At 45.2% G+C, this 121,114-nt stretch overlaps 7 protein-coding genes and 2 pseudogenes across 14 annotated transcripts in view; 5 read left to right on the forward strand and 4 right to left on the reverse strand.

The window, feature by feature from the left end:
- The window catches only part of PPM1G (protein phosphatase, Mg2+/Mn2+ dependent 1G), a 19,764-nt gene extending 12,024 nt beyond the window's left edge, over nt 1-7,740 (reverse strand). Inside the window, exons 1-2 of one of the 2 annotated variants that reach the window (XM_073897163.1) lie at nt 7,442-7,569; nt 4,912-5,026 (exon numbers count right to left, since the gene is read on the reverse strand). In XM_073897163.1, the coding sequence (XP_073753264.1) occupies nt 4,912-4,968 (57 nt within the window). In that variant the 5' untranslated portion in view covers nt 4,969-5,026; nt 7,442-7,569. Of the gene's footprint in view, nt 1-4,911; nt 5,027-7,441 lie in introns of both variants that reach the window. The other variant, XM_025867941.2, reaches the window with a different exon arrangement.
- A 17,481-nt stretch (nt 7,741-25,221) lies between these two features.
- NRBP1 (nuclear receptor binding protein 1) lies at nt 25,222-36,580 on the forward strand. The gene is made up of 18 exons (XM_025867943.2): nt 25,222-25,370; nt 28,307-28,536; nt 28,724-28,846; nt 29,296-29,397; nt 30,219-30,308; nt 30,463-30,503; nt 30,843-30,937; nt 32,417-32,500; nt 32,686-32,744; nt 32,899-32,997; nt 34,391-34,523; nt 34,699-34,804; nt 34,948-34,998; nt 35,096-35,231; nt 35,439-35,492; nt 35,579-35,642; nt 35,895-35,950; nt 36,027-36,580. Exons 2-18 carry the CDS (start codon nt 28,327-28,329, stop codon nt 36,129-36,131), a joined length of 1,608 nt encoding a protein of 535 aa, XP_025723728.1. The 5' UTR covers nt 25,222-25,370; nt 28,307-28,326; the 3' UTR covers nt 36,132-36,580.
- Nucleotides 36,581-36,667: 87 nt separating this feature from the next.
- On the forward strand, nt 36,668-38,363 carry KRTCAP3 (keratinocyte associated protein 3). Of its 2 annotated transcripts, none has more exons than XM_025867946.2 (7): nt 36,668-36,824; nt 36,969-37,153; nt 37,242-37,301; nt 37,471-37,677; nt 37,809-37,943; nt 38,045-38,157; nt 38,257-38,363. In XM_025867946.2, exons 1-6 carry the CDS (start codon nt 36,797-36,799, stop codon nt 38,150-38,152), a joined length of 723 nt encoding a protein of 240 aa, XP_025723731.1. In that variant the 5' UTR covers nt 36,668-36,796; the 3' UTR covers nt 38,153-38,157; nt 38,257-38,363. The 2 variants fall into 2 exon arrangements, with proteins under 2 accessions (XP_025723731.1, XP_025723732.1); XM_025867947.2 differs by having other exon boundaries at nt 38,278-38,363.
- Nucleotides 38,364-38,439: 76 nt separating this feature from the next.
- Nucleotides 38,440-70,837, reverse strand: IFT172 (intraflagellar transport 172). 5 transcript variants are annotated; one of them, XM_025867945.2, is made up of 48 exons: nt 70,668-70,837; nt 68,003-68,146; nt 67,666-67,778; nt 67,184-67,223; nt 66,825-66,890; nt 66,539-66,618; nt 66,250-66,337; nt 65,146-65,360; nt 64,128-64,251; nt 63,637-63,732; nt 62,038-62,199; nt 61,614-61,667; nt 61,264-61,367; nt 61,002-61,087; nt 58,001-58,113; nt 57,036-57,203; nt 53,967-54,103; nt 53,692-53,799; nt 52,256-52,340; nt 51,861-51,953; nt 51,282-51,359; nt 50,807-51,055; nt 50,478-50,556; nt 50,178-50,298; nt 49,858-50,002; nt 49,371-49,460; nt 48,694-48,791; nt 48,415-48,550; nt 48,213-48,329; nt 47,752-47,894; nt 46,566-46,659; nt 46,390-46,454; nt 46,020-46,200; nt 45,662-45,771; nt 45,415-45,544; nt 42,660-42,758; nt 42,379-42,488; nt 42,187-42,250; nt 41,979-42,065; nt 41,568-41,684; nt 40,893-41,003; nt 40,594-40,713; nt 39,980-40,075; nt 39,704-39,763; nt 39,520-39,618; nt 39,032-39,185; nt 38,799-38,890; nt 38,440-38,592 (listed from the first exon to the last, which is right to left on the reverse strand). In XM_025867945.2, the coding sequence occupies exons 1-48, from the start codon at nt 70,704-70,706 to the stop codon at nt 38,503-38,505; spliced, it is 5,250 nt and encodes a 1,749-aa protein (XP_025723730.2). In that variant the 5' UTR covers nt 70,707-70,837; the 3' UTR covers nt 38,440-38,502. The 5 variants fall into 5 exon arrangements, with proteins under 5 accessions (XP_025723730.2, XP_073753268.1, XP_073753267.1 ...); XM_073897167.1 differs by having other exon boundaries at nt 50,855-51,055; nt 70,668-70,834; XM_073897166.1 differs by lacking the exon at nt 70,668-70,837 and adding an exon at nt 69,689-69,756.
- A 1,844-nt stretch (nt 70,838-72,681) lies between these two features.
- On the reverse strand, nt 72,682-75,786 carry FNDC4 (fibronectin type III domain containing 4). 2 transcript variants are annotated; one of them, XM_025867598.2, is made up of 7 exons: nt 75,391-75,785; nt 75,050-75,194; nt 74,855-74,970; nt 74,422-74,626; nt 73,889-73,978; nt 73,463-73,587; nt 73,121-73,297 (listed from the first exon to the last, which is right to left on the reverse strand). In XM_025867598.2, exons 2-7 carry the CDS (start codon nt 75,132-75,134, stop codon nt 73,262-73,264), a joined length of 657 nt encoding a protein of 218 aa, XP_025723383.1. In that variant the 5' UTR covers nt 75,135-75,194; nt 75,391-75,785; the 3' UTR covers nt 73,121-73,261. The 2 variants fall into 2 exon arrangements, with proteins under 2 accessions (XP_073753271.1, XP_025723383.1); XM_073897170.1 differs by lacking the exon at nt 73,463-73,587 and having other exon boundaries at nt 72,682-73,297; nt 75,391-75,786.
- Nucleotides 75,787-77,302: 1,516 nt separating this feature from the next.
- GCKR (glucokinase regulator) lies at nt 77,303-96,770 on the forward strand. The gene is made up of 9 exons (XM_073897171.1): nt 77,303-77,484; nt 77,773-77,928; nt 78,124-78,192; nt 78,796-78,864; nt 79,238-79,311; nt 79,664-79,730; nt 82,060-82,154; nt 92,564-92,656; nt 96,526-96,770. Exons 1-9 carry the CDS (start codon nt 77,425-77,427, stop codon nt 96,635-96,637), a joined length of 795 nt encoding a protein of 264 aa, XP_073753272.1. The 5' UTR covers nt 77,303-77,424; the 3' UTR covers nt 96,638-96,770.
- LOC112820611 (proteasome subunit alpha type-1 pseudogene) lies at nt 79,755-81,094 on the reverse strand (annotated as a pseudogene).
- A 787-nt stretch (nt 96,771-97,557) lies between the features above and the next one.
- Nucleotides 97,558-101,669, forward strand: LOC141373635 (glucokinase regulatory protein-like; annotated as a pseudogene).
- A 10,344-nt stretch (nt 101,670-112,013) lies between these two features.
- Nucleotides 112,014-121,114, forward strand: part of SPATA31H1 (SPATA31 subfamily H member 1) — a 32,908-nt gene continuing 23,807 nt past the window's right edge. Inside the window, exon 1 of the mRNA XM_073897172.1 lies at nt 112,014-112,159. Within this exon, the coding sequence (XP_073753273.1) occupies nt 112,016-112,159 (144 nt within the window). The 5' untranslated portion in view covers nt 112,014-112,015. The remainder of the gene's footprint in view (nt 112,160-121,114) is intronic.

The following is a 121,114-nucleotide window of genomic DNA, read 5'->3' on the forward strand; positions in this document are numbered from 1 at the left end:
CCGATCTCCTTCTCCTTCCTCCATCCCTCCCTCCGATCTCCTTCTCCACTTTCCTCTTCTCGTTTTGTCCCCATTTATACTCTCTCCTTAAGGTCCAGTTAGTCTCACCACCTCCAAGGGATCTTTCTCAATCACACCAATACTCTATGATCATTCCTCTCTCTAAACTCTTAATATTTACTGTCTTTACCAATAACATGGTTACTCAGTATATACTCTCTTGTATTGTCATCCAGCATTCTGTGGGGGAAAAGAGAGTCTTAGTCTTAGGTCCAAAACCATATTGTAAACCAGCTCAAAAGCAAAGACTGTCTTAAATTTCTTTACAGCTCTGAGGCCTAAAACTATGTTCTGCAACATAGTAGGACTTCCATGTTTGTTTATGATGGTGAGTTCCCAGCTGCCTCAGGACAAATACCTCATGGATGCTTCCTCCTTCACTTCCTACCCTAATTCTAAAGATGTATCCGAACACAATAACAGCTGACAGTCTAAAGGAGATGACTCAGAATACACAGGTCACCTGAGTCAGGGCCCTTAGGCCTTGCCTTACTTAAAATCACATACCACACAGAACCTTCTGATCTTCTAGGCAACCAACGGATCTGTATTAATAAAATCCTCGTTATCCTGCCTGAGGTCAATCTCCTAAGGTTATAAATACAACCACAAATGTTCCTGTGTAACTGGATGATCAACCATTTACATTTATATACATAAATTTATCTAAATCTTTACAAACCAGACAAAAAGTTTGAAGGTAGTTGGGAACGAAACTACATTTTTGGTTTTAAAAAGTCATGTATTACTATCTTTTAAAATTACATACATATATTACTTCAATGCTATAGAATATTCTGTGTTTCCCAAAACTCATATGTTGAAATATAATCCCCAAATAGATTAATGAAACCTTGGCCATGAGGTTTGTATCACTGAGGTTTTTAGACTGAGTTGTGCAGATAAGTGCACTTTTATTAGGTAATCTACACTGTTTGGTGGATAAATTCCATCTCCGGGAATTGTGTGGGTACTAACATTTCCATGTTCCCAACTATGTTGAGAACTGGAAAAAACCCAGGTTCTAGCTTGGTGAATCAGTTGGGTTTTGTAAATACTTGTATGTGGGAAGGCATTGTTGTCTCTTTGTGAAAATAAAAATCCACGCCTGGAAGTGTAAAAAAAAATGTAGTCCCCAACATGATACTATTTGGAGGTGGGTGTTTGGGCGGTAATTAGGTCATGAATGAGATTATGCCCTTACAAAAGAGACTCCAAAGAGCGCCCTTGCCTTGAAGATACAGCTAGAAGGCAGACACCTATGAACCAGAAAGTGGGCCCTCAGCAGACACCTTAGTCTCGGACTTAGCAGCAGGGTCTTGAAGATATATTTTTATACCCATGTTCACAGCAACTTTATCCATAATACACAAAAGGAAGAAACAACCTAAGTGTTCATCAACAGATGAATGGGTAAACAAAATGTGGTATATTAATACAATGGATACTATTCAGCCTTAAAAAGGAAGGAAATTCTGATACATGCTATAACAGGGATGAACCTTGAGGATATTATGCTAAGTGAAAGAAGTCAGTCACAAAATGACAAATGTGTCTTTCTATGAAGTACCTAGGGTAGTCAAATTCATAGAAACAGGAAGTAGAATGGTTTCCAGGGGCCGGGGGCAGAGGGCAGGCAGAATGGGGAGCTGTTTAACTGGAATAGAGTTTCAATTTTGCAAGATGAAAATAGTTCTGGCAATTGGTCGCCCAACAGTGTGAATGTACTTAACAGTATTGAACTGTACATTTTAAAATGGTGAAGATGGTAGATTTTATGTTATATATATTTTAGCACAACTTAACATAAAATAATTAACACACACACACACACACACACACACACACACACACACACACACACACAAAACCTCCCACAAAGAAAAGCCCAGTCTGATGGCTTCACTGGTAAATTTTACCAAACATTTTTAAAAGAATAACACCAATTCTTCACAAACTCTTCCAATGTATAGAAGAGGAAGCAACATTCCCCAACTGATTCTGAGACCAATGTAATCCTGATACCAAAACTACAGACTTAATGTTGTTAAAGATAGCAACACTCAACTGGATCTACAGATTCAGCACAATCCCTATCAAAATTCCAAGTGTCTTTTGCACAGAAATTGACAAGTTGATCCCAAATTCATATGGAAATGCAAGGGACCCAGAAAAGAAAAAAAGAAAAAGAACAAAGTTGGAAAACTCACACTTCCTAACTTCCAAAACTTACCACAAAGCTAACGGTAATCAAGACAATTGGTACTGGCATGGCCATGGTATATAGATCAATGGAATGGAATGAGTCCAGAAATAAACCCTCATTATTTATAGTCAAATGATCTTAACAATGATACCAAGATAATTCAGTGAGGGAAAAGAATAGGCTTAACAAATGGTGCTGGGACAAGTAGATATCCACATGCAAAACTGAGAAACTGGATCTCTTCCTTACACCATTCACAAAAATTAACCCACAATGGACATAAGAGCTAAAACTATAAAACTCTTAATAGAGAAACTGGACTTCATCAAAATTAAAAATGTTTGTGCTTCAAAGGACACTAACAAGAAAGCAAAAAGGCACCCCAAAGAATAGGGGAAAATATTTGCAAATCCTATCTGATAAAGGACTTGTATCCAAAATATATAAAGAACTCTTACATCTCAATAAAAAGACAAAAAAAAAAAAAAAAGACAACCCAACACAAACAGACAAAAGATCTAAACAGACATTTCTCCAAAGATCTATAAGTGGCAATTAACACAAGAAAAGATGCTCAAACATCATAAGCTACCAGGGAAATACAATCAAAATCACAATGAGATACCATTTCACACCCACTAAAAGGGCTATAATAAAAAGATAACAAGTGTAGGGAGGCTTAGAGAAACTGACACCCTCACATATTGCTGGTAAGAATGCAAAATGGTGTGACCACTTTGGAAAACAGTTAGACAGCTCCTCAAAATGTTAAACATGGAGTTACTATATGACCCAGCAATTCCACTCCTACAATATAGTCAAGAGAAATAAAAGCTTATTTCCACATAAAAATTTATAAATGTATGTTCTTAGCATCATTATTCATCTTGGCCAAAACGTGGAAATCTAAATATCTGTTAACTGATGAATGAATAAACAAAATATCCATAAAATGGAATATTATTCAGCCATCAAAAAGAATTCATGCTACAACATGAATGACTCTTAGAAATATTGTTTAGAGGGGCGCCTGGGTAGCTCAGTCAGTTAAGCCTCTGCCTTCCATATAGGTCATGATCTTGGGGTCCTGGGATTGAACCCCATGTCAGGCTCCCTGCTCAGCAGGAAATCTGCTTCTCCTTCTCCCTCTACCCTCCTCCCCTGTCGTGCTCGCTCTTTCTCTCTCTCTCAAATAAAATCTTTAAAAAAAAGGGAAATATTGTTTAGTAAAAGGCAGACATAAAAGATGACATTTTTATAATTCCATTTTTATGAAATCCATAGAGATAAAATATAAATTGGTGGTTGCAAGGTGTTAGAGGAGGGGAGATAGGGAGTGACTGGTAATGGTTACAAGTTTTCCTCTTGAGTGATAAAGCTGTTCTAAAATCAAGAGTGGTGATGGTTGTACAACTCTGTGACTATATTAACCACTGAAATGTATGCTTTAAATCGATACAGTATATGAACTATATCTCAATAAAATTGTTTAGTAAGAAATCTGTATATACATTTTTAGATACTACATATGATTAAAAGTTGACAGACTCCATCTTTGAACAGGATCTAAAGGGAAACAGAAAACAACTCCACTGAAATCAGTACTCAGTTTAAAGCATGTCATTATATATCAGCGACGCTTTAAGATCAGTTCTAAAGATTTATGCTTTCATACAGCATCATTTTAAAAACGGCTTACAATGGCAAGAACTACTGATCAGATCTGTTAAACTTCTATACTCAAATTCAAAGTACAGTTCCTTACCTTACCTCTCAAAGTACAATTCCAAGATGATAACCCAATAGAGGGTCGGGGAGGAGTAGTAGTAGTAACATCTGCTATAGGATTGGGCAATAGAAATAATTTATGTAAAATATTCTTGAAATCTTAAGGAATAAATTTTTTAACTTCCAGTTGCTTACGAACTTATAAAGGAATAGTATAATAGAAAACAATTTCTCCATATTCATGGATATACATTTGGTATCATTTCATACTATCTCTGAATTGTGACTAGGTACTGCATGCTTATCAAACGAAAAGAATGCCCTTTTATAGAAGTTGCTTAACTGCATCCTAGACAAAGGAATTCTGATCTGGTACAGTAAGTAAAAAGTGCTTTAAGATATAGAGATGAGGCATTAATCTGAGGATCGGACAATAAATGTTCTTCAGCCTTCAGACACCCTCTCTTAAGTGGAACCCCATACAATCCTTGTAGTATCCCATTTTATATTTTGCTCCATTAACATAATGATTGAAATTGTCACGTAGGTATCTTAAGAATTTTCTGCTTAACATTATCTACATTCAATTCTAGATGACCCTCCATGACCACTAATAAGCCAGCCTCTATACGGCAGTAAACAGCTAGCCTACTCAAAAGTATACTCTTGGTATTGATACTGCCTTTTAAAGAAGGCAAATATAATTCACAGAATTAAAAAAAAAAATCCTAACTTCCCAAAGAAAGCAGTTTTGTCACTTCCAGAGAATCTCATAACCCAAAACTAAAAGTACCCGTGTCCCTTTAAGACATCAACTAAAACCATTTTCAGATTGGACTTCTCTTTAGCCACCAAAAACTCAGAGCCTTTCCATATTACCCTTCCACAACCTACCTGTTAACCCACAAAATACATACCTCAACCAGCTTGAGGGTCCCTCCAAACCATGGAGAAGGAAGAAGGGAAGGGAACATCAACTGTGGTATTTTGTTTACCCCTCCTCAAAACACCCTGGTTCCACAGCAAGAGGGGCTGGAGAGAGGCAGAAAGTATAAAATGCCAGCTATTGATAGTTGCCATCCTTGCCTCAAGAGAAGGGGTAAAATAGTACTCTCTAAGGCTGAATCTATGCATCAATTAGGATTTTAGCAACTTCTGTAATGTGTATTGGCATAAACTTACCTCAAAGGAATCATTAGGACCAAGCAAATAAGGTCAACAGACTTGATAAATAGGTGGGATTGAGCCCTAAAGGTTAAGAGGAACAGGCGTGTACACTTTCTGAAAAGATAAGATTCACTCAAGAGCCTACAAGTCATAGTTATTTTCTTGCCATAGCAAAGAAACTAAGTTATACTTCGGAGAGAAAGGAAACAAAGCCAGGAGGAAAAGTACTGATGCAGCAGAAAAGGATCCCAAGTAGGACTTCAAGAGGATTTGATTAAAGATAACCATTCAGACAAAGGTAAACTGAGAAACAGCATAATAGGAAGATTTTAAAACCCAAACTGGCTACCTCTCAGAAGGAAGATTAGGATCTAAGGAATAGTCTAACAAGATCTCTACAAACCAAACAGCTGCTGATGAAAAAAAGTCATTTTCTAATTACCAAAGGAGAAACCAAAAATAAAGGGAAATACCCTGCAGAGAAGCAAACAGAACAGACTCACTGGGCAAACAACTTGGAAAACTAAATATCCAAGCAACTCAAGTTAGTAAAGAAAACTAGAAAGAAGAGTACCCAAAACAAAACAAAACAAAACAAAACCCCTAGAATAACCATAGCAGAGAAGAAAGCAGAAAATAAGGAATGAGAAACCTGAAGGAAAAGCCTTACTGTGAGATGAGTCACCTCAAATCTTACAATATTAACAGAAAATGCCATAGAAATGGACTCTCCAAACTAGCAACTAACCCAAACCCCAGCCTTACATTAAGGTTTTTCTTTTGAAGTTAAATCCAGATATTTCTAACACTCAATTATATTTACCAAGCACCCAATAAGTTCAATACTGAGCACCCCACTGAAATATGAATGCTATACTTCAGATTGACACACTATGATAAGTGTCCAGTAAGTGTCTCGAACAACTTCATCCCACAGATTCTTTCCACCAAGGCACAAGTGTCCTAACCTTTCTGGGCCTCAATTTCCCAGCTATAAAATGCGGGAGCCAAACTAGATGAGATGAACTATAGGATTCCCCTCATTCTTCAAATGTTATACCTAATGACAGAACTGTTTAAAGTCAGCTGTGGGTATAAAATTTGAGTCTGAGAACAAACCATTTAAGTTTATACTGTCATTCCAGAGCTAACCACAGGGAGGAGCGAGGGATTTGAAGAAATTCCCAAGGGAGACAGTAGTATTAGGCTGTTACCTGAAGCCCACCGAGTAAGTAGATAAACCCTTAATCCCAGAAATAATTACAGCATTTCCCTGGCCCTTCTGCCTAGATCTCACAATACTCTTCACAAAGACATGTCTTACACACGTCTTTCTCCCTTTCCTTCCTGCACGGTTTTCCCTGTTCTCCCTTGTAGTTTCACATCCATTTTGCCCAATTCTACTTCTTTTTATCCAGAAATTTTCCACCTTTCCCTTTTATCCAGAAAAAAATTTTCTAGAAAAGAAAAATCAATTCTTTATAGGTTAAGTTCTTTATAGGTTACGATAAAATGATTACAAATCAAGGAAACTATAAACCACAACAAGCACAGGCAAATGACAATTGCGGATTAAGTTTTAGAAAAATCCCGAGGGAAAAATATCAAGCATAATAAAAAAGGAATGATACCGATCGACACAACTGAAGTTTTCCAAAGGTCGTAAAAGGCCATGAAGAGAATAAAACGACTGACAATTCCTGGAGGTCAGGTCGAGCCTCTTAAATTAACATTCGGTGCCCAGAGCCAAGCAACTAGGTGTTTAAGAATTTGAAACAGACTGCTTGCCCAGGCTTCCTTTCACTGTCAAACTCCTCGTCCAAAGAGGCCTCACACAGCACATATTTAAGAGGGAAAAAAAAAAGTAGTCATGCCCATCTATTCTCCTCGTCCTCGCAAAAGTAAAGGAACAAACAGTCCCTCTTTTCATCCTCACTCCCACACTACACCTCACACCGTTTATGAGCCTGGAGGGCTGGGCTGGCAGGAGAGGATGGCGCGAAGGCACGGGGAGAGGGCGGTCAGTGGGCGGAAGGTGCCTCTCCCCACATGGCCGAGATCTCACCACCAAACTGGCCACCGGCACACGATCCCCAGGCACCGGCAGTTCCCTCTCGGCCCCGGGCCCACTCTCGCTGCCGCCCGTCAAACTGCCGCCGCAGCTGCAGCTGCAGGCTCCCGATACGGACCCTTCCCCGGGGATGACCCCATCCCCCCGCTCCCTTTCTCCGTCGGGTTCCCGCCCTGCAGCGGCCCGCCTCTGGGCCTCTCCCGCCTCACCTCCATGGAGACGCGCCAGCCTTGCATGGCGGAGAAGCCGTAGGGCAGCGGCAGGCGCGAGGCGCCGACCCCGTCCCCGGAGCACTTCACCGTGTTGGGCTGGGAGAGGTAGGCACCCATGGCGGCGGCTGGCCGGCGGCCTCAGGGGCAGGCGAGCGGGGCGCGACCCGTGCCGGAGCCGGAGCCCCGGGGGCGCGCGCGTGGCAGGAGCGGGCCCGGCTGCACCACCGACACAAGGTGCCGGTGAAAGGCGCGAGGCCGGCCAGGAGGCGGTAACGGGACGGGAGCAGAGAGGGAGCGGAAGCGGAAACGGCGCCGCTCCAGACCCCGCCCGGCCGGCGCGGCGCGGCGCGGTGCGGCGCTGCGGGCAGTCATTTCCTTAGCAACTCGCCCCGCCCGCGGGGACAACGGCCCGCCCAACCGCCGCTCCCGCGAGACTGGCGCGGTCACGCCTACCAACGGCCGCAGCTTTCCTCCCGCGGCCCCGCAAGCGGCTCGCCACCCGTAGCTGTCCCCCGGCGGTGCCTCGCCACCCTGCCCTGCCTTCGCTTCCCTACCCCGGCCTCTCGCGTGTTTGTCGAAGCTCTTTTGTGTGGGACCCGGCGCTCCCGATCCATCCTCCAGTGTATCAGTCCCCTCTCCCCACCGCGCGCTCAGGCTCCGCAAACCCGCCGGATTCGGCTCTATTAAAGTTAACTAATATTTGTTCTGAGCGCACGAAGTACCTGGCCCTGCCTTACGAGAGAGTCTTTTCTGACAAAAGAAAATGAAAACCTCAATCTGTAACATCATTCGAGTTAATACAATGCAGAAATGTTTGGCACGGTTTCTGCTGGGTGAGAAGAAATCAAAGGAGAGGAGGACGAGCTGTTGCTGGACGTCAGGATGCCCCCCAGAAGTGCCTTATGCCTGGGAGAAGAGAATAATGTTACAAGATTGCAGGGGTGAGAAAAGAATGTAAACTGCATTTGGGAGGATTTTTGAAGAAGCTGGCTGGCCTCGTTGGAAAGCGATTTTAAGTAGTATTAGATAGGGTAGAGATGGTCATAAGCGCCAAGATGGGTGACTTGGACTTCACTGTTATCCTGGCGTAGCATTTTAGGACTGTTGGTCTAGTCTTTGTGTGCAGAACAGATTGGAGGAAGAAAGTGGAGACTAACTGGTTAAAGGGCTCTTAATCTAACCCTGAGATGAGAAGGGCTGGAACTAAGGTGGTAGCAGTGGGAATAGAGATGAAAAATGAGACAATAAGAAATCAACAGGATATAGTAAGATTGGATTCAGGGAATGGAAGAGAAAGGAGAAATCCTCCAAACTATGAGCAGATTGATTCTTTTAAAATTTAAAGCTAGGGGCGCCTGGGTGGCTCAGTTGGTTAAGCAACTCTCTTCAACTCAGGTCATGATCCCAGGGTCCTGGAATAGAGCCCCATGTCCGGCTTCTTGCTCAGCAGGGTGCCTGCTTCTCCCTCTCCCTCTACTTGCTACTCCGCCCGCTTGTGCTCTCTCTCTATCAAATAAATAAAAAAAATTTAAAAATAAAATAAAATTCAAAACTAATTATACTTCCTCCTGCTATTCAGGTAGTCCAAATTCCTTAACACAGTTTACCACACCCTTCATGCTTGAATTCTCACATATCTCTCCCACTTTCCATTTCCACTACAACTCAGTGCTTCCGCAGTACATCTTTGGATTCCTCCAAAGCCATGCTTTCTCCTCCTGTGCCTTTACCTATGAAACACGTCTCCATACCACCCACCTCCATTATCCTCCAAGTCTTCTCTAATATCCATATACTAGTTTGGGTTCCCCATTTGTTTGTCTTTTCTAAAGCCTTTATGAAGGAAAAAACTATCAAACTTAATGATCGTGTACCCCAACATCCCTAGCACAATCGTTGTATGTGCTCAGTATCTTCATTGAATGAATAAATAACACCAAGGTTTTTGACCCTGAATGACAAAAATTGGTAGAGCCATTAGAAAATGGTGTGGCATGGGTGGGTGTATATTTGCTAGTTTGGGGAGAAAATGGTGGATTCCATTTAAGGTGACAACTAGATATCTAAGCATTGAAAACACTGGATTGAAGTTAGGTTAGGAAGGTAGAAGATGTTAGTTAGGCCCGTAAGTCATAGTGAACCTAGATGAGATCTCTGTACAGGGCAGTGTAACAGGAACATGAAATTACTCAGCCTCTTCCCCCCCACCCAACAATGGAATGTGACATTGTGAAAAAAACATGAATTTTGGCATATATTAACCTATGTGGTCTTTCACAAATTCTTATTCTCTCTCAGGTTTAGTTCCTCGTGGAAAATAGACATACAATATCTACTTTTTCCAATTGCTTTAAGGATAAGAGGAGCTGAATGTAAAGTGCTGAGTTTGCATAAATGCTGTATTATTCAACAACATAACTACCATTTATTAAGAATCCATGTACACGGGGGGCGCCTGGGTGGCTCAGTTGGTTAAGCAACTGCCTTCGGCTCAGGTCATGATCCTGGAGTCCCGGGATCGAGTCCCACATCGGACTCCCTGCTCGGCGGGGAGTCTGCTTCTCCCTCTGACCCTCTTCCCTCTCATGCTCTCTATCTCTCATTCTCTCTCTCTCTCAAATAAATAAATAAAATCTTTAAAAAAAAAAAAAAGAAGAATCCATGTACACGGGCTAAATATGGGATGCAAATGACATTAAATTATCTGAAATTATTTTTACAAAAAAATAGATGATCTGAAACAAAATGAAAATAGACAAGGAAAAAAGTAGAAAAAATATGACTCAAGAAAAAGCAAGGTTGGGGCGCCTGGGTAGCTCAGTCAGTTAAGCATCTGCCTTCAGCTCAGGTCATGAGGTCTTGAGCTGGAGCCCCACCACTCCCTGCTCACGGGGGGGGGGGGCGGGGGGCTTGCTTCTCGCTCTGCCGCTCCCCCTGCGTGTGCTCTCTCAAGGCGCGCTCTCTCTCTGTTAAATTAATAAATAAAATCTTTAAAAAAAGCAAGGTACTGGGAAGGTGGCGGTGTCTCAGAGAGGGGAAATGGAGATTGTAAGGGGGCTCAGGGAAAGACATGGGAAAAGAGACAATATTAAGATTATCCTCTCCCTATCCATCCCCATTTCCCCCCAAACCAGTAAAATATGCTTCCAAGGACACAAAGATTTCATGCTTTGATAGAAAGCAAAAAAAAATTTTAACTAAAAAAGAACCAAAAATATTATATTAGTAGATTGATTTTCAAGCTATGAGCTTCAAAAATGTGACTATGAGCTATGAGCTTCAAAAATGTGACTAATCAAACATAGTCACAGAAGAATCTCCTGAACATGTACTTTAGGGGCTGGCCCGATGATAAAATGGTTTCTAAAATATATAGCAAGCTGGGGTGCCTGGGTGGCTCAGTCGGTTAAGCATCTGACATTTTTTTTTTAAGATTTTATTTATTTGACAGACAGCGAGAGAGGGAACACAAGCAGCGGGAGTGGGAGAGGGAGAAGCAGGCTTCCCACAGACAGGGAGCCCGATGCGGGGCTCCATGCGGGGCTCCATGCGGGGCTCCATGCGGGGCTCCACGCGGGGCTCCACGCGGGGCTCGATCCCAGGACTCTGGGATCATGCCCTGAGCCGAAGGCAGATGCTTAACCGACTGAGCCACCTAGGCGCCCCCAAATACTCGTCAACAGTTTTGTGTCTTTTAGCCTCTCATGAGCCTCTGTCGAGTTACCTCTCATGAGAGAAAGGAGAAAATGGGAGAAGGTAGTTCAAGCCAGTGTTTTCCAAACATGAGAAATTATGAACCACTGAGACATATTCTGCAGGTCCCAAGAGATTCAAGGAACACCCCTCCCCACCCTGCACCCCACCCCCAAGGTCAGGCAACATTGCCTTGAAATTAAAAGGTTAACTTCAGCGTATAATGTGACACCAGTTCAATTCAAGATCACTCAAAATATAGTGTTAATCCAGATGATCCCAAATCAGCTAACACACTTATATTATAAAACCTAAAGCACAAAGTTTTAAGATGCTCATAGAAAATTCATGGTGCCTTGAAAATACAAGACCCCCAGAGGATAGCCGACCACAGATTGAGAAACTCAACCTGCGGGCACCTGGTGGCTCCGTCGTTAAGTGTCTGCCTTCGGCTCAGGTCATGATCCCAGGGTCCTGGGATCTGACTCCTGCATCGGGCTCCCGCCTGCTTCTCCCTCTCCCACTCCCCCTGCTTGTGTTCCTGCTCTCGCTATCTCTCTCTCTGTCAAATAAATAAATAAATTTTTTTAAAGATTTATTTATTTATTTTGAGAGAGTGAGAATGAGAGAGAGAGAGCACATGAGAGGGGGGAGGGTCAGAGGGAGAAGCAGACTCCCCGCTGAGCAGGAAGCCCGATGCGGGACTCGATCCCAGGACTCCAGGATCATGACCTGAGCCGAAGGCAGTTGTTTAACCAACTGAGCCACCCAGGTGCCCTAAATAAATAAAATCTTTAAAAAAAAAAAAAATAAGAGAGAGAAACTCAACCTGCATATGGAAGATGTTAAGTGAGGAGAGAATGAGAAGAGGGTGAGAAGTTGGGAAGTCAGTCCTTCCGGGCTTCCCTGCCCTCCCCAGGCTTTTCCTAGAGCTCCTAACTCTGTTTTTGACTCTTTATGTACTTCCTTCACATCCTGTTTCTGATGATATTATACTATTCATAAGATACTGTCTTTGGAAGCTCAGCAGTTGTGTGTGTGTGTTTTTAAGATTTTATTTTTAAGCAATCTCTACACCCAACATGAGACTCGCAACCCCAAGATCAGGAGTTGCACAATGTATGGCTGAGCCAGCCAGGTACCCCAGAAGCTCAGTAGTTTTGATACTATATTCTTTCCTGTGTGTGATTAAAGGTGAAAGATTGATCCAGAGAAGGGAAAAAAAGTGTGGGGCAAGATTTAGAGCTAGGAAAGAAGGAATGCAATATTTTAACGTTATTAGGAAAAAGAGGGGAAAGAGTCCATTTCTGAGGTTCTGGGCCAACCCATACTCCTCTTTGTACTCCTAAGTTTTAAAAGGTGCCCAATAAATGCAACTTTTTTTTTTTTTAATGTCAAAGAAGTGTTATATTTTAAAGTTGCTGTCTTCCTGGGGCACCTGGGTGTCTCAGTTTGTTGAGTGTCCGACCCTTGGTTTCAGCTCAGGTGCTGATCTCAGGGGTGTGGGACCTAGCCCCTGGTTGGCTCCGTGCTCAGCAAGGAGTTGGCTTGAGAATTCTTTCCCTCTGCCCCTCCCCCTGCTCTCTCTCTCTCAAATCAATAAATCTTTGAAAAAAAATTAAAGTTGCAGTCTTTCTAGAAGGCCAGATATAAATCCATCTTGCAGCCATCCACCTTTACTCCTGGAAATCACCACAGTGAGCCCTCTACACACACATAAAGGAAATATTCCACCTTTATCCTAAAGAAACTCTTGAAATGACATAACCAAAATTCAGATGTTTCAAACTGAGATGCTGGAGTTTTGTTTTTTGTTGTTGTTGTTGTTTTTTGTTTTTAAGATTTTATGTATTTTGGGCGCCTGGGTGGCTCAGTTGGTTAGGCGACTGCCTTCAGCTCAGGTCATGATCCCGGAGTTCCGGGATCGAGTCCCACATCGCTTCTCCCTCTGACCCAACCCCCTCTCATGTACTCTCTCTCATTCTCGCTCTCTCAAATAAATAAATAAATCTTTAAAAAAAAAGATTTAATGTATTTTTTTGAAAGAGAGAGGGAGAGAGAGAGAGCAAGCAGTAATGAGCAGGAGAGCCAAAGGAGAAGCAGACTGCTCAGCAGGGAGCCCGATGTGGGGCTCGATCCAGTTGGGATCCTGACTTGAGCCGAAGGCAGCCACTTGACCGACTGAGCCACCCAGGTGCCCCTGGAGTTAATTTAGTTATTAGTAACATAAAACTTTTTGCAGGACTGTGTGTTTGCAGAGAAAAAGAGATTTTTTTCTCTCCTAAATAAGAATATAGACTGGAGGGGCGCCTGGGTGACTCAGATGGTTAGGCGTCTGCCTTTGGCTTGGGTCATGGTCCCAGGGTCCTGGGATCGAGCCCCTGCATCGGGCTCCCTGCTCGGCGGGAGGCCTGCTGCTCCCTCTCCCTCTACTGTTCCCCGTGCTTGTGCTCTCTCACTCTCTCTGTCAAATAAGTAAATAAAATCTTTAAAAAATAAAAATCAAAAAAATTAAAAAAAAGAATATATACTGGAATGTCTCTTAAAAAAAATCCTTGCTTGTTCTTAGGAGACCTATGTATGTTTTTATTTAAGTGTTTGCTCACAGGTGATCACAAAACTGGAGCCCCCCCTGAGGAGTGTGTGAATCTTACCTCTGCTCCTCTTATAAGAGAATAGACTGGCCTGAACAACCTGCCTATCACAAAATGGTGTTATGTACAGCCAAACTATCCAATGTCTGGAAAGTGTCCATGACTCCTGGGATTGTGTTAATAAGCAGGCCAGCGTGGAGGTGAGTTTTTCCCCCCTAAGGAAAAGGCCAGTTCCTCAGTCAAATATTCTAGAGTGGGAATCAGCAGGCTTTGAACTGGAAAAGATTGTCTCTGGCCCCATGCCTAATGCTGGCATCAGGATTCCAAGAAGTGGCTGAGCCTGGAGCTTCTGCAGGGACAAGTGGGCCCGCTGAGCCGACTCGGCCTTATCAGGAATCTGAAGAATAGCCACGTCTAGTGGCAGCTGTGGGCTCCTCTTTGTTTTTAATGTCTGTGCCTCTGCGTCTTGTTAAATAGTTAAAGCTTTGGGGAATAAAGTAAAGAGATCTAGGTCCAGTGGGTGGGACCATGTGGAGAGCCTGAAGGAGCTGATGGCAAAGTTCAAGAGCAGCAGTGTTTGGGAGCAGGGACAGTGGGTAAAAGCAACAGTAGTTTCCAGGGAGAATCTGTGGCATACTTACCCATTCCTTAGGGATTCCTCGAAATCCTTTAGTAAGAGAACTCTTGCTATATTGGCTGTTGAGGATTGAGGACACACAAGTTGAGTCTGACAGACTGGCCCATGAAAACCACAGTGTTACTTAGAAAAACCCTGCAGCTTTTTGTAGTCATATTTGTAATCCCTTGGCTCTACAGTTTGCTAGGGACAAACAGCAGTAATAGGAAACCTGCCCGCTGGAATCCTGCCGTCCACCAAAATGGCTATCTTTCCACTGTTCTGTCTACTCCTCTCAAATGGTTCTTTCCTCAACCTTGATATTTCCCTCATGTGTATGTTCAGCTCAGTTCACAAAAGAAATCTTGAGAGGATCCTTCTACAAAGCTCCATAGTTATTTCTCTGTGTAACTCCATCCTTTCTGGTTCTCTGCCCTGGAAATATTAGCCATTTTGGTCTCCCTGAACTCTCAACTCTGTCTTCTCAGTGCAATGATATTGTCAGGCTCTGTTTGGGTTTCCTCTCTCCACAAAGTGGCCTGAAAACTCTAGGCAGTAAGCTGGGGTGCTCACAGGATTTACTTTGTTTGTTTCCCTTTCCCTTCTCTCAGGGGCCACTATCCTGTGTGTGCTGCCTGCTATCCGATATCTGAAAACTGTTGCTTTATGTATTCTAACCAGTGTTCTGGGTAAATTTGGTCCTGTTATAACATCATGGCCAGAAGTGGAAGTTTTTCCCAAGCAGTTTTATCAATTCTTGTTTATAAATAGGTCTTTCAGTGAGATTGGGTAGGTATTTTTTTTAAAATCCCTTCATTGTTTCTGGCGTCTCAAAATGTATTTTGCCTTCACTCTTTAATGACAATTTGGCTGGAAATAAAATTCTAAGTTTACACAGAAGTGTTTTATCAATCTTACCGTCATTCCATAGGTAATCCGTTTCTTTCTCACATCTCTGATAGCTTTTACAATTTTCTCTTTATCCTTGATATTTTGTAAATATCCATATGATATGCTTCAGCATGTGTTTATTAGTACTAAGAGCTTGTTTTTAAAATTTGAGGCCTAATGTCTTTTATCAACACTTTAAAATTCTTTTTATTTTATTTTATTTATTTTTGAGAGAGAGAATGACAGAGAGAGAGCATGAGAGGGGTGAGGGTCAGAGGGAGAAGCAGACTCCCCGCTGAGCAGGTAGCCCGATGTGGAACTCGATCCCGGGACTCCAGGATCATGACCTGAGCCAAAGGCAGTCGCTCAACCAACCGAGCCATCCAGGCGCCCCGACACTTTCAAATTCTTAATGTTTTCAGACACTGTTTCACCATCATTGTCTTTATATTTTTCTAGAATTCTCATTATATGTGTTAACGGCTTTCAATACAGCCTCCCTCTCTCAACTATATGTGTGTGTGTGTCTGCATGGTGTTCTGAGTCAATTAACTTATTCTCTCTTCAATTACACCTGGTTTAGAGCTCTTACTTTTTATTTTTACTATTTTATTTCTCTTAGTCCCAAAAAACAAGGAGTTCCTTTACTTGCTTTTGGAGAGGGCTTTGTCACCCTCTGTTCCAAGCTTGATCCAATAATAAACAAGTGTCCTTATCAGATTCTCTCTCTAGTTTTCTCATTTACTTTCTTTTTTTTTTTTTAATTTAATTTTATTTTTTTTAAGATTTTATTTATTCATTTGAGACACGGAGATTCAGAGAGAGAGAGAGAGAGCATGAGCAGTGGGAGAGGCAGAGGGAGAGGGAGACGCAGACTCCCCGCGGAGCCGGGAGCCCGACGTGGGGCTCGATTCCAGGACCCTGGGATCATGACCTGAGCTGAAGGCAGACGCTTAACCATCTGAGCCACCCAGGCGCCCCTCTCATTTACTTTCTTAAGAATCTTCTGCCTGGAGAGTTTTTTCTTCTTTCCCAGATATAAGACTTTGTAACAACAAAGATTAAATTTCAATGTGAAAAGCCAGAGGTGAGGGAAAAGGGTAAAAAAATAACACCTACTTTGGAAATCTTCAACTCTTACTGCTAAAAAGTGAGGCATATGTCTCAAAAGTTGGAGTGGACAATCATAGGTTTTATGGTCTAATTCCTATCTTCTGAGTCTGGAGAGTCAGAGAAAAGGAGAGTTCAGTCTTTTCTGGACTGTTCTTCCCTCCTTTAACTGCCAGTTGAACTCCTATTCATTCTTTAAAACCCAGGCCAGACAGGTCTCAGTCTTGTTCTCTGGGAAACGTTATGTATTAGTTTCCTTTGTCTGCTGCAACAAATTACCACAAACTTGGCGACTTAAAACACCACAAATTAATTTACTTACAGTTTTGGAGACCAGATGTCTGAAATCAATTTCACTGAGTTAAAGTTAAGGTATCAGCAATCCTGGTTCCTTCTGAGGACTCTAGGGAAGAATCCATCTTCTTGCCTTTTCTAGCTTCAGGAGGCTGCCTGCGTTCCTTGGTATCACTCCAACCTCTTGCTTCCGTGGTTACATTTCTTTCAGTTCTGTAGTCAAATCTCCCTCTGCCTCCCTCTTTTATGAGCACTTGTGATAGTGCCTATCCTGATAATCCAGGATAATCTCCCCAACTCAAAATCCATAATCATATCTGCAAAGTTCCTTTTGCTCTATGAGGTAACATTTGCATATTCCAAGGATTAGAATCTGGATACCTTTGGGGGCCATTATTCAACCTGCCACATCTTCCAGGTATCTTTTTTCCATGAAGTCAGTCATGGCCTTCTCTATTCAGCCTATGGAATTATATACATACTTCTGTTGTTGCTCTTGTTAAGTGTTGTAACTTTTTTTTTTTTAAGATTTATTTATCTATGGGGTGCCTGGGTGGCTTTGTTGTTTAAGCGTCTGCTTTCAGCTCAGGTCATGATCCCAGGGTCCTGGGATAGAGCCCCGCATTGGGCTCCCTGCTCAGCAGGAAGCCTGCTTCTCCTTCTCCCCCTGCTTGTGTGCTCTCTCTCTCTCTCAAATAAATAAAATTAAAAAAAATATCTATTAGAAAGAGTGCACAAGCAGGGAGAGGGGCAGAGGGAGAGTCCTCAAGCAGACTCCCCTCCAAGTGTTGATCCCAGGACCCCAAGATCATGACCCGAACTGAAATAGAGTCAGAGGCTTAACCAGCTGAGTCACCCAGGCACCCCAAGTGTTGTAACATTTTTGTTTACACAGCTATCTTCTCAAATAAATAGGAGCTCTTTGAAGACAGGAACTTTGTCTTATTCATTTGTTATCCCACTACCTAGTGTGGTGCCTGGCACATAGTCACCACTAAATAAATATTTGTTTAATTCAATTGAATTTTGCTCTCTTGATTCAAGCTTGGAAGTACAGCTGTAAGCTGTAAAATAATGGAGTCTTAGACTACCCATGCTAAAAAGGGATCTCCAAAGGCCTTTCCTTATAGTCTGAATCTATGTTTTATCAGGACATAATTTTAGATTTAAGAAAGTTGTCTTTTTTTTTAAGATTTTATTTATTTATTTGACAGAGAGAGACACAGCGAGAGAGGGAACACAGAGGGAGTGGGAAAGGGAAGCAGGCTCCCTGCGATGCAGGACTTGATTCCAGGACCCTGGGACCACAACCTGAGCCGAAGGCAGACGCCCAACGACAGAGCCACCCAGGCGCCCCAAGAAAATTGTCTTTATTACTACAACAAAGGTAAAAACAAACAGAAAAGTTTTCCATTAGGGTTTTGGCCCAGAAGAAGCTGTGGAATGACCTGATAATTACTTCAAACTCACAACATTCCTGGGAGATAAGACAGATATTACCTTTATGCCGGTAAAACATAGAGCAAAATAAATTATAGATGAATTTGACTTAAGCATAATTGAATACAATTGTGGAAATCAAATAATCTCAGGTGAATTATTAATTTACATGGGGCGTCTGGTTTTTTATTCCCCAGTGCCCCTATTTATCCATTATGTTTATCTTAGAAGTTGATTCAATTTTTTATGACATGATATAGAGGTATAGAGTTAAATGTTCCTATTTAATTAAACAGTGAAGCTCAGAGGCCTAAGTTATGAGGCGATGACCCAAGGAATCATTCCTAGACAGGGATAAGGTGTGTGCTAGGGTGATAGTTTTTACCCTTCAACAGATACCCAAGTCCTCCCCCTCCCCCCAGATTTGGATCCAGTTGATCACGGGAAGGTCCTGGAAATGTCTATGTTTTAAAGTGCCTCAGGTAGTTCATAATTATCAAGAAGTCTAGACTCCTCTTAATTTAAGGTCCTAAGGAAATGTAAATGCCAAGCTTGAGGCAAAGGAGCATTTTTGTTCTTTTGACTGTCTTCAGTGTGAAAGAGGCTCTTTTGGAAAAAAGGATCCACATCATGTGCCTAGAGGAATGATCTGATTGCAGGCATGACTAGTTAGTCTCACACTGAAGAAGAAAAGCTTGGAGCAGAAATCCAATCGATTTTCCAATTGCCCTGATCTATGGAAACCGAAATCTTGAGTCTGGACAGTTTTATTGAGGTATGATTTTCATACCATAAAGTATGGTTTGAAAATAAGATTCACTCGCTGTGAATTCTACAATTTTTAGGAAATTTATAGAGTTGTGCAACCAGCATGTCAAAATGCAAGGTGTAGCCCACCTGGAAGATGAGGTCGGCAAGTCACTTGGCAAGTTTAGAATTAGACAAATAGATGTGGGTAGCTCAAAGCATTACCCTTCTTTATTCTTTTTTTAGAATTTAATTTAATTTTAATTTTTATTTTTAGATAGAGAGCCCACATGAGAGGTGGGGAAAGGCAGAGGGAAAGAAGAGAGAGAATCCCAAGCAGGCTCCACGCCCAGTGCGGAGCCCAATGCAGGACTAGATCCCACAACCCTGAGATGGTGACCTGAGTCAAAATCAAGAGTCAGACGCTCAACCAACTGAGCCACCCAGGAGCCCCTGCCTTTCTTTATTCTATGATTATTTAATAAATCATTTCTTTGTTAAATATTGTTTCTTTTTTGAAGAAAAAGTATGTGCTACCTTTGTAAAGCACAAAGTTCAAAAGGCATAAATGGGTCTTTAAGAAGTTTCCCTCCTACCCTATCACCCTGTCATCTGGTTTCTATTCCCAGTGATTCTTGAGGTGGATTACTGACCTTCAGTGGGAATACTTAGATAAATTAGTTTCGAAGTGACAGTGGAGTACCCAATACTGTCTTGGAGTTTGGGAAGAAAGAGAGTGCTAGAGATAAATATAAATATTATTCAGGTGATATACTCAATGGATATATTTTCTAAAGCATGGTATAGAGAGAACAAAGACTATAACTTTGGGCACATTAACAAGCAGCTTAATAGTTAGGAAGGAAGGATAGAAAAAGATAAGAGAAAAATTAGGATAAGAAGTTGAAAAAGAAATGAAATAAATCACTGTTAGGAAAAGTAAGAGAGCTGTTCAGCGATCCCAAATGCCAAAGAGGTTGTGCAGAATGAAGAATAAGAAAGGGCTTTGGGAGTGGAAGTTTATAATAAGCCGAGAGAAAAGCTTCAGCAGAGAAAGAGATAGGATGGGATTCACATTGTAAGAGATTAGGAAGACAATGGGATTTTTCTAATATACAAAGAGCTCTTACAAGCCAATAAGAAAAAGATGACCAACCCAGTAAAAAAATTCACAAAGAACATGAGCAGGCAAAAAACTGAGGAGGAAATGCAATTGGACAATAAACATATGAAAACAATGGCGCTGGGCGCCTGGGTGGCTCAGCTGGTTGGGCGACTGCCTTTGGCTCAGGTCATGATCCTGGTGTCCTGGGATCAAGTCCCACATCCGGCTCCCTGCTCAGCAGGGAGTCTGCTTCTCCCTCTGACCCTCCCCCCTCTCGTGTACTCTCTCTCTCTCTCATTCTCACTCTCTCAAAATAAATAAATAAATCTTAAAAAAAAAAAGAAAACAATGGTGCTGGAACAACTGGACATCTACATAAAAAAAATGAATCTAGACACAGACCTTACATGCCTCACAAAAATTAACCTAATATGGATCATAGACCTAAATATGAAACGCAAACCTCTACTACTCCTAGAAGAGAATATAGGAGAAAACCTAGATGACCTTGAGTATGCTGGTGCCTTTTTAGATAAAACACCAAAGACACGATCCATGAAGGAAATAATTGATAAGCTAGACTTCAATAAAATTAAAAACTTTTGCTGTAAAGACAATGTCAAGAGAATTAGAAGAGAAGCCACAAACTGGGAGAAAATGTTTGCAAAAGACACATGATAAAAGACTGTTATCCAAAATATACAAAGAACACTTAAAACTCAGAAAGAAGAAAACCACTCTATTAAAAAATGGGCCAAAGACCCTAACAGACACCTCACCAAAGAACATATACAGGTGGTAATAAGCATATGAAAAGGTGTGCCATATAATTTATCATCATGGAAATGAAAACTTAAAAAAAATGAGATACCAGGGCAGCTGGGTGGTTCAGTCAGTTAAGTGTCTGCCTTCAGCTCAAGTCATGATCCCAAGGTCCTGGAATCAAGTCCCACATCGGGTTCTCTGCTTGGCAGAGAACCTGCTTCTCCCTTTGCCCCCTCCTTGCTTGTGTGCTCTCTCAATCTCTCTCTCTCAAATAAATAAATAAATAAATAAAATCTTTTTAAAAAATGAGATACCATAACACATCTATGAGAATGGCCAAAATCCAGAACACCAACACAAAATACTGGTAAGGATGTGGAACAACACAAACTCTTGTACATTGCTGGTAGGAATGCAAAATGGCTCAACCAATTTCGAAGAAGGCTGGGTAGTTTATTTTTAAGATTTTATAATATATATTTAAGATTATAAGAATTATAAGAATATAAATGTTATATATTTAATATATATTTAAGATTTTATTATAGATATAAGATGTGGTATATATATAAAATGGAATATTACTCAGCAATCAAAAAATGAAATCTTGCCATTTACAACAACGTGGATGGAACTAGAGGGTATTATGCTAAGCGAAATAACTCAGAGAAAGACAATTATCATATGATTTCACTCATATGTGGGATTTAAGAAACAAAACAGAGGAGCATAAGGGAAGGGAGGGAAAAATAAGATGAAATCAGAGAGGGAGACTAACCAGAGACTCTTAATCATAGGAAACAAATTGAGGGTTGCTGGAGGGGAAGGAGGAGATGGGTTAACTGGGTGATGAGCACTAAGGAGTGCACCTGATGTAATGAACACTGGGTGTTATAAAAAACTGATGAATTGCTGAATTCTACCTCTGAAACTAATACACTGTTAATTAATTGAATTTAAATAAAAATAAACTTCATAAATTACCTATTTAAAAAAAAAGAAATCTCACTCCTTGGTATTTACCCAAAGGAGCTGAAAACTTATGTTCACACAAAAACCTGCACTCAGATATTTATGGGAGCTTTATTCATAATTGCTAAAAGTTAGAAGCAACCAAGATGTCCTTTAGCAGGTGAATGGATAAAATAAACTGTGGTACATCTAGAGCATTGCATATTATTCAGTGCTAAAAAGAAATGAGCTATCAAGCCATGAAAATACATGAAGGATCCTTAAATGCATATCATTAAATGAAAGAAGCCAATCTGAAAAGGCTGCATACTATAGGATTCCAACTACATGATGTTCTGGAAAAGGCAAAACTACGGAGATTTTAGTATTAGTGGTTGCTGGGGATGGGAAGGCAGGGCACAGAGGATTTTTAGGGCAGTAACAGTGCTCTGTATAATGATGGATATATGCCATTATATGTTTGTCCAAACCTCTAGAATGTACAATACCGAAAGTGAACCTTAAGGTAAACTATGGATTTTGGGTGATTATGATAGGTAAATGTAGGTTCATTCTCAGTAAAATGGAATATGATAAATATTCCAAAATATATAAATAAATCTTAAAAAAATATTCAATGTATACCATTCTGGTGAGTGATGTTGATAATGGGGGAGGCTATGCATATGGGGTACAGTAATATATGGGAAATCTCTGAATCTTATCAATTTTGATGTAAACCTAATAACTCTTTTTTTATTTTTTATTTTTATTTTTATTTATTTTTTTTAAAGATTTTATTTATTTATTTGAGAGAGCAAGAATGAGAGAGAGAGAGCACATGAGAGGAGGGAGGGTCAGAGGGAGAAGCACACTCCCTGCTGAGCAGGGAGCCCGATGTGGGACTCGATCCCGGGACTCCAGGATCATGACCTGAGCCGAAGGCAGTCGCTTAACCAACTGAGCCACCCAGGCGCCCCTAACTCTTTTTTTTAAATGATTTTATTTTTTTGAGAGAAAGAGAGCCGATGCACAGGCAGCGGTGGGGACAGAGGTAGAGAGAGAGAGAAAGAGACTCTCAAGCACGTACTATCCTCAGCAAGGAGCCTGATGCGGGGCTCAATCCCACGACCCTGAAGTCATGACCTGAGCCAAAACCAAGAGTTGGATGCTTAACCGACTGAGCCACCCCAGCGTCCCTAAACCCTAGCATACTCTTGATATTATTTGATATCTTTTTGAAGAGTAACTTGGCAATAACTATTCAAATTAAAATGTTCTTAGCTCTTGACTTAGCAATTCCATTTTTGAGGATGTATAAAAATAATTTTCACAAACAGGCAAAGATGTGTGCAGCAGGATTTTATTACAGCTTTACTTATAATAATAAATGTTGGAAATAACCCTGATGCCCCCTGGTAGTTACTAACTGTTGGACAATGGAATAGTCTACAGTGGTTAAAAATGAAAGTAATGCTATATGAGCTGCCATGGAAAAAGTAACAGTAAATTGCAAAAGATTATGTAGTATTAGCTTGCTTTCATTTTATTTTATTTTTATTTAAAGATTTTATTTATTTTTTGACAGAGTGAGGGACAGCGAGAGAGGGAACACAAGCAGGGGGAGTGGGAGAGGGAAAAGCAGGCTTCCTGCCAAGCAGGGAGCCCAATACGGACAGAAAAAAAATGGAGATACATACATCAAAGTCTTAATTATTTTGAAGTAGGATTACAAGAGATTTTCACATTCTATAGCAATTGTTAATTCACAATATTCCATAGGATTCTTGTATTAAATGAGTTAGTATAAGGCAATTAAAACGGTGGAACATAGCACACAGAAGCTATTACATAAATATTGTTACACTATGTTAAATATTTTTGAAATACTTTGATTTTTTTTACAACAGATATGTATTATTTTTTTAAGGCAGAAAAAAATGAGGTGGCGAAAATGCCTTGAGATTTTTAAACATGAAAAGTTAAAAATGAGAGCTGGAGGAGGCTAATGGGTCCTCTATGCATATTTGAAAGAAGTAGCTAGTTGAAAAGGAAAGGCTGATAATGATAAGGACCAGACAGAAGAGAATGAGAAACTATAATGATAAAATCAACTCATATTTAATGAATGTTTATAGTGGACCAGAAGCTCCAATTGCTTTGGAGCCCACAAGGAAAAAAAGTTAATCTGGAGAGGAGGAGGAACAATCTTCCTTCGAAGATTAGAACAAAGATTTTTAACCTTACCTTTTCTAAAATTATATGCTAAATTTGGTGGACAAATGCATTTTTTAAATATCCAAGACAAGATCCATAACTTCCAGCAGATTTCTAAGAGTGTGTGAGCCCTCTCTTTCAAAGAATCAAAGGATGAAAGATTGGTTGCAAAAAGAACTATTTTGAGGGCACCTGGGTGGCTCAGTTGGTTAAGCGACCGCCTTCGGCTCAGGTCATGATCCTGGAGTCCCTGGATCGAGTCCCTGGATCGAGTCCCTGGATCGAGTCCCTGGATCGAGTCCTTGGATCGAGTCCTTGGATCGAGTCCCGCATCGGGCTCCCTGCTTGGCAGGGAGTCTGCTTTTCCCTCTGACCCTCCCCCCATCTCATGTGCTTTCTCTCAAATAAATAAATAAAAATCTTTAAAATAAATAAAAATCTTTAAAAAAAAGCTTTACTAAAAAAAAAAGGACTATTTTGAGAAAATGAGAGGGCTTTTGCCAGATACAGGATCCTTCTTTATATTAGTTAAGAAGGATTAGAGATTCCCTTTAAGGACAGTGAAATTTAGTGATTATGACATTCCCAAGTTGTGATAGTTGATTCATCTTCCTCCCTCCGTAATAGACGTCTAATGGCAGAGCGAATTTATACAGCTCAGACTCAGCGTTTAGTTTTCGCAGATCAATGGGCTCACCCAGAATCTTTTCTTTCCACTTCCTCGAAGTCAATCCAAAATTTTCCCAAACATCTTTTCAAGGAAGCCTTTGATAAATCTGTTTGGATGCTAGATCTGGCTTCTATCAACTTTTGGAGAAGTTTAATGCCTCTGATTCAGTTTTCTTGCATTTGTCAATTAGCATTGAATGATAATTTCAATTTTTTGTGAGGATCAAACGAGTTATCTGTGAAAACCTCTTGCAAAGTTTTGGTAAATATCAGTGCTATGCAATTTTCAGAATATATTCAGGAAAATTTTTAAGTTTTCTGAAGAATGGGTGTCCTGCGCAGTCTCGCCCCCCCAAATAAAGTGGATGGGCGCTCCTCCCGGATTGAGGCTACGTCTTTCGCTCCTTTTGTCTTTCAGTCGGACCAGAACTGTCATGGCGCCTTCAAGAAGAGAGGGAAGGCCTTTCGCCCAGCAGAATCATCGGGGGCACCTGGACTGGACGAAGGGATGGACAGAGAGACTAGCCCCAGTTGAGACCGAACACACCGAAGCCTCCGAGATGTCTCCGCCGGACAGGCTCAAGGGGAGGAGACGGGATTGAAGACTAGGCCAGCGAGCGATCGTCTTCCCGGGGCACCGCCCACCTTGACCGCCTTATCCAATGGAAACCCAACGGCAGTGCGGCACCGCCCATCTGTTGGTCGGGACGCCGCGAGGGCGGGGCCCGCAGTTCGGTTGCGCTGCGGAGCGCAGCTGTGAGGGAGTCTCTCTGGTCCACGACCCCGAACCCGAGCTGGAGCTGAAGCGCAGGCTGCGGGGAGCGGAGTCAGGAGGTAAGCGCCGAGGGGAATGAGCGGGAGGAAGGGGTTCGGCGAGAAGATGGAAGGTCGGCCTCCGCGGCCCGGGGTGCTGGGACCCCGGCAGGCGGGTGTCTGGTGGCGGCTCTGCTCGCTCGGCGGCCCAGGCCCGGCCCGCCGGAACCGAGGGGCCGCCCGGGCCCCACAGTCTCTGCCGGGCCTGCCCGGAGTTGCGGCGACCCAGAATTCTGCCGGCGCGGGGCGCGAGGCCGGGGCGTTCGCGTCGAACTGGGGCTGACGAGAGGCGGGGCCGGCGGCGGGGGCGGTGGTGGCGGGCCCCGCGGCCTGCGGAAGCGCAGCGTCGGGGCCGCGCCTGCTGGCGGAGGCCGGCGCGCCGACTGCGCGGGGGCGTGGCCTGCGCCCTGACGGCGCCGCGGGGCCGGCCTTTGATGAGGTGGCGGCCGCTGGCTCCCGGGCCTGCGGGACTGCAGGCGCTCCCTTGCAGACCGTGGGCAGGGCGACCTGTTGGAGCGTGAAGCCGTACCCTGCTCTTGCTTGACGTCAGACCGGACAGTCCTGTGGGTCCCGGAGGCCCTTTGGTCTGCTCGGGGTGAGGGTAGCTCAGAGGCCTGTGGCCTGTGAGCTGTCGCCGAGGAGTTGAAATGCAGAGGGGCTGCAGTCCAATAAATAAAAGTCTCCGAGAAAAACTTTGCGCGACGATCTACCTACACTGCTCAGAAGTGAACACACTATTCTCGGGGTTGCTGGAGGCGGCGAGGAGATTCCCTTGTAGGGGCGTAAATGACCTTTTCCGTATGTGATCTCTTACATCTCTGAATGACCCTGAGATGAAAATCCCAGCGTTACAATGGTTTCTTCATCAGGAGGGGAAGTGCTGGGGGATCTTGGGCAGTGCCTTCCTTTTGCCTGCTGGGGAAAGCTTGGGGAGGGAGAAGACAAGCACATTCCAAGGACATGTCTGTGACCGGTAAAGGATTGGCTTCTTTTGTGGTGTTCTGTGGATTGTCTGTGCCGAGTCCAGAGGTTTCCTTAGAGCCCATTGGTTACAGGCTTCCTGTATTAGAACTCCACTGGTATTTCCTATTATAATCTAGCTGGAAATTTTACTTAGCTGTTCAGATTCAAGATGCATTCTATAAATATAGGTGCTCTAGGAAGTAATCCATAAGAACTTTCTTATTACTTTCTTACTTTTCAGGGGAAGAAAAAGGAAAATGATCTCTAACTCATTTTCTGGTAGATTACTTAGATATACAGATAGTAGCTTTCTTGGCTGGTTGAATAAACTCTATGATAGTCAGGACCTAGAAAATAACAGGGAAAGAATATCTTGCCAGATTTTCTCTGTAGTGTGTTGTGGTTCTCTGGTATTTACTAGAATGTCATCAAATAAGAATCTCCTGATTTGGGTTGAACATAGTGTAGGCTGGGGGTGGAGATTGGCAGAAGCGGGTATCCAAGAGTTCTAAAATGAGGGCTTTTCAAAAGATTGGTGTTAGTCAGAGGCTTCTATATTCTGAACTGACTTAGAGGAGGAAATCTGCTTTCCAGAATGTCACTTTCATACTGGAGCCCTCCTTTGAGCCCAGCACACGCAGGTTTCAACTCCTTCACAGCCATTGTTCTTAGAGATTTGGAATAACATTCAGCGGTTGTCCTGTGACTGGACAAGTTAATGACATTTAGCTTTTGAGAATTCTTTTTCTTCCAAGTAGCCATGTATCTTGAAAAAAATATTATACTATATAGTACTTTTTCCTGTAACTGCCATATCTTGAGTTATTTGTTCTTTTTTTTAAAAATATTTTCTTTTTAAGATTTTATTCATTTGAGAGCAGGAGAGCCCATGCGCATGGGGGGTGGCAGAGGGGGAAGCAGACTCCCCGGCTGAGCCGGGAGCCAGATTCTGGGTTTGATCCCAGGACCCAGGACCTGAGCCAAGACAGATGCTTAACGGACTGATCTACCCTGGTGCCCCTTGAGTTATTTGTTCTTGAGGGAATATCTCTGTCAGGTCTAGTATCCCAGAGGGTGGAGCTTTGAGCCATGTGAATGAAATGAAAGCTGGAATCTGCAAGTTCTAGATCAGTTTAAATTTGTGGCTCCATGAATGTGGGCATCTCATTTATTTTATTCACTAGTGTATCTCAAGTACCTAGCCCAGTGCTTGGCCTACAGTAAGTGCTTAATAAACATTTGTTGAATGAGTGAATGAAAAAAAATGTTGCTAACCAATACCCATTTGCACACTCACATCACAGGGAAGGTGAGATCATCAGGGATGAAGTCACTAACCACTGCCAGTCACCTGGGCCAAGATAGCCTCATCATGGACTGGCAGACTTGATCTGTGTATAGGAGGGACAGATAGCAAATACCAGAATTCTAATGGAATAAATTAGCTGAGGGTTTCAGCTGGATAAATTCTCAGAGTGCTACAAGTCCAGCTTTAGGGCTGAATCAGTGGAACATTTTGGGGTCTGGAGTCATCTGTTCTGAACAGGGCCCATGTAGCTTAGTTCTTGAGCACAGTGCAAATAGAGGCAGGCGAGGATTCAAAGGGAAGGTTTTGGGTGAGTATTGCTGAGAAGGAGTGGTGTCTGTCCCTGATTTGGCCGTTCATTTGGACCTTACTAATGGGGGTTGTATTGTCATAAATCTTAGGTTTGCCACTCCTGGTGGGTCATCTTCAACCAACATAAGTTCCCTTCTCTAGATAAGAGAGTAGTTAATGTTTCAGTGTTCAGACAGGATTAATTTGATTTTGGATTTAGAGGAAATAAGGGAGGTATATGGTTTGTTTCCTTTTTAACCCCAGATGAGGTTATTAGGATTAAGCATGAAGCCCAACGTGGGGCTTGAACTCACCCAGGTGCCCCAGAATTAAATCTTTATGGATCTATCCTGACCCTTTCTGCCTTCTCCCTCCATCCTTGCCCCAACCAATGCAGGCTTGAGTGTTTGTTCCAGCATGTCGGAGGGGGAGTCCCAGACAGTAGTCAGCAGTGGCTCAGACCCAAAGGTAGAATCCTCATCCTCAGCTCCTGGCCTGACGTCAGTGTCACCTCCTGTGACCTCCACGACCTCAGCTGCTTCCCCAGAGGAAGAAGAAGAAAGTGAAGATGAGTCTGAGATCTTGGAAGAGTCACCATGTGGGCGGTGGCAGAAGAGGCGAGAAGAGGTAAGGTGGTTGTAGTGTCATTCTTGCGGGAGTGAATTCTAAATGCAAAGTGGAAAGGGAAAGTCTCAAAGGGGCAGACCAAACTTTAACAGATCAGAGCCTAGGAGAGGATGATCATGTAGAGTATTAAAATGGAGGGTTTATAAGGCAACTTTGATAATTCCTTTCCATTTGAATTTCTTCTCAGGTGAATCAACGGAATGTACCAGGTATTGACAGTGCATACCTGGCCATGGATACAGAGGAGGGTGTAGAAGTTGTGTGGAATGAGGTCCAGTTCTCTGAACGCAAGAACTACAAGCTGCAGGAGGTAGGTAATGGTGAAAGGATGTAGCCTGTGGGGTGTTAGAATGCAGGTGTTATGAAACAAGACAAAACCAGAGAGGGAGACAAACCATAAGAGACTCTTAATCTTAGGAAACAAACAGGGTTGCTGGAGGGGAGGGGTGAAAGGATGAGGTGGCTAGATGATGGACATTGGGGAGGGTATGTGTTGTGGTGAGTGCTAGATAAGACTGATTGTTATATAAGACTGATGCATCACAGACCTGTACGCCTTAAATAATACATTTTATGTTAATTAATTGAATTTAAGTAAAAAATAAAGAATGCAGGTGTTAAAGAGGAATTGGTGTTGAGAAGCTGAGTAGGAGGAGAGTATGTCGGGATTAGATCATTTCTGGGGAGGGATAAGGAATGGCTTTTCAGGATTATAGTGATTTCTGAACCCTGTTATCCCACACTCTCCCCTGCTTTCAGGAAAAGGTCCGTGCTGTGTTTGATAATCTGATTCAGTTGGAACATCTCAACATTGTTAAGTTTCACAAGTATTGGGCTGACATTAAAGAGAACAAGGCCAGGGTAAGAACTTTTTCTTGAGTTTACCGCAAAGAGACTAGCTACATTTATTGTTCTTTTTACATTCAGAGATAAAAATAAGGTAGTTTTGAAACAAAACTGGAATCGGCTGTTGTGGAGATGAAAGTAGGGCTTTGTCTATGTCCTATGCCTTTTGTCTGGTGATGGGGCAGAAATGAGCAAACTTTTGTTTCTTTCCCATAGCTCTTTTCTTTTTTCTTTCTTTTTCTTTTTTTTTTTTTAATTTTTTCTTTTTTAAAGATTTTATTTATTCATTTGGGACAGAGAGATAAAGAGAGAGAAAGCATGAGGAGGGAGAGAGGCAGGGGGAGAAGCAGGCTCCTCACTGAGCCAGGAGCCCAATGTGGGGCTTGATCCCATGACCCTGGGATCATGACCCGAGCCAAAGGCAGACGCCCAACCATCTGAGCCACCCAGGCGCCCCTTTCTTTTTCTTTTTTTTAAAGATTTTATTTATTTGTCAGCACACAAGCGGGGGAGCGGCAGGCAGAAGGAAAAGCAGGCTCCCCACTGAGCAAGGAGCCCGATGCAGGACTCGATCACAGGACCCTGGGATCATGACCTGAGCCAAAGGCAGACGCTTAACAGACTGAATCACCCAGGCATCCCTACTTCCCATAGCTCTTGTTCAGTAGTTTTTTTTCGTCCTGTTAAATCTAAGGAAGTGGTGCCAACAACAAAAGGGAAACTTAAAACAACCGCCACCACCAGACTTCTAAATCTAATACATATCTGGTATACATGTCATCAGGTAGGGGATCATTTCTACTCTAAGGCCTTATTTGAGTGCTTTGCCTCTCCAGGTCATTTTTATCACAGAATACATGTCATCTGGGAGTCTTAAGCAGTTTCTGAAGAAGACCAAAAAGAACCACAAGACTATGAATGAAAAGGTATGGAGGCAGAGCAGACAAAGCTTTAGGCTGGTTTAGGGGTTTTAAAAAGATTATATTAATCATGAAGCTCTAATCGGGAAGGGATGGAGGGGAACTAGTTGGAGGGTTAAGAGAGGGGATTACTGCTGACCCTTTGGTCAAACTGTTCCAGGCTTGGAAGCGCTGGTGCACGCAAATCCTCTCTGCCCTTAGGTAAGTAGGATCTGGTTAGTGTTTTTCCCCTATTTCCTGGTTTAGTTCCTCCAAACAGATTTTAGGGCACTACTCCATACTGTCCCATACTGTCAAGATTAGGCCCCTATTGTCTTTTAAAGGGTCCATCCTAATGCCCTGACCACGATGCTATCTCCCACCTCTTTCTCCTAGTGCTTATCCAGCTATTTTAACTCATCAGGCGTAACGGAGATTCAGAGTGTGGGGATTATCTCTGTGGTGACCAGCAGGAGACCAGGCCCTTGCTCCTCTTAACCCTTGGGTTCCCCCTGCCCTTAATTTCCCAGTGGCCCCTCTAACAGCCCAGTGCCCCCACAGCTACCTGCACTCCTGTGACCCCCCCATCATCCATGGGAACCTGACCTGTGACACCATCTTCATCCAGCACAACGGACTCATCAAGATTGGCTCTGGTGAGGGGAGGGAGAGGTTCTGGGCAGGGGAGCCTCGGGAATTTGGGAACCATGGGGGTAAGGTGAAAGGAGTGGGGAGAGTAGAGCCAAATTCTGAGGTGTGGGCTGGTGGTAAGAGATAGGACTTTGCTAGGGGTAATTAGGGGGTAGGGTCAATCTTACACCTTTTTTGGAGGGAAGTGGATTAATCCAGAGATCTTGATAGGAGGTTGGAAAAGGGCAAGAGTTGGGTCTAAGGTCTGACTTGAGCCCCTGGGGCCAGACCCTACCAAAGGAGGTTCCAGGCTGTGCCTGCTGTGAGTGCTTTCATTTGCCGTGTATCTGTGTGCTGTGTATAACATTTCTGTGTGCTGTGTCTTTGTGTGGTTTGTGTGTCCATTTGTCTGGGGCTTGGCTGCTCCATTGCTCACAACTTTTCTCTGTTTTCCTCCCTCCCGCTTACGGGCTGCTCTGTTCCCAACAGTCTTTCATAGGATTTTTGCTAATGGTGAGAGCTCCCTGTTGCCCCATGTGGGGCTCTGTTTGTGCTCCGTCTGCTCCCCTTTGCGGCTGCCCAGTGCATGCAGTCGTGGGAGCAAGCCCTATTCCCCTACTTCCCCTGCCTAATTATGCCTGCTTGGCTTCTCCCTACCAGCTCTCCACGTGCTTGCCCTTCCATAACTTGCTTGTTTCCTGTGGATTCTGCCTGGCTGGCCATTTTTGTCCTGGATTCTTATTTCCCTTCATCATCAGGCTGGTTCCCTAAATCATACTGTGCTCCCAGACTCTCTGTGATCTGTTGTCATTGTTGACGATCTGAGTGAGTCCAAATTGGGCCCGGCCCTGGTTCCTCGTTAAGGCCTGTGGCAGCAATGTTGAGGAATAAGGGAGTAGAGCAGGAGACTGAAATTTTGGTGGATTAAACGAGACTGATTCAAGGGTATTGGTTCAACTTTGAGCTGTTTTTGAGTTTTAGGCAGCAAAGGTGGGTGAGAAGGAGGCTATCTAGTTGGTTGTACTGTTAATCCTTCTTACCTTTTTTCTCCAGGTTTCTGAGATCTTTAATTGTCCCAGATTAGAAAGGGCTGCCTATGTTTTTATGCTATTTGCAGGGTAGCTGAAAGAACTAGACCACACGTTTTCATGTGACAGGGATTAGATATTCCTGAGCTTTGGGGAAGGTGAGCAGATCACAAGCAAAAGTTTTTCCTTAGCCTCCATTGCTTCTTGGCCAGCTCAAGGCCCCTGTATACGTATTAGTTTAGTGTGGAGTGTTTGTTGCTGCTGAATTAGGGACCTTAAATGAGAAGCAGTTGACCCAAGAAAGGGGAGGTAGGTGGTGTTCATGTTTAGTCTGTGGTTCAAGATGGGAAAAGGACAGGTTTGCGCCTTGAGGGTTAGAGTCATCAGGAGAGAATTTGGCTTTTGGGGACCTCTCTCTGGAGTGAGACTATGCTTTGTTGATGGTGGTCAGATTGTGGGTATCTCCCCTACTCCCAGTGGCTCCTGACACTATCAACAATCATGTGAAGACTTGTCGGGAAGAGCAGAAGAATCTACACTTCTTTGCACCAGAGTATGGAGGTGAGGCACCAGTTTCTCTGCCCTCTCCCTGTTCTCCAGGTTTCCACCTTATAACCTGAGGCCCAGAGGTAATAGAACTGAAACTTCTAGTTCTCTGCTGGCTTAACAAAAAGTTTTTAAAAGGCATTTCTGCAACCCCTTGCCCCCATCCTCTGATTCACCAAAGGCTTCTCTCTTTTCCCTAGAAGTCACTAATGTGACAACAGCAGTGGACATCTACTCCTTTGGCATGTGTGCACTGGAGGTGAGGAAACCACAAACAGTGGTGTTGGAAAGGGGTCAAGTTAGAAGATGGAAGGGGGAAATGGAGGGAGGACAAGTAAGGTCTTGAGGGGGTGATTTTGGAGCACTGAAGTTCTGAAGTTTCTGCTGGTCTTTTCTGTTCCCTCTCACTGCAGATGGCAGTGCTGGAGATTCAGGGCAATGGAGAGTCCTCATATGTGCCACAGGAAGCTATCAGCAGTGCCATCCAGCTTCTAGAAGACCCATTACAGAGGGTAAGAATCTTCTGGATCACTCCCTGAACAGACTTTGAAATGTTCTTTAGGTTTTTCTTCCTTTTTACTTACTTGGAATATACTGTCTTCTAAGAGCAAGAAAACAGAAAGCAGAAAGGACAGGCAGAAGCAGTGAATATTTGAATATTTCCCTAGGCGGTACCTATGTTGTTCTTTGTATATACACACACACAGGTTAAGGGTTTAAGATGGGTAGTACTGGGTGTAAAGGTAGTGTGTTAATTTAGGTGTGTTTACCTGGAGGTAAACTAATGTAATGATTACCTCAGGTAATTGGTATATGCTCTCAGACAACCATCTTGATATTTTTAAACAAATTGACCAGTTCGAATTAAATCTGTCATTTGGGGTTTTATATTTCTAGAGTTTTATGTAGGGAAAGTGCCCTGAAATAACAAGCTGAGATTTAAAGGGTGTAAGGTTCTGAATCAGTAGACGACAGTAAGTAGAGGCTAGATGGGAAGGTCCAAACAAGGATCGTTGGTAACATTAGATAGTGTGGCAGGGGGGCCAGTGGGAGGTCCCAAGGCTAGTGTGGGCTACGTCTCTAGTTCAGCATTAGGTTGGGGCATTCAAGTGACAGATTAGGGGGCGCCTGGGTGGCTCAGTTGGTTGGGCGGCTGCCTTCGGCTCAGGTCATGATCCTGGAGTCACAGGATCGAGTCCCACATCGGGCTCCCTGCTCAGCAGGGAGTCTGCTTCTCCCTCTGACCCTCTTCCCTCTCGTGCGCTCTCTCATTCTCTCTCTCTCAGATAAATAAATAAAATCTTAAAAAAAAAAGTGACAGATTAGGTATATGACCTTCTTGGCCTTCAAGTTTGTAAGGAGGAAAAGAAAAGCAGGTTAATCGTCATGGGACCTACGGGAGGTGGGAAAGGGGTGTGTGTGCGTGCAGAGGAAGCTTGGGGAAAGCCAGTGAACTCAATCAATGATTGTAGGAGACAAAGGAAATTGTGGTAGTTGGCTTGGAAAATAAAAAGGTGGTGAATACTGTTGACCACAGCAGATAGGTTTGGGAACAGAGAGGTAACTTCGGTGAGAATCGGAGAGGAAGGCAGGCAGTGAGTGGGCCGTTAAAGCGTGGAAGTAGAAAATCAGGAAAAAGAATTGGGAAGTTTGAATAGTAAAAAAAAAGAGAAAGCTTGTGGTTGGAGAGTAGAAAAACAATTAAAACCAGAAAAACCATGAACGGTACCTTTCATGTTAATACCTTAAAGCCCTTTCAGATACATGTAACAGTTTACTCCCTCAACCAGTGCTGACCACCTAGTATGTACAAAGCCTGGGCTAAGTATGAGTGATGAAGTGTCATGACGAACGCAGTGGTCTGGTTGCCAGATTCCCACTCTATTTCCTCATTCCCTTTTCTAGGAGTTCATTCAAAAGTGCCTGCATTCTGAGCCTGCTCGCAGACCAACAGCCAGAGAACTTCTGTTCCACCCAGCACTGTTTGAAGTGCCCTCGCTCAAACTCCTTGCTGCCCACTGCATTGTGGGACACCAACGTGAGTCCCCTTGGCCCTGCCAAGAATTTTCTACCCATCCGGAGCGTTAATAACTATCACTAGCAATGCTCTCCTTCCTTTTCCACTTCCAAAGGAATTCTTTACAGCCCAGGACCCCTGGGCCTTCCAGGACATTAATCTGACTAATAACTTTCCATTTCATCATGCCCTCCAGACATGATCCCAGAGAATGCTCTGGAGGAGATCACCAAAAACATGGATACCAGTGCTGTACTGGCTGAAATTCCTGCAGGACCAGGAAGAGAACCAGTACAGACTTTGTGAGTAATGAACTGAGAGGGTCTGAAAGGGACAGATTTGTCACTGCCACTGAGGGTTCTGTCAGCTGTCCATTCTTTGGGAGTTGGTGAATCTGCTGTTTTGCTTATTTCCTTCCTTTCACGTGCTTTCTCTTCTCCTGCAGGTACTCTCAGTCACCGGCTCTGGAATTGGATAAATTCCTTGAAGATGTCAGGTGAGAGAAGGGTGAGAGGAAAGGCTTGCTTGAAGAAGCAGGGTGGGTGTCCTGAGGCATTCACAGAGCCTGTGTGGCCTGTTTGATCTTGCTCTAGGAATGGGATCTACCCCTTGACAGCCTTTGGGCTACCTCGGCCCCAGCAGCCACAGCAGGAGGAGGTGACGTCACCTGTTGTGCCCCCCTCTGTCAAGACTCCAACACCTGAACCCGCTGAGGTGGAGACCCGCAAGGTGGGGCTAAGTGGGTGTGGAGGTCTCTGTGGTCATGGTGGAAGGGAGAAGAGCACACATCAAATAAGGCTTTGTCCTTTAGAGAAAAGAAGGTGTTTCTGCTTTCTAGCAAGCTTGTCCTGTAGGCTGCAAAGTCTTCTAGCTGTTGGGGGCTTTTTATTTCTTGGTAATACTACCGTGGTGACCCTCTGCGTCCCCTCTCCCTAGGTGGTGCTGATGCAGTGCAACATCGAGTCAGTGGAGGAGGGAGTCAAACACCACGTAAGGCTCAGGGCCAGGGCTGCAAAGGGCTGGGTGGCCGTGGGTGGAGAAGGGGAGCCTCATTTTCTGGCTGTCCTCTTCTCCAGCTGACGCTTCTTCTGAAGCTGGAGGACAAACTCAACCGGCACCTGAGCTGTGACCTGATGCCAAGTGAGTCTCTCCTTTCCCTCCGAGGATGAGAGTCTCTGTGTCTTATCTGTGAGGGACATTCTTAGGGGTGGGGAAGAAGGTTACAGGGCAGCAACACATTGATGCACATAGAACGAATATCTTAGCTCCTAAGACTGGAGGGTAGACGTGGCAGTTTCCGCTTGTTATCGTTCCTTCCCAGCTGGGCTGCCCCGACGGGCTGTGGGCCCCTTACTCGCACACCGTGCTCACCGTCTCCCTTCTCTCTGTCAGATGAGAACATCCCGGAGTTGGCAGCTGAGCTGGTGCAGCTGGGCTTCATTAGCGAGGTGAGCTTTCTGCCTGCAGCTGCCCTGGCCGCTCCATTCTCCTCTGGTCCCGTCTCACCCAGCTCTTCTCCCCCAGGCTGACCAGAGCCGACTGACTTCTCTGCTAGAGGAGACCCTGAACAAGTTCAATTTTGCCAGGAACAGCACCCTCAACTCAGCCGCTGTCACCGTCTCCTCTTAGAGCTCATTCGGGCCAGGCCCCTAATCAGAGCTGTGGCCGTCATTAGACGCGCGACAGCCTTCCTGCCCCCTCCCCCCCAGTCAGTATTACCCTGTGAAGCCCCTTCTCTCCTTTCTTATTCAGGAGGGCTTTGGGGCTCCCTGGTTCTGAGCATCACCCTCCCCCTTTCCCTTCTCTTCCTCCCCTCTGCACTTTGTTTACTTGTTTTGCACAGACGTGGGCCTGGGCCTTCTCAGCAGCCGCCTTCTAGTTGGGGGCTAGTAGCTGATCTGCCGGCTCCCGCCCAGCCTGTGTGGAAAGGAGGCCCACGGGCACTGGGGGAGCTGAAGTCTACAATCCCGCTGGGGCCGACGGGGCGGGAGAGAAGGGTGGTGCTGCAGTGGTGGCCCTGGGGGGCCATTCGATTCGCCTCAGTTGCTGCTGTAATAAAAGTCTACTTTTTGCTARAAGCGTCGTGTGTGTGTGTGTGTGTGTGTGTGTGTGTGTGTGTGTGTGTGCGCGCGCGCGCGCCTTCGCCGCTAGGGGGCGCGGGCTCGGAGCCYCGCCTGGGGCGCGCGCGGGGCTGCGCCTTCAGGTGGCGAGCGGGCGGGGCTGGCGGGGAGAGCGAGGGCGGGGCCGGGGCCAGGTAGAGAGAGCTGCCCGGCGGCGGCGCGCGGAGGGCCGCGATGAGGTGCTGCCGCCTCTACAGATTCGGTAATTTCCGGCCCCGGGCTCGGTCCCCTGCGTCCGCCGGCCACCCGCCCCACAGCCCCTGGTTCACCGGCGAGGGCGGCGGCCACGAGGGGCCGTCCGGTTCCTTTCCCGGCTCACGCCTGCCCCTCCCCCCGTGCTTTGCAGACGCGGCCCGCGGCCCCCGGCGGCTTATGCGCGTGGGCCTCGCGCTGATCCTGGTGGGCCACATGAACCTGCTTCTGGGGGCCGTGCTGCACGGCACAGTCCTGCGACACGTGGCCAATCCCCGCGGCGCCGTCACCCCGGAGTACACCACGGCCAATGTCATCTCCGTGGGCTCGGGGCTGCTGGTGAGGGCGGCGGGGGGCGGGACCGCGGGCGTGGGGGAGGGGAGGCGGGGCGTAGAGCGGCGCGGCCTTCAGGCTTTGTGTCTTCCAGAGTGTTTCCGTGGGACTTGTGGCCCTCTTGGCATCCAGGAACCTTCTGCGCCCACGACTGGTGAGAGGGGATTTCTGGAGCTTTAATGAGGCTTGGGGTCAGGGAAATGAAGACCCGACTCAGTTTCATCTTTAAGTGGGAGGAACCTCAAACAGAAACCAAGGTGCCTTATAGTGAGAGAGGCAGCCGGCGCGCCCAGCTGCTCACCCTGATCTTCTGCCCCTGCCAGCACTGGGCCCTGCTGGTGGTAGCTCTGGTGAACCTGCTCTTGTCCGCCGCCTGCTCCCTGGGCCTCCTCCTTGCTGTGTCACTCACTGTGGCCAACGGTGGCCGCCGTCTGATTGCTGACTGCCATCCAGGACTGCTGAATCCTTTGCTACCGCTGGACCAGGGGCCTGGACGGGCTGACTGCCCATTTGACCCCACAAGAATCTATGTGAGTGCATGCTCTTCTCAGCCTTTTTGCAGTCTCCAGGGCCTTGGCCCTGGCCCTTTCAACCACCCCTACTTGCCTACTTCCTGTCCTGCTCCCTCTCAGTGGCCCCCCCTTTCCTCTTCGCCTTGTAGGATACAGCCTTGGCTCTCTGGATCCCTTCTTTGCTCATGTCTGCAGCGGAGGCTGCCCTGTCTGGTTACTGCTGTGTGGCCGCACTCACCCTGCGTGGGGCTGGGCCCTGCAGGAAGGAAGGGCTTCAGGAGCAGGTAAGCGAGAGGAACAGGAAGGGCTCATTCAACACGGACTGGCTGTGTTGAAAAAGTGCTGCTCCTCGGGGCAGGAGTACTAACTCCATCCTCCCCTACAGCTAGAGGAACTGACAGAGCTTGAACTTCCTAAGTGTAAAAGACAGGAAAATGAGCAGCTACTGGATCAAAATCAAGAAATGCAGGCATCCCAGAAAAGCTGGGCTTAGGACAGGTAATCCGTGAGAATTGGGGCCAGGGAAAGGGTGGAGGCAGGGAACCACTCTTAGAACTGGGTCAAGTCCTTTGCTGTGCTGCTTGCCCTCTGACCCAGGTTGTCCGTTCTGTGGAGCAGGTGCTGATCCAGAGGCTCAGTTCACAACGGTGACATAAACCCCAAGATGATGTAAACAGTTGTAATAAAAGAACTGTTTTCTTCTACTTGATGATTCCTTTTCCGGGGAAAAGGGCACTAGGCTGATGTTGGGGATGACTTTATTCAAAGAACACAGCGGTCTCCACTACCTACAAGACTTTAATGAGGGAGAAAATCCAAGAGTTCTTCCCTGAGCCCTGCCAGTTATTGAAAGGAAAAGCTGGTGCTGGGTAGCCCTCCACACCACTGACTAATGAATTTCAGCACATCCTGGCACACTGGACTGTGGGAAGTCTATGGACAAACAGAAGAACAAGAAAGGAACGCATTAGTGCTAAGGAAAAGCATTCCTTCTTAAAATCAACCCCATCTTGGTAGGGAGAGCAGAGTTCAGGGCCGGCACCTGCCTTCTTGACATTTCCACCCACCCTTCTAGTAGTTTCTTATTTTCCTTCAGTGCTGCTCTCCCTGCCCCCACCCTCCAAGTCTCCCTCTCTAACCTTGATAGCCATGAGGAACTTATTCCAGTTGTCCTTGTTAGCTGCCTTCCCTGGCCGCTTAAATTCAATTTTGTTCCTCAGAATGGGGTATCCTGTGGGGGAAGAAAAAAAGATGAACGGGCATTTTAGGGGGAAAACCAAGAGCAATTTCGGAGTAAAATACTCTCTTCATCCTGCGGTTTTCCCTTCCTTTCCACCCACCACAGAACGTGGGTTGCTGTAGAGTTCTGTACCTGTAATGAGGCAGGGTAGTGCCCGAACTCCAGTGCTCGCTGCCACCAGGGAAGCTTCGTAGGCACCACGCTCATCCCGAGGCAAAACCTGCTCCAGCCGCTGGTCCATTGAGACTGTGAGTACCCAGTCTCGAACCTCTTCCCTCTGAGCCTCCTGGGAAGGACAGAAGGAGCAGCAGCTTCACGCAGGGCAGGGCAAGTGGAAGGTGGGGAGTTTGAAGTCTTACTTAACTGTTGTCCTGTGCATCATCTTTTACCCATACATGATCCTCCTTGGATGGGGTTCATGGTCACCACCTTAGTTTTCTTTTTTCTCTGCTTCTACTTTCACTGAAGGAATAGTGAGGGCTGAGGCCCTTCCAAAGATGTTGCCAGCTGATGCCCGTTACAAAGGTCAGGAGGACCAACGTAAAGTGATAGAGTGTCCTCCCTTCACAATGCCTTCACACCGGTGAGGCCTTCCCTGTTCTCCAATCTCCTACTCTTACCGGTATGTGCTGCTTGGCTGGGAGTGGCACCTCAAAGGGAATGTCTGTATCCTGAAAGTCAGAGTGGTCAAGGGCATCCAGAGTCCCTTCTTCGATTGCCTGTGGCAGAGTGGGCAGCCATGAGATAGACACAGCTTGTGATAGGCAAAACCTCCCACCCTCAGGGCACAACTTCTCTACTCACATCAGTCAGATCCAAAAAGCGGTTGAGGAAGATGAATGCCATGTTCTCCCAGCCAACTGCCTGCAACAGAGAAAAATTGCAGGTGGGAGTGAGCAGCTGGGTTTGGATGCTGCTTCTCCAGGATGCAGGGGAAAGAATCCAGGAAGACGCAAGAAAGCAATGTCCTCCGTATCATCAGCCCCACATTCTGCTTTGCTCTGAGTAGACAGAATAGTCTACCTCCCAACTTTTGATTTCCCTATGTCCTCGGCCACACTCTTCCTTGTCCCAGCTCACCTTGGCAGCAATGCCTGCTTCATAGAAGGCCTTGTCTGCAGGTAGGAGTTGGGTATGGCGTAAGAGCGAAACAGAAAGCCTGGCAGCCACAGTTTCCTACAGATTAAAGTCAAAGCATTATGATCCTGGCACTGTAGCGACTAAGCTACCAGACGAGTGATCTTATAACTAAAGCAGCCAGAGAACCAAAAAACCAGTAATACATATGAAATTGCTCTGGATCTCAAGCGCTTCTGGTTTTTTTTCATCTGCACGAGAGAACTAGGCCTAGATTATTTTTATCATTTAAGTATACACAATAAATTTACATTATGCTCTCCCGAATCGGCCAAAGAAGTGGGTATGTTGTAAGAGATCAGCACAGAACTTGTGGGATTTGAATGTTTAAGTATAATGAGGCTGGAGCTATGTGGGCAGAGTCCTAAGAAGGTCAGTGGAGGGGTCCGGAAAGGAAAACACCTCAGTGAGGGTTGAAGATTTGTCTAAATAGAAGAGAAGCTAGGAAAGAAGTGGACCAAGTTTGAGAATCCAGAACTTGTATTCATTCATTTTCATACATTGGAAGATGTGTCTGTAAGACTGAGTGCTCTCCCCCACCCAGCCCCCAATCTCACCAGCTGTTTGACACTCTGGGCAGCTGAGCGAGTGGCATAGTAATGAGCAATCAGCAGCATCGTCTCAAACTCCTCATGGGCTGGAGAGTTTGCCTCACTAGACTTCACCAGGTTTTCACACTAGAGCAGGAAGAGAGCACAACCTGGATCAGGGGTCGGAGGAGTGCCGGAGAGCTCATGGCCACCTGGACAAAGGTGCAGCCCATTTGAAAGTAAATGTTTATGTGCCTGAAAGAAGAGAGGGGGACAGGGACAGGTGGGGTAGCCTTGTCACTCTGTCATGGACCTGACTTCCTCACCAAGTTAAAGAGCACGTCACGAAGATCAGCCCAGTTGTGATAGGCCTCAGCACTGTTGGTCTCAGGTGAGCTCACCATGTCCGTGAAGATCCTTTTGTAGATGTTGAAGTTCTAGGGGTAGTGGGGAAAGGAGAGCTGAGTGAGAAGGGGTAACTAGAAGAGAAAGTGCATGTGGGGCCGAAGAGGATACAGGCTGTAAGTGTGTGTGTGGAAGAGCTAGGGAACAATGATGGAGAAAGTGTTGATCATTTTCAGGAAGAGAAAGAAGAGTAAGAAAATAACTTTCTTACAGCTGGTAGTCTGTGTGTAGACAGATGTGTGCACGCGAATGCAGTCACATGTTAATGGGCTGATATCCCATTGAGCTGTGGTGCTCAGGTAGGAGAGCAGTGTTTAGTCTCTGAAGGAAGTTAGTAAGGCCCTAGAGGTGTGTGCAGAATTCATCTCTGAAAGACTTCCCTGTGTTAGCTAAGAGCACGGGGAGGTTGCTGAATGTATCCTCAAATGATAAATCTTGAGTGGCTGTACATTCCAGAAGACGCTGGTGGGGGTCTCTGGGCATGACGCTGTCTAAAAGAATCCTTTGAGAAGACAGTTGCCAAGGGCATGGGTGGTTCTTGAGGAGAAGGTAAGGATTTCCCTGGGGAACATTCACCCCGAGGAGCAGGCTGGTACCTGTGGGTTAGCAGGAGCTCCATGCTGCACATACAGGGCTAGTGCCTGCCTGTAGCCGCCCTCTCGGATCAGGTGAGTCGCATACAAAGCCACGTACTTGTGCAGAATCTTGTAGTTCTGTCCCAGAGATGGAGGAAAAGCATGAGGAGGTTGGGATCAGTAAGACCAGGCAGAGAGGGTGGGGTGGTAACTTGAGGCCATGGATTTATTTAGGAGGCAAAGGCCTATGTAAGTCAAGCCCAGCTAGGCCTCTGACTCCAGTTTCAAAAGGGTGGAAGACTGACTCTCTGATGCTGGTTAGGGATCTTTGGGGTTGGGCTTTGGAGGAAGTAAGAGAGAGACAGCTCTGGGGCAAGGGGAGCCAAGGGAAAATGTCCAGGAGAGCTGTGGATGGGAGGAAGAGAGCAGTACCTGCTTGGTAGCCGTTTCAATGCACTTATCCCACTGGCCCTGCTCCACGTACAGGTCCAAAGCAGCCACCACATCCACACCCACCAGCTATGGATCAGTGGAAAAGACAGAGTTAAGAGGACAGAGATGACATGAGCAGGGAGAGGAGGGAGAAAATCCCTTGAGCCTCCATGCGTCTGGCCTCTTGCTAACACTCTGCGAGTCTCACCGAGTCCACTTTGCCCTGGTTCTTGAGGAACTCTTTATAATGCTGGTCCACGTAGTCTTCATACCTGTGAAGATGTGCAGAGATCTAACACTACACAGTCCCGGGATGCACACCCTTCCCATGAGAACTTCTTCCTCCTCTTTACAAAAGCAAGTGAGAGAACTTCCCGGAGAGAAGGGGTCAGGAGCTTACCGGGGATCTAACTCCTTGGCCACGCGCTTAGCCTTGTTCCACTCCTCACCCTCGATGAAAGCGTCGATCGCTTCCTTGACTAGGTCCAGGTTCAGGTAGAGCTCTGCAGCCTGCACAGTGGGGGAATCAGAGCGTGGAGACGATCTCTCCTCCATTTCCACAGAACGAACTGCAGGTCACGCCTGCCAAGAGGCCCACCCCACATGCCCTCCTGGGTGTAGATGGCACCATTCCACCCTCTCCGTGAATCTATTTCTTTTCTGTCCCAGCACCCTACTTACTGCACTGTGCTTTCCAATTCCAATCAGCTGGGGTCCCACAGCCCGAACTACTTCCAGACTGCGTTGGGGAGGCAAAAATTTGATGGCGAGTTCAGCTGCCTGAGGGGTGGAACAAGACATGACAACGGGTAGGAGAGACAAATACCACTGTGTGTCCTCAGCCTGGTCTGTTTTTTTCCCTTCAGTTGCCAACTTTCTCTCTTGCACTCTCCTTCACCTTCTACCCTCCTGGGCAAGGCCTGCCTCACGGTCCCTCAGAGCCTTGAAATGACCATTGGTAGACCCATTTGTTCCTCTCAGCTCCTCTGTCAGACACTCTCTATGCTGTCTGAGGTCACTGCGTTTGGTCCTGCCTGCCCTGGGACAAACTGGTTTCTCAAGTTCTTTGTCACAAACAGAATCTTGGTAATGTGGTGTAGAGAAAGAAGGCATTCTGCAGCTATTTGTGCTGGGCTTTTCTGTGCCTCAGTTTCCTCACCTGTAAGAGTGACGGTCTAGATTTGTACCATCAGAATAGAAGCCACTAGTCACATGCGGCTAGTCCCAACTGAGATGTGCTATCAGTTTATTTATTTTTAAAGATTTTATTTATTAGAGAGAGAGAGCGAGAGAGGGAACGCAAACAGGGGGATTGGGAGAGGGAGAAGCAGGCTTCCCGCCGAGCAGGGAGCCCGATGCGGGGCTGAATCCTAGGACCCTGGGATCATGACCCAAGCAGACACCCAATGACTGAGCTACTTAGGCGCCCCAATGTGCTATCAGTTTAAATACACACTGGATTTTACAGATTTAGTACGAAAGAAGGAATGTAAAATATCTCAATAAATTGAAAAATAAGTAGTATCAATAATCTCATCAATCAATAAGGGGCGCCTGGGTGGCTCAGTCAGTTAAGCGTCTGCCTTCTGCTCAGGTCATGATCCCAGGGGCCTGGGATCTAGCCTGGAGTCAGTGCTCAGAGGGGAATCTACTTCTCCCACTCCCTCCGTGCTTCCCCTCCCCTCTGCTTGTGAGTGCATGCGCACATGCTCTCTTACTCTCACTCAAATAAATAAAATCTTAAAAAAAAAATCAACCAGGGCCGCCTGGGTGGCTCAGTCGTTGGGCGTCTGCCTTCAGCTCAGGTCATGATCCCGGGGTCCTGGGATCGAGCCCCACATCGGGCTCCTTGCTCCACAGGAGGCCTGCTTCTCCCTCTCCCACTCCCCCTGCTTGTGTTCCCTCTCTTGCTATGTCTCTGTCAAAAAAAAAAAAAAAAATCAACCAATAAAATATTGATTATATGTTGAAATGAGTTTAGATATATTTGATTAGGTAAAATATAATTATTTTCTTGTATCTCTTTTTACTTATTTGAATGCAGCTACTAGGAAATTTTAAACTTTCACGTATGACTTACCTTTGTGACTTGCATTGTATTTCTATAGGACAGTGCTGGTCTAGATGACCTTGGAGATAGATACCTTCCAACCCTAAAACTCAGTAATTCTACAAACCTGAGCATTCTGTAAGTTTACTCTTTCCACTGTGATGTTGACATCCTCATCAAATTTTAATTTCCACATACATGGTCTGTTTTAGCTACAGTCTATGTGCTAAATCCTCCTGGTTTCTTCCCCACCTATTCTTGCCTCACTTTCTTTACCTGCCAAACCCTTCAAAGTTTTGTCTCCCATCCGGGAAGTTGACTCATCTCAAGAAGGTATAGTCATGTACAGATGCCAATAGACAATGCTCCAGAGTAAAACATAGCAGATGCTTCATAAACACTTGCTGATTAAATTTGCTAAATTTGCATAACCATCAGTCCTTCTATCTACTTCCTCCCCCACCCCTGCCGCCCCAACTATTAGGGGCTATTCAATTACAAGGCCTCTGAAACCCAAGGGGAATTCTGCAGGGGCATCACTGCACCAACATTTTATTTAGGTAGCTGATCAATCTCACCCCCTTGACAAATCCTAATACCATATTTCTCTGAATCAAAGATGACTCATTTATTTTTTGTTTTAGAGAGAGCACGAGTGGGGAGGGGCAGAGGGAGAAGGAGAGAGAATCTCAAGTGGATTCCACGCCCAGCGCAGAGCCCAGTGCAGAACTAGATTTCACAACCCTGAGATCATGACCTGAGCCGAAATCAAGAGTCAGCGGCTTAACCGACTGAGCCACCCAGGTGCTGCAGATACATCATTTAAAACTTCACATGCAACCCAATTTCTAAGATAGTAAAATGTGATTATATATTTGCTTAGGGATTGATGAAACATACTGACTTAGCTTAATCTGCTAGATGCTTCTTTTCAGGAGCTTTTGTATAGAGGAGGAGCCTCTGCTTTCTTCATGGCCTCCATCTGGCCCCAGCTCTGGGCTCTGGATTTGCCCTTCCAGCTCTGGTTGTAGGCTGATCTTCTCCTTCAAGCCTCCCTGACCCCTCCAGCCCATAGAGGGCTTCTCTGAACTCCACCTTCTCTGAACTCCACCTCAAATCACATCCTTTAGTTTTCACTGAGATACACAATTAGTTCAGCCACGTTGGTCTAACTTCCCCTAATTTCTGGCTGTTAGGATTCTGCCTTAGAGCCCCTCTTACAGCCTTCAGAGGTTCTGGCTCTCGCATCTAGCAAGCACTCAGCAGATACCTGCTGCCTGAGTGAAAATGAGAGGCAGAGGAGGAAAGAGGAATGTCTGAAGAGGAATGCTGGGTGTGAGTGTGGTCCGGGAAGCGGAGGGCCAGGAAGGGTGTAGCAGGCCTCACCTTCATCCAGCACTTTTCCACTAGGCTGCTGCTGCCTGAGTCCCGCACCTTGAGGTAGCAGTCGACTGCACGGCTATACTCTCCAGCCTGCTCCCACTGTCGAGCTTGGTCCACTAGGCCCTCCACGCCCCTGAGGAGATGAGAGTACACGTGACCGGGAACAGGATGGGCAGCGTGGCCTACCCTGTGTATACCTTGTGAGCCACCCTCCAGCCCTGCCGACACTTGCTGCTTCCTGGCTTCATACCTGGCCCCCTTCTTGGTGGCTTCCCGCTCATACTCTTCCTGCAGAGCCTCCAGCTGGCCCGGCACGTAGTCCTTGCAGATCCGCAGGGCATCACTCCATAGTCCAGCCTCCTGCTCAGATTTCCAGGGATCAGGAAGGCAGAGGCAGGCATGACAGCTTCTCACTGCTACACAGGTGCTATGTACTATGGGCCACTGATCCCTAGGTCCTTGGACCTCTCTTCTTCTTGTCTCCTCCCCGCCCCCAACACAATGCCCACTCCCTGGATCTTTCCTAGTAGCTGGGGGGTTAGTGTAGTGCTCTGTGGGTTCTCATACCCTCTCACCCTCCCCTCATGGCCCTGAATCCGGTGCCCTACCTTATAATAATTGAGGGCTAGGCCCGGTCTCTGGGCCCGAAGCAGCAGTCCTTCTGCTTTCTGAAAGTCCTTCTCCTCCAAGGCCCCCCGGGCCTGCCCCACAAGCACCTCGGCGACACTGTCAGGATCGTGGGCCTCGGCCACACGCTGAGCTGCCTCCCAATCCTGGTTATGGACAAACCTGCTCCCAGATGAGGACACAGGACAGGCTAAGTACAGGACTGAGGCCTCAACAGTGGGAGGCAAACAGCCGTCACTGAGGGGGTAGGGAATTTATTGGGACTAGGTTCAAGTGAAGGTGAAGGTGACAATGCCAGGTCCTGGGGCTGCACTTGGGAGGACAGGAGTAAGGAATTTATGGGTAACTCACATGAGGACTGCTTCCTTGGGTTTACCAGCCCTGATGAATTCAGCTTCAGCCTCTTCAAATTTACCCTATAGGGACAGAAGGGCAGCCGCACGCAGTAAGAAGCAGATTGCCATCTGGCAGCCATGAGACAGGAGGAGGTCAAGGTCAAAAGCAATGGAGAAGGATCACATCCATACCTCATCCTCCAGGTACATAGCGTATCGGAGATGTATCTCAGGGGTTTTGTGCTTGAGGGCCAGCCGGGAGAGTTCAAAAGCAAATTCAAATGAGCTGAAATGGAAAGCGTGGGTAAGGTTTGTCTACTCAACACTTTCATTTTATAAGACAAGAGAAGAAACAGGGCAAGAGAAAACAGAAAGGGCAATGACTGGGGTAGGAAAAAGGACAGATTAAGAAAACAATCCATGGGGCGCCTGGGTGGCTCAGTCGTTAAGTGTCTGCCTTCGGCTCAGGTCATGGTCCCAGGGTCCTGGGATCGAGCCCCGCATCGGGCTCCCTGCTCAGTGGGAAGCCTGCTTCTCCCTCTCCCACTCCCCCTGCTTGTGTTCCCTCTCTCGCTGTGTCTCTCTCTGTCAAATAAATAAATAAAATCTAAAAAAAAAAAAAGACAATCCATATGAAGTGACACAAGCACACAGACACATAAAGGAAGACGTGGATCAGGGGACACTTGGAAAAGCCTGTGCTTCCTGTGACCAGTGGACATGAAGGAAGGGGATGGGCACGAGGCAGGGGACCATGGTGAGCCTCACAGCACTACTCTGCCTGGGGAGCAAGGCTGCCTGGTTCTCCACCACCTGAGCCACATCTACACTAGCAGAAAAAAGGGTCTCTCAAAAACAGTAAGATTACGCTCAGCAATCTGACTTGATGGAGGATTATTCCTGGTCTTTGTAACATTCGCTTAAGAAAAGCTCTTTTTGCATTTAACGGAATCACACTTCCATTACTCAGAAGTAAGCTACTGGCTTAGTGTACTTTAGCTTTAAAAGCTGTTCTCTCTGGGGCACCTGGCCGGCTCACTCGGGACAATGAGTGACTCTTGATCTTGGGGTTGTGAGTTCAAGCCCCACAGTGGGTGTAGTGATTACTTAAAAAGAAGGTCTCTTTAAAAAAGAAGAAGAAGAAAAAAAAAGCTGCTGTCTTTCCATCATCTCCTTAGAACAGCTAAACGTTAAACACGTTCAGAGCCCCCGGGAGCAGAGCTACTGATTCATTCTTGCTTCTCCATCAAGTTCTTCCAAGGATTTCTTCACTCTTGCCTCAGTTTTTAGAAACGCTTCTTAGCTACAGCAATTTTCCTTGTCTATACAGAGGCTCTGTCTGGAACGGGGCCAGTGGAGAGAAGCCTCAGGGCCTCACCAGTTGTCAGCGGCGTGGTCAATGGCAGCTTCCAGGAGTCCCAGCTTATTAAGCAGTCTAACTGCAGACTCTCCTCCCAGACTCTTTGCCCACAGATAGGCCACGTGTTTGTGGGCATTAGCTCCTCCGTGAGCCTTGGCCACCTGTGAAGCAAAGCCATTTGGCAATCCTTCCATGCAGGGCCACATGGCTGCTCCCTTCTCTCCTCTGACCTGACTTCAGCTTTGACAAGGGTCAGGTCCTTCTACTAGAACAGGGAGAGGGCTAAGTTTCGGGGTCTGCTAACCAGCTGAGGGTCCAAGGATGGACTTCAGGTAGTCCACAGACCCTTCATACCGTACATGAAGTTTTGCCTATCGGTGTGGACATTTTTCAAAGATAGCCGCAACCAGTTCAGAATGAGTCACTTGGGAGTGGGAAAGAGGGACGGCCGTATCCCCAGCGTGACCTGGGCTCCTTACCCGGTAGGCCTCCTCCCAAAGCCCATTGGACCGGTACATGTTCACTGTTGCCTTCCACTCCTGAGCCTCGAGGTAGTGATACTCAGCCTCCTGCAGTCGGCCTTCAGCCTCCAGCTCCTGGGGAAGGGAGAGTCAGGATGGAGCACGGGGGACGCAGAGCCTGTTTGCAGAAGAGACGGCCGAGGACAAAAGAAGGGCTCACCTTGCCCAGGTGTAGGTGTGTGTCACCGAGGAGATCTGGGTGGTGCTTCCCTACCAGGCGGATCATATCATCATACAACTTGTGCTTTTTGAACATGGTGATGGCAAGATCAGGCTCTTCCACTGTCACGTAGAGCCTGGGGAGGGGAGATACACCCGGGGCCTCCTAGGCCCAGATTCCTGCCACTAGAGTCATTCCTAAGAGATCTCTCAGCCCCATCCCTGCCTGCAGCCCTGACGCCCCATCCCCCTCCACACCTCCTCTGGAGCCGCGGCTCACCTTTCTGCCTCACGGTACTTGCTCTGCTTCTCCATCTCCTGAGCCTGGGTGATGTACAGCACCGACACATCTTCTGGTCTCATGCACTTCATTGCCAGCTGTGCAGACACACAGAGCCAGAGTGCCTCTGGCACCGGTTTCCAAGGGAAGCAGAGGGATATGTGGAGCGGCCAGGGAAGCGGGGCTTGGGGGGCCGCCTGTTTTCTCAGCAACTCTGAACTCTCCCAACAACCATAGGAGTTTGCATACTGCTGCTTTCCTGGTCAGTCCAGGGAATTCCAAGTCCATAAGGAGCAAAGTCAGGACTATATTCTGCTCAGGCAGAAAGGCCAGAGGTGCCCTGTGCTGGGGCACCTGTTCCTGCTCCCACGGTACCCACCGGGTTCTGGGTGCAGGCGTGGAACAAAGTTGCCACTGTGACTAGAGCTTGGGGAGGGGTATTTGGGACTCCCCAGCTCCCAAACCCTTCTGCTTGCTTCAGGATTACAGGTTTGGGAACAAGGGCCTCTTCATCCTTGCCTCTCCCTATGGCTAGGGATCAAAGTTCTCCAGACTTTTTTATCTTGGTCCTCCTCGGCTTTCACGGAACCGGTGAAGGGGGGAGATAAGAGCCCAGGGAAAGTGGCAACACCCCCAGAGAGGTGGAATTTTCTGAGGAATTCCACCCCGCTCTCTACCTTGTGGGCTTGCTCCCAGCGGCCAGCCTGAGTGTACATGTCTATTGCATCTTTTGTCCGGTCTCCCTTAATGTAGAGCTCCTCAGCAATCTGTGGTTGAGAGAGGTGGATACAGAAGGCCAAGAGCAAGAGAGTTAAAGCGGCCTGCAGGGGGAAGAGCAAACCTCAGCCAGGATGGAAGAGAGCCAGGGAGACTGTTAGTCTACAACAGAGAAGAAAAGAGGGCTATGGTGTCTCACACCTTCCACTGTTTTGGAAAAAAACAAAACACCAGAATGGGGACAATACAATAGCAGTTTAAAAGGACCTTGCATTTCTGCAACACAAGGCAATTCTCTATTGGAACTCTGATGGAGCTCAGGATGGCTGGTGCTACTGGGCCCCAGAAGGAAGGATTTGGTGAGGGGCCCCCCACTCCCTGCTCTAGGTTCTCCTCTTGTTAGCTTGTACTGCGTTGCTTCCGGCTCCAGGAAGGGACTTTCCTCACCTCATACTCCTGCAGAGCTGCATAGTGTTGGGCCACGCGGGGGTAGTATTTGGATGCAATGCTCTGGTCCTGGAGATCTAATATATAAACGGCTTTCTTCCACTGACGGGCGCCCAGGGCAGCGTCAACCGCCTTAATAGAGCACCTGGCACAGTTGGAAAAGGCATCCGTGTGTGTGCGCAAGAGGGAGACAGACAGAGGCAGGGACACACCTCACGTCTATTCCACCCTGCATTTTGCCACCTCTCTTGTAGGCCTTGGTGCCCTTACTTGCCCCATTACCTTGGACCTCATGCCCAATCTCCTTTGCACCCCTCTACCTGGCTTCAATGTAGTGATTAATGGCTGCATCGAGCTGCTTCTGCTGCACCAGATGATCCCCCCACGCCTCTTCCAGTCTCACCACTTCCACTGGGAATGCCAGTCGAGCCAGCTCCACCGCTGCCAGGGACAGAGAAGGCACTCAGCTAAGACTTCCAGGGATGGGACTCAGGAAAAGTAAGACAGGGAAATGGGGTGTGGAAAACAGGTGAGAAGTGGAGGAATGGAGAACTGAGCTGGTCAACCCGAACAGATGCACAAAATAGGTGCAGGGAAGGCTGGGTTGTCGGTGGTGGTACCTTTCATGAATGCACTGCCTTTACAGTAGCACTCCAGGGCCCGCTGTGGGTTTCGAATCTTCTCAAAGAGATCACCTGCCTGTTGACACATACCACATGACTACAACGATAGCCCTACTGCACGAAGAATCAAGGATCAGCCCCCAAAGGAGGAGACTCAGCCACCAGTCCTTGGCGGCGGGGCGGGGGGGGGGGGGGGGGCCCCCCCGCCCCCCCCGGGGGGGGGGGGGGGGGGGGGGGGGGGGGGGGGATGCACTCCAGGCCTCCTCTGGGTAGGAGGGGGCACTGAGTCCTGGAGATGAGGGACAGGAGTGAGAAGCCAGCCCTACCCTTTCGTACAGCTCCCCCTTGATAAGGGCTGCAGTGATGTGTTCTACCAGCTCGGTGTTGGCCAGCAGTTCCTCCTGGGCCAGCACCAGTCGAGCAGCTTTGGCAGGGAGCCCAGCTTTGAGGTAGAGGCTGATGGCTGCTAGGCCATCCCCCTGGCTCTCCTGTAGTTCACCGGCTCGCTCCTCTTGCTGTGTGTCCATCAGCCACTGGTAGTAACCCCGGCGCAGCTTCTCCAGGGCCGGGTGCCCCTGGACACGCAATAGACGCAAGAGAAGTCACATCCCTCCTTCCTGCCCTGCTGCTTCCCAAGCTTCTCCAATCCCACTGTAACAATGAAAAGCCTCCCAGTCACCAACGTCCTAACTCCCAGCCCCAACCCTGTTCCAGTTCCTATAGCCTCCTTGGTAAGAGGCGGCTTCTGATATTGGTGGAACTGAGCTGTGAGCACCGTGGAGAAGACAGAACTGGTAGTACCTTGGCCTGAGCCACTGCGATACACTCATCCCAACGGTGCAGCTCCTGGTACATGTCCATGGCCTCCTCAACGGCATTCTAGGGGAACCCGGGCAGGGGAAAGAGGGACACCGAGAAGATACAGGAGGATCAGGAATCAGCAGGCTGCCCTCAGCCTCGCTACAACGCCAGCCCATGTGGCCTGAAAGCCTCACCCTTTATTTATACACAAGCAGTGGTGGATTTATTATGAAAGTAGAAGCAGTTTAAGCCTCAGGGCACCTTATCTGCAGAGGCCCCTTCCAAGGCATTTTTTCTTAAAGAGGGCTCCTCAAATTGAATAAGCTTCAGGCCCCACAAACCTGGATCTGCCTGTGTGCGCAAGAAGTGCCAGGACAGGCGGGAGTACAGGGGGAGGCAGCAGATAATTATGAAAGGACATAACCGTAAGGACTAATGCAGAAGGGGAAGTAAGGAGTGCTGTTAACTGCATAAACCTTTCCAAAAGCTCTCTCCCAGTGCTCTTTCCTCCCCTCAGTTTGCCTCACTGCCCCTCCCACCCTGCTCCCCTCTTCAGTCTGGTCCCTCTGCTCCCATCACCTGTTCCAAGAAGATCATTTCAGCCAGCTTGTAGTTCTTCTCCAGCATGGCTAGGCGTGCTCGGACCTGGTAAAAGTCTGTTCCTTCTCCACCCTGTGGGGAAGAAGAAGGTTCTCGTTATTCTGTCGGTGCTGCAGGAGCCATTCTGTCTGTGTGAGCTTAGACAGGAAGGCCACAGAGATGAGGAAGCTAAAAGATTGGAAAGCTGAAAACCTCCATGGGGCTTAGAGGATGAGGTCTGGCAAGCAATTCCAGAGTGGTCTGACTTGAGGATGGAGGTGGGGTGGGCAGAACAGAGCACAGGAGCCATGGCTGGAGAGCCAGGGATCATGGGACGGAGCATGAAGAGAAATCTCCGCTTGAGAGACTGAATAATTCAGGAGGATAATACTTGCATATTCCCGAGACACTTGATCTGCAATCTCATTGGTTTCATGCAGGAATCGAGCTTTTGCTACATGGCCCAAAGCAGAAAAGCACCTGCAGTATGGAAGCAATCATAGTAACAGCAGTATTACTATAGGATCATCATGAATTCATTGGCTCGGCAGATATATACTGAGCATCGGTTACGTGCCACGCGTTGTTTTTGCCACTAGAGACACAAGGGGATAAGACAGATGACGGCCTTGCTCTCAGGGAACTTACTTTCTAGTGGAAACAAATAATGAGTAAGCAAACAAAGATATTTCAGAGAATGAAAAGTAAAATAAAATAGTGTGATAGTACATACAGACAGTAATGGAGGGGATTAGTTAAGTTGGTAGTCAGAGAAGGCCTATCTGAGGAACTGACATTTGAGCCAAGACCTAAATACAAGAAAAAGTCAGTCCCACAAGATGGGAAAAAATTATTCCAGGCAGAGGGAATAGTGCGTGTAAGGTGCCATGGCAGGAGTGAGTTTGAGATGCTCAAAGGGCCCAAAGGATGCCAGTGTGGCTGGAGACTAACAGGCAAGTAGGTACCTGGTATATGAAGGAAGCAGAGGCCAAATATTGTAGGGCCTTAGGACACGGCAAGGACTATGGATCTTATACGAAGTAGAAGAGTAAGCTACTGGAAGGTTCTGAGCAAAAAAGTGACATAATCTAATTTATGGTTTAAAAAATGATCTCAGCCATTATGGGATGAATGGATGGTAGGTGTGTAAGAACAGTATGAGTGAGACTAAGAGGCTTCTGGGACACTGCAGGTAGAGGTGTGGTCTGTTCTAGGGTGGAGACAGTAGAGCTGGACAGTAAGAGCTTCAGGACATGTGCTGAAGACGCTGGGTCAGGGCCCTAGGACGAGCGGGTCATCTAGCTCTGGGGGCATGGGAAAGGAGGGAGCCAAGAGGACTCCTGGCAAAACAGCAGCGGTTGACGTTTACTGAGCACTTAGAATCTCCCACTTTCTTCACTGCTCCCATGGTTCCTCTTGACCGCCCTAGGAGGTAAATTCTATTATTACTCCCACTTTACAGAAAGGAAATTGAGAAACCCCAAGGCTTGGAAAGGTTCACTTAACCTGCGGTTATACAAGCTGGTAAATGGAGCCAAGATAACTCAGAGAGTCTGGAGTCCCAAGTTTGTCCTACTAACTACACTCCTTTACCACATTCGGAAATACGCATCAACACACGACTTGGAGGGTATGGGTGTTAAAACTCTGAAGGGGCACCTACCTACAAGAAGGGGAAGCAAAAACAAGAGAACTCTTATAACCTGGGATGGAAGAATGTTTGGAAGGGTTCAGAGACATTTGTTGGCACGGGAGGGGAGCAGTGCCTTAGCACTGGGAGGAGTGGCTGTCCTTCCTAGCTGCCCGGCACCTCAGTTCTGGTCTGCCTCACCTCTCGGCGATGTGGAGCTGCCGTGCCTCGAGCGCCAGTTTGCTCAAGGTTTTCCACATTGCCTCTGTTTCTGGGGTCATTTCCAGAGTCTCCAAGAAGGCTGTGGCCCTGAAGAGAGAAGGAAGGAAAGCAGGAGTCTAGGGTCAGCAGGACACGGAAGAATACTGGTGATGCAGCCGGGGATGACGTGGCCAGTTGTCCGGCCCATCCCAGGTCCTCCCGCCTCAGAACCGGACTCTCCCACCACCTCACGGAGTATCAGCCCAGCCCCTCACCGGCTGTAGTTGCCGTCATCAATGGCTGTTCCAAACTCGATCAGGCCCTCGTCCAGCGTGTAGGCAACCGTAGTCACACCTTCGGTCACCATCACCTCGGTCTTCCCCCCGCCCCGCTCCAGACCTACCACATCGCCCTGTAAAATTTCAATCCCCACCCCCCGAAATCCAGGTTAGTGTTTCCATTGACTCCATCGCAGAACGGACCCACCCTTACCCAACCCTAGCGCTCACACACGGGGGAATTACAGTGGCCCTTGGTTGTCTAATATTTAGTTTCTTTCAAGCAGGTATGAATTCCTTAGCTATGCTAATGCCCTCGGGTTAAAGTACACTCAGAGCTGGGCCCACACTGATGCCTGGAGGTAAAGTGACAACGTGTGCATCCACTTCTGCTTCCTGCTTGAGTCCTCCTGTTACAGTACAACTTCAACCTGGGACGTACTTTTTAATGCATTCGTTGCTGAGTTCACCTGAAGAAATCACTAGGCATACTTCCTAGTCTCCCACTGGAAGGAAGGAAGGAAGGAAGCTAAAACCTGAGCAGGAAAAAAACAGGAGAGCAAGTGGAAAGGGTACAGTTGCCCTGATGGCAAACACAGTAGTGGGCGAACAAACCAGGGATCCTCCAGCAGGATGAGGGGGCGAATCTGAGAATCCGTCAGTCATGAAATCTGGGATCCTCTCTTTAGGAAAGGGAACAAAAGTCATTAATATGCTTGATTCCTGCAGAAGCAAACACTAATCATCTCTGGAGGAAAACATGCCCATGTTAGGCCCTTGAGATTCTAAAAGATTGTATTCAATGTAACATGAGCCCCAATTAAAAAAAGTACCAAAATATAAGTTAACCACCATAAAGGAGTAAATAATAACTACAGCACTTTTGGACCTCCAAGAATTTCCAATATTAAAAATAACCGTTATGAAAGTTATGGAATATAAAATAAGTGTAAAATGTTTAAAGACCTAAAAGATGGAGTGAAAAATTAAGCAAGGGACAAGAGACTATCAAAGATAGCCAGGTTGTACTCACTTCAGCAGCACATTTACTAGCAAAAATGACCAGGCAGACTGGAGAAAGAACCAAATAAAATTATATGAAAAATTCAATATCTGAAGTAAAAAAACCTCAGTGGGTGGTTTCAATAGCAGATGAGACAATGGTGAAAGTGAACCCCTGACTTGCAAGATGTTTCTTAAGGAATTACCCTGAATGGAGCATGGAGCAAGGAGAAAGGAAGAATAAGAGGCTACAGAGGCACAGAGGACAAGAAATAGAACACATGCCTAATTAGAATTCTGAGGGTGAGACTAGAGTGTTCCAGAGAAGCAGCAAGATTTGAAGAGCTCATGGCTGAGGAATGACATGTCCTGGCAGATGTGCAACACACACACACACACACAGGCATACGCATATACACCAAGCACGGTAAGTAAAAGGACATTTATATGCAGACATATTGTAGTGAAGCTTCAGAACGCCGAAGAAAAAGACTTTTTTTTTTTTTAAAGATTTTATTTATTTGAGAGAGAGAGAATGAGAGAGAGCACGAGAGGGAAGAGGGTCGGAGGGAGAAGCAGACTCCCCGCTGAGGAGGGAGCCGGATGCGGGACTCGATCCTGGGACTCCAGGATCATGACCTGAGCCGAAGGCAGTCGCTTAACCAACTGAGCCACCCAGGCGCCCGAAAAAGAAGACTTTAAAAGCAACAAGACAAAAAAATAAAAGAAAAGAAAAGCAACAAGACAGGGGCACCTGGGTGGCTCAGTTGGGTAAGTGTCTGCCTTAGGCTCTGGTCATGATCCTGGAGTTATGGGATTGAGCCCCATATCCCCTCCCTGCTCAGTGGGGAGTCTGCTTCTCCCTCTGCCCCTCCCCCTGCTCCTGCGCTCTCTCTCAAATAAATAAAATCTTAAAAAAAAAAAGCAACAAGACAACAGAAGGGGCTGTTAATAAACTCAGAACTAAAGAAGTCAGTCAATGGGACAGTATTTGCGAAAGGCTAAGAAAAACCGTCAATCTAGAATTGGGAATGGAGTCCAAGTATCTTTCAAGAACAGGCCAAATAAAAACATTTTCAGATAATTCCATTTCAGTAATTTTCAGAAACTGAGCATTTATCTTCAAAACACTTTCTCTCAAGGAGAAGAAAAATAACTCCAGAGGGAAGATCAACAATGCAAAAAGAAAAAGTGAACAGAGAAAATGGCACCATGATGGGAAATGTAAACAAGTTCTGGCTGTGTATAAGACTAATGTCTTACTTTGGGGATAACAAAACACTGGACAATAATGGCAGAGGGGAGGTAATCAGAGTTAAGGTCCTTGTATCATTTGCCAGGGGGTCTGATGCTAAATAACTTGAGACTATTAATTTAAGGAAATGGTAAACTTCTGAGGGTAATCACTATAGGAATCAAATGTATAACCTCCAAAGCAAAAAAGTGAAAAATGGTGTTTTAAAAAAAGGACAAAACAACCCCCAAACCCAAACTTAATTAGTCTAAAATGAGGTAAGAGAGGAGGAAAAAGAAGAGACATAGAAAAAGGACAAAAAGAAACTACCATGTGCTCTCCCTATACCCACACCAGTCATCCTACCCTAGCACAGGGGCCTCTCGTTTGGACGGGTTCCTCCCAGAGTCTGGAAGATCACTGGAATGTACGTGATGCTGGCAGGATAGGAGAGTGGCTGATTTTCAGTCTGATAAAAAAGGAGCTCTGAATGGCTGACAACAGAGAATCCGCACACAGGAACTGACACAGAACTGCCCCTCCTAGGGGTGCTCTTCCAGCTTAAGAGAACTCACTATGACCTGGTGAATTCCCAGGGCCACTGTAACAGAGAGGCACGTTCCAAGGACCTAATGTAGTGTCAGGAATCTGAACAAGGATGGTTCTGGGACCTAGCCGACTGTGGGGAAGGATCGAAGCTTTATTTTGCCGACTCTATCACAGACATGATAGGTGGTGGGCCAGAGAAAACCAAATAACCTTTGGAGCTTCCTCAGGGCCCTGACTGATCAGTTTGCCACTATGGCTGAGGCACACTGGTGTCGACGTACCCTAATAGAGGACGTGGTGACCCTCTCAGGTGCCTCAATGTTGTACCACACACACAAGCTGTTTCGGTTCTGAGCTACGAGCACATCACTTCCTGGGACCCACTGCACGTAGGAGCAGAAGTTGAGGATCATTGTCTTAGTGCAGCTTTCAATATCGTACAGATGTAACTGAAGTAAGAAGAGGAAGACAGCACAATTAGAAGGGGCTATGGGGTGTCCTCCGATCTTGACCATTTCTTTAATGGTGAAATGGGGCCAACTGACCCACCAGTCAGGCAGATGCTGAATTTCAAAGCTTACTAACCATCAACACTTGAAGTTTATGTTGACTTGGTATATCCTGACTCTGGCCAGTAAGAGATGACCAAGTGAGCAAAGAGCTACACCCAGAAATTTAAGTTAGGTGAAGGTCAGACTTTCATCCTTAGAGTAACTCTGGGCCAGAGCTACCAGACTGGATTACAAAAGTAAGGCCACCAGGCACATTAAATGGTCTGGAAATTCGCGCAGTGAAAATGAAATAAAAATCACCAGATAGTCTCTTTGCCCTTGAGGCTGAGCTCTTTGGTGATACCATATTAAGGTCAGAGTCAGTAAGGGGCTTGGGGGAGACTGTCCTTAAGCCAGCTTTAGTGCTGTCAGGTAAGTGTAGCTGAGAAACACTGGAACAGGTGTGGGTCAAGGCCAGCTAGGCATGTGGGGGGTGAGGCAGTTTCACGAGGGAAGAGACTTGTGAATAGTAAAATTCCCCTCTTGACTTTGGTGCCATCATGATACCATCTCCTTAGAAGTAATATAGGATGGGCTATGACAGCAGACACAATGTTGATTCTTCTGTGCCTTTTGCTGTGTTAATGGTATAGCGCACCAAGCAATTATGTCCCATCCTGCCCTCCCCCGCCATCTCTGGTAGCAGGTACTAAGTACCACATCCTCTATGGACTACTCAATGGCTAAGGCCTTACACGAAGTTTCCGGTCCCTGAATAGAAGCTTGTGCCCAGTTTCATTAAGTTCCAGCCAATCCACACGGCTCTCGTGGCTGATGGTGCCAATGTTGTAGCCACCAATCAGATCCACTACAAAGTAAAAGAGACAGGGTTAAGGCGACAGATTCCACATAATCATATATAGGGCACGAGGCTGGCTGCCCAAGTCTTGCCTTCAATCATATGTTGAGCTTTAAGAATGTTGCCATCAGTCTAGAGTATGAGGAATACGACATAATTTTTCTAAGATGCTTACAATACTAGATTTGTACTAGAACTGTAGAGGTTTTGTTTAACTCTCTAGTTAACTCAAAAGGTCTAGGTCCATCAGGAAATGTGATTCCTCTCTGGGACTCTTGGGGTTGTCTCATAGCAGGTCAGAACAGATCAGAGCAACTGGCTTCCGTTACTCACGAAATCCTCTGGAAGGCAGCACTGAGCACTTTAAGGAAGAGCCCCAATTCCAGCACACCCCTGAGAGAAAGCTGATGGATGAAATGACCTTGATGAACATATCTGCTCCAAGGAGTACCTGCACTTTGAGTGCCTATGACGTCAGAGCACCAAGGGGCAAACAGTGGAGAAAGCACACAGACCAAAGAGGAGGAACCTCTGACTAGAGTTAGACTGAGTGTGCTAAGGATATTTCAGGTTGGTGTGAATTTTGTTGACAATGTAAGATATGCTCACACTTAGACCACTTAGGATTGGCTAGGGATGCTTTCAGGGAGTCTCTTGAACACAGCCCCTTCACAACTCTCATTTGTATACGTTACCAATGCGCAATGTCCTACCTTTGTCATACATGCTGAAGCTAAAGACCAAACACCAGCTAATGTCTACAACTGGGAAGACCAACTTAAAAATGAAATTTCCTTTAATTAAAAAGCAAAATGATAAAGCCATGTTTTAATGTCCCAATTTATAAGTAGAATCATAGAATACTAGAACTGTGGGGACCCTATTTCTGTGAACACCCTGAAATTATATACAAAATTATATGTTTATGTATTTTCTTCTGGGATATGATCTATGATTTTAATTAGATACTCAAAGGGGCCAGTAATCAAAAAAGGTTAAGAGAAGAACTCTGTCATTTTATATACTATTGAAGATGAGCCCTATGGAGTGTGGTGACTTGTCCAAAGTCTCACAGCTCATTATTGTCACTGGAACACGGGCCACCAGACTATATTATTTCCATTACAAACACTTACATTTCTGAGCTCAACAATCTGATATGAAATATAAAATTCATGAAATATAAAAGTATCCTAAGAATAGACCCATATGTATTTGGAAACTTGATTTATAAGAGGTGACATTACAAATTAGTGAGCACAGAATGGATTTCCAAAAAATTGTTAAATATGGAAAAAATTAAATATGATCCATACCCACATTATGCACAAAAATTCCAGATAAAAAGCAAACTTTAAAAATATTAAGATATAGGAGGGAGTAGGAAACTTTTTCTTTTTTTAAAGTTTTATTTATTTAAGTAATCTCTGCACCCAACTTGGGGCTCAAACTCACGACCCTGAGATCAAGAGTCGCATGCTCCTCTGACTGAGCCAGCCAGGTGCCCCAGGGAAACTTTTTAAATGAGACCTCAAAAATCACAAACTGTGATTAAATGAACTACATTAAAATTAAAATTAAAAATGTCTGAACACTAAAAGAGGCTGACAAAACATCCTCAGTACAAATGACCATCAAAGGCTAGAAACACACATACATAGAACTCCTTCAAGTCAATAAGGAAAAGACAGCCTGGTTTTAAAAACAGGCAAGGGATAAGAACTGGCAATAAGCAGCAGAAGAAATCCAAGCGGCCAATAAACAAATGAGCAAACAAAAACTAATATGATGAGATATTATTTCCCATACGTCAGAGTGAGCCAAATTATGAAGTCAAGCAATTTCAAGTATTGGAGAGGATGCAGAACACTGGGCCCTCCAACTGCTGGTGGGAATGTAAATTGGTACAATCTCTTTGGAGAGCAATTTGGAAATATTTAGTGAAATTGCAGATTTACCTCTTCTATGATTCAGCAGTTCCACTCTAGGTGTAAAACTTAGAGAACCGAAACACTGGAAACTGAAAAACCAACAACTTAAATGTCCCTCAGTAAGAGGAGAGATAAAAGATCCAAAGTAAATATAATGAAAGGTCAGGACATGATAGAACTAGGTATGAATATACAACTAATAATAGTATTAATAGCTAACGTTTATTAAGTGCTTATTATGTGCCAGACATTAGTCTAAGTGCTTTCCATATAAGGTAGGTGCTATTTTTATCCCCATTTTGTGGATGAGGAAATTGAGATACAGAAAAGTTAAGAAACTTACCTAAGATCACACGGGTATAATTACAGAAGTCAGGAGGCTTGACTCCAGATCCCTGCTCTTAACAAGTACACTATACAAATACACTATTCTCTATACTTTGTAGGGAATACTATGCTATTCTACATACATTTTTCTCTGCTTGAAACATTTCATGATACAGAGTTAACTATTAATATATAAAATAAGATTTATTTATGTGAACACTTGTGAAATTCAAATAAAGTTTGTCATCAGTGGCTACTAATGACAAACTCTACAGAAAATAAGTCCCCTTTCGGTTCAAACAGTCCATTATCCTATTAAGTCTAAACAGGAAAATTCATAACTTTACTAATGGTTCCTCTCTACAATTCACAATTTCCAGCCCTAAGATACATGCCCAGAGAACACAGATAATTATATGGACAGGCCGATATATGTAACAGTGTATCTGTATCTATAGAGCCAGATACAGACTCGCACACATGGATCTGAACACTTCACATATCCTCTGTAAGAGCAGGGTCACAATTTACCTGGTGCCTCTCAGATTCCTGGATTCTCCACCGTACACAATCCTGTGATATCGAAGCGTACTATAAACATCTGTTTTGTTATCAGAATTATGAGAGAGTCTTACTCACCTATGGCAATTGTCTTAATATCAACAAGATAAGCCAATTTCTTATTGTCTTCCATTCCTCGTTGACGCCTCTCATTAATACGGACACTGAAACATGAAGGGTGAGGTAAGGCAGAATGGGCTTGGGCCACTGAGATGTTTATCAAGGGCCCCGAAGTACCATAGGGGATGAGGTTTTTAGATTAATCTTGAGGATACAGGAGTTAGAAGTTAAAAAGGAATTCTTTTGGGTTTCAAAAATTTAGAGAACCTTGTTGGGTTACCTGATGAGGTGGGGGTTCATGAATTCAGTACGTACAGAACCCAGGGTATCATTACTCCCATATTCCACCAGGGTTAGCTCTCCAGCATTGAAGATCATGCACACCTGGGGATGAATGGAACTGTCACGTGGTGGGAAGTTTGCATGAAGAAAGAGACCAACAGTAGTAGATGGAAGTGTCCTGTCAGTGCAAAGTGACTCCCACTTTTCTCTTTACTCTGTTCCTGTGCCTATCTCACTCTCCCTTCTTTATCTGCTCTCTCCTCAACCCCTTGCCACTTGCCATCCTTCCAACATAGCAGCTAGAAGGAGATTTATTGAGACGGTGATGGTTAATCAAGCTCTACTCACATTTTCATTTTCAAAGAAATACTTCTCATTGCCACCAGATCCCTGCCAAGCTACCTGTAAAGGAGGGAGAAGACATAAGGAACAATGTGGATAAGTCTCCAAGACAACGCTGAAAGAGACAGGGTAGGAGGCAGAGAGATGGACTTTAGGAAGGCCTTGATGTTGCACAAAAGAGGTGCTATGTCAGATTCTGCCCTAGGTTTCTAGGTTTCTGAGAGATGGTGTAAAAACAGTCCAACAGTGGGGGTTCACATTCCAGGATTCTAAACCTCTGGGGTCTCACTCCCAGGTCCACCAACTCCCCAACACCAGAACACCAGCATGTTAGAGCTTTCCTCAGAGATCTCCCCCCTAGGGACCCTGGCTCCCCTGAAGTAGCAACACAAGATGCTCCACTCCCCGCCCCTCCATTTGTGGTTCCCACCTCACTAAGGCGATTAGTGTTCAGGTCCCCCAGCAGCAGCGTGTCTGATGTGTGGGCCACCAGGTAACGTTCCTTTCCCAGGATTTTCACCTCTTCCACCTCATAGCCATAGTGTGACTTGAGTACCACTCGGGTCCCCGACGACAGGTTCTTCACAATCACCTTGATAAGGTACAAGTCTGAGCTCCCCGAGGCTTTCCCCAACCCAAAAGAGGGGTGAACATGCCGTGCCCCCTGCCCACCTCCACAGTGTTAAACAAAGCTAGTATCTTGTTTCCTCACCTAGCCTAGGCTATTGTTGGTAAAAATGACACCCCATATTCACGTAGTGCTTTACTATTTATGAAATGCTTTCAAAGATGATCTCTTTCAATGCTCATAATACATAATACATACGAAGTAAAACCACTTTCTTTACATTCCTGTATCTCTTGTGAAAATCTTTGTGATGACTTTAACCATGGTGTACTATACCGTCATTTCATATACCCATCTCCTTAGCTAGAATGATCTTGATTAAGGGACCGTATAAAACAGGTAATTATCTCTGTATTCTCAATACCTAACAGTGCTCATGCATAGAGAATGGACAGAAAACGAAAGAATGGGGTGCCTGGCTGGCTCAGTCAGAGGAGCATGCAACTCTTGATCTCAGTTGTGGGTTTGAGCCCCATGCTGGGTGTAGAGATTACTTAAAAATAAAATCTTAAAAAAAAGAGGGGGCACCTAGGTGGTTCAGTTGGTTCAGCATCTGCCTTCGGTTCAGGTCATGATCTTGGGGTCCTGGGAGCCCCACTTATGAGTATGTCGGGAGCAGGGAGCCCGCTACTCCCTCTCCCTCTGCCCCTCCCCCCGCTCCTGCACCTGTGCTCTCTCTCTCAAATAAGTAAACAAAATTTGAAAAAAAGACAAAAAGAATGAAGGGACCAATGAATAATAAATAAATGGAAGGGAAAGAGGACAGAGATAGATAAAAGAGAAAAGTGGGCTCAGGAACTAAGAAATTACCTTGCAATGTCATACACAGTGATTTCAGAGGCCCTAAAGCAATGTTATGCACCCGCGTAATCCGAAACTCCCCAGTTGACAGCATACAGGTAGTAAAGTTTTTTCTGTTTTGCTTTGTTTTTGTTTTTTTGGGTTTTTTTGTTTTTGTTTTTTTTTTAGAGAGGGATGGGGCTAGGGGTTAGGGCAGAGGGGGAGGGAGAGAGAGTAGCTTAAGCAGGTTCCACACCCAGTGCAAAGCCCGACATGGGGCTTCATCTCACAAGCCTGATCATGACCTGAGCTGAAATCAAGAGTCCAGCGCTTAACTGACTGAGCCACCTAGGCGCCCCAGGTAATGAAGTTTTAAACCAGGACGTTGTAAGCGGCGATCTCTGTACCCCTTAAGTCTGGCATTTAAATTTTTTCTTACAATAAGCTGGAAATGCTACAGCAGGAAAGTTGCCAAAGAGTTGCCCAATACACTCTGTTCTCCAGAACAGTGCTGCCAGGGGTTAAATTTGACACTGTGGCTGTGTCCAGAAGGTAGGAAAGCATCACAAGGATGAATGAGCGCTGGCAAGATCTTGGTGCAGCAGGCTATCAGCTGCTTACCTGGCTAGGTCCCACATACGTCAACTCAAACTTATTCTTGTAAATGCTCCTCCGGAGGCAGCAGTCAAACTGTTCCACTCCACCACAGAGTGTGCCCTAGAAGGGAAAGTGACAGCATAAAAGGTAACAGGCACGGGGAGGATATCTAGAGAAGCCCTCAAAACCTCGGTTCTAGAATCTAGAGAAGGGTTGGCAGTAAAAGGGCTGGCAGTTTTGGGAAGTACCAGATGGAAAGAGATGGCAATCACAGGACGCAAGGATGATGATGGGATGAAAGGGAGAAATCAGCCCTGCCTACAGAATTCTTTGTCTCTTTTGTCTTCCAATAAAGTGCAAATTTCTCTTTCCTGCCTTTAACATCCTATTTTTAGGTTGCAGTCAAAAGGGAAGAGATTCTCTAGTTTCAGGGGACAGTGCTTTAGGATAAGTCTGGATTTTTCCTAGTTTGGAGAAAGTCACCCATGCAGAAAGGGATTACTAGTAAAACACACCGCACAGAGTCGTGAGCCATCCCGTTTCCAGGCCAAGGCAGTGACGGTGTATAAGTTGGCAATCTCCTTGGGCTTTGCCTCTTCCCAGATGCTTCTTCGAGGGCTCCAGTTGAGCACCCTAAGTCTGAAATTAATTAAGTAGGTGGCTTTTAGAAGCGATGGAGGCTGAGCAAAAGAGTGGAAATGGGTGGGGAATTGAAGGCAATGAGTTTTGCTGTGTTATAGAAGAAAGGAAGTAAAAGAGAACACACAACCTAGGGAATCTCATAGGAGGGGACAAAAAGATTCAGAGGAAGGAAGTTGGAAAAATCAAGCCAAAAGTAAAATGGGGTGAGAGTGATGGGAGTGGAGAAAATAAAAAGAGATCATGACTGGTGAGAAAAATGAGCTATTAGCAATAGAGAAATAAGGAAAAAGAAAAGAGAAATGGTAGGAACCAGAGGAAAAGGAAGGAAGAGACGCACACGAGAGTGAAGGGGGTACAAGGACAGGGTGGACAAGGCCCAGGTGGGGGCCCAGGTCCTAGCTGTTTGTTTACTGTCCGTCACCCACCCATCGCTCCACTCATTCCTTCCTTCACCAAACGTTCAAGCGTACAGGATGTACTACATGCTACTTTAGGCACTGGAGACTAAAAAAAAATGAATAGGCCCTCTTTCTCAAGGGCGTTTCAATTTAGCCAGGTAGCTATAAATACCAAAGTGTAATATAATGTGACAAACCCTGAGCCAGTGGTCTGAAAAGAGGCGATGGTAATACAAAGAGAGTGGAGACGAATTCCACTGCGGAGTCCCAGGGAGAGGCACGGAGACACAAAATCCTGGTGCATTCTGGAACTGCCAGAGTGCCAACGGATGGTGGGAGCAGGAAGAGGGAAGTGCGTGAATTAAAACCCGAGGACCTCTTTCAACATATACTTGCTTCTCATCCAGTCTCCCACTCTGCTTGAGATGAACTGGGCTACGGCAGAGTGTACACAGGGAAAGTAGGCAGAAGATGCACGTGGAGAGGGACCCACCTGTCATAACTTCCCAACACAACAGACTGGCCCCCGGGACTTGCAGCAGCTGTGGTGAACTCCCGCTCCTGAGGGTCACGGCTGTAATCAAAAGTTTGTAGCACATGGCCTTCCTTTCCATAGGCCACAATTCTCCGATCACAGCCTGCAGCCACAATGCTGTTGGTTGCCCAAGCCAAGGCATAGGGTGGGCATGGGTGGTTAACCAACTTCCCCTAAGACAGAAGAGAGGCTTTCAATCACTCGGACTCTGACACCTCCAGCCGGGAACTTCTCCTTTCTAGCCCCTGACACACTCACTCTGACCATCCCACTCTGTATAAATCGTCCTCCCAACGTCTTCCCACCCCAACACATCCTAATCTGGAGGACTGCACAAACTGTCTTTCTGTTTTATACTCTCACACACGTATGTATCACATACGTACACACTTACTGACATTGTGCTCAAGAGGAAACCTCAAAATACTTTTATGTTGGAGTTCTTTAATACTACTACACATTAACTAACCCTGGGTAGGCCCACAGGGAGCATATGACTCTTTCTTTTTAGGGTAAATAAATTTAATTATTACATGAGTAATTCTTTTTTTAAAGTTTTAGTTATTTAAGTAATCTCTGCACTCAGCGTGGGGCTCGAAGTCATAACCCTGAGATCAAGAGTCACATGCTCCACTAACTGAGCCAGCCAAGTGCCCCTATACAAGTAATTCTTAATGTAAGTTATTCAAACGATAGAGAATTATACAAAGTAAAACATGAACATTGCTTTTATCTCCCATCTTTTTCCCTTTTCCCTCTCGAGAGCAAATGACTTTTTTTCCCATAAATTTATACATATAAATATACTTTTTCCATAGATGAGAATAATTTTCACTTTCCCTTACTCTCAGAATCCTTTCCACTTGATTTCCCTTTGCCCACAAATATTAAGCTCTGGCCTTAATACAAATTCTCTCTGTGGCTGCATCCAAATGTGCCTCTCTCTCTCTCTCTCTCTCTCCTTTAGCCGCTTCCCCCAGCACCTCAATCTTAACGTTCAACCTCCTCTAGGAGGGATTTTGGGTTTCCTTACCCCCATCCCACAGCATCCTTTAGTCATACCTGTGACTCTCCAGAGCCTTCATCATCAAAGAAATACCTAACAATGGTACCATCTGCATGACCAGAGAGAATTCCTTTCCCAGAGCAACTATAAAAGGGGAAGGGGGAGAGGAGGAAAGAGATTATTCTGTCTCACCAAGAAATCCCCCTTCTCTGTCAAACGTTACCCTACCTGGGCTCCTCGCTACCAGTCCTCCCCATCTTCCATATTCTGGTCTCCCAGTCCCGACATTCCCATCGCTTCCTTCCTACATTTCTAAGCTCCTGGGATATGCTCTTCCTTACTCACTTTGTCGTCAGTGATACCACATAAGAATCTGTCCCATAGACGGTAGATGATTTATTAGTTTTAGTGTTTGCTAAACGAACCTGAAAATGGGAAAATGGATACAAATCTGGTTAAGCTACTTTCAATCCCACCCAGATCCTAAGGAAAAAGAAATACAAAAAACTGGTCCTTCTGTTTTCTCCCCTAACATACAATTTGACCCTAAGGGAGAAGTTTAACCATATTTCTCTCTCCAGAACCATTACCCCCACCCAAAAGCTCTCCTGTGTTTCTCTTCCTCCTTTACCTTCCCTTCAGCCAGTCCAAAGACAATGATGTACTCTGCTGGCCACTGCAGACACGTGACAGCACTCTGTAAAGAGGAAATCATGAAAAGGATAACCCTGTCCATGTAGCCTAGCACATTTATAACAAACTGAACCCCCCGCCACAGGCCACCACCCCAGTCGCCTATAGCAGAGGAGAGGACATGACTGGGCTCAAGGAAGAAAGCAGATGAGGATGAGCAGCAAGGCAGTACCATCTTTGCAGCTGGAAAGGTCAGATTCACATGTTAAAAAATGCAACTCCTGGTTACATTTATAAGTAGATATATTGATACATGTTTGTTCATCCTAATCTCCCAGGGACAGGTCTGAAGTTTACCGTCTGGATGAATTTGTTACAGATGACTTTCTTGTCACCCCTGCCAAATAAAAGGAGGGAAAGCATATTAAAAACACTTTCAGAAACAAATTGTCACACATGATGCTGGGGGAAGGGAAGAAAGAACAGATACCTTCCCTGCCCCCTCTAGTGTTTCCTACCATTCCACAGGAGCCCTGAAAAGAGGCATAAAACAGAGCCTAAACAGCTTTGGAACAGTAACAAAGAGGCTGTATCACCAAGGGCTCCCCAGAACCTCAAAGGGTCTCATGTTGACCTTAGGCTGATTCCACCAGGGATGGTATCTCAGAGCACATGGGGCAGGCAAAGGTAGGGAAGCAGCATCTGACTCTGGAAGGCCTTTGCTTTCCATGTCCCAGCCTGGACCATCATCTTCTCTACTACCCCTTTCCTAGGGAGGCATTTCTTCCTGCCTTCCCCTTCTTTTCCAGGTCACCCCATCTCCCAGTCTCTATCCTCACCAATCTTCTCCAATCTTGTACACGTAGATGATGTTGTCGGTCTGTCCTATGGCAATTTTAGTGGAATCAGGAGAAAAAGCCATGCCTTTCACCATATAGCTCTTCCTGCCATACTAGGAGTTAAAAGAAAGAAAAGAAAAAGAGGTAATGAGTACACATGAAAGAGAGAAGAGAAGAAAAGGTGTATGTGTGACTGTAATGGGCTTGAGGGATTTATCCTGAGAAAAGAAGGGCCAGGCCATTTCCTATGCCGTTGGCTGGGGAAGTTGGTTAGGAAGTTTTCCAGATTCGTGAGGTCCCATCAACAGATTAAGTACACACAGAGTACTCTCTTCACCTTCATGTCAGCTGGTTTGGTGGAGAATTTATCTCTCCGCTCCCCATGCTCATCGTATAGCAACACCACTCGGTCCACTGTGCAGACAGCAAATTTGGCATTGTTCTGGGACCAAGCCATGCAGGTCACCTTTGCAGCTCCATCCTGCAGAGGCAGCGGGGGCAAAAATAAACCCAGGTGTTTGTCTAGAATGACAAAAGCATTCCTAGTTCCTTTAGTTCTAGTGTGACTTTGGTCAATTTCCCCCATGATAGTCCTTAAAACAAAGAGATGCCTGTGATGTATCCTGGTCTCCAAGCCTATAAAACCCTGGATCAGGAGAATAAGGTGCTTTAGAAACCCATAATGCAAATACACTAAGAGGTGACATGCTGAATCAACTGTACCAATGTGCCCCTGCAATGGCCTTGCTCCCTCATATCCCAGGACTGCGACTGAAATAAATTCAATTGGTCTGATAAGTTTTTTTAAAATAGGTTTTGGTCTTTAGCCATTCATTCAATATTTTTTGAATACCTTATTGAGAAAGGCACATGGCCAAGGGCTGAGAGGGAGACAAAGAGAGAAATATGGTCCCTGCCCCAGGCTAATATGATGGTACGAAAACAGGAAAAATCCCATTAGAAAGGCACATACAAAGCACGATAACAGTTTGGAGAAGCCCGAGATAATTTTATGTTTAACTCATCAACTTTAAGCTTTGAAGAATGGATGCAGTTAAATGGGGGGAATTATCCGAGGTAGAAGGAATTACAGGAGCAAAGGCACGTCTGGTCAAGAAACAGTGATTTAATTTAACTGAAACTATCTTGCAAACAGAACAGAAGAGGTAAGGCAGGAAAAAGTGAGGCCAGCTCAAGAAAGATCTGTGAAATTTGGCCAAGGAGTTTGGGATTATTTGGTAGGAAAGGGAGAGACAGTGAAAGTTCCAGAATGGGGAGTAAGACAATCAGAGTTGAGACTTAGGATGAAAATGCCACCTGGATAGTTTTTTTATTTTTTTCCCCCCAAAACTATGCACTGCTCAGAAGCCCAATTTAGAAGTGATTGTCTCCCAATGAATTATTCTTTCCACATCTGTCCACCACCAGCCCTGGTCCTCAATGGTTCTGCACTAAAGACTTCCCTCCTTGAGATAAAACATTTAGCTTCTGCTCCAATTGTGTGATTAATTACTTGGGCTCTAGAGCTCTGGTTTCAAACTTTGTTACTTTTCACTCCTAACCCACCTACCTCCAAAGTCAGAAGTTTAAAAAAAAAAAAAAAAAAGCCCTCTTTTTTATCATCAAAATCCTCAGAGTCAGAAAATAGCCATACCACCACCTTTACCACCCTACAACTCTTGATTAAATTAGGTTCGAAGGGCTGAGGGCTCCTTCAATAACCATTGCTCATCATCTTCCTTCATCATTTTGCCAATCCTGGGCGTTCGCCCTTCCCTGCATTATGACATCTTATTTTCAAAGACTGAAGGAGGTTTTCATTTCCAATTATTCCATTAGGGTAAAGGAATTTTAAAATACAGTTTCGGGGGCAATGAGCACATCTCTCTTTTGTTCTAATTTCCCTCTATTCTCCTAATGCCACATCCTCTGTGAAGCCTTCCTGATTCCTCACAGCACTGTCGTGAGGATTAAATGGGGTAGGGAATAGAATAACAAAAGCTAAACTTTAACAAGATCTTACCATAGACTAGGCATTTTGATAAGTGCTCGATATGCATTCTCCTTTTACTTCATAACGCAGAGACAGATGCCATTATTATGCATATTTTACAAATGGGGAACCTGAGGTTCAGAAAAGTTAATTTGCTCAAGTTTACAAACACAGTTTATAAGTGGCAGAACCAAGATTTAAATCCACATATGTCTGACTCCACAAACTACAATCCTAACTACTTAACTTATGCTGCTTTACTACGTATGAAACATTCACTATGGCAGATATTGTCATTAGCTTTGTATGAGTTTGTCCTTTGAATTTTGAGTGTTCTCCTCTCTTGTCTATCAGTTTTTACGCTGCTTTTCAGTTTGCAATGGCCTTTGTGTACATGACTTCCTTTAACTCTTCCTCCAGACCCCCTCAGGTTGCTATTATTGTTAGACACCCCTCAGGTTGTTATTATTGTTACTCCCATTTTCCAAATGAAGCGGTTGGGTGAGCGCTCAGAGAGACTGTGTGACAAGGGCTACAATCAGCGGTATTGGATCATTTACTTAAAGTAGAGCTGGCACTAGGACTTGGAATGCTGGTCTCCGAGCTCCAAAACCCAGCCTTTCTTTAGCATGGTTCCTCCCCCAGTGTCCAGCCTCTTCTGAATCTGCGATCTTCATCATTAGAACGAACGTGAGGTCTTCTGCACTCCCTCTTTGGGGCTTGCACCTAAAGCGCTTGTTTATTTGGGTGCAGACTTAGGTTCGTTTACATGTGCGCCCAGCACGGGGCCTCGTACACAACTGATGTTAAATGAGACGGAATGAAAGCTACCGCGGTTAGCGGTCGGTCTCAACTACTGCACATTATAGACCGAGCACAGTCCCACCATCTCTAGAACCTTCAGTCTTCCGCATAACAGGAGGCGCTCAACATCATGAAATTTCAGTTCCCCCACTTTTCTTGGAACGTTAAGGCGGGCGGGGTTGGGAAGAGGCACGCAACTCCTCACCTGAGGGCTCAGCAGGGTTCTCAGGTGCTTCAACTGCATGACGAACACCTGTCTCTCAGATGCCACCAGGCAGCGACAACTCCCGTGGTTACCTGGACAACCCGCCACGCAGCCGCAGCGACTGCCGCTGACGCAGACGCGACCAGAGCGCAACACACTTCGCAAGGTCATCACGTAAGCTTCGCTGCGAAGCAAACAGGACGTGCGCAGGCGCAGTGAGGTCTGGGGCGGGACCCCGAGAGGACTGGAATCCTTTCCTCAACCAATCCTGTCGTTGTCTGCAAACCCAAGCTCGAGCCACGCCCACAAGCCCTCCGCAAACTCGAGGTCGTACGTAATCGCGGTCTTTCTCGCGCCCTGAGGCGAGTGAAATGTGGCTGTGTGGCTGAATGCGTTCTTTTAATCCTCACAACCCTGGAGGAAAGCAGGGCAGTTGCTTTCATACGTTTTGCCGCGGACGGAATTGAACCCAGAGAGGTTATATGATTTGCACGGGATCACAAGGCTAATAATGATAGCTAACTGAATACTCAGTATGCGTCTGCCAGGTACTGTGCAAAGGGTCGTATATGCATTATTTCATTTAATCTCAGAGACACCTTTTGAAAGGGATGGCATTATTAGTCCCATTTTACATACCAGAAGACTCAGGATTAGAAGGGTCACTTACCCAAACTAATAGTCAGTAAAGGATGTAAATGGGATTCAACCCAGAGCTGGTGCGTTTAAACAGCCTTTATATTCGTTCTGAACTCTTAGCTCCCGATCTCCATGCCATGCTTCTATACTCCATGCCACTTCCATCCCAAGAACTGAAGTGTCCAGAGTCAGAGATGAGTGTTTCGGAACCAGTGGCCAGTGAGAGGTACTACTTCCGAATTGGGTAGCAGTGGGTTAAAGATTGCTGCCCAGATCGGGATGCTTTTATGGTTCAGGGCAAAGGGCAAACTGGAGCTTGGCTCACCTGATAGGGTAGGGTTAAGTCTTGTGATACCTGGGGTTGGAGCTTGGTTAAGTAGCAAGGATACTGACTTCTTGATCTGTTTGGATTGGGGTCCCTTTCAGAATTATTGGTCTAAATTCTTGTAACATACCAGAGAGACTGAGATGGAGAAAAGGAGAGTTATTCGTACACCTCCTCTGGAAAGATCCAAAGTTGAGAAGACCTATAATTCTCCAGAAAGTGTAGCATATGCTGTCCAGACAGAGTTAGGGTTCTACAGCTTTTCCCCCACAGTGGTTGCAAATGTCAGCAGGTATTTCTCTCACCCGCACCATCACACCCCCCACCTTGGAATTTAGGAAAGAGTAGAGGAAAGCCTCTATTTTCACAGCAAACAAGTAGCCCCAGAGCCCAAAGTATGTCTTTTGACAGGGGAGTTCCAACCCCTCAGTTTTATTTCCATAATCCTCCTCTGGATATAGTGGCAGAGAGTGAATATAAACTCATTTACACCTTACAGTTATTATTGGCTTGGACCGAATGAACAGAGACAGAGACAGAGACAAAAGGAAAAGCAAGGGCAGGGAAGACTAGGTACGGGAATGCTCAGGATAGGAGCACATGGCACTGAAGGATCCATTAGTGTAGTGCTCTTGCATTTGTCCCAAGACACTGTTCAGTCCTTTTCTGGAAATTAACTCAGGTTGATGGAGGAGTCAGAGAAATAAATGGTGAAGAGCTTGGGTGTCAATGTGGGCAGTGAACATAAAAAGGTTACCGGCCCCTCCCATGTGGTATAATCTTCGTTTCCACTGCTGCAAGGGAATTTATATCCCTCCTTCTTTTCCTTCTCCCCCTTCTCACTGAACAAAACAAAAGGAACTAGGGCTCGAGTTTTCTACACTCATTTCTGGCCTCTCCCCACCCATTCTAGGCTAGAGAATTAAAACAAACACCTTAAAATAATGAGAGTGCTCCTGTCGAGTTGGTGGTGGTGTGAGAGACCCTTGTCAGAGGACAGACAGTGGGGAAATGTCTTCAGCATACTATATAGTATACCATACAGTCAGCTTCAGTTTGTCCAAGAACCTTTATTGGAAAAATGTCCAAGGGGTGAGATCACCAGCAGCTGGAGGGGCTACCAGGTGAGAGGGGGAGCACCTGAGGCTCCATGGAAGACACTGGAGTAGTGCAGTGCAGCATCTGCCTCCAGACCCAGACAATTCCTTTTAATTGCTGGGGGGAGGGGAAGTAGCCAAAGAAACACCCCTCTCTGAGACCCAGAGGCAAGATGTGGGGGCAGCTGGGGATGCCAAGAGTCCTGATGCAGGTGGAATGGGGGCCCCATTTGAGACCTAGTGGGATACGGTTGAACAAGTGACTCTCCCCTGGACCTGGGGGATGGAAGGACATATCCTATCTGATAGCCATTCCCCAGGTCCAGGGGCACAGACCCTAGGAGACCTACCTTCTGGCCCTGCTCACAGTGGAAAGAGGACGGGTACCAGGCCTGAGATTGTGGGAGTGTCATTACCCTCTAGGAAACTGTGGGATCCTTCAGTCCTGGGCAGATCACCATCTGAGGCACTCCCTGACCCTATCCCCATCCCCAGGGTGTTAGTGCATCTGTTTTCTCGTTCTGTTTCTTCACTCATACATCGATGGTGTTGATGGATGATGACTTTTTCTGTAAAAGAAAATGGCTTGAGTCTCTAATTTCAGGAAGGTAAGAGCCTCCTCCATCCCAAATATCCATTTTCCCTCATTTCCTGCCCCTCTTTGGCCTTCTCCCCTTCCCTGACTGCTCCTAGAAGCAAAATCACCATTCCCTCCCTCACTGACCCCACATCACCTGTCTTGTCCCTACTGGCCTTCCCTGAGGACTCTGTTCCGGCCCCTTCCCCTTCTCCTTGGGGTTGTTGTTGGAGTCGTTGTCCTTGATGATATCATACTGACGGCAGAATAGCCCAATTACAGCTGAAACACAACAATACAATCTGCACCTTGATCTTGACCTCCCCACTCACAGCCTTGAAGGGCAGTGAGATACCCACACAGTTTCTAGAAAATCTGAGAAAACCCTTGAATTCCTGGTGTTCATGTGTGAGCATCACCCTCCTAACCTTCCTCTCCTCAAACTTCTGCTCACCCCACTCCACTAAGCATCTCCCTGCTCCATTTCCCTCCCTGCCTTTTCTTCCGACAACCTTCAGCATCTCCCACCTTCACTGAGCCCTGCTCCCCCAAACCTCGGTCCCCCATCCAGCTGCTCACTCACCGGCCCACATGAGCAACACCACCACAATGATGACCACTTCCCCCGTCTGCAGTGGTCGCTCTCCATCCAGACCCTCCACTGTGATGTCACCTGAGAAGGAGGAGATAGACCCCAGGTTATGGGGAGCGGCCACAAAGCTCTTCTATGCAGACAGGTAAGGATGGAGAGTCTGGGGCCAGGGTTGCCCCTGGAAGCCCTTCTCTAGGAAGCTGTTGGTGGACGGGTAGTTAGAGACCAAAAAGCAGGAAGGCTGCGGGCGAGTATTCACGCAGGCTGCTGCGGCTGGGAACTGAGGGTGGGTAAAAGGAAGCTTAAAAGCCCTTCTCCCAAACGATTCATTATCAGCCTGTTTATACCCAGTCCCCTGCCAACCTTTTTCCTTCGTTTCTTGGCAGTATGATGGATTAAATCATCCTTTTATTCATCTGAGCTAGACTGTGGCTTGTTTGTCAGAAGTAAACAAGAGGCTAAAGGCCAGGTGAAAAGCCAGAGAATCCAAACTTTCGGGAGTGGAGAATAGCTGAGACCCTCACCTGGGCTTGAGCTGTTTGAGGGTAGCCGGTCAGAACCCTTGAGAGTTCGGAAGTGCACCCGAGGCCCTGGGGGGCTCTCTCCCCGAAGGCCGATGCTCCTGACCTGCACTGTGTAGTCGCTGTCTTCGGCCAGGCCCCAGAGGGCACAGGCCCGCGTGGTGGTGTTCACCTCCCGGATCACACGCTGCCCAGGGCCATTCTGTCGCTGTGGGGAGATGATGGGACAGGAAGGCAGTCTCACACCAGTCCCAGGACTCTTGAACCTCCAAGCACTCCACGGAGTAGGATGAAAAGGGCAGCTTGAGCCAGGGAACACCAGCTCCCAAACTCCCCCACCACTGGGAGGGGAGCTTAGGTCTGGGGTGGGGGGTAACTGAAGGAATGTTCAGAGATCCAAGGACACAGGTTGAGGGAACAGAAGGGTGATTCATACTTGCTGGGAAATGGAGTAGCCAATGACGATGTTGCCTTCTGGGACGTCCCAGGACACAGTGGCCGAGTTGGCTCTGAGGTGAGTGACTGTCACATTCACAGGAGAGGGAGGCCGGTCTGTGGGTGCCAGAGTGAACAGGTTAACAGGTTCCATCCACGGACTAGCTCTGGTTAACCCCACTACCCCTTTACTCACCTGCTCGCACAAAGCCCAGGTCACAACTGACCAGCAGGAGGACCGTGGGGCTTAAATATGGGGATAGGGGCATCAGCGAAGCCATGGTCCCCACCGAGTCCGCTGGGAGGCACTGGGGCTTCCGCTTAACATCCAGGCGGGGCTCCTGGAGGTAGCAGGAGTTGTGGGGGGTGGGGGTGGGGGTGGGGGTCAAGTACTGCCCAGAACGCACGGGTGGCAGCAGCTCTCCCGGGCTCCCCACCAGCCACAGCAGCCCCGGAGCCCCCCTTCTCCCCACGCCTTCCCCGCCCCCGCATCACCCGGGCGTCCCCAGTGCGCGGCTCTGCCCGGCCCACACCCACCTCCGCCGGTCCTCGCGGTCGGTCAGGCCTCGGGGGGCTGCACGGTGCCCAGAGGGCGGCCCATCGCCCGACTCCGTGGCGCTGCCCCTACCCCATCCCGGCGCAGGCCCGGCGCGGCGGGCAGCGCGGGACCGAGCTGCGGGCAGAGGGCAGGCGGAGGCGTAGCGGGAGCGGGCCGCGGGGCTGCGGGGGGCCCCCAGAGCTCGGACGGGCCGCGCAGTCTGTCCCTGAGCAGGGGGCGGTGCCGGCGCGGCCTGGCCGCTGGCCTGAGTCCCGGTGCGGAAGGCAGTGCGGCTGCTCCGCCGGTCCCTGCAGCGGGATGTGACCGTCCCGGCCAGCCAGCCGCCGCCTTCTGCAGAGCTGGCCCGGCTCGCTCAGCCGCAGCCCGACCGGGACGTGCCGGCCTGCCCCGCCCCGCTGGGGTTCTCGCCGCCGTCATCCCCCTCACCGCCCCCCCCCCGCCCCGACCCGACCCGGTTCTCCCGGGGCTCCTCCCACGACCCTCCCATTGGCGGCCTCCCGGGTCTCCTTGCCTCTGATCCCGGCTGGGTCCAAAGAGCCTGCGGGGGCGTGGGGAGAGGCGCAGGTGCGAGGGTCTCGGGCACCTGGGAGCGCCCCCCCCCACTCCCCGGGTGGAATTCGCCAAGTTGGGAGGAGGAATTCCAACCCCCCCTGCGGGAGGGGACAGAGCGGCGGCGATAATTGTTTTAACAATCTCCTACTTGTACATTGCGTCAGCTTTTAAATCTCTTCCCCATTCATAATCTGATATTGATTCTCTTCGCTTTCATTCATTCTTTAATTTATTAAACAAATATTTATTGAGCGTCACCTATGTGTCTGGGCATGTGAAGAGCTGGAGATACAGCGATTAAGACGGCTGGGTTTATAGGGGGAAATCTAAAGAGCAGGGACCTATGGTTCTTGTCTTAGCTCTGCCACTTACTGCCTGGTGTGGAGAAATTGGTCATCTAAGTGTCAGGTTTCCTAAAATCAGAGCGTCCAGAACCTCATAGGGCTTTTGGCAGGATCCAATGAGACAATGTTGGGGAATGTCTTTATAAATCTTATGACACTCTGTGAGTGAGGGATTATCATTAATTTGTACCAATCTGTTAGTTGCTTCACTCATTGAACAAACATAAATCCTTAAGTTATTTCATAAGATCTGGAGTAACAACCTGGGTCTGAGTCCCCATTCTGTCAACTGTGTGATCTTCAGCAGTGACCTAACTTCTCTGAGCCTCAGTTTCACCATCTGAAAAATGAGGGTGTCAGTATGATCTCCTGAGTGTTAATGTACCCAATGAGATACCGTATGTGAAAAGTGCATTGTTTGGTGTAAATAAATGTTGGCTAATGTTGTATTTAGGGCAGATACTTTGGTTTCTAATTCTCATTGCAGCATTTCTATTTCTGTGGCACTTTTTCCTGTAATATTCAGTTCAGCATGTGCCCCCCTGGGGCTCCAAAGCTTCTGTTGCCTTCCTTCTGAGATGAAAGAGAGAAATAGAGCAAGAGGGGCAGGGAGGACTGTGTGTTCTGGGCATATGATCAAGCCATGGCCCAGGTCCTCTGACCTCTGCTGTCCCTGAGGACCCTGATCTCTGGCCTCCTGATGCATCCTGGTCCCAGAGCACTTGCTCAGGGATTCTCACTGTCCTGGGACTGGGTATTGTCCTGCACTTCCAGGCTCCAGGCCCTCCAGAGAAGAGGTCATCGTGTCCAAAGTTAAGAGTAGTGAACCTCAGGTTTTTCCCTTCAGGGGCAAAGCAGAGGCTGGGCAGTCTGCATGCATGCAAAGAGGGACCCCAGGAGCTTCCCTGGGTGACCAGAGGGCTGGGGACCGACTGACCAGGAAAGGGTGCATGAAGAGGTACTCAGAGGGGGTGGTGCACAGAGAGGCCAGGGTACTTGGGTTAATCATCACTGTGGCTCAGATAAGGCCCTGCTAGCTGGAAGCAGAGTTAGCGTGACAGAAGGGTTTGTTTGGCTGAAGTGGCAGACACGACAGGATGTCCACAGCGTGTGACCATGCCGGGCACAAAACGGTTTCAACATGTGATTGAGACCCCAGAGCCTGGCAAGTGGGAGGTGAGACCCCCCCCCCTTCTCCATGTTGGTCTTCTGCACTGATTCCTAGAATCATTTCTCATCTGGACTTCCCTCCACCCTGGGTTTCTACTCTCCCTCCCCTCCTTCCCATCTTCCTTCCTGATCTTCTTCCCCTATTAGGCCCAGAGTACCAAGTGCAGGCTAAATCCTTGGGTGGTGTCCGTGTGTATCCAAACCTTGTGCCTGCTGCCACTCTCACCTCCAGATCAGCAGTCGTGAATGAGGCTTTGGCTTCCTGCCTGTATCCTTGTGCCCCCTTCCCTCTAGTTGTCTGGGAATGAGGCAGCCCTGCCAATCACAGAGAAGTCAAACCCACTGACCCAGGACCTGGACAAAGCAGATGCCGAGCAAATTGTTAGACTGCTGGGACAATGTGATGCTGAGATCTTCCAGGAGGAGGGGCAAGTCATGCCCACATACCAGGTGATCCAGACCCATTCCCTGGACACTGAAAATAAAGATGCCAGCTCCAACCGTACCTCAACCTCTGCTCTCTCAGACCATGGTCCTTAATGTTTGAGACCTGAGAGCCCCTCCACCCCACCATTAACACCCCCCCCCTCTGCCCCAAATCCACTGTCCTTTTCTTGGCTTCTGATTCCTGCCTGTTCCCTACAGCGACTGTATAGTGAATTGATTCTGACCACCATGGTACAAGTGGCTGGCAAAGTTCAGGAAGTGCTGAAGGTACAGGCTTGCCATTTGCTCCCCTCCTGAACTTCTCTTCCCTCCACCTTTCTCTTTTCTTGGCCTCCACTTCTCATTTTTCTCCATCTCCAGTCCCCTTTCTCCTAGTCCTCCCTCTGGGATCTTTATTGTCATCTTATTAATCAACAGTAATTGTAATAACTATTATCTGCATCATACTCTATAATTGACATTGTGCTTTCACACTCATTACCTTTGCAAAAACCTGTGAAATTGGTGTGATCATCTCCATTTTTTTTTCAGATAGGAAAACAAAGGATAATCACGGTAGCTTGCCCAAATATATCCAGCTAATAATTGCTGGGTAGCACTGTTTTTTATTGATTGATTAGTTGATGACAAAGCTGCTCTCAGTCCTTTCTGGAATAAGTAAGGGTTTGAATAAGTAGCTAAGCCAGAGCTGGGAGTCAGACTGAAGTTTCATTCTTTCTGCGACACCATGCCACCTGTGTTCTGTTCCCTTTTGTCCTAAGAGGAGGGTTGAGAAGTCTCCCCAATTGTTCTTCTGTTGCTGATAGAGAAAGAATATGCTTCCCCTAACCTGAGCTAGCCCTGGCGACATAGGCAGTTTTTCTTTCTCAGGAGCCTGACAGGGGGCTGGTGGTGCTGAGCGGAGGGGGCACCTCTGGCAGGATGGCATTTCTCATGTCGGTGAGTACCCTGATCCCTGATTTTCCTCCCTCTGCCTTCTCAGGGTGACCCTCAGGACCATAAAGCTCATCATAGCTATGTTCCTAGGTGGTTCCCCCTTGAGGCCTGGCTCCCTCTCTTCCCAAAGCTAGATCTCACCATGGAGCCCTCATATCTTCAGACCCCACCTGAGCCCCACCCGTCTACTGCCATGTCTCTACAGTCCCCCAGTCCATCATCTGCAAGTAGCATTTGAAGTGCCAAATTCCAAGCAGTACTGGCTTAAGCGCTGGCCTGAGGGAATCCTTATAAGCCTCTACACTCTAGGTGTCCAAAATCCAAGGTAATCACTCCCTTCACTATCGTCACTACTTCATGTCCTTCCCCCCGGCAGGTCTCCTTCAACCAGCTGATGAAAGGTCTGGGACAGAAACCTCTTTACACCTACCTCATTGCAGGGGGTGACAGGTAAGCCAAGTTGGCCTATGAATATTTTGTTTGGTCTGGACAGTGTTTTTTTGGAAATGTAATTTTAAGGCTTTCAGGTGAAGATTTATCCAGTTTACTTTGATCCCCATGATTTCTTATTGCCTTGCACTTGGCCCACTTCACAGACTCATGTTACCCGATTGGCCTTATAGGTACTGGAGTTTGTCAGCCCTATAGAGCATCTGTCATGGTGTCTAGCAAATAGTAGATGTTCAGTCAATGATAGCTTTCCCTTCGTTCCCTTCTCTCAAAGCATTCTCTTCTCTGCCCTAGTATACCGTAGGCTTCTGCTTCCAAACCAGTGCCACTGACCTTGAGTCTGTCTTCTTAGGTCTGTGGTGGCATCTAGGGAGGGGACAGAAGATGGTGCCCTGCACGGGATTGAGGAACTGAAGAAGGTCTGTGTTTCCCACTGATAGCCGGACACCTCTGTCTGTTCCTTCCCATGAGGACACAAAAGCCCGCGTCCAGCCAAAGCCCATTCCCTCCCCTAGTCCTGACCCTGACATGCCCACGCGATAGATTTGTATCCTAGAATCCTCCCAGTGGCACTGTCTCACCCACCCTCTTCTCCTAGGTGGCCGCTGGGAAGAAGAGGGTGATTGTCATTGGCATTTTTTTTTTTTTTTTAGGCAGGTGAAACAATTTTATTTCACAGTTGTCTTTAAACCCACAAAGACACTATGTTCTTTATATAAAAACATCAGTACAGATACCTATACTTTCCAGAAAATGATTATATAGACCCTTTCTTAAAGAAAAATGCACACCATTATATGGTTTCAGACAAGTTGCTAGGGAAAAACACATCTGGACTGATTCCTACACATAGATTATTGTCATCAGTACATGTTCCTGCATACTTACAGATTTGATAATAAAGATACAGACTGGCTCGTAACTTAATGTTCCATTGGTTCATCAGTCTTTTCTGCAGGTTCATCAGCAGGTTGAGCAGGCTGTGCCTTTCTCTGTGGTCTTTCTTCAAGACCTTCCAGGAATGGAGATACATCATCATCATCATAAATCGTAAACTCCATGTCTTTACCAACAATTCCAATGGAAACATTCTTTGTAGTTAGGTTCTGTTCTGCAGGAAGTGTCTCTCGTAAGGCACGCAGACCATGTTTAACCAGTTCATTCAAATTGCACTCCATAAACCCAGACATATGTCTCTCCAAGTAAGTACGAGCTGATTGAGAATGGGCTCCAATGGACATGGCTCTGCAGTCAAAATAGTTGGCAGATGGACAGGTTTGGAAAATGTGAGGGCCCATATCATCATAACCAGCAATAAGCAGCCCAACACCATATGGTCTCCGGCCATATCGTTGTGTTGGTATCTGGGTCTTGCTTCCAATTAGAGATACAAGACGAGACACAGGAAGAGGTCTGTCAAATACAAATCTGGAATCCAAACACTCTTGGCGCATAAAATTACACAACAGTCTAGCATCAGCAGTAAGTCCCGCAATTGAGATACCAATATGGTTGTCAACATGGAGAATTTTTTTCTGATGAGCTGCAAGCTCTGACTGTGCTCTCTTCAATGCAACCAACACTGCATGGGTTTTTGATTTCAGACCAACTGTGGCTGAACCTTGCCTGACAGCTTCCATTGCATACTCAATTTGATGAATCCTGCCCTGAGGGCTCCAAACGGTGACATCGTTGTCATACTGGTTGCGAAACATGGTTCCGGCGCGGGTCCGCCTGCGGCCTCCTGCAAAAATACGGGCTGTCATTGGCATTTCAGTGGGACTCTCTGTGAGTGTGGGTGAAGACAGGCTGGGTGGATCCATTTTATAGGGAGGAAGGGGGTCGGAACAGAATAGCATGGAAAATAGATTGATGAAGTGGGTGCTAGAAAACAGAAAGGATTTGCACAAGGAATTTTGATTTTACTCTCACTAATTGAGATCCAGTTGTATGACTGTGGGATGAGAGGGAAAGGATCCTATTTCAGAATACCTGTGTATCAATCCATTCAACAACCAAGGTAGAGGGACTAGTCCCAGCGTCAGCAAACGACAATGGCAAGTCAATCCTGCCACTGCCTGTTTTTGTAAATAAAGTTTTATTGAGACACAGCCGTTTGTGTTTACATAACATGGCCGCTTCATGCTACAATGGTAGGGTTTCGTATTGCACAGAGTTCATAGGGCCCCCAAAACCTAAAATATTTACTCTCTTGCTCTTTACAGAAAAAGCTGATCTCTGGGCCAGTCCTTTGCTACTTAAGCATGGTCCTTTCGTAGTAACATCAGTATCTCTTAGGATTTGCTAGAAATGCAGAATCTCAGGCTCCCCCCCAAAACCTACGGAGTCTGAATCTGCATTTTAACAAGATTCCAAGCACTGGACTTGGTGACCCCAATTTTCTCTCACCATTGCAGCATACTGATTCTAACAATTCACTAAGCAGAAACAAGTCCAGCAGTGCTAGACATAGAAGGAGGCACACAAGGAGGCCAGGACACTGACCTTAGGAGCATAAAATTTAGTTCAGTAGTTTTTAAACTTTACCATGCAGAGGATTTCCTTGGGGAAACTTGTTAAAAATACAGGCCTGGGGCTTTCCCCTTCAAATGTGGATCCAGTAGATCTTACCTGGGTCTGGGAATATGCATTTCTAACAAGCATTTTGGGCGATTCTGATGCCTCTGGGCCTCGGGCACCAATAGAGTAACCCTTCTCATCATGCCCTTTTTCTCCCCCTACCATCAGGCTCCCTTTGTGGCAGGCCAGATAGATTACTGCATGGACAATCCAGCCATCTTTTTGCCAGTCCTGGTTGGTTTCAACCCCGTGAACATGGCCAGGTGAGCCTGCTGTAATGAAAGGCAGTGACCGACCACACCCCTGGGGGAGGCCAAGAGGAAACCTGTCAAAATCTACAGTACAGCCACAACGGGGATGACACGGTGCATATGGTCTTATTCACCACATCTCAGAATATTAAAGTAAATATTGACTGTCCTTAAGCTTATGAGGATTTTGTTTTCGGTGGGTTGTTTTTGTTTTGTTTTTTTGGTCGGTTGGTTGATTTATTCTTTTGTTTCCGAAAGGATTGAAGGCAGCTTACAAAAGCCACATAAAATACCAAAAGCATACATTCAAAACAGGAAGGGAAGAGACATGGAAAACAAGGGCCAGAAGGTAGAATAGGGTCAGAAAAATGCATACCACAAAGATGAGCATCTTTTCAAAGGAGCAGTGGGTGCTGAGTGGCCCGACTCCCCTTTGCCCAGCTCCCTTATTTTAGCACCCATTCTCCTTTGTCATTCTAGGCAGCCCTTTGGTCCCCTCTGTTCCCCTTTCCTGAAAACTGTGCCACCCAATCACCTCTGCCTTATTCTCTATGTAGATGGCCACTTTGACCTCAGAGAAGGTCAGCGTATGAAATCCATAGTGCTCAGGTGTGGATGTGCAGCCTTGGGAGTGGTTTTTGTTTTTGTTTTTTAGATTTTTTTTTTTAAAGATTTTATTTGTTTATTTGACAGAGAGAGACAGCGAGAGAGGGAACACAAGCGGGGGGAGTGGGAGAGGGAGAAGCAGGCTTCCTGCGGAGCAGGGAGCCCGATGCGGGGCTCGATCCCAGGACCCTGGGATCATGACCTGAGCCGAAGGCAGATGCTTAACTGACTGAGCCACCCAGGCGTCCCAGGAAGTGTTAAAGCAATAAGAAAGTAGATTCTTAGCCCCTTGTGCGAGAGCTCTGATGTCGCTTTGGGGTAAGGCCCTGAAATATCTATTTTTTGAAGACATCCCTGGAGATGCTGGTGCACAGCCAGGTTTGGGGAACTCTGCTAACTTAACCATTGGAGTGGGCCTCCTGATGAAGCTAAAGGCTTCCTGTCGCTGGAGTATTCCAGTGAAGGCTTGTTGATTTCTCAAGAGCAGCTTGGCACATTCAGGGGTGGTCTTGGGGGATGGGGCAGCTGGGTGCTTTCTGAGGTCTTTTTCTCAACCCCCAGATTCCAGGCTTGTAGTGTAATTCATGTGAAGATATAAATGAGTCTGAGATACTTTTAACCCTGCTCCTTTTCATGGAGGACTCTCCTTCACCAAAAATGTATCTGCTGCAGTGGATGCTAATTTCAGGCACTGTGACTAAGAGAAATAAAGGATTTCAAACAACGTAGGCGTGGAGATCTTCCAGTTGTTCCTTAAATCGGTGGCTCCCAAACTTGGCCAATCTTCAGAGTCGTCTGGGAAGCATTTTAAAAATACAGATTTTGGAGCTCCACTCCAGAACTCCTGAAGTTGATTCTCAGGGTGGGCGTGGTACCCAGAAATGGGTAGTTTAAAAAAAAAACAACAACAACTCAAACTCCCAAGGTGATTTTGATGACTAGCCAAGTTTGGGAGTCTCGGTTTTCCACTGCACAATGAACAGTGTCTCCTCGCTCTGCTTAGGTCTCTAGGGACTTTCAGAAGTAGTTTGAGGACAAATGACAAGAAACACTTTACACGATGGGCATGTAATATGTGAAACTTGTTTGCCCTCGAGGAAATACAGATGAAAAAATATAAAAGTAGTTCAAGAAGGGGTAGACATTTTGCGGGGATGGGATGATAAGAGGAGGTTAGGGAGGCCTTATAGAGAGGTAACTCTCTGAGCTCCTGCCGCAGTGGGTGATTTGCTAAGTATCCCCTAGCAGAGTACAGAGTACAGAGTACAGTACAGAGATCCCCATTCTTTGAGATTCCATGGTTGCACCTAAGCAGGTAACAAGTCTGTTGAATCTTGTCCCCTTAGCACATTGTTTTGTTCATGATTAATTTATTCAAGAAATGTTCGCCAACTGTTAGGTGCTATGCTTCATACCTTGCAGTTGTGTTCCTTCAGTAGGAATTGTTGTCCCTCCCTCAGGTAGTAAGGGGTTTGCTCTTTGGGGAGATGGCCAGAATATATTCCCAGGAATGGAAAGGGCTTCTGATGGACCTTAAGACTGAAAATAAAGTGGCAGTTTTGACATTCTGATGATAGGTACTCCTCCAGGGACCTACAGAGAATTGTGGGTAGTATGGCCGTGGCAGTGGGACATGGGCAAGGACCAGGATACGAGAAAGTTCTGGTCTCAGGCTGGAGCTTTAAACTTGAGTGTTGGCTTTGCTCTGAGATTAAATTGCTGAATGCATTACTAGCCCTTATCCTTGGGGTTCAGAGACACAGTGCCCCCATGAGCTCCAAAGCATATCTCTAGGAGATTGTTGACGTTAGACCCCAATCCCAATACGGTCTTTGATCCTGACTCCCATCTGAGGCCCTTCCTTCCTTTAGATCCTTACAATCTCCCCTAGAAATGACCCCATCGAAGACTGGAGTTCCACATTCTGACAAATAGCAGAGCGGATGCAGAAACTGCAAGAGAAACAAGAAGCTTTTGTGCTCAATTCTGCAATTGGGGTAGGATCCTCCCCACTCCCACCTAGGGAATGCTTGCCACCTCCCAGATGCCTCTGATTTTTTTACATCTTCTCTGAATTCCTGGCATTGCGTGTCAACTAAAATGTAGTAAAGCAAATTCTGTTTTCCCATTTCCTCGTTCACCTTAAGATGTTATATTTCCATCTTGACCCTGTTTCCTAAATCCGTAATCATTAAACACCTAACCCATCTGGGGTGGATTTCCCCCAGAAATCTGTGCATCTGTGAATAGAGAGTATTGAATGGAATGGTGAATTGCTTTCTGTTTCTCTTACGTTTTAGTTTCAAATGCAGGCTTTAAAACAATGGGATTCAGTTTCATCTTTCTGCTTTTCTAATCCTCTCCAAAACTGGGTGGGCCTTTCAAGCCTCCGGTGCTCCTGCGCCTTTTTCTCCAGGGTGGGGATGCATGGCACTAGGGCATGAGCGTGGTCTACCCTCACTTTGACTTGACAAGGGCCTGAGCCGAATCCCTGCTGCTGGCCCTCTCTGCCAGTGATCGGCGCATCTGAGACATTCTCCTTGCTCTTCCCTCTGTGTGGTAGGAAGGCAGCTACCCTGTGTGAGGTCCGTATCTTTCAGCTCTTGGGCGCTCATCTCTCTTCCTGTTTGCAGTTGTTTACTTTTAATCTCCTTTTCTCAGACACCACTTTGATCATTCTTTTTGCAGCCATCTCTTTATGCATGGTGTGTCGTGTTACATCCCTGTCCATTACAATGGCTGCTTCATTGGTCTGTCCAAAGGACATGAAATGTGGTGTTCGGATTGACAAACTGCTATTAAAAAAATGGGGGGTTGGGCGGGGAGAAACTTCTTGAAAAAAAAAAAAACATCCTCTCCAAAAAACACTTATCTCCTGCTAACAGGACACCCAGTCACTGTGGCTTCCTCCTCAGAGTCCTGAATGTACCATAGAAATGAGCAGAGCCGGCCCTTACCCTCTCTCTTCTTCTCTCAGTGAAGCCCTCAACCCAGCACTCCTCATAGTGCACTGGGCACCCCCAGTCCTGCTGAATGCAGCCCCAGTGGCCTCTAACCAGACTCCATGCCAGGGGCCACCAACCAGAGTGCATGCCCAGCAGCCACTAATTAGTGAACTCCAGGATCCTCCTTCCTCTCCCAATTCCTCTTGGGTGTCATCACCTTCTCAGCCCAAGGGCCTCAGTGGCTCATCCCGGATGAAAGGTGGAAGCGCAACCAAGATCCTGCTGGAAACCCTGCTACTGGCAGCCCATAAGACTGTGGACCGTGGCATCGCAGCATCTCAGAGGTAGGGAGGATCTGGACGAGAGAGAGATCAGAGTCAGGCAGGGAAGGGGTTGGTACAGGTTGGGGGATGGCAAGTCCAGATGCAGAGACGGGTTAATGGCAGCAAGACGGAGGCTCCACCATGCCTCCCATGGGAAAAGAGCTGGCCTAGGGTTCTTACCACACAGAGTCTCGATTGTTTCCAGTGGATCCTGGATTCCTCAGGTCCCGCTAATCTCTGTGCCCACTTGGGACATCCAAAGCTAACCTAGTTTCGGAGAGTCTTTGACTTGGGGATGGTCCAGGTCATGCAGGAAGAGCTCCTTCTGCTGGGGGCCTTCTTCCCTTACTGGGGTCTCTGGCCTGGCTCCCAGAATCCCCACTTACCTCCTCATCTACTCTGATCCCATCCCCCTCCCACAACTCTTTTAATGTCCTTATCCTTCTGGCTGCTCTTTGTGTTCTGCTCACTGAAGCCCTTTCTATTCTCTGTAATGCATTCTGATGATACTCACTGCACCTCCACTAGGGACCAGCAGAACTTATTAGTTTTAAGGGAATTGTGCCTTCCGCTGGGCAGGGGCGGGTACCCATGCTTTCTGGGGGGGGGGCACTGGGCCCACCCCGGGAGCCGGTGGCCTTTCTCTCAGGTGCCTTCTGGAAATCCTGCGGACATTTGAGCGGGCTCATCAGGTGACCTATAGTCAGAGCCCTAAGATCGCTGCCCTGATGAAGCAAGCCAGCACCAGGTGTGTGGAAATGTGTTTGGAGGGGGGAGGTGGCGTGGATGGGGAATGTGTTGAGAGCAGCGGAGACCCTACAAGACTCATTAACAGGGTGAGGGGTGCGGTCTGCGTGGTGGAGGGGCATGGCAGGCTTCCTGTTGGTTTACACCTGTGCTCTGCCATGTGCATCTTTCTTTGATCCCTCGTCTTTCTTCACTGTGATCTCTCTTCTCGTGTCCTGACCTCTGGCCCACTCTCAGCCTGGAGAAAAAAGGCCGAGTGTACCTGGTTGGCTGGCAGACCCTCGGCATCATTGCCATCATGGATGGAGTGGAGTGCATCCACACCTTTGGTGCTGGTGGGACCCCAGTCCAGACTTTCTTCCTGGTTCCTCCTGATGCAAACCGATTTCCTCGCCCCCAACCCATGGGGGTTCCTCATTCAGTGTCCATCCTGTCCTATCGGAACAGGCATTTCAGTCAAATGCTCCTTCCTTTGAACCCCGATTCAGGCCTTGGTCCCTCAACTCCCAGCCCTGCGTAGCTGTGGCCTCCCATGAGTGTGACACCTCACCCTACATTCCACTTGCCACTTTCCTCCAAGTCCCATTAACATCGCCCCAAGCCTAGAACCTTTCTTTCCTATAAAGCCCATCACTCCTTTCTCCCTGTCCTTAAACTTTCCAGACTTCCGAGATGTCCATGGCTTTCTCATTGGTGATCACAGTGATACGTTTAACCAGAAGGCTGAGCTCATCCACCAGGTGGGAGGATGACAGGACATGGGGGAGGTTGTGACGGTGATTGGTGTGCAGAATGGGAGGTAAGGGGAGGTAGAGACAGGTGGGGGAGTATAACAGGGCAGACAGTTCAGAGAAGGGAATATGGGTTAGAGGTCGGGAGGCTTTGGGGCAGCACAGGGAGGGTGGAAGGCTCTGGATTTGCCCTCTAAAGCTGGCTCTGGTCCAGTGCTCTTCCCTCAACTTGCTGCATCATCTTGGGCAAAACACTTTACCTCCTTGAACCTCAGTTCTTTCATCTGTATACAAACATGCTGTATGAGAGGTCCTGTGAGGCCCTCTGCAGTCTCCAGGTCTATGTGCTGGAGTTTTTCGTGGGGGGGTGGCTCCCATCTTCTTGTGCCCAGGGTCCCCAATTCTTCTTCTCCCAGGAGGGCTTCCTGACTTCCATCTTGCCATCCCTCACAGAAATTGACACTGTGGCCTTCATTTTTACCCTGGATGGTGAGAGGGAAGACGGGAGCGGTGGGGTGAGCGGGTGGAGGCAGTGGAGTGACTCAGGGGAACTGTCATTTTTCTGGGTCTTCCCAGAAATTTCCAAAGCAATGGCTCAGTTCTATCCAGGAATATGAGCAAAAGACAGGCCAGGCCGCCAATCATCTGACAGATACTCATTTGTCCTTTGTTACGGGTTCATTGTTGATATTATAGTCATCCTCACTATACAAAAGTCTTTAAGGCATATGCTTGCAAGTTAACTATGCTGAATTCACTGCAGAAAATATTACACTGATATCGTCTGTAATACAATGAAATCATAATTCCACTAGTTATAATTTATTATAATATGTATTATAGTTATAATTTTCACTAATTACAATTATTATAATATTTATTATAATTATAATTTTCACCAATTATAATTTCACTAGGGAAGCACTGATAATGTTTGGGCAAAGCATTATCAGTACAAGCACTGATAATAATCATAGAAATAATAATCAGTTTGGGTACACTTCTCAGTTTAGAGTTTAGAGTGGGCATTGGGACATCTGAGTGTCAGTTCATCTGTGCTTTGTGGCCCAAGAAAGAAAGCGGTTTTACATCTGTGGTCCTCCGTTTTCTCACTGACACCGGTCCACCATCCACAGGGCGCAACCAGGGCCCCGAAGGGTTGCCCTGGAGAGATGTGGTCTCATCCATTATTCAGATCACCTCCTCCAGGAAGCTTCCTGACTTGACCAGACAACAGCTGCCATGCTTTCTTACCTGCACTAAGAACTCAATGGAAGCCCCCCACCCCTGCCCCGAGCCAGGGGATCCTTGCTCCTTCCAGTGTGTATCTTTGTCTTCCCTTCCAAATGGTGTTCATTGGTCACATCTCTACTTTTTGGCATACTTTCCACATTCATTGTCTCCTTTGACATCTCACATCTTCTAAGAAGTCTTTTCCAATGAAACCCACAATATTTAGACCCCTCCTTGATGTGGGATACCTCTCCACACTTCCAGGTTCCACTGTACAGTCATCATACCTAATACACATGTAGGCCTATGCACTTTACAAACTATTTCATTTATAATATCATTTCTCATAATGAGCTCCTAAGGGATGTAGGTTTTGTCCCCCATCTCAGATAAGGAAGCTGAAACTAAGAGATTAAGGGATTGTAATCATAGCCACATGGCTAAAGCAGGAGTCAGGACTCAAACCCTGGCCTTGTGACTCTAAGCCCATGGTTTATTTCATTTCACAATATAAATTTCAACCATATCCATGAATTGAGTCGGATTCTTTTACTCATTCGTTCAACAAATATTTTTTATGCACCTATCACATGCCAGGTACTATTCCAGGGATAGGGGATATGGTAGGGAATGTTAAGCTGTGATTTTTTTTTAAAGATTTTATTTATTTGAGAGAGAGAGCTTGAGAGAGATTGAGAGAACGAGTGGGGGGAGGAGCAGAGGGAGAAGCAGACTCCCTGCAGACACTGGACTCGATTCCAGGACCCTGGGATCGTGACCTGAGCCAAAGGCAGCTACTTAACCGACTGACCCACCCAGGCACCCTAACCTGTGATCTTTTGAAAAAGATCTGTTTTTAAGGAAAATTGTAATTATAATAGCAACATTTTTATTGTAAACACTTAAGAAAATACAGAAATCAAAAGAAGGAGAAAAGTATCCATAACAACCTTTTTCCAAAAAACCACTTAGACAAATTTTGGAAAATGTCCCTCTAGGGTTTTTTATGCATACGTAAATATATTTATACAAAAACAGGACTATATTTGACATGCTGTTTTTAACTTGCTTCTCTTCATTGAAAATTATGAACACATTTCTGTACAAATATATCCACATCGTTTTTTCTTTAGATTATTTATTTATTTATTTGAGAGAGAGATCATGAGAGAGATGAGGGTCAGAGGGAGAAGCGGACTCCCTGCTGAGCAGGGAGCCCCGACGCGGGACTTGATCCTGGGACTCCAGGATTGTGACCTGAGTGGAAGGCAGATGCTTAACCAACTGAGCCACCCAGGCGCCTGACATCATCATTTTTTTAAAGATTTTTATTTATGGTTTTGAGAGAGAGAGAGCAGGAGTAGGGGGAAAGGGAGGAGTCGAGGGAGAGGGAGAAGCAGACTCCCTGCTGAACGCAGAGCCCAAGGCAGGTGCTTGATCCCAGGAGTTGAGATCATGACCTGAACTGAAGTCAGACACCTAACTGAGCCACCCAGGTGCCCCTAACTCAAATTCCTTTGATGACTGTGGAGATTGACCACCTAAAGATATATATTGGATATTGCACCTTTTTTCTTTATTGTGTTACTTTTTCATACCTTTTGGGCATATTCACCCATTCTTTTGAGCATATTTATTTTTTTCTTACTAATTTATAAGAGGGAGTGTATAAAGCAAGGACAGTAGCTTTTTTTTTCTTGTTCTGTATTTTCCTCCAGTTTATTACTATTTTTTATTTCTACATTTTTGATGTAGAGATGTTTTACTTACATTTTTACGTAGTCACATCTATCAGTCTTTTTTTGGTGTGTATGGCTTCTGTCTTTTGCTTGATTCTGGTTTGTATCTTTCTAAATGTATGGCAATTGTTTGAAATAAAGAGGCTTCCATTAGTAAATCTTCAGTTGCAGAAATATTTTTGAAGTAAACTCCTCCCACACTTTTATTTTGAAAAATTTTCTACCCTACAGAGAAATTGCAAGAACAGTAAACACCCATACACCAATTTTTAAAAAGATTTTATTTATTTATTTGAGAGAGAGAGAGCTAGATTCACCAATCTTTAACATTTGGCCACATCTGCTTCATCCCTCTTTTCCTCTGAATTATTTGAAAGATACTTGGAGATATGATGACACTTGACACAAATTACTGTGTCCCCTAAGAACAAGGACATTTGCCTACATAACTGCAATATAATTATCACACTCAGGAAAAATGACAGTGAATACAATTATCAAATCTGCAGACCATATTAAAATTTCCCCAATTATCCATGTATTATTTTTATTTCCAGGTCCAGGATCCAATCAGAGATAATGCATTGCACTTAGTTATCAGGTCTCTTTAGTTTCTTTAATCTAGATGAATTCTTTAGCTGTTTTTTGTGTCTTTTATGACACTGATAGTAAAGGAGTCTGGACCAGTTGTTTTCCAGAATGTGCTTCACCTTGGGTTTGCCTGATGGTTTCTTCATTCTATTCAGGTGAAGTTTTTTGGCAGGAGTACTACGTAGATGAGACTGTGCCTTTGTCAGTGTATCACATTAGGAGGTGCCTGATGGCAGTTCATTCCTTTACTGGTGATATTTGATCACTTACTCAAGGTAGTGTCAGATTTCCTTTTTTTTTAAGATTTTATTTATTTATTTATTTGAGAGAAGAGAGAGAGAACGTGAGTGATGGGGGAGGGGCAGACGGAGAGGGAGAAACAGACTCCCCACTGAGCAGGGAGCCAGCAGGGGGGCTCCATCCCAGGAGCTGGAGATCATGACCAGAGCTGCATGACCAGAGCTGAAGGCAGAAGCTTGACTGACTGAGCCACCCAGGCGCCCTGGTAGAGTCAGATGTCTTTACATCCTATTCCTTAGTGATCTTTCACCCGATGGTTTTAGCATCCACAGATGATTCTTGGTTGAATCAATTTATTACTGTGGTGGTTTTTTAATGGTGATTTTCTATCTTTCTGTCTACATTTATTAGTTGGTATTCTTCTGTAAAGAAAATCTCTCCCCACCCCATTTACATATGTTTAGACTCAGTATGGACTCATGAATTTTTTGTTGTTAAATGTGTTTTAATCCATTCCTGTCATTATTGATTTTTAATACTCAAAACGAGCTCTTATTCAAGCTGGCCCCTTTGTCCTTGTGACATATCCACATTAGTGTTTAAACATTCTTTGCTGTGTGTCTTTTTGGGAAAAAAAAAATCACCTTTTCTCTTATGCAAAAGGGTAGCATATTATAGTCTTTTGTGCCTTGCGTTTGTTAACAAGATATCTTGAAAATCACTCCACTTCAGTTTCTAAATCTCGTAATTATTTACCTGTGTGTGTATATAGATGTGTGTCTGTACAGTAGTGTCCCCAGCCATCTATGTAGGAGTACAGAAATGTTGTCCCAGGTTCACCTTGTACTTTCCCTGGTTCCAGTCCTGGCTGGAATCAGTAATTTTCAAGGAGCCCCGGTGGTTGTCAGTGGGGATTGGTACAGCAGTCCCGCCTTCTCCACGTTTGCTTTCCACTTCATTTACCCCAATCAACTGTAGTCCAGAAGCAGATGATCCCCCTGACAGATCGCCAAAGGGTCGGTAGTAGCCTAACGCTATGTCACACTGCCTATGTCATTCCTGTCCCTCCATCTCATCCAGCAGCCATTTTGTCATCTCACATCGTCACCAGAAGGGGAATGGTGAATACAGTATATATAATAAGATACTTTGAGAGACCACAGTCACATAACTTTTATTATAGTGTGTTGTTATAATTGTTCTATTTTATTGTTGTTGCTGTTCATCTCTTACTGTGCCTAATGCATAAAATAATCTTTATTATAGGTATGTATGTATAGGAAAAAAACAGTATGTATATGGCTCCGTTCTATCTGCAATGCCAGGCATCCACTGGAGGTCTGGAACTCATCCCCGTGGGTAAGTGGGGACTGCTGTATTTAAAAACCAGGTGCTAGGTACGCTCACTGCTACTGGTGGCTTTGCCTCTAAGCAAAGTTCTTTGGTAGAAAAAACAAGGAAATACAGGGGCACCTGGGTGGCTCAATCGGCTAAATGTCGGACTCTTGATTTCCGTTCAGGTCATGACCTCAGGGTCATGAGATTGAACCCCACATCCAGCTCTGTGCTCAGGGTGGAGTCTGAGATTCTCTCTCCCTCTGCTCCTCTCCCTGTTTGCGTGTGCACTGTCTCTGTCTCAAAAAGAAAAGAAAAGAATGAGGAAATACAGTTGACCTTGAAAAACACGGGGGTTAGAAGCACTGGCACCCCACACAGTTGAAAATCCCCCTATAACTTTTTTTTTTAAGATTTTATTTATTTATTTATTTGACAGAGGGACAGCGAGAGAGGGAACACAAGCAGGGGGAGTGGGAGAGGGAGAAGCAGGCTTCCCGCCGAGCAGGGAGCCCGATCCGGGGCTTGATCCCAGGACCCTGGGATCATGACCCGAGCTGAAGACAGACGCCTAATGACTGAGCCACTCAGGCGCCCCCAAAAAATCCCCCTATAACTTTTGACTTCCCCAAACTTAACTAATAGCTTACTGTTGACCAGAAGCCTTCCCGATAACAGTCAACACATATTTTTAAAGTTTTATGTATTATATGCTGTATCCTTACAATAAAATAAGCTAGAAAAAAGAAAATGTTAAGAAAATCATACAGAAAATTCCTTTATAGTACCGCACTGTATTTATTGAAAAAAAATCTGCCTATAAGTGGACCCGTGTAGTTCAAACCTGTTGTTGACCCTTGTTGTTCAAGGGTCAACCGTGTATTTTTTTTTCACATAAGTACATATATACACATTTATCAATGTATATATGTTCTCCTTCCTGTTTTCCCTTAGTGAGAATGTTGATTTCCAACATCATCAATATATTTATCCATTTGCTTAGTCCTGCAATAAATACTGGTTTTTGAAATTGCTACCCTAAAACACTATCATCAACAAACTTACCAAGAATGGTCAAGATTTCTTTGCAGTTCTTTTTGTCTTCTGACCATATCCCACGAAAGATACATAAAGTGTCAAAAGTCACTTGGATTAAGTTTTTTCTTCTCTCTTTGTAGTTATGTTATCAGCATGATATATAGTTAGTTTCATTTCCTTTATTTTTATTTGTTTTCCATTTTAGAGGTTTTTTTAAAGATTTTATTTATTTATTTGTCAGAGAGAGGGAGAGCACAAGCAGGAGGGGCAGCAGACAGAGGGAGAGGGAGAAGCAGGGTCCTCACTGAGCAGGGAGCCCGATGTGGGACTCGATCTCAGGACCCTGGGATCATGACCTGAGCCAAAGGCAGACACTTGACTAAGCCACCCAGGTGTCCCTGAGTTTTTTGTTTTTGATCTCACTTTATCTTTTGAATATGTAAAACATAATGTGGTTTAAAGTCAAACTGTAGGGGTGCCTGGGTGGCTCAGTCATTAAGCGTCTGCCTTCAGCTCAGGTCGTGATCCCAGGGTCCTGGGATCGAGCCCCGCATCGGGCTCCCTGCTCGGCAGGAAGCCTGCTTCTCCCTCTTCCACTCCCCCTGCTTGTGTTCCCTCTCTCACTGTGTCTCTCTCTATCAAATAAATAAATAAAATCTTTAAAAAAATAAAAAATAAAAGTAAATAAAGTCAAACTGTATAAAAAGGAGATGTCCCATCCCCTTCACTCTTCCTTCCTCCTGTCTCCACTCATCCCTGCAGGTAGACAATTTCATTAGTTACTAACATGCCTTTCTGTGGTTCTTTTTGCAAAAAAAGTATATTTGTATGTACTTTGCAATTTTTTTCTTATACAAGAGGCCCTGTGCTATGTATATTCTTTTGTACTTTAATGAGATATCCTGAAAATAACTCCACTTGGGTTTATAAAACCCTTCCTCATTATTTTTTACATTTGTGTGCAAATTGTACATGTGCAAGAATTATTTGGGCAGTCTCTGATGTAGGACATTTGGTTGTTTCCAATATTTTGCTATTACCAATAATGATGCAATGAATATGCATGTATTTTTGTAATGTAGAAGTGTATCTTTGGGGTAAATTCCTCGAAGAATGAGAGCTGGGTCAAAGGATAAATACATATGTAATTTTGTTAGATACTGCAACATTTCCCTTCATAGGGATTGTCCCATTTTGCTTCTTTTTTTTTTTTTAAAGATTATTTATTTACTTATTTGACAGAGAGAGACACAGTGAGAGAGGGAACACAAGCAGTGGGAGTGGGAGAGGGAAAAGCAGGCTTCCTGTGGAGCAGGGAGCCCCATGCGGGGCTCGATCCCAGGACCCTGGGATCACGACCTGAGTCGAAGGCAGATGCTTGATGACTGAGCCACCTAGGCGCGCCTTCCCTATAGCCTCTTTAAGAGCATTCTCAAGCTTTTGAATTTTTGCCAGTCTGATAGATGAGAAATTCTACTTCTGTGTGGTTTTCATTTGTATTTTACTTATTATGTGTTTAGTTGAGCATCTTTTCACATGCTTAAGGGTCTTTAGTAAATCTTTTTCTTTGTGAATTGTGTGTTCATGTAAATACATGAAATATGCTCATTTTCTAATTGTATTGGGGTCTGTATGATCCCTTGATTTTTAGTACTTTATTTTTATTTAAAGATATTATTTATTTGAGAGAGAGAGAACACAAGCAGGGGGAGCGACATGCAGAGGGAGAGGGAGAAGCAGGCTCCCTGCTGAACAGAGAGCCCGATGCGGGCTCGATCCCAGGACTCTGGGATCATGACCTGAGCCAAAGGCAGGCACTTAACTGACTGAGCCACCCAGGTGCCCCTGATTTTTAGCACTTTAAAATCAGAGGCATTAGTCCTTTCTTTCTGATATATATTGTAAATATTTCATTTGGGTTTTAACCATGCAAATGTCTTTGTTTTAATTTTTCTGGGGTAGAACTTATTTATTTTATTTTATTTATTTTTATTTATTTTTTAAAGATTTTATTTATTTATTTGAGAGAGAGAGAATGAGAGATAGCACGAGAGGAAAGAGGGTCAGAGGGAGAAGCAGACTCCCTGCTGAGCAGGGAGCCCGATGTGGGACTCTATCCCGGGACTCCAGGATCATGACCTGAGCCGAAGGCAGTCGCTTAACCAACTGAGCCACCCAGGCACCCTCTGGGGTAGAACTTATTAATCCATTTTTTGTTGAATCTGGACCTTGAGGCACAGAAAGCTCTCTGCTACTCCCAGGTTGTAAAGGAACTCCACCTGTGTTTTCTTCTAGTAAAAATGGTTTCTTTTTTCTTTCTTTTTTAAAAAACACTTAGACCTGCAATTCATTAATTGATTCTTGTGTTTGGGTTAAGGTATGAACCCAATTTTATGTTTTTCTAAGCCACTATCTCTCTCCAAATATATAATATATATATAATTTATTTATTTGAGAGAGAGTGAGCGAGAGATAGAGAAGGAGCGGGGGGGGGGGCAGAAGCAGGCTCCCCATTGAGCAGGGAGCCCCACATGGGGCTCCATCCCTGGACCCTGAGATCATGACCAGAGCCAAAGGCAAACATTAACCGACTGAGCCACCCAGATGCTCCATCTCAATATATATTTTAAATTCATCTTTTCCTGAGTGATTTGAGATGCTACTTCTATCAGATATTTAGTTCCCATGTGCACTGGTTTATTTATGGACTTTCTGTTCTGTTCTACCAGTCTGTCTATTGATATGATGATGCCATACAGTTTAAATATAGAGGCTTATTGTGTTCTTAATATCTGAAAGGTTAGTGTTTCTCTCACTCTTTTTTTTTTTAAAGATTTTATTTATTTATTTGACAGACAGATAGTGAGAGCAGGAACACAAGCAGGGGGAGTGGGAGAGGAAGAAGCAGGCTTCCCGCCGAGCACGGAGCCCAGTGCGGGGCTCGATCCCAGGACCCTGGGACCATGACCTGAGCCGAAGGCAGACGCTTAACGACTGAGCCACCCAGGTGCCCCTCTCGCTCTTCTTTTTAAGGATTTTTCTAGGTACATTTGCTGCCTTTTTTCTATATGTACTTTAAAATGAATGTGTCTGGATTCAAATTATGTACACTTTAATATATTTTTGTGTTAATGATAGCTCATGGTATACATGGTAATATAATGGTCAGGGACATAAGTGATATAACCCAGAGTTGATTGATCTCTTTCCCACAGGGCAGTCTGTGTACTGCACACGAGCTAGCTCCATTCTGATTGGTCAGATTTCTGCGTGTGCGCTCTTTTTTTTTTTTTTTTTTACAAAAGCCACAGTATCTTCCCCCCCCCCGTTCTTATTTAAATTCCCGTTAGTTAACACACAGTGTAATGTTATTTTCAGGTGTACGATATAGTGATTCAACACTTCCATACAACACCCGGTGCTCATCACAACAGGTGCACTCCTTAATCCCCATCACCTGCTTCACCCATCCCCCACCCACCTACCTTCCCTCTGGTAACCATTGTTCTCTATAGTTAAGAGTCTGTTTCTTGGCTTGCCTCTCTCTCTTTTCCCCCCTTTGTTTTGTTTCTTAAATTCCACATATGAGTGAAATCATATGGTATTTGTCTTTCCCTGACTGACTTTCACTTAGCATTAATAATCTCTAGCTCCATCCACATCACTGCAAATATTCTTATACAGTACTCATGTCCTTGTCAATCACTTGTTAAGTATTTCCAGTATACCCTCTGCAAAGGGTGTGTGTGACCTGCTATTTCTAGGATGCCAGAATAGGGGGGTAGAAGTAGTGGTAGCTTATTTCCTAGCCAGGCTAGGACCCGGTAATTAATCCTCTCAATTCCTTTTCTGGACTCCGGTTATAGTAATAGATGCAAAGTGCAGTAATGGACGTTATAAGTGCAAGAGATGAGGGCCAAGGACAGGTGGTGTTTATACTCACAGTATTATGTGTTTGTAGTGTTTTAGTTTTCAGTGTGCTTTCCCATACATTATCTTACTCACCTAGGAGATGATTGTGGCCAAGTAGGAAATGCCTTCATCACAAATCAGAAGACCTGGATTTAGGTCCTGATTCTACATGTCACTATTATATAAGCTTATTCAAGTTACTTCTTTTTATTTTTTAAGATTTATTTATTTATTTGAGAGCGAAAGAGAGACTACAAGTGGTGGGAGGGGCAGAGGGAGAAGGAGAGAAAGAATCTCCAGCAAACTCCCAATGCAGCGCTCGATCTCATGACCCTGAGATCATGACCTGAGCTGAAATCAAGAGTCGGACGCTTAACTGACTGAGCCACCCAGGTGCCCCTCACGTTACCTTACTTTTGACCTCTAGTTTCCACATATGTAGAAATGGAGATAAAAAATCCTATTTCGTTGGGTTGGTATAGGTGTTAAATTGAATTAATTTTCAACAAATGTGTATTGATCAGTAACCATGTATCAGCCATTATCAAAAAGATTGGCGCTCTGGAGCAGAATAAGACACCATCTCTGCTCTCAAGGAGCCTTTGGTTTAGTGGAATGAATCCCAGGATCTTCACTCCTCCCCTGTCAGGTACCTGGGGAGCAAAAGCAAAGTTCTGACGAGCGCAAAACCGTTCTGCGCAAGAACTCAGAGAAGGTATCTGTGTACTGGGTGGTCAAAACCACAAATGTGTGACACCACCAAGTTTGCCTGGGACAGTCCTGGTTTACAACTACTGTCCTGACATCTAAACTCTGGGCTGGTCAAACAAATTACGTCTGTATTTTGGTCCCTGGTTTTTGATCCCTGGATTCCTGTCTGACAATAGGGCCCTATTCACCCTGTTGCTCTACCATCCTCTAATTTCCCATACCCTCGTGTGTGTGCCCTGTTTAGAAGTTCCAGCATGAGCTAAGCACCAAGTGGGTGCTGAATACCGTGAGTACAGGGGCCCATGTGCTTCTTGGGAAGATCCTCCAAAACCACATGTTGGACTTCTGCATTCGCAACTCCAAGCTCTTCTGGCGGGCGCTGGCCATGCTGTAGGTAGGTCGTGATGGGATGTGGCTGGGTGGGGCCTGGCCCCCTGCCTAGGCTGCCACAGAGATATGGACACGTGTGGGGCCAAGGGCTGACTTTTCTCCTGCGCTGCCTCCTCCTCCTCCCATCAGGCTCATCCTCCACTCTGGGGAATGTATGTGCATGCTTGGGTGCATGACTGTGAGATGATAACTATCAGACAAGATTCTTTCAGTTACAAGTATGTGACAGACCTCTAATTCATACTGGTTTAAGCTAAACAAGCCAAATGACTTGTTCACGCAACTGGAGTTCCAGGGTAGCTCGATCCAGATACTCAAAACAATGTGCTCCAGATTGTCATACCTTAACTTTCCTCTGTGTTGCTCTCCTTCTCAGGCAGCTTTTCTCCAGTAGGTGGCAAACTGGCCCCCGGCAGTGCCAGCCTAGCATCCTACCAATTTAGCAACCTGAGTGGAAGAAGAGTTTATCTGTGCCTGTGATTCCTACGAATGCCTGGGAGGAAGGGCTCTCGCTGGCTTGTCTTGGGTCACATGCCATCCCTGAGCCAGTCACTGTTCTCCAGGGGAAAGCAGCCCTCTGCCCAGGCCTGGCTCATGTGCTCTCCCTATGGGATGGCACTGGAGGAAAGGGTGGGAAGTGAGCCTCAGTCAAACGGCCTGGCCTGAGAATGGAGGCACCATAGTTCCCTGGAGGAAGATCAAGGTGCTGGTACTAGAAGGGGGAGGAATGGCTGCCGAACAGATAGCACAATAGCTGGTCAGGAAAGGAGGGTTGCTAGGTTTAGCAAATAAAAATACAGGACAAATTGGAATTTCAGATAAATAAAGGATTTTTTTTTAGTGTAAGTATGTCCCATGCAATATTTGAAGCATCCTTATACTATTTTTTTTCATTATTCATTTGAAATTCCTATTCCTGGGTATCCTGTATTTTTATTTGCAAAATCTGACAACCCTGTGTAAAGGGAATCAATCAATGAGCATTTAGTGAGCACCCACCAAGTCCCTAAAACCTTCTTAAATGAATAGAACCAACCAACCAGGAAAAGAAAAGTGCTTCATGCTCTTTTAGATCCTGGGGTTGGGTTGGGTAGGGGGAATTGGAGATATGTCTGATCCAGGACTTGCCATCGTAGAGTGGCCCATCTAAGGATTCCATGGAAGATTGAAAGCCAGACCAGAATTGGGGCTTGCCAAATGTAGCTAGACCCAGTCCATCCAAAAGGGCAGTCACCACCCACATGTGGCTACTGAGCACTTGAAATGAGGCCAGTGTGTCTGAGGAGCTGAACTTTAAGTTTTGTTTAAAAACTGAAGCAGTGTAATTTTTTTCATTAAATGCAACTTTATTGTTTTGGTAGAACTACATTTTACATTTACATCGAAATTCAGTACCTGAACTGAGATGTGCTGGGATTATAAACTAGACCCTAGATTTCAAAGACATGATACAAAAATATTGTAGAATATCCTCCTAATCATTTGTAATATTGCTTAGATATTGAAATAATATTTTAGATATATATATCGGATTAGATAAAACATGATTAAAATCTATTTTCTTATTTGTTTCTTTTGCATTCCATGTGTTTCTTTTTTAATGCAGTACTAGAAGATCTTAAATTACATATGTGGTTCACATTATATTTATCTTGGGCAGTGCTGAGCTAGTGGGGGGGGCAGGTGACAAAAAGGAGCAGCTTTTGCAGATGAGCAGTCTTGGCAGGATGTAAAGGAGGGACAGGGTTAAGGAGGAAACTGGAAGGAGTGAGTTCAGTTTCAGGTTACCAACCTATTGGGTTGGTGGTACACGGCTGGAAGTGTGACCAAGTTGTCATTAATCCTCCAGTTTAACCTGGCCCATCAAAGCCCACCGCTAACCCTTTTTCTTCACACCTGGGGATTGTGAGTTTGGGATCGCCTATAGGGACCACTTCTCCACAGCCTCTCTGGCCAGTCTTTAGGATCCCAGGTGCCTGCCTCCCACTCTCCCACTCCTTTTTCCTCCTCGACTTCATTTTCTGCTCCCCTGGCCTTCTAGCCCGACACTGACCTTCCCGCTTCTTCTACAGCGGTTCTCTGGACAGCCCAAGGCTCGATGCATCGAGACCCTCCTCCAGGTGATCCACTTCCCCCAAGCCACTGTCGGATGACATTCGGACTGCTCCCATCTCCTTCCACATCCAGGTTGCACACAAGAAGGAGCAGGTATCCTGCCGGCAGCTAACATTTACTGAGTCCTTTCAGCATATCAGGAATTTTGCTTGGTACTGGGTTTACAAAGTTAGTGACGTTCTGCCAAGGAGCTCCCTGTTTCTTGGGGAATTGTGATTGTGACAAGGAGGCACAGAGGTGTGGAAAAGCTGTTGCGGGGTGCAGAAATGGGGTCTGTTTAGGAGGGGAGCCAGGAAAGAGAGGGAGTGGGGCCTTTGAACTGGGTCTTAGAGAATGAATAGGAGTTTTCTGGGTCTGGGTGAAAGCTTCTTTCTGTTCTTAACCCACCTCACTACAATTTCTGGTCTTGATAACTCTCTTCTACTCTTGCATCCAACCTAGTGGCTTCTGACTCCCACACTGAATGCTCTGGCTCTTCCAGGGCTCTTGCCCAGATGGCCTCACTCTCTCAGGCTTCAGTTCTCCCTGCCTCTTCCCCACAGGTGATCCCCATAGGCTTGCTGAGCCTCCTATTCCCGTGCTCCATCCCTGAGGCGCAGGCGCAACTGGCGGCTGCTCTGTCTGTCTGTGAGGCTGTCAGGAGCGCCCTCACTGGGCCAGGTCGGAAGCGCGGTGCGGACCCCCTGGAAACCCTAGAGCCTGCCCTGCCCTGCACTGGTGTTTCTGGGCGCGAAGCCCACGGAGGCGTGTTGGGCTAGCGGCACATGTGTGGGAGGAGAGGCGTAGTCCCCAGGGCCACCCGCAGCCCAGGGTGAGGAAAAAGAGTCTCTCTACTTGGGGGAATTCTTGCTCTTGACCCAGTGGTCTTCACTTTCACCGGCATATTCTGATTTCAGAAATAAAACAAAATGCCTTGTTTTGGAAAGTTAACCTTCCAAACTCAGTAGATCAGAGTCAATAAATTAGAGGTGGGACCAGATGGGTGGCATGGGTTGGTCCCAACAACAGGTTTGTTTCTTCACTTCCCTCCCATACCCCTCAAACGCATTTCATTGGGCACTGATCCAGACCTTATTCTAGCATCTCTGTATCCCTCATCTCCAACATGTGGGTTCGTGAGTGCACGCACCTGCACATACACTCCCCTCCTGCTCGGAATCACAAAGCAAGGGGAGGTGGGAACCTAGATGATTCCAGAGGAAGAGGGGAAAAGTCGTGTCCCCAACACAGGACACCCAGAAAAAGGATGCCAAGTAGGCAGGACAGCAGGTTCCTTATCACTAGATTGAAAGCTACATCCACAGAGTAGACTCTGAAGTGGGGGTTGCTTCCCCTGCCCAAGTTTGTAAGGGAAACAGAAGGAACTCTGGGGGTGCTGAACAGCCTTTGCTGGGGGGGATGTGATAAACACTAGAAATCCCAGTTTGTCCATTTTAGACCTCAGCTTCGACTGTTTTGATGTATCAAAGGCAAACCTTGCCCATCCCAGACCCATCCCAGCTCTTCAATGCCTAGGACGTAGGATTCTGATAATAGAGAGCTGGCTCCCCCTTGTGCCGGAGAAGTACACAGGTAAAAACCTCAAAAGCTCACTGGAACCTTCAGGCAGTAGGGTGAACACTAAGGAGCCAGATTTTGGTTTCATGAGGATAGAGTCACCAACCTTGTAAAGGCAGCTGTAAGCGCCCTCGAAATGTCTGTGGGTCTCCAGCCTCTATCAGAGTGCTCTTTGAACTCCGAGTACATTAGACCCGAGATCCTTAACCAGGCCCACTTTCTTCAGTCACCACTCCCCCGACTTTTCAGTGTCATCCCTTTGGTTTTCATCCTCCACAAACACCTCTTCCTAACTCAACAGCTCAAGATGGGTAAAGTGAGGAAAGATTCCTGCAAAAGCTCCCTGCTTCTCTTTACCAGAACTTTCCCACTTGTTTTCATTGGGTAAATTCTTCTCTCTTCTTGGCATCAAGAGCAGGGTCAAGTCAGAGAAGATACCCAGCTCTCTAGCACTGGAGAGGGCAAAGTACCCCCTTGATCCTGTTGGTGATACCAGCCTGTGCACTCCCACATGTGGAATGGATATGGTGCACGGTCAGATTTCCCCAAGGCTGGATAAAGGAGGACTCTAGAAGTCCAGAGGGTGTTTTGTTTTGTTTTGTTGCCAAGTACTTGGCTGGTGCAATGATATCAAGTCAATTCAACTCTTGTTCAGTTGTGTATGATGTTCACGTGTAATGAACTAGGTGGAGAAGCAGCTGGATACATTCTGGCATTATGGAGGAGATAAAGATGGCTAAGGTCTGATCCCCACCCTCTAGGAATTCACAAGCACATACAAACAATTCCAATACAAGACAGAGAGAATTGAAATGGATTAGAACAGCAGGCTAGGTACAGGGAGCTGCGGGAATTATTTGGGGGGAGATTACAGGGTAGGCCAAGAATCAAGGAAAATTTTGGAAGAAAGGAGGTTGGGGTGGGGTGAGGGAACATCCAAAGAAAACCTGGGAATGTTTGGATACTTATATTTATGTGTGGTTCCAACAACAGAGAGTTAAGTCATTGTCAATGGAACCTGACCTCTAGGTTGAGCTAAAAAGGTTCAAAGACTTTTTAGAATTATCCAGACACAAATGGTAGGGTGACAACATTTAACGTTATTTTGGAGAAAGCAAACTTCTGAGGGTAAGAAAGCTGTAATCTATTATCAACACAAGGCAGTAATTCTGCTGAAATGATGAAAGGATCTATCCCAGAAGACTGGATTGGATTATGGAAGGTGAAGGAAGCAATTTCCTGCTACACTCATTTGCTCAATCAAAAATAAGAGGTGAAGGGTGGAAGATATTCAGATATTGCATATACTTCAAACTTAATGTATTAAAAACCGGAACCCAGGATCTCTCCTCCAAATCAGCTGTTCTTTTTATAACTTAGGTGGTCTTAAATATTAGACAAGCTGGGGCCAGGCACCTGGGACAGTAAGACTGAAGGAAGATGTTGGGACCAGGTAGGAGATTAAAGGGCCCCAATCTGGCTCCAGGGATGGGCCTTAAAGCAGAGCAAAATGTCTAAGATCCAATCCAGATTCAGCTATGGTTTGGACAGGTGGGTCAAATCCTAGGCACTGAATTTAGGTGGTGTGAAATGCTTCCATCCTGGAAAAGAGAAGATTTGGGCTTACCTATAAGCTAGTGGCCGGGGTGCTCTGACATGGGAGGAAGAGACAGGAAGGGGAGCCAGGAACATCTTGTAATGCCAGGAAGTAAAGAAGCGCCCATAAAAACGAAAGGATCGGGTCATAGCAAAGGGACAAGAGTCAACCCGAGAGAGCTCCCAATGGCCAAAGTTGGAAAAACGTGAGCAACAAAATAATGTTGTATTGGACTATAACACAGAGTACTAGATAAGTACGCATGAGTTCATGCTGATATAACAAAGTAATGGAATAAATAAATAGGAGCTACACAAGAATTCCAAATAATATATGTAGATATAGCCCACTCCAAGAGATGGAGCTTAACAACCCCTCACTTCTTCCAACCCCAACATAGGCTACACTTAGGGGCTTGCTTCCAAAGAACAGAGTATGGAAAGAGAAAAATAATGGCTTCACCGTGGAGAAACCTGGCTACCTTAGCCAAGTAATGAAGATTGGCAACACAGGCTGCTATCATGTACTGCGTGAGATCAGTAATGAGAAGCGCAGAGCGCCTCTGTGGTATTTTCCCCAAAACACATAACCTCAGTCTAAGCATACGGAAAACAGAGAAACCCAAATTTAAGAACCTGCCAGTACTCCTAAAAACTGTCAGGGTCAGAGAAACTCTCACAGACCAGAGGAGACTAAGGAGGCATGACAACCAAATCCAACATGGGCCCTAGGTTGGATCCTGGACAGAAAAAGGACGTTAGTGGAAAAACTAGTGAAATCTATGAAGTTTGGCATTCAGTTCAAAGTAAATGTACCAGGGCACCTGGGTGGCTCAGTCATTAAGCGTCTGCCTTCGGCTCAAGTCATGATCCCGGGGTCCTGGGATCGAGCCCCGCATCCGGCTCCCTGCTCAGCGGGAAGCCTGCTTCTTCCTCTCCCACTCCCCCTGCTTGTGCTCCCTCTCTCGCTGTATCTCTCTCTGTCAAATAAATAAATAAAATCTTTAAAAAACAAAAACAAACAAACAAACAAAGTAAATGTACCAATGTTAATCACATAGATTTGACACATGAATCAAAGTTATATAAGATGTTAACATTGGGTGAAACTGGATGAAGGGCATATGGGAACTCACTGTGCTATCTTTGCAACTTTTCTGTAAGTCTAAAATTATTCCCAAATAGAATTTATTAAGAAAATAAATTCCTGGGCGCCTGGGTGGCTCAGTTGGTTAAGTGACTGCCTTCGGCTCAGGTCATGATCCTGGAGTCCCGGGATCGAGTCCCACATCGGGCTCCCTGCTCAGCAGGGAGTCTGCTTCTCCCTCTGACCCTCTTCCCTCTCGTGCTCTCTATCTCTCATTCTCTCTCTCTCAAATAAATAAATAAAATCTTAAAAAAAAAAGAAAAAAGAAAATAAATTCCTGGGACACCTGGGTGGCTTAGTCAGTTGAGTGTCTGCCTTCGGCTCTGGTCGTGGTCCCAGGGTCCTTGCTCTGGGGGGAGTCTGCTTCTCTCTCTCTGCCTGCCATTCCCCCTGCTGGTGCTCTCTCTCTTCCTCTCTGCCTCCCTCTTTCTCTCTGACAAATGAATAAATAAAATCTTAAAAAAAAAAAAGAAAAGAAAATTCCTGACTATAGTAACCTATATGTGGGAAGGGGCATATATAATTAAAATATTCTGAGGGCCTTGATTTATCATCAGTAAGAGGATAGAGGTTTTATTTAAGAATTTGATAGGTTAAATGTGTATTTTGCATTTTAAAGGGCATCCACTAAAAATGGGGTTGGCTAGATAGTAAATATGTTAGCCATTGTAAACCCCCTATGGTTTTTGCTGTAACTACCTACTGTTGTAGCATGAAAGCAGAGACAATATGTAAAATGAGTGTAGCTGTGTTCCAATAAATCTTTATTTACAAAAACAGGCATCAGGCTAGTTTGACCCACAGGCCATAATTTGTCAACCTTGCACTAAAAGAACAAAAACAGAATTTAACTTCCAATTATTAAAGGACAAGATGGAGTGATTAATTAAAAATAGCTATTTAAAAGGCAAGAAATGAGAGAAAAAGAAATATAAAACAGGATGAAATAGAAAGTGCCAAGTAAAAAGGTAATTTTGATCTTAATGCTTTAATAACTACATTAAATATAATGGAACGTGTAATGGAACTGGAAATGGAGCACATGCTGATTGGGGTGGGAGAATCTGTGTTGTGTGAATGGAGGTCTCAGTTCTTGGATTCCCCACGAAAGATTTCCATGAGGATCCATACTCTAATAAAGACAGCTGGGGTTGCAGGGGGGATGGACTAGCTGGGGGATGGGCATTAAGGAGGGCACATGATATAACGAGCACTGGGTGTTATATGTAATTGATGAATCACTAAACTCTACCCTGAAACTAATAATACACTATATGTTAACTAACTTGAGTTTAAATTGAAAAAAAAAAAGAGAAGAAAGTAGCAAGCCCAAAGCAGTTTATTGAGGACAGTACACTCTCAAGGTGGGAGAGCAGGAAGGCCCAGAGGTGGCAACTGCCCTGAGGTTACAAGAATCTTTGTGTGTGAGGGGGTGGGAGGGTGTCTTGGGTCGTGGATGGGGTGGTCTCTAATGGAGGCTGCTTCCAATCCTTTAAGGGACTCCCACAGGGAGAGGTTAGTGTTTTTTTTTTTTTTTTAAGATTTTATTTATTTATTTGGCAGAGAGAGAGACAGTGAGAGAGGGAACACAAGCAGGGGAGGAATGGGAGAGAGAGAAGCAGGCTTCCCGCTGAGCAGGGAGCCCGATGCAGGGCTCGATCCCAGGACCCTGGGATCATGACCTGAGCCAAAGGCAGATGCTTAACGACTGAGTCACCCAGGTGCCCTGGGAGAGGTTAGTTTTTGACCCTACTAGGTTTGTCTCTGAACAGTCAGGGCAGCCTTCCCCCATGAAGGGTGGGGGGAGGCTAAAGCCACAACGCAAATGCATTATAATGAGTCTAGGGGTTACCCTGGGGCAGAGGTGGAAGAGGACAGTGGCCTGTTCTGCACCTGTGGCTCTTGGTCTGTTAGCCCAGGGGACTTGGAAGCCACAGTCAAGATGTTGTGCCCCCAGGCTTCTAGTGTGTAACCTATTTATCACTGTCCTTGCCTCCAGCTTCTGTCCAACTGCCTACTCTTATCAGTGCTCCAATTAAAATCTATTTGCTTTAGATGTGTCTCTTACCAATAGCATATATTTAGATTTTGTTTATCCAATATTAAAAAGATATAGAAAGGTTGAAAGAATGGGAAAAGATACTCTATGCAAGTACCAACCAAAAGAAAATTGCTGTAGCAATCATTAGTATCAGACAAAAGAACTAAAGTCCAGGGGCGCCTGGGTGGCTCAGTTGGTTAAGCGACTGCCTTCGGCTTGGGTCATGATCCTGGAGTTCCGGGATCGAGTCCCAGGATCAAGTCCCAGGATCGAGTCCCGCATCAGGCTCCCTGCTGAGCAGGGAGTCTGCTTCTCCCTCTGACCCTCTTCCCTCTTGTGCTCTCTGGCTCTCATTCTCTCTTTCTCAAATAAATAAATAAAAAAAATCTTAAAAAAAAAAAAAGAACTAAAGTCCAGTAGTATTCTTAGAGATAAAGAGGGTCTTGATAGTGATACAAGATTTAATCACCAGGAATAAATAATGATTTTAAATAACACTTACAAATACATAAAGCAAAAATCTTCAGTATTCAAAGAAGAAATAAACAAATCCACAATCATGAGAAATTTTACATACTTGTCTTAGTAATTGGTGGAAAAAAAGCAGACGAAAGTTTAGGAATAATAAAGATTTGAACATTGAGATGAGCAGAATTGACCTAATGGTCATAGAGACATCCCCCTTACCCCCGCCCTGCCGGCAGAAGGGGAAACTGAAGAGACTTTTTTTTTTTTAAAGATTTATTTATTTATTTGAGAGAGAGAGAGAGAGAGTGCGAGTGCATGCAGGGGGAGAGGCAGAGACAGAGGGAGAGAGAGAATCCCAAGTGGACTTCTGGCTAAGAGCGGAGCGCAATGCGGGGCTCCATCCCAGGACCCTGAGATCCTGACTTGAGCCAGAATCAAAAGTCCAGTGCTTAACTGACTGAGCCACCCAGGGTCCCCCTGAAGAGACGATTTTTAACACCTGCAAAATACATCTTATTTTTAAGCACACAAAGAATTTTTTTAACTGACCATAAACTGGGAATAAAGTCTTAGAGCATTTCAAAGGAGTGAAATTAAAGTATATATTCTGGCCACAGTGCAACTTTGTTAGATAACTAGAAAATCCCTATATGTCTAGAAACTTAAAATGAACTACCAAATGACCCATGGACCAAAGAAGAAATTGTCATGGAAATTAAAATAGTTGGAACAGAATGATAAAAATTCTACATATCATAACTTGTGGAATGAAACTAAAGTAGTGCTTTGAGGAAAATTTGTACTCTCAAATGCATATATTAGGGGAAAAGGGTTAAAAGTGAATGATCTAGGCATTTATCTCAAGAAGTTAGGAAAAAACAGCAAAATAAATCCAAAGAAAGTAGAATTGTCAATTATATCTCAATAAAACTGGGGCAAAAAAGAAAGTAGAAGTGAGGAAATAAAGACAAAGGGAGAAATTATTGAAATAGAAAGCAAACATACAAAAAGTTGGCTCTTTGAAATAATTAATTAAAATTGACAAATGTCAGGGTGCCTGGGTGGTTCAGTTGGTTAAGCAGCTGCCTTAGGCTCACGTCATGATCCCAGGGTCCTGGGATCAAGCCCCACAGTGGCTCCCTGCTGGGCAGGGAGTCTGCTTCTCTCTCTCAAATAAATAAATACAATCTTTTAAAAAAAATAAAATAAGGGCACCTGGGTGGCTCAGTTGGTTAAGCGACTGCCTTCAGCTCAGGTCATGATCCTGGAGTCCCGGGATCGAGTCCCGCATGGGGCTCCCCGCTCAGTGGGGGATCTGCTTCTCCCTCTGACCCTCTTCCCTCTCGTGCTCTCTCTCATTCTCTCTCTCTCTAATAAATAAATAAAATCTTAAAAAAATAAAATAAAACTGACAAATCTCTAGCAAGATAGATCAAGGATAGGAAAAAAAGGAGAGAGAGAAGACACAAATAACCAATATAAAAACAAGGAGACAGTACTGCATTTGAATAACTTTATGTCAATACATTTGAAAATGTAGATTAAATAGAAAAATCACTAGACAATGTCACCAAAGATGACTCAAAAAATTTTACAAATTCTCGATAGCATTATATCCTTCAAATAAATGAAATCATTAGTCAGAAATCTTCATTCAAAGAAAACTTCAGGCTTGTATGGCTTTGCTGACAAGTCATACCAAATGTTGAAGGATCAAATAGTTTAAATCTTATGCAAACTTTTTCAGGCATTTAAAAAAAAAAAAGGAGGAAACATTCCCCAACCCAGGAGTCTAGCATGACCTTGATACCAAAAGCCTGACAAAGACAGAACAAGAGAGATTACAGGATGGCCTCACTCATGAAAATGGGGAACAAAAATCCTAAACAAAATATTAGCAGCGGAATGCAGCATTATGTTTAAAAACAAAATGCCCAATTGGCTTATGAAAATGTGTTCACAAGTTAGTAATTATTAGTAACCAGAAGAATTTCAGTTAAGCAATGGAATACCATTACCACATATACCAGGTTAGCTAAAATGAAACAGCCTGACGATACCACACATTGGCGTGAAAACAGAGCAGGAAGAACTCCCATTCACCACTGGTGGAAAAAATGACAACCACTCAAGAAAAAACAGTTTGGCACTGTCTACTAAAGCTTAAGTTACACATAAACTCTATAACCTAGCAATTCCACTCCTCGGTAGATACCATAGAGCAGGGATCCTTAAAGTGTGGTCCTCAGTCCAACAGTATCAGCAACCCCTGGAAACATCTTAGAAATGCCAAATTCCTGAGCTCTTCTCCAAACTTAATCAATCAGCAACTCTAGGGGTAGGGCCCAGCAGTCTGTTTTTACAAACCCTCCGGGTGATTCTGATGTATGTTAAAGCTTAAGAGCCACGGCCATAGAGAAATAGGAATATATATCCACCAAGATACATGGACAAGGATGTTTTTAACGGCATTGTTTATAATACCCAAACATGGAAAACAGGCCAAATGTCCATTAATATCATAATGGATAAATGAGTCATGCAATGACTGATGAATCATTGAACACTACATCTGAAACTAATGATGTAAAATATGTTGGCTAATTGAATTTAAATTTAAAAAAGGAAAAAAAGGTGGGTGGGAGGATGGGGTAACTAGGTGATGGGCATTAAGGAGGGCATGTGATGTGATGAGCCCTGGGTGTTATAATGCAACTGATGAATCATTGAACACTACATCTGAAACTAATGATGTACTATATGTTGGCTAATTGAATTTAAATTAAAAAAAAGTTATGCAATGGTTATACAATGCAATGAAATAAAACTGAATCCCAGCTGTACAAAAGAGTGTGGATGACTCAAACATAATGGTGAGTAAATATTCAAGACACAAAGAATATATATATTTAAGATTTTATTTATTTATTTGACACAGAGAGACACAGCGAGAGAGGGAACACAAGCAGGGGGAGTGGGAGAGGGAGAAGCAGGCTTCCTGCAGAGCAGGGAGCCTGATGCGGGCCTCGATCCCAGGACCCTGGGATCATGACCTGAGCCGAAGGCAGACACTTAACGACTGAGCCACCCAGGTGCCCACAAAGAATATATTTTTATATACATATAGAAAAGAGTGGGGGTGCCTGGGTGGCTCAGTTGCTTAAGCATCTGCCGTTGGCTCAGGTCATGATCCTGGGGTCCTGGGATTGAGTTACATAGCCTTGGCTCCCTGCTCAGTGGGGAGCCTGTTTCCTTCCTTTCCTTCTGCCCCTCCCCCAGTTCGTGCTCGCTCTCTCTCCCTCTCTCAAATAAATAAATAAAATCCTTTAAAAAAAAAAGTGCTTGTCAAACTGTACAAACGTGTTCTAAGGACCAAAACTGTACATCCAGCCCTAACCTTAGAAGTCTAGGCTGGCATATGCTAGCACCTGCCACGTAATGTGTGCTCAACCTGACAAATGTCATTCTTTATAATTATAATCTTTATAGTGACTGCAAAGTATTTCATAATAAGGACATACCATATGTTATTTAACCACTTTCTTGATGATGGGCTTTCTGAGAATATTAGTTTGGCTGCCCCAATAGACTGAAAATTCTATAAGGTAAGAAACCATAACTTTCTTTTTCAAAAACAGTGCCTGCTATACAATAGTTATTTAATTGAATTGATTTTCCAAATTAATGTTCCTACAAGAAAAAAAATACTCTGGCCAGTTTTATTTATCTTTATTATAGCATAAGTTGATTCCTTGTAAATTTTGTTTACAGTGAATTAACCATAGAGAATCCAGTTAACCCTGGGTATAATGACATAATAAATGTTCTAAAAAATGAGACCATGGATTTTGGAGTTGAGTGATCCTTTAAGATCATTTAATTTTCCTATGTGACATCTCTTCTCTGTTTCGATGCTATATGTCAAACTTCGGAGTTAGGAAACCATATATATCACATTTTCTGAGAGTATCTACTTAAGATATGCTAGCTTTCTTAAATGTACTTGACTCTGTATTCTAATTTGTGATTGGGAACATACGACACCATACCTGGACCTCTAGGGAATGACTGGTTCCAGAGAAGATGCTCATAGGGCAAGGCAGGCCACTTGGAAGACTTGCTTCTTTGAAATCTTGCCTCCATACACTCTACTTTATGCCAAGTTGTCCAGCCCAGTCCTAGTAGAGTTGTAAAGGAGGTCTTCCCTGAGCATTGGCTGTCAGGGCAGAGCCCGTGAGCAGCTGCATGAAGGGACAGCAGATGGGCATGTCTCAGAGAGGAGACTCAAGCAGCTCGCACATTGGCTGGGCCCTGTCAGGTTTACCTTGGAATGTCCATTGTGATGTCATATGGAGTCACAACCTTGAGGGAGAACACTGTTTGGCTGAGAGGGGCATGGGGTTGAGTAATGGCACCGATTTGGGGGCTGGCCATCCCGCCTCCATCATATGTCAGCCTCCTACTATTATTTGGTTTCCTTGTTTGGGGGCTTTGGCTGCTCTTTTTTGGGAGACAGAGCAGGGAGCAGGTGGTAGCCAAGACAGACTCAGAGGTATGTGATGCAACCCTCCCTTGAAGTTCACTGGTCCCTGTCCCTGCCTCTGAGGCCATGGAAACTACCTCTTAGGCCAGGGGAGGAGCTGGGTGAGGGAAGAGGGGAGTTGAGATAGTGCCTATGGATGTTGTCCTATAAGTATAAGTCATGCTCAATCCTGTTCCTTTCAGTTTATTTCAACAAACCTTGAGCACCTATTATGTATGGTGGTGTACTAGACCTTGAGGAAAAATAAAACACCATCCCCACCTTCTAGGAGCTCAAGGTGAAATTGGGGAGACAGTCAGATGGATATACACACAACACAAGGAAAGAGAAAATGATAAGAGTTAAAAGAAGTATAAATACTGATGAAGAGTTTGGAGGTAAAGAGTCTTTTGAAGCAGGGGGATCTATAAAATGCCTCTGGGGGGCGCCTGGGTGGCTCAGTTGGTTAAACGACTGCCTTCGGCTCAGGTCATGATCCTGGAGTCCCGGGATCGAGTCCCACATCGGGCTCCCTGCTCAGCAGGGAGTCTGCTTCTCCCTCTGACCCTCTTCCCTCTCGTGCTCTCTAGCTCTCATTCTCTCTCTCAAATAAATAAATAAAATCTTTAAAAAAAAAGTAAAATGCCTCTGGGGAGCTCAGGTTTGAATTGTGCTTCAGAGGAAGGGTAGGGCTTTGAAGGTGGATAGTGTGGATGGAAGAGAGTAAGTGAAGACTTTCCAGATAGAAGGAATGGATTGGGGAAAATCATGGGAAACTGAAGAGTGTTGGATGTGTTTGAAGAGAGGACATCCATGTGGATGGAGTGTAGAAGTATAGGGAGCTCAGTGAGAGAAAAATTTGGAAAATTGACAGAGGTGACATTGTAGAGGGCTTTCAATGCCAGGCTGAATAGTTTGTATAAATATTAATTCTATATGTAGTTGAAAGATGTCAAGGGGTACCTGGGTGGCTCAGTCAGTTAACCCTGTGACTCTTGATTTTGGCTCAGGTCATCATCTCGGAATTTTGAGATCCAGCCCTGTGTCAGGCCCCATGCTCAGCAGGGAGTCTGCTTCTCTCCCTCTACTTCTCCTTCTCCCTCTCTACCTCCCCCTGCTCCCATGCACGTGCTCTCTCTCTAAAATAAATAAATAAATCTTGAAAAAAAAGAAAAGAAAAGATGTCAAAGGTCTTAAAGCCAGGTTAAAATGTGCTTAGATCTGTGCTTTAGAGCAATGCTTCTCAAACTGTTACACCCATATGAATCAGTCAGATGGAGGTCTTGTTAAAAAGTATATTCTGATTCGGTAGGTGTGGGGTAGGGATTGAGATTCCTCCTTTCTAACAAGCTCCCAGGTGATGCTACTGCTGTTGGACCAAAGGCCACACTTGGCTTTTTTTTTTTTTTTTTAAGATTGTATTTATTCATTTGACAGAGAGAGAGCACAAGCAGGGGGAGCAGCAGAGGGAGAGGGAGAAGTAGGCTCCTTGCTGAGCAGGGAGCCTGATGTGGGGCCCGATCCCAGGACCCTGGGGTCATGACCTGAGCTGAAGGCAGCCGCTTAACCGACAGAGCCACCAAATAGGCACCTCTGTTACATTTTTTTTTTTAAGAAAGGAAATTTTTATGTTATTTTATTATTTAAAAATTTTAATTCCAGTATAGTTAACATACGGTGTTATATTAGTTTCAGGTGTATAATATAGTAATTCAACAATTCTATACATTACTCAGTGCTTGTCAAGATAGGTGTGCTCTTAGTCCCCGTCACCTATTTCACCCATCCCCCCACCCACCTCCCCTCTGGTAACCGTCTGTTTGTTCTCTGTAGTTAAGAGTTTTTTGGTTTGTCTCTTTATTTGTCCTTGTTCATTTGTTTTGTTTCTTAAATTCCACATATGAGTGAAATCATATGGAATTTGTCTTTCTCTGACTAGCTTGTTTCGCCTAGCATTACACTCTCTAGATCCATCCATGTTGTTGCAAATGACAAGATTTCACTCATTTTTATGGCTGAATAATATTCCACTATATATATATATATATACCACATCTTCTTTATTTATTCATCTATTGATGGACACTTGGACTGCTTCCATAATTTGGTCATTGTAAATAATGCTGCTATAGGGACACCTGGGTGGCTCAGTCAGTTAAGTGTCCAACTCTTGATCTCAGCTCAGGTCTTGATTCAGGATCTCGAGTTCAAGCCTTGTGTAGGGCTCCCACTTAAAAAAAATGGGCAACAGACATGAACAGACATTTCTGCAAAGAAGATATACAAACACCCAACAGACACATGAAAAGATGCTCAACGTCACTCATTACCAGGGAAATGAAAATCAAAACCACAATGAGCTATCACCTCATACTTGTCAGAATGGCTAAAATCAAAAACACAAGAAACAACAAATGTTGGCAAGGATGTGGAGAAAAAGGAACCCTCATGCACTGGTGGTAGGAATGCAAACTGGTGCAGCTACTCTGGAAAACAGTATGGAGGTTTCTCAAAAAATTAAAAATAGAGGGGCTCCTGGGTGGCTCAGTCAGTTAAGTGTCCAACCCCCCCCCTTTTTTTTAGAGATTTTATTTATTTGACAGAGAGAGACACAGCGAGAGAGGGAATGCAAGCAGGGGGAGTGGGAGAGGGAGAAGCAGGCTTCCTGCAGAGCAGGGAGCCCGATGCGGGGCTTGATCCCAGGACTCTGGGATCTTGACCTGAGCTGAAGGCAGGAGCTTAACGACTGAGCCACCCAGGCGCCCCAAGTGTCCAACTCTTGATTTCAGCTCAGGTCATGATCTCAGGGTTACGAGATCGAGCCCCACGTTGGGCTCCACACTCAGGTCCGAGTCTGCTTGAGATTCTCTCCCTCTCATCTGCACCTCCCCCCACTCATGCTCTCTCTCTAAAATAAATAAAATCTTTTTAAAAATTAAAAATAGAATTATATTATCCAGTAATTGCATTATTGGGTATTTACCCAAAAACTATGAAAACACTAATTCAAAAGGATATATGCACCACTCTGTTTATAGCAGCATTATTTTTTTAAAGATTTTTTTTATTTATTTGAGAGGGAGAGGGAGAAGTAGGCTCCCTGCTGAACAGGGAGCCCGGTGCGGGGCTCGATCCCAGGACCCTGAGATCATGACCTGAGCCAAAGGCAGCAGCTTAACCTACTGAGCCACTCAGTCATCCCAGCTTTGTAGTATACCTTGAAATCTGGATTTGTGATACCTCCAGATGTGTTGGGTTGTTGTTTTTTTTTCCCCAAGATTGCTTTGGCTGTTTGGGGTCTTTTGTGGTTCCATACAAATTTTATGATTGTTCTAGTTCTATGAAAAACGCTCATGATATTTTGAAAGGGATCACATTAAATCTGTAGATTGCTTTGGGTAGTATGGGCATTTTAACAATATTTGTTTTTCCAAGCCAGAAGCATGGAAGTCTTTCCATTTGTGCCATCTTCAGTTTTTTTCATCATTCTTTTGTAGTTTTCTGAGTACAGGTCTTTTACCTCCTTGGTTAAGTTTATTCCTAGGTATTTTATTATTTTTGGTGCAGTTGTAAAGGGGATTGTTTTCTTAATTTCTCTTTCTGCTGCTTTATTATTAGTGTATAGAAATGCAATGAATTCCTGTATATTGATTTTGTGACCCAGGACCACACTTTGAAAGTGAAGCTTTAAAATAACTTCAGTAAGCGTCTATGGCAGTTGTCTGGGTAGCTAAGCCAATTGGAGGCTCTGTTAACAATACAGTGGGAAGGAGGGAAAAGGAAATTAAAAAATTAGAGCAGGATGGTAGGAGAGAGGACATGGGTTCATTCCTCAAATGTTTATCATCCACCACCACCACGGTTATGTACAAGGCACTCCTCTAGGCTCTATGAATAGAGCGGTAAGTGGAGGGACAAAAATCTTTGCCCTCAGGGGGCTATTGTGATAAAAGTTTGGATGTGAAAAGTAAAGCAGAAAGAGAGGGAAGGGACTGAATTTATTTTTATTTTTATTTTTTAAAGATTTTATTTACTTGTCAGACAGCGAGAGAGGGAGCACAAGCAGGGGGAGTGGGAGAGGGAGAAGCAGGCTCCCCACTGAGCAGAGAGCCTGAGGCGGGGCTCCATCCCAGGACCCTGGGACCATGACCTGAGCCGAAGGCAGATGCTTAACGACTGAGCCACCCAGGTGCTCCTGGGACTGATTTTTTTTTTCCTGATTTGACCTCAAATACAAGAGTTAATTATAAATATTATCATTGTTTTCCTACAAGGACTATATTCATCTTTGTATTCCCTGTGCCTAGTATACTGTCCAGCATTTAGTAAGTGCTCCCTGGATGTTTGTGAAATGAATAAATGACTTTTCAATTTTAACCCTGAAGGACTGACAAGATGATGGCATTTTGAACAACACAGGAAACATTAGACAGAAGTTGTGTGGTAGGAGGCAGAAAATGAACTATTGCATTTGAAGTGCTTATAAAATTTATGTGGAGATATTCACCTAGCAGCTCCAATTAATGGTCTAGATCTGTGCTATCCAGTCTGGTATCCACTGGCCACATGTGGCCATTCAAATTTAAATGAACCAAAATTACATTGAATTTAAAATTCAATTCTTTAATTGCACTATGGACATTTCAAGTATCACATGTGGCTAGAGGCTGTCCTATTGGACAGAGCAGATCTAGAATATTTCCATCATCATAGAAAATTCTATTGGACAGCATTAGCATACACTCTAGATCTTAGAGATAGATCTAGTTATCAATATATTTGGCCACAAAGTCCTTTCAATTTTTTTTTCCTCAGAAACATTTCTTAAACACAGCAATCCTGATTGAGTATTACTGCCTTAACTAAGACTTCATCTATTTACAGTATGGTAGCTGGTCTCCTACAAACGTTTTCCAGCCTAGAGCATGGAGCATAGACCCTGGCTATACAGAACAGAAACAACATACACAGAACTTCCCATAGCTGATTGTGTCACTTTGCCAAAAGTGACTAAACAAACAAAATCTCTCAGCATCCCACTGCCTGCAGCAGCTTTTCCCAGCCTGTTTTGATCCTCAAACTTCTTTCATTGTCAAAATTGGTCAGCCCCTTGGAAATTTAAACATCATTTTATCTCTTTTTCATAATATATGATAAGTGACTTTAGGTATATAATATTTTCATTTTAAACCAGCATGTTTTTTAAAATCGCAAAGTTCACTTTAACATCTTTAAGAGAAACAGAAAAGACAAATGTCCACTTTTCCCCAAGTAACAAGTGATGCACAATATTTAATTGACTTTAACAGGTATGAATTGTTCCACAATACTTAGGTATAAGAAAGGGCAAATATATTTCCTTGTCTACATCAAGTACAATCTAGTTTAAGCCTCCTATCGCCTAGGTTGGCAAAAAAGTCCAGGATCCGTTTTTCCTCCCCAACCTTTGTATTATATGAAAATTCTGAAGTTTTTGCAGTTTATCCCAAATGGCAGAAGGTCAGGTACATTTTTAAAAAAAATATTTTATTTTAATTTATTTAGAGAGCGTGCATGAACAAGCAGGGGGGAAGGGCAGAGGACGAGGGAGAGAGAGAGAGAGAAACCTCAAGCAGGCTCCCCACTGAGGATGGAGCCCAACACGGGGCTCAATCCCATGACCCTGAGATCAGGACACGAGCCCAAATCAAGAGTCAGACTCTCAACCAACTGAGCCACCCAGGCGCCCTGAGGGTCAGGTCCTTAAACCATGGGAGTAACTGTTGCTTTTCATCTTTGCCATCTGAAGGCAAAAACTGTGGCTCAGCTCCTATGTGCCAAGCTTGGTCACAGAGACCTTTGTGAAGGCTCCCGGTCTACTATCTCTGAGCTCCTAGCGTCAGGAGGACCTAAATCAACCAGGATCAGGGCCTCACTATTCCAGTATATCTGCAGCTTCAGCATTGTTTCCATATCAGGAAGCCCGCTTCCTGTTCTTCTCAACCCTGGAAGTACCAAACAGTAAGCTTCTGGCACAATTCAGCTTAAAATCCTCCACAGGTCTAGTCTTATATGAGGGGTGTCTCTTAGGCTCCTGCCAACTTTTTCAGCAGGTGAAACTTTTTTTAAAAAATATTTTATTTATTCATTTGAGAGAGAGAATGAGATAGAGAGCATGAGAGGGGGAAGGGTCAGAGGTAGAAGCAGACTCCCCGCTGAGCAGGGAGCCCGATGTGGGACTCGATCCCAGGACTCCAGGATCATGACCTGAGCCGAAGGCAGTCGCTTAACCAACTGAGCCACCCAGGCACCCTCAGCAGGTGAAACTTAACTCCTTGCCATGGATTAGGAAAACTAAGACCTTAAGAACAAAGGCCTGGCTATTCCCTTTGAGGAGGGGAAACATTAGTTTCTTTCCCAGAACGATGTATAGTGTAAATTCCTCAATGTCACCTTTCTACATAATTAATAAAATTTCTTAGTACATATATATGTGAGAAAAAGCTTTTTTGTCAAATATACTTTTTATCCAGGCATAATTATAAACAGCAAAATGCACAGATCTTAAGTGTACAGTTTGATGAGTTTTGATAAATTTATACACCCATTAACTAGCACCCCAATCAAGCTTATAATGTTGCTTAATATTCTATAATATTGCTTATAATCCTAGGGAGGTCCTTCATGATCTATTCCAGTCTGTTCTCCTTCCATTCAGAGGCAATCTCTATTCTGATGTCTACAGTCATGGATTAATTTTGCCTCTTCTTGAACCTTATAAAAATAGAATTATATATCCATTGGTAGATGAATGGATAAAGACAATGTGGTATAATGGATTATTATTCAGCCATAAAAATGAATGAAATCTTGCCATTTGCAACAGCACAGATGGATCTGGAGAGTATAATGCTAGTTGAAATAAGCCAGTCAGAGAAAGACAAATTCCATATGATTTCACTCATGTGCAATTTAAGAAACAAAACAAATGAACAAAAGAAAACAAATGAGAAAAACAAACCAAAAGACAGACTCTTAACTATAGAGAACAAACAGATGGTTACCAGAGGGGAGGTGGGTGGGGGGATAAATGAAATAAGTGAAGGAGATTAGGAGTATACTATTTTTTTTAAGATTTAATTTAATTTAATTCAATTATTTTTTAAAAAGATTTTATTTATTTGCCAGAGGTGGGGGGCGGGTACAAGCAGGGGGAGCGGCAGGCAGAGGGAGAAGAAGACTCTCTGCTGGGCAAGGAGCCTGATGTGGGACTCGATCCCAGGACCCTGGGATCACGACCAGAGCCGAAGGCAGTTGCTTAACTGACTGAGCCACCCAGGTGTCCCAGATTTTATTTTATTTTTTTTAAAGTAATCTCTACACTCAGCACGGGGCTCAAACCTACAACCCCAAGATCAAGAGTCACATAGTCTACCAACTGAGCCAGCCAGGCACCCTAAGAGTATCTTGATGAGCACTGAGTAATATATGGAACTGTTGACTCACTATATTGTATACCTGAAACTAAATATAACACTGTATGTTAACTACACAGGAGTTAACATTTAAAAAATAAAAATAATGAATAATAATAATTTCATTCTTGCATATTGCATTTCAAAAAGTCTGTTATTTTTTATAATTAAAAATGTATGTACCTGTATGACAAGATAAAGTTTCAAGATGTTAATTGTAAATAATACATTGTTGATGTGGAACCCTATTTCCAATAGGAGATTGGAAATATGCCTGTCTGTATGCTGTGTATGTTTAATTTTAGTAGATGATACCAAACAGTTCTCTAAAGGAATTATACCAATTTATACTTCCATTAGTAGAGTATGAGAGTTCTAGTTTCTCCACATTCATGTTAACACTTGACATTGACCATCTTTCTAATAGCCACTCTAGGTAGTGTGTTGGCATTGCATTGTGATTTTAATGTGCATTTCCATGATTACTAATGATATTGAGAAACTTCTTATGTTTATTGGCCATTTGAAAATCCTCTTTTGTGACCTTCCTGCTCAATTTTTTGGCACATTTTTAATGAGTGGGTTGTCAGTCTTTTACTTACTAATTTGTAGGAATTCTTTAAATATTATAGATATGAGTTGTTTGTCAGATATAGGTATTAAAAATAAATCTTCCCTCTCTGTGGCTTATCTTTTCACTCACAATGGTGTGCTCATGAACAGAAATTCTTAATGAAATCCAATGTATCAGTTTTTGCTTTTATGGTCAGGGCTTTTTTGTTGTTGTTTCCAATGTAAGAAATCTTTGCCTGCCCCCAGGCTATGATGATAGTCTTCTGTGTTTCTTCTAGAAGCCTTTTTTTTTCTTTTCTTTTACATTAAGGCTTATGATCCATCTCAAATTACTTTCTGTGTATGGTATAAGGTAGGGATCAAAGTTCTTTTTTTTGCCCCCCCATAGAATTTATCCAATGCCTTCAGTAGGGCAGGGACTGGGGTGACATGAGCAAGGCATTCACTTTGGGCACTGAATTTAAGGGGCACCAAAAAACTTAGTAATCAAGGTAATATTTAATGTAATATTATATAAAATCAAAATTAAGGGGGAATATTTATGATGACAAAATACCAAAATTTTAAATCTGACCCTACAATTACATGACTACCTCACCATCACACTCTAAATTCCAGTCCTTTCTCCCAGCACCATTTATTGAAAAGACCATCAATTTTTCTCCTTGAATTGCATTGGTGACCCTGTCATAAATCAGATAAACATACACATGTGTGGGTCAATTTCAGGACTCTTCATTTTGTTACATTGGTCTGTTTGTTTATCCTTGTACTGATACTTCACTGTCTTTATTAATGTGGCTTTGTACTAAGTTTTGAAGTTTGGTTGTGTCTTACAACTTCGATCTTTTTTCAAAATTGTCTTAGCTATTCTAGGTCATTGGCATTTCTTTTTTTTAAGATTTACTTTATCTTTCTTTCTTTCTTTCTTTCTTTCTTTCTTTCTTTCTTTCTTTCT

The sequence above is a fragment of the Callorhinus ursinus genome, unplaced genomic scaffold, assembly GCF_003265705.2.
Source record: "Callorhinus ursinus isolate GAN/ISIS: 27379988/994484 unplaced genomic scaffold, GSC_fseal_2.0 scaffold10, whole genome shotgun sequence".
In the NCBI taxonomy this organism is placed as follows: Eukaryota; Metazoa; Chordata; class Mammalia; order Carnivora; family Otariidae; genus Callorhinus; species Callorhinus ursinus.

Bases quoted from the DNA above. Each gene is read 5' to 3' on its own strand.
- FNDC4 (XM_073897170.1), bottom strand. From the start codon at position 75,134: ATGGCTTCGCTGATGCCCCTATCCCCATATTTAAGCCCCACGGTCCTC. The intron at 74,627-74,854 runs GTATGAATCACC...ATCTCCCCACAG, and splicing joins GCTACTCCATTTCCCAGCAA to CGACAGAATGGCCCTGGGCA. The intron at 73,979-74,421 runs GTGAGGGTCTCA...CCTCCTTCTCAG, and splicing joins CTCAAACAGCTCAAGCCCAG to GTGACATCACAGTGGAGGGT.
- NRBP1 (XM_025867943.2), top strand. From the start codon at position 28,327: ATGTCGGAGGGGGAGTCCCAGACAGTAGTCAGCAGTGGCTCAGACCCA. The intron at 30,504-30,842 runs GTAAGTAGGATC...GTGCCCCCACAG, and splicing joins CAAATCCTCTCTGCCCTTAG to CTACCTGCACTCCTGTGACC. The intron at 30,938-32,416 runs GTGAGGGGAGGG...CCCTACTCCCAG, and splicing joins ACTCATCAAGATTGGCTCTG to TGGCTCCTGACACTATCAAC.
- GCKR (XM_073897171.1), top strand. From the start codon at position 77,425: ATGCCGGGCACAAAACGGTTTCAACATGTGATTGAGACCCCAGAGCCT. The intron at 78,865-79,237 runs GTGAGTACCCTG...TCCCCCCGGCAG, and splicing joins GGATGGCATTTCTCATGTCG to GTCTCCTTCAACCAGCTGAT. The intron at 82,155-92,563 runs GTGAGCCTGCTG...TCTTTATTATAG, and splicing joins AACCCCGTGAACATGGCCAG to GTATGTATGTATAGGAAAAA.
- IFT172 (XM_025867945.2), bottom strand. From the start codon at position 70,706: ATGCAGTTGAAGCACCTGAGAACCCTGCTGAGCCCTCAG. The intron at 62,200-63,636 runs GTAAGCAGCTGA...TACCTTATCAAG, and splicing joins CGTATGTGGGACCTAGCCAG to GTGATTGTGAAGAACCTGTC. The intron at 41,685-41,978 runs GTACTGCTCTCT...TCTCTGGGACAG, and splicing joins TTGAAACGGCTACCAAGCAG to AACTACAAGATTCTGCACAA.
- KRTCAP3 (XM_025867946.2), top strand. From the start codon at position 36,797: ATGAGGTGCTGCCGCCTCTACAGATTCG. The intron at 37,154-37,241 runs GTGAGGGCGGCG...TGTGTCTTCCAG, and splicing joins CCGTGGGCTCGGGGCTGCTG to AGTGTTTCCGTGGGACTTGT. The intron at 37,678-37,808 runs GTGAGTGCATGC...TTCGCCTTGTAG, and splicing joins TTGACCCCACAAGAATCTAT to GATACAGCCTTGGCTCTCTG.